The sequence below is a fragment of the Camelus dromedarius genome, chromosome 21 (assembly GCF_036321535.1).
Source record: "Camelus dromedarius isolate mCamDro1 chromosome 21, mCamDro1.pat, whole genome shotgun sequence".
NCBI classification, from domain to species: Eukaryota; Metazoa; Chordata; class Mammalia; order Artiodactyla; family Camelidae; genus Camelus; species Camelus dromedarius.
Window position 1 is genome coordinate 22,897,170 of NC_087456.1, and position 140,301 is coordinate 23,037,470.

A 140,301-nucleotide genomic window follows, 5' to 3' on the forward strand; every position below is an offset into this window, starting at 1 on the left:
TGTTCCACATCCCAGGCCCAGAAGCGTGTCTCCTAACTGAGTGTGTAATCTGTCCAGGGCAGAGGTGATGAATGGATCAGATGCCTTAACAATTCTGGATCTGCACTCAAACCCAGCATCTAGTGCAATGCCAAGCTCACGTTCTAGCATGTTCCAAGCTCATTAAATGGGTTGTGGTTATTCATATGTTTTCCTGGATGAGCAGGATTGAGGAAACCCAGAAAGAAGAGAGAAGAAGATCAACTGGGTTTACTCTAGTTTTCAATGTCAGGGAGAGATTGGTGGGATGGTCTCCTTTCCTTCTCCTGTTAATCAATTAATTCAGAAAATAATTCTTGATTCCTCTCCTATGTTTGAGGCTCTGTGCCCAGACAAGGGTGGACCAAGTAGAGAAACACTGTTCTTGCCCCCAGAGAATTCACAATCTACTCAGAGGCACGGGCAGCCAAGCAGCTCACAGTGATAGAGTGTGTGCTCTATGCAAGCACGTTGGGATGAATGAAAAGGTGTGGGGTGTGAGAGGTGCTTCATGGAGGTGATATGTGGACACTGAGGGTTGAGTAGGCTCGAAGCTGGCACTCTTGGGCTTAGGAGCATAGGAGCTGAGTGAGAGGTGCTCTGGAGGGAGGAAGGAAGGGCTATAGAGCTCAGAGTGGTGGAGTGTGGTTGATTCAATGCTGGACGTCAATCCTTTTCATCACTTTCTGTTCAAGCCCCATCATGTCCCTTCTCTGCTCGCAAACCTCCAATGGCTCCTCTTCTTACTGTGAGTGAAAAAAACAGATCACTGCCAAGGCCTCTAAGGTCCACCTCAGTAGGAGGCCTCTCCTATCTCAGCTCCATCACTCACTCACTCCAGGCTCACAGATGTCCTTCCTGTTTCCTGTGTATGACAGGCATGCTCCTGCCTCAGGGACTTTGCAGCTGTTCCCTTCTCTGCCTGGAAATGGTTTCTTAGAAAACTGCATGGCTCAGTTCTTCACCTTCTTCAGGTTTTTACTTAAATATCACCTTCCTGATGAGGGCTTCCCTGTCTATTTTATCAAAAAATTACAACCTCTATCTTTGCCCAGTATGTGTGATAGACTGCCAGGTTCCTCTGCCCCCTTTTAATCCACTGTCTTCTTCCTTCTGGTCACCTGGTGGCCCAATAAAGACTAAATTTCCCAGCTTCCCTTGCAGCTAGGTATGGTCATGTGACTAGGTTCTCACTAATGGTAGATGAGAAAGCTTATTTTTGTGTAACTCCTGTCTCATTTGCCTGAAAGGAAATTGCTTGGCTTAGACTCCCTTTCTTTAACCCTTTCCCTCAGGCTGGACCCCAGACACATCAGTCACCCAGCTACAACCACACACATGAAGACAGTATCTTAGAAGATGGTGAAATAATGAGATAGAAGGAACCTGGGTCCCTGAATGACTTTGTAGAGCAGAGATGCCCCACTCACCTAGAATAGTAAGACCTTGGCATGCAAGAGAAATAAACTTCTATTTAAGTTACTGACTATTTGGGTCACTTTGTTATAATGACTCCACCTAGTCTCTAACCTACACATCTCTGCTACCCACCCCCTGATTTATTATTCTGCCTAGCGCTTAACACCATCTGACACACTCAATATTTCTTCTTTTGTTTATCATCTGGTTTCCTTAACTAGAATGTGAATTCTTGCAGGGCAGGGATTTTTTTGTGTGTCTTTGTTCACTATTGCAACCCCAGCACCTAGTACAGTGCCCAGTTCATAGTAGGTGCTCAATTAATGTTTGTGGAATGAAATATTATTACCCACTGAAAATGAAATCAAAGTCTATGCCATGAAGAAAAAGGTTCAATAAGTTATGAAAAAAATATCCTAGCACAAGGTGGGGGTGGGCAGGGAGAGGATGGAGGTTGGGAGGGGAGAATGAATGAAAACAGTGAGTAACATCAATCATGGAGGATAGAGAGAGAAGGGTGGAGTCCGAGGAGGGGTGGAGTCTTTAATCAGCCCAGAAAAGCCCCTCAAGCTCTCCTGTGTTTGGGAGGGAGACTCCAGGACTTTGTTTCAGAACCTTTCCCTATTGGTGTTGGTTTTGGCCTCGACTCCTATATGAGAGAGGAAGAGAGATTAAATAAGTTTTTTTTCCCATTTAGCAGGCAGTAAGTCCTGCTCTCTCCTGCATTCTTTCTACCCTTATTCTCATCCTCTTGAGAAAAATACATATCATATTATATTCAGGATAACTTGTGTAGAAGCCTTGAGGTGGAAGGTCTTCATAGCTGTAGCTGTGGAATGGTGGGTAGACTATTAGGATGGAAGCAAACTGCTTTAGATTTAAATCTGAGGCCATCATTGGCTGGGTGTTCTTGAGTAGGTGGATTGAACATTTTTGTCGTCATCAGTCTTGCCTGTAAAATGAGTATAATGTTGGCATTTTATTTTTGTTGTGCGATGTTACAGTCTGAATTGTGTCCCCCTGATCTCTAGTACCTCAAAATGTGACTGTATTTCAAGACAGGGACTTTAAAGAGGCAATAAAGTTAAAATGAGGTTTTAGGGTGGTCCCTAATCCAATATAACCGGTGTCCTTATAAAAAAGGGGGATTAGGACACAGAGAGAGAGATGTACACCGGACACTTGCACACACAGAGGGATGATCATATAAGGCCACAGCAAGATGGTGGCCATTTGCAAGCCAAGGAGAGAGGCCTTAGAAGAAACCAAACCTGCTGACACCTTAATCTCAGACTTTCGGCCTCCAGAGCTATGAGGAAATAAATCTCTGTGGTTTAAGCCACCCAGTGTGTGATGTTTTGTTGTGGCAGCCCTAGCAACTAATACATGGGACAAAGTGGAAAGCTAACAAAACGGCTTGCTGCACCTGCCCTCCAAGTGCTTGTCTTCTTTTTTTTTTAATGGAGGTACTGGAGATTGAAGCCAGACCTTCGTGCATGCTAAGGCACTCTACCACTGAGTTATACCCTCTCCCCCACCCCGCCCCCATTTGTTTTCTTAAGTTGCATTAATAGAAGCAAATTATTTAAAATAAAGGACATGCCAGTCCTGTTATATGCTGGTCAGAACCCACAGAGTGAATGTAGAGTCGCCTTCTGGAAACAAACTTTGATTGGTGGGGGTGGGTGGCCACTGGGAAACTGGGTTGCATCCAGAGGAAGGCTACAAGGCTGCTGAGGAGTCTAGGCACTGTCACACTGTGGGAAGTAGCTAAGTTTAACCCAGAGAAGGGAAGATTCAAAGGGACATAAAGCCATCTCTGTAAATGGATAAAGCATTGTCTTAAGGAAGAGGAATCTGATTTAGCTGTGTGAGCCTAGAGGGGAGAGCTGGAACCAGTGGGTGAAAGTTTCAGGAAGCTGGGGGGATGGTGTGGCTCAGTGGTAGTGTGCACTAGCGTGCCTGAGGTCCTGGGTTCAATCCCCAGTACCTCCATTAAAGTAAATAAACCTAATTACCTACCTTCCTCACCCCCCCCCAAAAAAGTTTCAGGGAGGTAGATTTCAGTTCAGCACAAGGAGGACTCTTCTAAGAGACCAGTTAGCAAACATCACATAACAGGCTTCCTCAGGAAATATTCCACAAGGCTGGATGACCACTTAGTAGAAGAGTCAGAGAGAAGACTCAAGCATAGGTCTGGTGTTTGCACCAGATAAACTTGGATGTTTCTTTCAATCCTGATACTCTCTGTACAAACTGACTGTACTCCAGCTGGAGAACAGATCTCAATAGTACTTACACATATCTCTTTTGATTGTAGAAACATGTTTACATGTTTTTCTTAAGATTGTAAAAACATGTTTATATGTTTTTTGATGTGTTTTGTTTTGTAAAAACATGTACATGGTCAACAAATGTCTATGAGCTTTGTTGATTTGATGAGCTATTAGAAAAGCTGTAGAGAATTTACTAAGAAAAACGAATCAATATTCAAACTGTAGAGGTCAGGCATAGGACCTTGGTAGTGAGCCAAAATCCAGCCAAGATTTTATAAGGAACCATCTTGGGGTAGTCAAAATCTTAAACTTATTCTGTGCAAAGCTGCCACCTCGATTTTACAAAGCAAAAATAAATAAATAAATAAAATACTGGGTTTGATTTATCTGCTAAAAGTTAATCTATCCTGGAAGAATTTGTTAAAATTACTCCCAGTAAGAGTGGACACAGTAAAAGCTGTAATTTTCTGACTACCATCACTATGTGAGATTTGGGGAAAGCCGATAGAAGCAAAGGATGATTTGGCTGCAGGATCAGAAACATGGTTTTCATATCCACAAATTGCTTCAGAATAATGGGGTGCCACTGGTTCCAAAGTGCTGCCTGCCGGCACCACCTTATTAGCTCACACCCCTTAACTACCATGGCTGGAACGTTGGCCCTCAGAGCCAGGCTGCCTGAAGAACGCCAAGCTTGCGGTGGGACAGCGGGCGGCCGCATCGAGCCGGGAGGGAGAGTCGCACCCAGCTGCGGAGTGGGCTTGGGCACCAGAACGCGCACAGAGACAGCACCGACAAGGAGAACTCTCTCCGCTGGGGGCTGGCTGGAAGGGCAAACATTCTCGACACTCCTGGGTTCCGATCCACGGCCCCAGAAGCCTCCCCCGTCCCCTCCGCCTCGGTACTCAACCTTTTGCAGCAGCACCGATCACCCTCCCTCTCCCTCTTCCCCTCGCTTTCCCCCAGAGGTTCGAAGGGGCCAGGGCATCCTCAAGATAGGCTAACAGTCTTCACGCACTACGCCCGCGGCTTCCAAAAGGGCAAATACCGAGGGAGCGGGGGAGGGGAAAGAGTGTCATTCGGGTTCCAAGGGGACTCCCAGAGCCTTGGTGGGACAGGGTGAGGAGAGTGGGGGAGGGGAGGGCTAAATGCAGGAAAAGAGACTTTGGCAATTGGCCGTCCGCCAACCCCATTGGTGGTGGGGGTCCTGGGGTGGGGACACTCTGGGCTGTGCACTCTCGTCCCACAGTCTAGAGCTACCACCGCGGCAGCAGCCTAAAGCGGAGCGCTCTCCCGCACATCCCCGCTAGCTAGGGGCTCTGGAGGACGCGTGGAGGCCGCAGCGGCCACCCGGGCTCGAGCGCAGCCCAGGCGCGCACCGCCGTCCCGCGCCAGGGAAGGGGCGATCCAGCCCCACGCGTGTGCGAAGCGGCCACTAGGCGCCCCGCGCCCAGACAGGTGCAGGCGCGCGGGCTTCCCATTGGTCGCGGCAGAGGCGGCAGCGGGCCCCTTCCCCCTCCCCGCGCTCGCCGGGCCCCTTTCTCCTCCGCGGCTCCGGCTGGGTCTGCGGAGGCGCGTGCCCGTGCGCGCGCCCGGGGCCGAGCGCCTCCGCCCCGCCTCCGCCCCCTCCCTCTTTCCGCGCCGCCGCCGCCGCGCGCAGTTGAGCTCAGGTAGCGGGCGCGCGGGCGCCTCCTCGGGGGCGCGCGGCCGGGCTGCCGTCCTTCCCCCCAACCCCACGCACCCGTCGGCTCCGGGAGCCTGGGGAGGGAGAGCGCGGGCGGGGGGAGCTGGAGCCGGGGGCCTCCGCCGCAGCCGCCGCCGCTGCTGAGGCTTCTGTCTCGCTCGCTCGCGCAGTGGCGGCAGCAGAGGTCGCGCACAGATGCGGGTTAGACTGGCGGGGGGAGGAGGCGGAGGAGGGAAGGAAGCTGCATGCATGAGACCCACAGGTAAGACCGCGAGCCCAGGAAGGGGCTTTCCATCTAGGGGAGGTGCGCGCAGGCCGAAGAGGGGGAGTTGCTGCCTGGTTCTGCTCCCCGTGGGAGGAATTTTTTTGACAGCGCAGAGAAATCTCATTGGGGACTGGGCAGTAGGACCCATCCCGATCCTGGGGGGAAACCAGAGAAGTAGCTGGGGGGATCCGATGCCACATCATGAGATTCCTAAGAGTGAAATGTATAGGCCTAGGGAAAAGTGTTTTTTCAGCCCCCAGAGGCTTAGAAGGCTTTAGACTTTCCTGTCGTGGTCACAGCCACTGAATCCCAGGGACCGGCGCAGAGCCAATGTGCGCTAACCCCTGCCCTCCCTCCCCTCCTCCATCCCTCCCGCACGCGCAGCATCCCGCGGCGGCTGTTACTCAGTGTACCCCGCACTGGGGGGAAGCGGGGGCATCTCGCCGTGGGAAAGGGGGCGGGGGAGGGACGGGGATGGAGCCGCGGAAGCCGAGGTTCCCGGTCCCAGGGCGGAGGATGGGGCTCGTGGCCCCCGGAGCCCCGGCAGCCTGGGGTATTGTCGTGTTCGCTCCTGGTTGCAGACTCTTGCAAGCCGGATGCCCACTGTGGATGAAAGATGTATCATGGAATGAACCCGAGCAATGGAGATGGATTTCTAGAGCAGCAGCAGCAGCAGCCCCAGTCCCCCCAGAGACTCTTGGCTGTGATCCTGTGGTTTCAGCTGGCGCTGTGCTTCGGCCCTGCACAGCTCACGGGTGGTGAGTGACCTCGCTGTGACGGGGAGGGCCTGGGACGGCCGGGAGGGGGAGCCTGGCTGGCAGGACAGCCCTGCCACTCCCCCCACTGTACACTCAGAGTTCTGGGGTACCTGAGAATCCGAGGAACCCCTGTGTCCCCGCCTGATACCACCCTTCTTCAAAACCCCTGGAGTTCCCAGAAAATTCCTCTGTGGCGCCTGCACAGACTCACACACCCACATTCTGTCTGGAGCTTCCTACCAGCCCCCGGGCCTGGCTTCTCTGAAGGAAAGACAATAAGCCTGGCCCATTATTTTCACTTTGGCCAAAAGAGAGAGAGAGAAAGAAAGCGGTGTATTTGTGGTTAACTTGTGTGCCTGTGGACCTTTGACCCTTGTCTGTGCCCTCAGCAGGCAGAGGTCAGGTTTCACCTTCTGGATTTAGGCAAGAATTGCAAGAACCACCTTTGTGAATGTGAAGGGCCTGGAAACGTGGCCAGACTGGCTGAAGGACAGATTTATTTGAAAGTTAACTTTCTCTTGCCTTGGGAGGCAGTGTGTTCAGGCATGCCCGTGCATGTTGGGGCTGGCAAGGCGATGCGGAGGTTTTTCTTCAGATATGTTTCTGGAGGATTGCTTGGATTATCCAGGTCTGATTTACAGAGGAGTAAAGTCGATGCTTTTCTGTGAAGTGGAGGTTAGCTGAAATAAAATTGATCAGCCTCAGTCCCCATAGGCAGCTAATCTCTAACCTACTGGGTTCAGGGGGAGGGGGCTATCTTTTGGTTGTGGTAGAGGAAGACGGATGTGTTTCTGTCTGAATTTCAGAGCCTAAGAGTCTTCCTGCCTTCACAGCTCATTGCTGTCCATTCTAGATTTTCTGTGAGAGCTTGCTGATATTGGACATATTAAAAGGACAGAATCATGTTTCTGGAGCTGAGAAACTGTTAATACATAAATAAATTATAATTGGTGGAAAGGCAGGTATTGACTGATATAAATAAGGCATTTTAGTGTTTTAAATATTGCTGTTTTGGAGAATTCAAATGTGAAGATGGAAAAAAATGAGTGAAAAATTAGCAGAAGTTGGGGAGGGGAGTACCAGGTTGGGCTTTAACACAGAGTAATCAATAACTGAGTCGTTGCACTTAGAGGTCTGAAAGCTGCCTGGAGTCTGAAGGAGCTTCCTGTGCTGTGCACATCTGTCGAAATTAGTAAGAAAATGCTTGCTTTGGATGGACCTGGTTTTGTTTTTTTTTTTTTTTTCTTTGACAAGGGTTAACTTTTTTTGGTACTCTTATTTTTGTAGAAATGTCTCTGAGACAGGTGTCTCCTTCATAGGTCAAGGTCAACTGGGATGCCAGGCCAACACCTGTGTGGCCTGCCAGGGCTCTGGTCACAGCCTCTGTCTGACTGTGGGCTTTAGCTCCACTTGAAGGGTGAGTGGGACCTGGTGGGCAGGACAGCCTTGAGCAGGGCCGGGTCATTACCTTCTGTCTTTTCTCTTCTCTTGTCTCCAGTTCTAGCTGTCATTTCCTCAAGTCAGGTCCACGTGATTCTCCAGCCTCTCAGTTCGTTTCCCTGATGTAGGTGACAAGTTAATCAGGGTTCATGTATGTGTGTCTTGACTGTTGTTATTGGAAGTGTGAGGTCTGAGCACAGCCTGGATTTGAAGGCTGGACCCTTGGTTCTGCTATTTGTGTTTACAGAACATCCCGCCTTACAGACCTCAGAGCTCAGCACACAGCACGGCCCCTTCAGCCTCATGTCAGTCATCTGTGTGGTTGTGCAACATGACTTTTACCCCTCTCTTCTGAGGGGTGAAGATGTCAACAAAAAGATTCAGAGCCTGGAGGAAGAAGGTGGGAGTAGGGTCATCTGTCACCTCTCCCCTTCAGCATTTTTCTGAGTTCCCACATGCTGCAGAAAGATTAGCCATCAGCGAGTGTCATCTGGTACTCTCTCAGACTGAGAGTGTGATTTTTAGAAGATGATTTATCATTTCAAAATTCTTCCAAGAATGAAGAGTTTAGGTGGAAAAGCATGGTGGGGAATGCTCTATGGAGTTCACTATACAGAGATTTCTTTCTTAGGAAAGGAGTCCACTTGGAAGCTCCAGGATGGTGATAAAAGCAAACTCATCTTAATTTTAGACTAGTGCTTCTAAAATTTTAATGTGCATCCGAATCACCTGGAATCTTGCTAAAAGGCAGATTCTGGTTCAGTTGGTCCGGGATGGGCCTGAGAGTCTGCATTTCCAACAAGCTCACAAGTGATGCAGTTGCTCCTGGCCCAAGGACCACACTTTGATTAGCAATGCTTTCGATTAAGGCATTCCTTAGAATTAGTTGATTTTGACTCCAGACTTTCTGCCCTCTCTCTCAAATACCCAAATACAAATGGCCTGTCTCATCCAAGTATCTTTAAGGCGAGATGCAGAGCTGAAACTCAGTCCCCACAGAGTGCTGTCTTGTTTTTTTTTTTCAACCATAAAAGGTGCATATTTAATGGACACTGTTCTGAAACGTGGATTTTCATTTCTGATTGCTTTCAGTGGAAAAGAAATGCCACAATAGCAAGATATAATAGTCTCAGGTAGAAGGGGGGAGGGGGGAAATGCACCCAATATAAGAACACAGAAAACACCCTGAGCTAGAAAGGGAGAAATTGAGAAAATGATCAGATGTAGAACACAATCAAAAAAGAAATGCTTTGTCCTAGAAAGCCAGGGATGCAATTCAGTTCTTGGAGCCCTGGGAGAGCTTTAATGAGCCTGAGTTGACCTGAGGTGACTTTTGGATGGCTCTTTTCAGGTTGTTATTTGTAAATTAGGAAAAAGGGCCCACATCTGGGGCCACTAAGACCATATACCCTGAGAGGACAAGCATCAGGTTTATAGGGAGAGGCAGAACCCCACTGTGTGTAGAATCTGCATGGAGCACAGCTTCCGTTACTTCTCTCCTCCTCCATCTCAGTATGTGTTCCCGGAGATGCTATTTGGGTATCTGAGGTCTGCCTGGAGTGGTCCACCCAGGGTTAGAGGAAGAGAGCTAGGAGTTTGCTTTATAAATCCATCCTTGGAAGCGAACTCGTTAACACATCCTTATATTATCAGGAGCACCGGCCAAGCTCTGCCACTTGATGGCTTTGGGGTCTTGGACCTTGGAAGCCTCAGTTTCTTCATCCATAAAATGAGGATGATGCTCCCTGACTTTTGGGTTTGCTGTGACGGATGGAAGTCAGGTAGGTGCTCAGTGAATGTAGACACTACTAGTTGGGGGGGGGGGCGCTGACCAATCTGTAATCTTCTCAGCCTTTGCTTGATTCATTCAGTAAATACTGAGTGCCTGTCCCCACCCTGTGCTGAGCCCTGCTGTTTATAATGCTCTCTTTACCTAGAACAACCCTTCCTCACTCTCTGTTTTTTGCCCAATGAACAAATTTCTCTTTATGACCCAACTTAAACTGCCATAATCTCTTTTATATTTCATTTCTCCCCTGCACTAGGTGTAATCCTTTACCATCCACTAGACCATAAGCCCGTCGAAGGCAAGAACCTTGACTTTGTTTTCATGCCCCAGGCACCCAGCCCAGCATCTACCACACAGAAGATGTTCAGCTAATGTTGGTTGACAGAGAGAAAAAAGATTCCCAGATTCTGCCCCTCCATATAGAAAATAATTACCACGGGTGGTTAGAAAAGTTGCAAGAGTTTCATAGTTGAGGCCATTTCCATTCGGAGGAGGTCTGGGAGGTTGCAGGAAAACTCAGGAAAGGTTCTAGAGAAGAAGTGGCACGTGGGATGAGATCCGAGGGAGGCAGCGGTTGGAGCATCTCTGGGGAGAGACATCTTATATAGAGATGGGGAGGGGGTTACGTGATTGAACTGTTCAGGGAGGGAGAACAGTCTTGTTAGTCTAGAACATGGTACACCTGCAGGGAACCAGTAGGTAAGGAGGACAAGTACATTGGAACCCTCTCGTAAGTGTCCTTGGAAGCCCCATGGAGGATTCTGAACGTCACCCCACAGGCAGTGGGAGCTACTGAAGGGTTTCAAGCAGGAGTGTGATCACCTGAGCTGTGCTCCTTTTCCTTTCTCTCCTTCCAAGTCTCTGACCTGGGGCACTGCCAGACAGGCTGTGCAGTTGACTTAAGCTCCCTGTGGTCTTCTTGGGCCATGTGGCCATGGCACTGAGCTGTGTGCCAGCAGGCAGGAACAAATGCTCTCTGATTTAGAGGTGCCAGTCTCTTGGAGTTTTGCTGAGAAAGATTTCTTACATGGCAGAGTGTAAGCTTTTCCTGCAATGCTAGGTCTAAAAGCCATGATTTCAAACTGTACTTAATTCGATCTGTAAACAAAAGTCCCAAGTCCTCCAACTATAAAGCATGTTTCTTCAGCGAAAGTCCCTCTAATATAAGCAGCATGGAAACTCTTGATTTATCCGTGAGGTGAACTCTGAAAGCTTTTGGAGACACAAGAAGGATTTCATACAGCAAGCAGCAAATCTCTCATTGCAGGGACCTTGAAGTGGCAAGTTGGAGAGAGAATCAGGGGTTCTTTAATTCCCGAGAGTAATGAAGAGCGTAGGTGAAGATTGCTCTCCAGTAAACACTGATGAGATACGGGGAGAAAAGCACCCACATGATTCTGCTCCTGGTGTCAGAGGCATATTTCAAAAACTTCCAAAAGGCTAGAGCCTTGCCCTTGGCTGGGAAGCCCTGGTGCAGCTTAAGTGCCCTGCATTCTTTATATGGGTGGCCTGTCAAGTTCAGCCTCTGCCTTAAATAGCTACGTGGCTTTGGAAAAGTTGTGTAAATTCTCCTTAGCTCAATTCCTTCCATGCCACTAACTTTCTTTAATTCTGTGATTATAGGAATTTGATGGGTTCTGAGCTCTGGGTAAAGCCAGCTCTCTTTTTCCCATCTATCCATCCATCTTTTGTGAGTGTCTGTTGTAGGCCCTGGGGATACACAGATAAGGCAACGTGGTCCTTGCTCCTGAGGAAACGTACAAGTAGGGGTTTGTTTTCTTCTCAAAAGTTTGAATGGAGAAACTTGCATCAAGCTTATTTTTTTCCATATAAAATTTTTAATTCAATTTAAAATTTAGTGTTATTTATTGATACTGATGAGGAAGATGATTTTTCCAGACTTCTTTTATCCCTGTCTTATTTTGCAAGCTCATTTGGTGTTTGATCATTGAAATAACCACACATAGCAACAACAGTATGTCTAAATAGGTCCTTGGGATCATTGCCTCTGAATTGCGGGAAAGAATGGGGCAGAAAAATAGGTTTTCTAATTTGTTTGTAAACACAAAACCGACCACGACACTTAGGAGAGATGCATCAGATGTGTATTCTCACGCATCAGATATAGCATTTTGTGGATTTATTTGTCCATCCTCACAGGAGCAACCTGTTCAACTGTTGCTAACCATGAAAGACTGGAAAAAGATGGGACAAGTTTTACACTGGCCAACATCTGAGTGATTGATAAAAATTTGTCAATTGTTATAATAATACTAATCACAAACCTGACAGTGCTTTCTGCCAATGCTGATCTGCACACTTACATATATTAACTCATTTAATCCTCATAACAGCTTCACGAGGTAGGTACTATTATTGCTCAGGGTCATCCAGTTAGTTAATGAGGCATGGTGACCCAGATTATCCTTTTAATTGCAAACTTTCTTCATAGGCATGGAGATCCTAACCTTTAATAATTTTTTTCTTTTTATTATATTTCAACCCAAATATTTCTCTCTAAGCCACAATTATCAATTTTTTTGGGAACTTTGGCCCTCTCCACTCTGATATAAGGAAACTTTTTTTTTTAAATTGAAGTAGAGTTGATTTACAATGGTATATTAGTTTCAAATGTACAACATAGTGATTTGATTTTTTTAGGTTATACTTCATTTAAAGTTATTATTAAACATTGGTTATATCACCTGTGCTGTACATTACATCCTTGTGTCTTAATTATTCTGTACCTAGTCGTTTGTACCTCTTAATCCCCTTCCCCTATCTTGCCCTTCTCTGCAGCAGTAACCACTAGTTTGTTCTCTGTATCTGTGAGTCAGTTTCTGTTTTGTTAAGTTCATTTGTTTGTTTTATTTTTTAGATTCCACGTGTAAGTGGAAACGTACAGTATTTGTCTTTCTCTGTCTCACTTACATCACTAAGCACAATACATTCCATGTTTATCCATGTTGTCGCAAAGGGCAAAGTTTCATTCTTTTTTATGGCCGAGTAATAGTCCATTGTGTGTGTGTGTGTGTGTGTGTGTGTGTGTACCACATCTTCTTTATCTAGTCACCTGTTGATGGACACTTTGGTTGCTTCCATATCTTGGCTATTATAAATAGTGCTGCTGTGAACTTGGGGGTGCATATATCTTTTCAAATTAGTACTTTCATTTTCTTTGGATATATACCCAGGAGTGGAATTGCTGGATCATATGGTAGTTTTATTTTTTATTTTTTGAGGAAATGCCATACTGTTTTCCATAGTGGCTGCACCAGTTTACATTCCCATCAACAATGTACCAAGGCTTCCTTTTCTCTACATCTTTGCCAACATTTATTGTTTGTTGCCTTTTTGGTGACAGCTATGCTGACAGATGTGAGGTGATACCTCACTGTGGTTTTGATTTGCATTTCTAGGGGCACTCATCTGTGTTGTGACTCAAAAGCAGAAAATATACAAGCAAATCAGCAACAACACCAAACCCCACAACCCGAGACAAAGTGAGGGGCACGGCACCTGAGCCTTGAGCGCCAGAGGGAGGGAGGGAAGGGGCCAGCAACCCACGAACCTGTCAGGATGTTTTATCTCAATTTCTGTCTCTTTGTGGCTGTCTGAGGAAGGGGGTCGGAATGACACATGCTCTGAGTTTTACCTGCCCCAATGAGCAAAAGGTAAAAAAACAAATGACTGGTCTCTAGGCCTCTGCTAGTGACTGTCAGACCATCACACCCTCTCCTGTTTGTTCCCAGTGTGATGGCCTTCCTTGGGGGGGTCCTTTTCCACGCTGTGTGGTCAAGCACTAATAATAACTTTAGCTAATACGTGCTTGAAGTGTTAGAGTTTGCAAGATGTTTTTACATGTATCACCACTTTTAATTTTCTTAACAACCCAGTAAGATGAAGAAGAGATTTGATATTTTCCTTCCTTTTTTTTTTTTTTAAATTTGAAGAAACATTCTCTGGGAGGTTGATCTCCTACAAATAGTCAGACAGAGACAGATCAACAGCCAGGCCTATTGGTCAAGACATTCCTCTTTGTCATTCAGGGCCAGCCTTTAAACTATCTTTTCAGTTGTGCGATGTAGATGATGATCTAGTTAGTATATTTCCAAAGATCAAAGAAAAATTATATATGAGAATCGTGAGCATGACTAAGAGTTCCTTCAAAGTGGTTAACTTTGAAGTAAGAATAAGGTTCGGTAGTTTATGAGATCTGAGAGTTGCTTACACTGCTGTCCAGGAAACTGAGTTTGATGGTATGAGCTAAGATACTAACTTTTAGGGGAGAATATTTCTTTTTCTTTAAGAAAAAGACTGCTGTACTACTCTCAGGCAGAAGAAATTATCCACTCAAGAAGAAAAACAAATAAATAATTAAGTTGCTCACAAACTGGAATTAGAGGTGCATTTTAAAATAACTTCTTAACTGAGAGTATTGTAATTGCTGTATTCATCTTAAGGTAAACCGGGAGCATCCGAGAAGTACAACAAAATATTTCTTGACATTATTTGGAAATGACAGTGAACTTGGGAGCAGCATGGCGGGTGAAGCTCCCTCACTCCAATGTGGAGTGAAGGCACAGCCCCTTTCCCAGAAGGGCAGGGACCGCGGGCAGACACAGGTGTGAGCGCGCCCAGTGAGCGCCTGGTCTCCAGGAATGGATTTTTATTCTTAGAGGTGAGAGAGGAGTTGCTGAACCCAGTAACCTTGATCAATAATCATTTCATCATTGTCCCAATAAATTGACCTTCTCAAGAGAGGATGAGTAAGATTTTTTTTGGCAATGACTGTTCAACCTGGTTATCTCATGTTTCTGTTTGAAATTGTGACTTTTATGTCCTGGAATGACCAGCGTGGGAGCAGAGCTGAACAAAGTGGGTCACTCATGTTCTATATACCTTTTTCTCAGAGTAACAGAATACAAAAAGACCTTATTTCTTTGGTTTGATTGCGCTTGTAAAAGATATATGTGATTGAATTGGGAGAACCAGCAAGAGAATGGTTCTTTCAAGAAGGAAAGAAAATCCATTCTTACAGTGGATTCTTTAAAATCTGGATTTGTACAGAGTTGTGGTTGATCTAGCTGGTTTCCAAATTCAGATCCTTACTACGTAGAAGAATCTTTTGGACTTAACTTAAAAGTCAGAAGATTCTGATTCTTTCCAGGCGAGAAACAACAGGATCAGCTTGCTGTGTAGAAATTCGATAGGTTTAGAGGGTTGATCCTGAGAGAGGCTCTCAATTGTTCTGTTAGCCTGCTTCTGTTAGCTGGGCCTCAATGTTAGAATCTGACCCAAGGATGCATTTTCGCAGTATCTCCTGGCAGTCGCATCCGCAACTTTGAGTGGTAATGGGACAGCATATACACGATGGCTGATTGGGGCCACCTCTGTGTTTAAGTTATATTTAAACAAAAGGGGGAAATAATCTTTTAGGAAATTTGCAGTTCCTCTGGCGTAGAACAGTCTAGCTCTAAATCACTATTTGGCTTTCAAAAGGCTTGCCCAGATTTTTCCATTGGATTGTAGGTGGTGGACCAGATTTTTTCCTCTCACCCGTCTGTTCATGTCATTGTTTTGTGGATGGGAGGTGCTCATTTGCTGGTGATAATGACTTGGTGGCTATGTCTTAATTTCTTGGGGAAAAGAGCTGGAGAGGTATGAGGTCCAGTGGAAGGTACACAGGATCAGTTTTCCTTGCTACTGTCACCAGCTGCCTCAGCCATAGTATCCTGATTGCTGCCCCAGTTTCATTATCTGTGAAAGGGGGAATAGCACGTGGGCCATCTGCCTCCCCTGGTTGTGAGAATCAAATGCATTAATAGGAAGAGGTGTAACTATAACCATCTGAGGCATCAAGCATCATCACCAACAAACTGATAATGAATAAAGAAGACACTGTGCTGGGATTAGCCCTACCAAGAGCTTCCTTTGTTTTGAAGGAATATAGTGTAATTAATACATAGTAACACCCAGAAGCACAGGCTGAGACAGGTGTGGTATTGAAATCACTAGGTGGTCACCAGCCTTGGCCTCAGTGTAGAACTCACTGTCATGACACCTATGGCAGGTCCTGTAGTGGAGATTTATCTTGGGGACTCTAGGGGAGGGGGAGGATCAGGGAAGGCTTACCAAAGACGGTGACACTTGAGCTAAGTCTTGAACAATGAAATAATTTTACAGACAGAAAATGTGTTGAGAGGTGCTTTTTTTTCAAGAGAAAAGGAGGGGATAACATCAGCAGCTACTCAGAATCAGAAAGAATATGTACCAAAGACAAGGAATAGCCCCGGCAGCCTTAGGAAAGGGCAAATCAATTGAGAAAAGGCAAGAAAGGAGGCTGGACAAGCAGGTTGGACCCCCACATGCCCAGCTAACTACAGTGTGTAGGAATTGAACACTGTGGTCAACTAACTAGTAGCCTACAGAATATGTCTCCAGGGGCACGACATGATTGGATCTTTGTTTTAGAAAATAGTTTTTTAAGAATGTGGAAGGTGGAGGAGAGAGAGACCTTTACTCATGAAGCGTTTACTGTGCCTCTACCAGTGACTTGGTGCAGGATCGAGGTGAGGAGCAAAACAGCCCCGCCCTCGGGGAACTTGTACTCCAGTGGGACCAGAGGATGCACTGAGGCCAGATGGCTGGTGGAGGTGGGGATGGAGGAAGAGGAAGCGCTGTTAGGGGAGCCCTGGCAGCGGTGGTTTGGAGGGAAGCAATGAGTTCAGTTTGGAAGAGGAGGCTTGTGTTGCCTGCAGGACATCCATTTAGGCACCATCTGTCCATCAGGCAGTTGAGAACGCGGCAAGGTGCTCAGGAGAAGGATTGGAGCTGGAGTGTGCATCACCTACCTGGGAAGGGCTGCTAGAGCAGTGGGAGGGTGCTGGCTTTTCTAGGAAGAGAGTGTAGAAGAGGGTTTGAGGAGGAAGCCCAGGAAACAGCCACATTTAAATGTCAAGAGGAGAAGCCAGTAAGGAGGGTGAGAAGTTCTGCGGATGATCAGTATTGGTAATAATAATAAAATGATGACAACAACAACAGAACTTAATTCTGACTGTTGACTGCCCATTCTGTGTGGGTGCAAGAGGTTGATTCTTAGGTTATTTTTTGGATGATGTTTAAGTACTTTGAATTCTGGATGCCCATGCCCACTGGACAGAGAGGAGATCAGGGCTGGCCAGGAGGAAGGCTCTGTCTGGGAGGGTGGAGAATCAGCAGAGATATTTGAGGTTTGACTGCAGAACAGTCACAGTATTTTCCCTCTTCATTGGAAAGACAAAGCTAACCTGCTGACAAGAGTTGGACAGGGTCACTAGGTGGCACAGATCGTTTGGCGGCCCTATTCTCTGGTCCTTCCCGGGCTGCAGTGAATCGTTAAAGGTGCGATTGTCAGAGAGTGATCCTCTGTCACCCCAGAGTGTGACCGGCTTTGTCACCTCTGAAGCAAGTCACTTAACCTCTCCGTGCTTCGGTTTCTTCCTCTATAAATTGGGGGCCATGTTCTCCTACGTTTCTCAGTCGGGGTGGGATGTACAGGTGTGGAGGAGGCAGGGTCAGAAGACAAGATGTTTTATAAATATGAAACAGTGACGATTGCCAATCTAGAAGGAGACTTCTCTCCGCTGTGCCTGGGGCCATTTTTGCCTTTCGCTTTCCTAAATCTGGAAGGAAGATGCTTTGCACATCATGGAAACACCTCCCCACGCGTGGGTCTCGACCTCCGTGAAAGCTCATTTTGTGCGGACATGATGTCAGGCAGCTGGAGGAGCTCTTTTGCTGCAAAATGAGACGTTCCAATCTGTGCTGGGGCCCTGCTGCCTGCGTATTCAGTGCATAGTCGCGTTTGAAGATGGAGAAGGTCCTTGTGCCAACGAGAGGAACTTCTCAATAGCTGTTGGCCCAAACCCAGAGAGAGGGCCCCTTTTGTGTGCTCACAGACGCCCAGGAGAAAGAAATTAAACACGTGAGGCAGGCAAGTGATTCACTAAAGGTGCCTCAGAGGTCCAGTAGGGAAGTGGGGGCTCTGTGTGTGTCCCTCCCTGCTTTCCCCTTTTCCTGCATGGCACTTCTGCTGCTGAAAGTGTCTGGGCACACTGGGCCAGCATCTTCGGGCTCAGGTAGGACAGTGGGATGAACTGGGAGCTGCATCTGGATGCAGAGAATCACTAAGGGCTTTATCCACGTTGAATGCCGTCTCTTACCTCCAGCTGCATGCTGCCTCTAATTCCTGAGAATCTCTTTATAGCTTTGCAGGTGGGATGCTGCTTTTGGGTGTCTGTGGGCTGGAAACCTTGGGATTCATTATCCTTAGTGGGAATGCCCGGAATCCCGTTTGCAATGCAGCCTCCGAGCCCCGCAGGGTAGGGGTGGGGGGCTGTTAGCCCCCTAGGGCGCCTTGCTGCAGCCTGCTCTCAGGTCCCCAGCTGTCCGCAACCCTGGGATGCTGGGGCCTGATGTGGAAAAGGAGTCTTTTAAAGGACAGCCTGATCAATGGGTTTTGAATTAATAGAAGAGGGTCCTGCAAGGTTTTATGAGGTAGCCGGGCATTTATCCCCTGAGAGCGGCTTTGCTGAAAATCTGCCTTGTAGTTTTCATTTACATGGTAATGAGCCCAGCGTTTGCCCTTTGTCACCTCCAGATGAAGGAAGACCCAGTCCTTTAGGGGCTCCCCAAGCACAGAGCATCTCAAGCTGGTGGGGAACCTGCCCTGCCTCTGGGAGACTCGCCTTTGCGCCCTGGGCGGAGAACCGCAGCCACACAGGGCAGATTCCTGAGAGGCTGTTGCTGCTGCTGCTGTTACAATTGTTCTCTCAGTTTCCTCCGTGCATTTCGGTTACCGGAGGCTTTAATCAAAAGCAGAGCCAGGGACTGGTCTCTACCTCTACTTTGCTGCACCGGTTGTATGCACCTCACCTCCCACGCACCTCGGTCTTCTAATACTTGGCATTTTCTCTAGGACCCGCTGTGTCGATGTTGTTACTAAACTGGGTCATGTTCTCGGTGATGTGGCGGAAGCTAACTTCTGCAGAAATGCAAGAGACTGCAGCAAGCCCGTTTCTCCTGGGGCCTTCAATTTACACTTAACCTCTATTTTTTCAGTATCGTTCCTAGGGGAAGGGCCACATGTAAAGTTGCTCTCATCAAGCTGAAAAGCTAGATGACCACCTATTCATTAAGAGTTCCAGAAGAAAGATGATGCACCCAAGATGGCCCGTTGACCTGGAAAAACAAGGGTGGGACAAAATTCAGAGCAGATCTACTGAACCTGTTTGCTCTGCCACCACCGCCACGGTGCTGCCTCCTCCAGCTGGCTTTAGGCAGCCGTTCCTGGGCCTGGAATGTTCTTGTCCATTCCCTTTCCCTGAAGAGACAGCTTACATCTCCCTTCCACACCTTCAGGGACCTCTTGGATGGTCCCTGGCTTCCTTAGCTCTGAGAATCCTCTCTGTTGTCAGAACTCTGGGAGCCCTAGCACCACAGGCTGTTGAGCTAGGGAGGACCATGGAGATGGTGGGTCCAGGGATTTACGTGGAGCCCCTCGACTCCCCAAAGGGTTTACCTGGATGCAGTGGACACTGAGGGGACCTGGTGGAGCAAGCCACCCTGGGGCCCCCACCTGCTTCCACCCAAGTGTGCACCTGCTTTCCGTGGCTGTGCCTCCTCTTATCCTGTCACCAGCCTGTGAAAACACGGCACCCAGTCCAGTCTCGTCATCCTAGGGAGGAGGAAAAAGAAGGTCTCTGTCACCTATGTGGCACTTTGAGTCACGAAGGACAAGGGTTCGGGAGACAGATCCCTGGGATTGAGTTCCAGCTCTACAGCTTGGTTGCTTTATATGTGGGGCAAACTACTGCCTTGGTCTCCTCATCTGTGAAATGGGGAGAATAAAACCCATGGCATAGAACTGTGATGAGGAGTAGGGAGGTTAATACACGGACAGCCCAGAGAACAGTGCCTGGCTGCTGGTGAGATTTCAGCAAGTTTTGACCATTAGTCTCATCATTATCTTCATCATTATTACTTGTTTTGTTTTTACTTATAAAAGCTCCTGAAAGCTAGGCTCCACAGCTGATTCGTCTTCTTTCCCCTGACCGTGCTCTGCGTGTTCTAGATGCTCAGCAAACATGTGTCTACTGACTAACGAATGTACCAAGGGCCCAGACAATAATTCCTAACTCAGACATCGCAGCTCGATTGCAGATTCCTCGAGGGCTGGCACCAGGCTTTCTCCTCGGTGATCTCTCAAAGTCCAACAGATGTGGCAAATCCCAGACCCACACCTACAGCCGGGTCGGACTCTGCAGCCAGGGCCGGCTAAGGTTCGAGTAAAAGATGTTGTTGATTTGAGCTTTTTATTGTTTCTAAACTCTGTCCTCTCTCTTGCGTCTGACATCTGGGCAGGTGGCAGCGACAGCTGCAGGAATTGGCTGGAGGGACATGGAGAGGGTTGATGTCTGGCTTTGCCTTGAACCCTGCTCCTCCCTCCGCGAGTGACAGCACCTGGACATTCTGAGTTTTCCATGGATGGTCTGAGTTTTCCACTTTCTCTGATCTCAGGGGGTTAAAACATGGCTTTGAGAGCCTAAGGGTGAGAAAGTGAGGAGGTCTTTCCAGCCTCTGATTTCCATCCACTCTTAGGTTTACTCAACAGGAATTTATTAAGCACTTACTATGTGCAAGGACCACAGTAGGTACTGAGATTAGAAACAGGAATAAGATACAGTGTCAGCCCTCTAGGAGCGTGTGTCTCCGTGTTGATACTGTCATCAGTCTGCTTGAGCTGCCATAACCGCAGACCAGGGGGCTTAAACAACAGAAATTTATCTTCTCACGGCTCTGGAGGCTGGAAGTCCAAGATCAGGGTGCCAGCAGCGTTGATTTCTAGTGAGGGCTCTCTTCCAGACTTGCAGATCACCGCCCTCTGGCTGTGTCCTCACGTGACTCATCCTTGGTTTGTGTGCATGGAGGGAGAGAGGGGAAGGAGAGGGAGCACTCTGGTGTCTCTTCTTATAAAGACACCAATCTCACTGGATCAGGGCCCCTCCCTTCTGACCTCATTTACCCGTAGTTACCTCCTTATTGGCCCTGTGTCCACATAGAATCGCTTTGGGGTTTAGGGCTTCAAGATATGAATTTGGGGGGACACAATTCAGCCTTAGCAGATATCAAAGGAAGACAAATGTTAATTCTGATAAAAAGATACTGTGAGGATCCAGATCTCTTAGCCAGGGGGAGATCAGGGAAGGCTTCCATGAGGGGACGATAGCAGAGCTGAGTTCTGAAGGAATAATGGCAATTAGATGCAGAAAGGGAGAAAGATGAAATATGAGCAAAGGTGTAGCCATGTGAACCTGCCTCTGTGTGTGTGTTTCTGTGTTTAGGGGGCTACAAGTCATTCATTTTACCTATGCATGTATCTCATTAAGTCATTCACCAAACATTTCTTAAGGTTTGCTCTACACAGACAGACCACATGCAGACCCTGACGGTGGAGTCCAGAGGTGATCTGGAAGCTCAAATTTGCAGAGTTTCCCAAATTACAGGGCCATAACGATCGCTCTAACCAAATCAACCTACTGCTGGACACTCCCATTATTGCATTACAGCACCAGCCACTGAAAAATCAATTGCCAGTGGCTCCCCAGGCCACCCAGCGGGCCCACCCCTGGTTTAGGTCAGGTAAATATTGGATTGTTATGTGGAGTTAGCCTGCAGAGAAGTGACGGGTTGACACGTATGGTTACAGGAAGCTATCTTTGATGGTGTTTTTAAGTCCTTGCGAAGGTGTCTGTTATGGACCAATTTCTTCTCTCCTAGTCAAAACATTTCCTTTGGTCTTTTTTTTCCCCCTCTTCTTCTTCTTCTGATATTTGAAGTTGAAACAAATGGAACAGCTGAAGGGTTTGTGAGTCCAGATGTGGTTGTGGACTATGTTAAGGAGCCTGTGTCATGAGACCCTAAGTCCTTTTCATTCAAGAGGAGGGATCGTCTGGACCAACAGAGATGGCAGCGCCAAGCCCGCGGAGGCCTGGCTCCCCTTACCCTCTGTGCCCAGCACAGCCTGGGAGTCGTAGCCTTCTGCCCCTGGACCAGCTTGCAGAGGTGCGGGAACCGCCCCCACCCCCGCTGCTGCCCAGGTGTGAAGGCTGGTGTGTGCATTTCTCTGGAAAGGGTCTGGAGCTTTTCACAGATCCTCAGGTGGCTTCGTTACCTGAAAGGCTTAAAAAAAAAAAATCACAGGCTCAGAACAAAGTGTGTAGAGTGAGTCTGTGGCCGAGCTACTGAAGGAGATCATGCAGAAAAGGAGGCGGTTTTCAAGGGCTTGGCAAATGAATTTTCCTATTTATGGATTAGCAGCAGTAGGACGGGAGGGCCCTGGGGGCTGCCTTCATTGCTGGGGTGGAGACGAAAGCCCAGAGCTGGGAGTGAGTTGTGGGTGCCACAGCTGGCTAGGAGCACAGCTGGGACCAGGACCACGGTCTCTTCTCTCTGCTGGGGCTTTTCTGTGACATCATTCACCATCCTTCAGACACCTGGGGATTCTAACAACTGGACCCACCTTTTGAGGGTTATTTGGATTAAATGAGAGAATACACAGGAGAGTGCTTGTAACTAATCCTGGTCGGAAACATAGAATGTGAATGCCAGCCAGGATGAATTGCTTCTGCCATCCCTTGACCCCCGCCCCCCAACCTCATTCTCTGTAAATTCCCTTAAGCCCTTTTTCAGTAGGTTCTTCCCCTCTGTTTGGGGGTAGTGGGTTTCATATGCTTCTGAGCTGTTAAATGCTTCTTTTAAATTTCCCTCTGATACATTTAGAGTTTGAGGGGACACTCAGATCAGCCTTGCACTTTTTTTGTAGAATTTAAATATACTGTTGTCCTTCAGACTTCACCTCCTTGGGAAGATCAGTCTGTGTGCCCAGCCTCTGTTTCCTCCTCTGTCCACATGCCTGAGTCTCCCTGGGCTGCGGCGGGGGTCCAGTCCCCCTGAGGCTTGGCCCGGGACAGTGGTGGTCAGCTGCCCGGGGCTGGTGTGACAGGTTCCTTTCTGATGAGGGCTCAGTTTTCATTTCCAGTAGCACGCTAGGGGATGTTTTCTCCGGGGAACAGAGGCCCAAACTCTCAGGCCTGTTTGGGCAGCACGCTGATGCCCAGAGCCCATTGCTTCTCAAACACTCTGTAGCGTGAATTGTTTTCTTTGAGCCCGGCTCACTCATGCCAAAATTCAGGAGCGGTGTAATGAGGAGCCCTTCCTTGCACACTGAGACCATCACACTTGTGAGCATGAACTGTGACGTTTGACTATCTACATCTTAGTACGGTGGAACCATCCAAGCCAGCACAGAGGCAAAACTACAATGAAGCAGTTGATGATTTGTGTGAGAATATTAATTCAGCACTTAACATACTAAAAAAAAAAAAAAGTGGAGAAATGGTGTGCTTAAGACCTTATAATGAAGAATGAAAAGTTTGAAAACTTCTCCCTTACAAATATACATTAGCAAGGATATCCAGCTCAGTACAGTGGAATTTGACTATACTTGGTCCTCTATACCCGTGGGTTCTTCATCGGCAGATTCAACTAACTGCAGATCGAAAATATTTGAAAAAATTTCCAGAAAGTCCCCAAAAGCAAAACTTGAATTAGCTGCATACTGACAACTACTAACATAGCATTTACAATGTATTTATGACTATTAACATGGCATTTGCATTGTATTAGATACTACAAGTAATCTAGAGATTATTTAACATATACAAGAGGATGTATGTAGGTTATATGCAAATACTGTGCCATTTTATATAAGGGACTTGAGCATCTGTGGGTTTTGGTATCCTCAGGGGTCTCAGAACGAATCCTCCAAGGAAACCAAAGGACAACTGTATTTTTGTGCCTTAAAATGCTTGTCTCAGACAAAGAATCGTAGTATTATAAAATAGTGTCTTAGATCAATTATTTCATTTATACATTCAAATTAGAATTACTGACTATGTGAAGGAATATATCCCATGTTCTGTAGAGTGATCCCCTAAGACAGGAGTTCTGCCCCTTTGGGTTGAGAAGTACTTAGTTGGGAAATAATTCTATTACCTGTACTTGTGGCAGAAGAAGGTATGTGTTGAATGCATAATTGTAGCATTGTGGGCTCTGGGAGTGGGAAAGATGGCTTCTAGCTTGTTTGACGAGGGAAAGATTTGTAACAGAGATGACATTTGAGGTAGGCTTGAAAGCTGTGTACAGTTTCATCAGAAGGAACTGGAGAGCAGAGGATTTTAGAAGAAAAAGCCATACATAGGCATTGCCGTGGGCAGGTATAAGGTGTGTTCACTGCCATATAAGAACTCACTATGGCCTGAAAGGAGAGCATGATTTGGAAATATACAAGCAATAAGGCAGGAAACATAGTAGCCATATTATTAATAATGGTAATAATCATGGCTAATGTTTGTCAATTACTTGCTTCATGCCGGGCAATTTTAAGAGCTTTACACATATTAACTCATGCAACCTTATGAGTTAGGTACCATTTTCATCCCCATTTTCAGGCAAGCAACCACACAGAGAGAGACTAAAGGACAGGCCCAAGGTCCTAGAATTAGGAAGGGGTAGGGCTCGGGTCCAATCCAAGCCATCTGGCCCTGGAGCCCTGGGTCTCCACCACTCCAGACTCACTGTCTCCAGGCCAGGGGCACTCAGCCATGGGAGCCTCAGATGTCAGACCAAGGATGAATCTGTCAGCTGCCCCATCTGCTTTTCCTCTTTAGACCCTCTTCCCCAGTACACCTTGAACTCCAGCTGAAAGGTGGTTGAGCCCAAAACCTCAAGGGAAAGGAAGTCATAAATAGGAAACATAATTCCCTAATCTCTTGAGAACCATTTCCTCCCTAAGGACTCACTGGGAGGACACGGGTGAGCCACCTGGGAGTTTCTGAAAGGAGCAGAGTGTTTGAGCTGTGCTTTAGGGCCCTGGTTCTCAACTGGGGCGATTTTGTCCCCCAGGGGACATTTGGCAAGTGTTTGGAGACATTTTTGGTTGTCATGACTGCAAGGGGTGGGAGTGGAGGGTGGGTGCTACTGGCATCTAGGGGGTAGAGACCAGGAATGCTGCTGAACATCTTATAATTCACAGGCACCCCCCATGGCAGAGAAGTACGCAGCCCAAGCTGTCCACGGGGCTGAGGTTGAGAAGCTCCGCTCCGGGTGGCTAGTCTGGCTGTGGTTGAGGTAGACAAGGCTGCCGGGTGGGCGTGGAGGCAGGCAACAGGGACAAGGTTTCAGGGGAGGGGTAAGAAAGGCCCAGAGGAGGCACTGGTGGCAGGGGTGGGAGGGGAGAGAAAGCCGGGAGGACCTTTCAAAGGATGGATTCAAGATGCTAGAAGAGGAGACCAAGGAAGAAATTGCAGCCAGAGGTTTCTAGTGTGGGTGTCAGAGAGAAGAGTGGAATCATTAACTGTAATGGAGATGTCAGGGAGAAAAGCTTATTTTAGAGAGACGATGAGTTTGGTCTTAAGATATTTAAATTTTGACATGCAGGTGGATTGCCCAGCAGGCATTTGAGAGTGAGGATGGAGAGAGAGGAGGTGGGGTTATACATGCAGATTTGGGAGTCATCTTACATGAAGCAGTGAATTATCATAGGTGTTCAGTTGTCTAGAGACTGAGGGACAGGGGGCCTGTGGGTGACTCCCCCGGGGGCTGGGGGAAGGGAGGGAGAGTCAGGAGGCCTGCGTTTGTGTCCCAGCCCCATCTCTGAGATGGCTAGGGGACCAGGATAGTGGAGTGTTACCAAATCAGGGACAAGAGTGTTTAGGGAGGGGGCGGTCAGCATCATGAAACTCTGCTGATGGGGAGGGGATCTGTGAGAAGGAACAGCAGCCCCTGTGTTGGGAGCTGGTTCCTGGCTCTGGGGCAGCAGCTCATGACTGGCCAGTGAGCACTCCTTCCATGTAAGTTGGCCTCACTAATATTATTATTATTTTACAGTGAGTGACAGAAGTTATGCCTATGTGGACTTAATAGTCAATTACTGGTCTCATCTTTTCCCCCTTAAAGTATGAGAGAAAAGCTGCAGCAGAAGAGAGAGGAGAAGCGGGATGGATGGGTGAGGACTGGGAGGGGAGACAACAGAGGGGGCATCAGGAGTGTTTCTGCAGAGTCTATTTTCCTTCTTACCCCCAGGCTCCAGGCCTTGAACATGAGGAATAGTGCTAAATGGTCTAAACTCAGGCAAGTTGTCCAGACAGACTCGAGGCAGCAAGCTGCCTGCCTTCCCTGAGTACATGGCAAACAGACTCCTCCTGGACCGCAAGACACGCCCACTTGGTTTGAGAGCTTAGCCCAGGAGAGCGTGTCCAGCCGCAAACAGGAGATGTCCATCCTGATTAAACGGGGCTCGGGGAACGTGGAGTGTGATCGTGGGTTTGTCTGTTGATGGAGTCTGAGTCTCACTGGGACTGAAACATGCCCAGCCCACACCGGTAAGGAGAGCCAACATTGTCCTTGGTGGCCCTTCGAGGGGAGGCTCTTCTCAGGGATGAACAGTTCTTGAGCAATTACCTCAGTCTATTAAGTGTAGGCTGTCTCCATCCTTACCTGCAAATAAGCAGGCCAATTTTATTCTCAAGAAAGAAAGCCCCAGGAAAGGGTGATGTCAGCACAGCCTTACTGTGCCTGCCAGACCAGTGCGGTACTTGAACTCTCACGAAATTTATTTTTCAGTTGTACGAGACCCTCGCCTGAGAAGCTGGGTCCCATCTCCATCAGTCCCCTGACCTTTGGCAGCACAGTTTTTACGTCCCTGGGTCTTCCTTATGTCACACACCACGTATACTGAACACAAAAATATGCCCATCTCTTTGAAATAGTGTAAGAATGATCTTTCTGTTCAGTATTAAAACTTGCAAATGCCCCTGTGTCCATTTCATTAGGTGGTCAGTCCGTCCACATATATTCACTGAGTAGGCATAGTTCTCAAGGCTCAGTGCAGACAGATTTCCCATTTTAATTGTTCTTGGGATTCTGCCTGTTTAGTGGAAATCTGAGTTTTTCTTTTGGGGGGATGTGGGGAGGTAATTAGGTTAATTTATTGATATATTTATTTTAATGGAGGTACTGGGGATTGAACCCAGGACCTAGTGCATGCTAAGCATATACTCTACCACTGAGCTATCCCCCAACCCTGAGATTTTCTTAAAGTGCGGTGTGCTCTTATGTTTAGTTTTTATTTTCTGAAGACAGGTAATCTAGGGCTTGGAAGTGGCTAAACAGAGTTCTACACAGTGCCTTGGAGCTAGGCTATGTTCTCTTTCTTTCTGTTGGTAGAAATAAAGGTGAGGAGGTGGCAAAAGAGGGGAGGGGAGGACATTTGGAAGGGGACACTCACAGTGGCTCCTGTAGGATTCACACAGGACTCCATGGGTTGGAGAGGAAAACCATAGCTAGTTTAGTCTTTTCCGCTTACTGAAAAAGCTCTATGTGTGTGTGTGTATGCGTGTGTGTATTCATTGTTGAAATTTTAAAAGAAAATTCGGATAAGCAAAATTAAGAAAACAGATGTCATATTAACCCCCTGTTAAAAAATGTGATGTATCTCTTTTCTGTAGGTACACGTTTTCCCACCAAGTAGTACCAAAATACCCACCAAAAATATGGGCTTTCGTAACCTGCTTTTGTTACTTAATATATCATATTATCTTTTATACTTTTAAAATTGATATTTTATAACACTTTAACTCACAGTATAGTATTCCATTTTATGTGTATCATATAATTTATTGAACCATTGTGCTGCACATACAGGGATCAGCCAAAAACAGGCAGTCTGTCCAGTGGGGGAGACAACAGTCTGATGATACCAAAATAAATGTATAATTATCAGCTGTAAAAAATATCATGAGGAAAACTACTTGGTGCTGAAAGACATATAAGTGTGGAGAGGAGGTAATCTCAGTGGGGGTTGGAGGACTGTTCAAAGAAGGCTTTCCTGGGAGAGTTAGCTTTGACCAGAGAACTGAAGGATTTAACTAGGTGGAGCAAGAGGGTGCTCCTGGTGGAGGGAACAGCCCGTGCAAAGGTCCTGTGACAGGATGTAGCATAGAATGTTCAAGAATCTGAAAGAAGGCCAGTGTGGCTGGCGTGAAGAGCACCTCCTATCTTTATCAGCCATTTGTATTTATTGGTTTGAATTGTTGGTTTATGCTCTTTGCCAGTTTTCCTACTGATGTTTTTATCTTTTTCTTGTTTACTTATAAAAACTTTTCAAATATTCACCCTTTCACATGTATTACAGTGATTGTTCTTGCAGTTTCCATTTGCCTTTAATTGCATTTATGATAAATCTTTCGATGCTTTTCTCTATGGTTTTTGCTGTTTGATGTCATGCTTAGAAAGTTCTTTGCCAATACAAAGTTATTTAAATATTTGCTTATGTTTTCTATATTTTATTTGTTATATTTAAACTTACTGTCAATCTGGGACTTCACTTGTGTGTATCTGGAGAAGTAGGGATATAGTTTATTCTCGTCCAGATGGTTAGCCAGTTGTACCAACAGTATTTACTGAACAGTCCATCCATTTCCCACTGTTTTGAAATACCACCTTCATAATAGACTATCACTGTTTAGATGTTTGGGTTTGTTTCCGGACCTTCTATTATATCCCATCGATTTGATGTCTCTTCCGACACCATTACCGCACTGTTTTACTACTTGTACCTCTTAAAATCTGATAGAGCAAAGCCCCACTCATTACTCTTCTTTTTCAAAATGTTCTCAGTTGGTTCCATGAAATTATTCTTCTAGATACATTTTAGAATCATTTTGTTAATTTTGTAGATTAATTTGGGGACAAGTGACATCTATTCAATACTAGTATTCCTAGAAAAATGGCAAGCCTGTCCATTATTGTAAATCTCCTTTTGGGCTGTTGGGTAGAATATTTCTAAAGACAGCATCGGCCCTGAGGATACTGCCTTTTCATCTGGAAAGTATCAGTGACCTGGAAAATATGACTGAAATGTAAACTTGACCAATAGCGGGACATTGAGGACCTTCCAGTGGTTTTCCCTGTCCTGTATGCCCCAGGTGGGGCCACCTGTCCTCTTAACCGTGGTTTCACTGTGACTGTGGTCCCCCAGGGCAGACCTCAGCCACAGCTATGAGGAAGGTGTGGATTAATTCCGGCTCATCTATGCTGGCCATCCTCAATGCTTTGTGTGTTGCCTCATTTACTCTTAACATGACCAGCAAATTAGTGATCATTAGCTCTGTTTTACACCAGAGTCTGAGAGAAGGGACAGAATTTGGCCAAGACAGGGAGGGGTAGTGATAGGCGAGCAGCAAGCAGGTGGTGTCTACTGGCAGATGGTTGGAATGGCTTTGCACCCAGGCCTCTCTGAAGATAAAATTTCACCTCTTTCCACTAGACCAGGATATTGGCCCTCCTCCTTCAGGCTGAGAGTGGCCCCTCTCTGGTCATTAACTGGGGAGGGGGAGCTGGGGGAACCCCCTATGGGTGTAGCTGCACATGCAGTTGTATGGTGCTCTGGAAACGTAGGGAAGCAATGTTGATTGGCCCTTGGTTTGTGTATTTGAAACGAGACCTGGACCTGCAGATCCTCGGATGCTTGCCGTGTCAGTGGATGGGGGGACCACAGGCACTTCTGTGCTGGGTGTTGTGCCCACGTGGGGAGCTTGATGGGAGCCGCCCCTTCCGCTTCCCATGCGGTGGTCACAGCTGGAAAGCGGCCCTGGGGTGGGTGGTGGGTCCCTCTCCAGGCTCCACTGGCTGGCGGCAGCTGCCCTGCCTCGCATGAAGCCTCGGCTGGCGAGATGCAGCCGCAAGCTTTGCTATTTTTAAGCTGTCCGCTCTGCTCCGGTGGAGGCTGCCCGCGTCTGATGCTGAATCATGATCCAGCTTGCTAATTGCAGCAGCGCCTGTGGCCTGCCAAGTACCCAGACAAGCATCTGGCACTGCATTTTGGGTTCTGGTGATATAGCAGGGGACAGGTAGGGACAGGTAGGGTGATGAACGGCCCCCACGACAGAGGTACCTGGCAGGCCCCTTACTGCTGTGGCTCTTGTAGTTACCTTTGGGTTTTATTCATTTACAACAACATCCACCACCACCTTCCTGCAAAGAACACCAGATCATTACAGTATCTGCTTCAAGATGAGGACTTTGCATATCAAACAAGTATATTTTGGCAATCAAAGCTGCTTTTATGCCCTCCCTGGAACAGATAGCACCCACGTGTAAACCAGATTAAAGGACCATGTGTAGCACACAGGAGGTTAGCTGTGTGAGGTCATGGATGTCTTTTCTGGGAAGACAGTTTTGGCTAGGCGCTGATTGTATTTCTGAACAATGGAGACTGAAGAAATGCTCCTACTGAGAGTTTGGCAGCCTTTAACGCGCTTTCTCCCACCGCCGCCCTGTTTGTGTGGATTCTCTCTCTCCCTAACCACCTTACACGTTCGCAGGACCGAGAGGGCCCACATATCACCTTCTGTGGGAAGAAGAGGTCACCGTCTTTACCCCTGATCTTCGACTGGAACCTCTGAGACCCAGCTAGCACCCAGAGATCAAAGCAGGTTGAATACCATGGCCTTCGGACAGACCTTGATTAGCGAGCACTTAAAGGGCTATATGTTGACAGCCCCTTCCTCACCTTTAATCTCAAGCCTTCTCTGCACTGGGGTTGCTTTTCCTGCCTCTTCTCTGACACGAAGCTGACTGTGGTCTTCCATCACAGCCTCAGCGCTGCGTGCTCACCCAGCTCCGCACCCCGAGGGAGGCCTCTGGAGTCAGGCCATTCCTCTGGGTCTACGGTGGCGCCCCTCTCCTTCCACTCTCCCCCCGCCCCCAGAAGGACGGACAGGCCTGTGGCTCTTCCAAGCTTCCAGAGTCTGAATTCTTGTCTGGTCCAGGAGGCAGGACTAGTCTCCCGAGAGCTGAAGTGTCGTGGGAAAAGGAGTGATGGATATGCGTGTGGCTCTCCTGGTTCCCAGAAAAGCAGGGTGTTTAACTTCTAGGCCTTGTTCCTTCTTTTCTCAGGGTACGAGTACTGGCACTAAAGTTCATGTCACAGCCAGAACTTTCTTCTAGGACTGGGCTGTATGTAGTTGTCCTCAGGGAATGTGACTCGAGCATGATGATTGCGGGGCCCTGTTACGTGCCGTTCTTCCTAGCCCTGTTGGGTAAAGGCAGCTTTAAGGAGATAAAGGATTTCTGTGTCATCGCTCCGTCAGAGGGAGGCCCCTTCAGCTTCTCAAACTAGCGCCAGCTTCTCTCTAGACTGTTGGAAACTGCCCTGAACAGTGTGAGGGCAAGGGAGTGGGCAGGCCCTGGGCCTGGCAGGTTCTGGGTGAGGGGTGGACCAGACCCTGTTTCCTGTGGGCCCTCAGATGCATGATTCACAAGGCTTGTTAGGCAAGTTGGTGGTGTCTCAGTGCATCAGAAATCCCAGGGAATTTCCACAAAGACAGATGCCTTGACCTCGTACCCAGAGACTCTGAGAACATAGATCTGAGTGCAGCTTGGGGATTTAAATGTTTAACAAATGCCGCGAGATTCTGATTGGGAGCTAGCTAGGTTTGGTGACCCTTCTCTAGTGGCTCCCTCAGTCCCACACCAGATCTGAGAGGACTTGATGTCCCTGAGGGCAAGCAGTCACAGTGGTACCACATCCCAAGATAAACTGGCCAGAGGGAGATGCCACCCTCTGAGGCATGGTGGGCAGGATGGGAGCCGACAAGGTGGGGAGTTTGGCGTCCCTCTGTTCCACCTACCACAGTCCCTCCTGGCTCCTTCTCAGTAGACAGATAGACCTGAGATCTCTCCTTTCAAATGGAAACCCTTCCTTGGTCCTGGCCCTGCCCTGGTGTCGCCCCTCTATAGCTGAGCTCATTGAACAATTGTCCATATTTAGTCTCTTTGCTCTCTTCCAACTCACTCTTCAACCCACAACAATATGGTTTCCACCCCCACCACTCCACTGCAATTCCCCAGTAAATGTCACACCAGAAGACATGGGAACACCAAGTCCATGCCCACGATGGGGTCTTGTCTGTTCTCATCTTTCTTGAAATCCTCTCCTGCCATGACATGAGGACATCACTCCAGTCTGTCACCCGAGTTTCTTGGTCCTCTTCTCCTCCCTCGACACACAGTCTGCCTGAGCAAGCTCACCTGCCTGGTGCCCCGAATTACCACCTAGGACTGCGTGTGTTTCTGCCACTCAGATTTTCTTCCTGGATCTGATGAGGCTATGCAGCTGCCTACCAGACATTTCTACTGAGTTGTCCCCCACATACCTCAACTTGTCTAGAGCAGAATTGTACTCTTCTCTCAAAGTGCTTCTCTCTCCAAGTTCTCCATCTCTGGGACTGGCTTCCTCAACTGCCTGGTCCTCCAGATTGGAAGGGTGGATCCCGCTGTGTCTCCTTGCTGTCCGCCCTGGTAGTTCTGCACCAGAGGTGCCTTGAGAATTGCCCCTCTCCCCATCCCCACAGCCCTCATGCCCACTCTCTTCCTGTTCTTCTGGACCTTCGGAGAAGTTTCCTAGTGGGCTCTTTGCCTCCAGCATTGCCCCTTCTGGTCTGCCCTCCCCACTGCTAACAGAGCCATTGTTCTAAAACTTACCATCGCGTGTGTCATTTTACTGCCTGACTCCTCCTCTGGTCCACTTTGCTGCAGGCGGAGTAACCGAAGCACCAGATGCAGAGCCCTCGCCGCCTGCACCTGCCCCTCGCCCACGCCTCCGTTTTGCCATCCCATCTCTCTTTTCCTGCTGCACTAAATGCCTGAAGGGTCCCTGGATACTCTTTGCAGCCCTGATGGGTCTGATGACAAAGCAGAGGACCCAAATATGCTTCTGAGAACAGTGGCTCCCAGCCTTCAGCCCTCTGGATCTTTTTTTTTTTTTTTTTTAAATTATTTTCAACCCACTGCCTTTGTGTCTGAAAAGAGAGGGCCCGCCTTTATTCAGCAATAGTTAATTCATTCCTCTCCTTTTTGATTAAAGATGTATATGTATGTGAATATCAGCCTTTCCACCACCTTGTATTTCCAATCAAGGAAACCTGAAGTTTTGCATTGGTCTATGCGGATTTGTCCTGGATAAATGTACTATTTCCATTCACCTTTTTAAAGAAGTGAAAAATAGTTCGAGCATTCTCTCGGAGTCTGGGGACCTTGGATGGAACAGATCTAGTCCTGCTTGAGAAAGGGGCTCTGCCCAGAGGGCTGGGCACGCTCTCAGAGGGGCTCCTGGGATCTTCCTGAAGGGATTTGGTGTGTTTTGGCCTCATTTTCTCACTCTAAGCCTCCTTTGTTTTTTGCCTCGGTTGATGCTAAAAACAATAGCTCTGCCTCTTGGGCACAGAAGCAACCCTGACTGATGACTTTGTAAACAGATCATGTAGCAGGTAACCACACAGCTGACACAGGGAGGGAGGGGCGCGCGTGACCTGCCAGTTTTGTACTCAGCTCACAGACACGAGCACATGGCGCGGGGCTTTCAGGCTGCGGTGCCCTAATTGCCGTCTTCCGAGCAGATGGCTGGCACTGGGGGTGTGAAGGTTGCAGGAGAGCTTCCGCCATTCACACCCAGTGGTAAGGAGAGCTCCCCTTTCCTCCCACCCCTCACTGTCAGGAGTTCATTATTGGATCCTAATTGTTTTTCACACTTTAAGCTAAAATTAGCCGTGTCAGGTTTCATCCTCCCAGCGCGGTCAGTGGGGAGGCTCCAGGAAGTACCATTCATGCAGTCACACATTCTGCTGATACCTGAGCATGGAGGGAGCGGAGGGGACGGAGATAGATACAGCCTGCCCTCGTAGAGTTTGCAGTCTAGATGAAGATGGACAGTAAAACAATGACGATGAAGCATGGAGAGCACTGTTAAGATGGTACCCTGGCTGCTGTGTAGAGAAAGACTATTGTAGGAGCAGGGCTGGGGGGAGTGAGGCCAGTTTGAGAGCTGGTGGCAGTAGCCTGTCCTACCTTCTCAATGACTCTCTAAACAGGTTCCAGGCTTTTTAGGGGATGTTTCTGGGCCACACAAGGTAGGCTGGAGTCACAAGCTGTGGGCACAATAAATCACACCTTCACCAATACCCTTTGAATACTTCCTGTGTGCCAAATACCGTACTCAGAGTTGATGAGATAGAATTAGCATTAGATTTGGAGTCAGAAGAGCTGGGGTCCAAGCCCACCTTGAACATTATCTGTGTGAATATTGTCAAGTCCTGACAGAAATACATGTTTATATCTGTAAAAAGAGGTTAACGGGATAATCCAAGTGCAAATCTGAAGTACAAGGTTATGCATGTATAAATACAGAAGTCGTGGCTGTTATCACTATTAAGGGTAGTTTCCAGCCTGGCCTATCAGGCAGTTTTCTTCTGGGTGAGGCACTTATGGCTGAACCTCAGGAAGAATTAAGGCCAGCTCATTTTTGTATAGAAGCACTTTGGCAGTGTCGTTTCTCTTCAGACAGCACTGTGCTTTTCCTGATGATTCCAATCTGCTAATGCTTTGAGGAGATTCCAACTTTTCCTGTCTGGAAAGCAGGTTTGCCTTTAGTAGCTGAAAGTATCTTTCTTATAAAACAGTTTCTAACAGAACGTTTTACTAAGTCAGACTAAAGCTCTCTGTTAAGTCACCAAAATTCTTTTTTTTTTTTTAACATTTTTTATTGATTTATAATCATTTTACAATGTTGTGTCAAATTCCAGTGTTCAGTACAATTTTTCAGTCATTCATGGACATATACACACTCATTGTACATTTTTTTCTCTCTGAGTTATTATAACATTTTGTGTATATTTCCCTGTGCTATACAGTGTAATCTTGTTTATCTGTTCTACAATTTTGAAATCCCAGTCTATCCCTTCCCACCCTCCACCCCCCTGGCAACCACAAGTCTGTATTCTCTGTCTGTGAGTCTATTTCTGTCCTGTATTTACGCTTTGTTTTTGTTTGTTTGTTTGTTTGTTTTTGTTTTTGTTTTTGTTTTTTAGATTCCACATATGAGCGATCTCATATGGTATTTTTCTTTCTCTTTCTGGCTTACTTCACTTAGAATGACATTCTCCAGGAGCATCCATGTTGCTGCAAATGGCATTATGTTGTCGTTTTTTATGGCTGAGTAGTATTCCATTGTATAAATATACCACATCTTCTTTATCCAGTCACCTGTTGATGGACATTTAGGCTGTTTCCATGTCTTGGCTATTGTAAATAGTGCTGCTATGAACATTGGGGTGCAGGTGTCATCCTGAAGTAGATTTCCTTCTGGATACAAGCCCAGGAGTGGGATTCCTGGGTCATATGGTAAGTCTATTCCTAGTCTTTTGAGGAATCTCCACAGTTTTCCATAGTGGCTGCACCAAACTGCATTCCCACCAGCAGTGTAGGAGGGTTCCCCTTTCTCCACAGCCTCACCAGCATTTGTCATTTGTGGATTTTTGAATGACGGCCATTCTGACTGGTGTGAGGTGATACCTCATTGTAGTTTTGATTTGCATTTCTCTGATAATTAGTGATATTGAGCATTTTTTCATGTGCTTTTTGATCATTTGTATGTCTTCCTTGGAGAATTGCTTGTTTAGGTCTTCTGCCCATTTTTGGATTGGGTTGTTTATTTTTTTCTTATTGAGTCGTATGAGCTGCTTATATATTCTGGAGATCAAGCCTTTGTCAGTTTCACTTGCAAAAATTTTCTCCCATTCTGTAGGTTTTCTTCTTGTTTTACTTCTGGTTTCCTTGAGGTGAAAGAATTATACACAGAAAACTATAAACCATTGATGAAGGAACTTAAAGAAGACTTTAAAAAATGGAAAGATATTCCGCTCTTGGATTAGAAGAATCAATATTGTTAAAATGGTCACACTGCCCAAGGCAATCTACAGATTTAATGCAATCCCTATCAAATTACCCAGGACATATTTCACAGAACTAGAACAAATCATAATAAAATTTATATGGAACCATCAAAGACCTAGAATTGCCAAAGCATTACTGAAGAGAAAGAAAGAGGCTGGAGGAATAACTCTCCCAGACTTCAGACAATACTATAGAGCTACAGTCATCAAGACAGCATGGTATTGGTACCAAAACAGACATATAGACCAATGGAACAGAATAGAGAGCCCAGAAATGAACCCACAAACTTTTGGTCAACTAATCTTCGACAAAGGAGGCAAGAATATACAATGGAATAAAGACAGTCTCTTCAGCAAATAGTGTTGGGAAAACTGGACAGCAGCATGTAAAACAATGAAGCTAGAACACTCCCTTACACCATACACAAAAATCAACTCAAAATGGATTAAAGACTTAAACATAAGACAAGATACAGTAAACCTCCTAGAGGAGAACATAGGCAAAACATTATCTGACATACATTTCAAAAATTTTCTCCTAGAAGAAATAAAAGCAAGAATAAACAAATGGGACCTAATGAAACTTAAGTCACCAAAATTCTATTGCATACATGATGCAGATTCATACAAGTCCATAGGTCCATTGACCAAAATTCTCACCTGTTAGGTAATAGACAGGTGAGAATTTTAGAAAGGGTGGAAACTGTGACCTCTGGGCAGAAGTTTAACCTGGGAGAGAGGGGTTCTCTGCACTGCTCCTCCCAGGCCCAAGTCCTACCCCTCCCAGGCCGCCACTGTCAATACACTGTTCACGAAGCTGACTACACCTTTCTAAGTCATTTGCTTACACTGATGTTTCTTGGTTTATAAAACTTAGGTATTAAAATTTTTACATATTACCTATTGATCTCATTACCACTGACTTCATTTCCTTCCCTCATTCCCATTCTTTCTTGTTTCAAGGCAGTTGTATCCGAATTTTTGTTTAAAACCAGTCATTGTTTACATTCTGTTGACTTAGTAAGTAATGTTCACTACTGAGCCAAAAAGTATACTAAGATAACATTTCCTTTTTTTTTCAATAACTTTTTGTTTTTCTGGGTGTTAACCATCGCTTTGTTGTTTTGTTTTGCAGTATTTTCTGTGTCTATCATTAATTCTTCCCTAAATCTCTCCCAAAAGAGCTTTCAGTCTTTCTTAATGCTATTTTCTGTGTGGTTAAATGCAATCAGTAATCTATCAATCCCATCTTTCCCTGGAGATGTCCTTCCTGGAGCCTTCCCAACATCACCCCAAGAACTCTTTGTTTTTCTCTAATTGTTTCTGTTTTAAATAGCATTCTGTCCATGTTTCATGGATACAGTATCTTCTATCTTTGAGGATATTAACTGTAGTATTTTTCTTTCTGCATTGTTTCCTATTTCTTCATGCATTGCCTTTTAAATTGGAGACTTCCTGGACCATTCATAATTAAGATCAAGACATGTAGGGAAGCTCTTATGCACAGGTGGGGCTTGCCAATTACTGGGCATCACTGAAAATTGGTTGGGCTGGAGTTCAACCATTTCACTGAGGGTGGGAGGAGGTGGCCTCCAACTGTCCACATCTGTAGCATCCCTAGGTGTTTTCTCTGAGGCTGTTCATCTTCTCCAGAGGAGAATCCTCTGATTCTCCTGTTTTGTGTATGATGCATTTTCCCTTATCTCTGCTGTGCCTGGTATCCACAAATCTTCAAGTCTGGGGCTTCCATAGAATGAAGCTCTCCTCCCCAGCTGTGATGGGAGAAGGGTGGTCATCCCAGTTAGGAGAGGGGACCTGGGTCTAAGTGCTTCTTAACACATTCCATCACATCCCTCTATTTTCAGCTCCACTTTCTGCAAAACGTCATGCTTCCAATTCCCCAGCCTGTCTGGGGTTTCATGGCTCAAGAAGAGTGCCCCTTACTTTCCTCTCCACAGCTCTGTTAACTTCTCTATGCACTTTCCATTTTCTAAAAAAATTAGAAACATTTTTGCACTGTTGCTTCTCCTGTTTTCTATGTTATTGGGGGCTGACGCCTTTTCTTAATACTTTATTTTCATTTCAGTGGAGTTTTGGGAAGGAGAAAAATAAGCCACGTGTTAAGTCTGCTGAGATCAATGGGAAGCCTTAATTTCCTTTTAATCTGGTTCAGAATATTTTTTAAAAATTGAGAATGTGATGGTATCAGACACTGTTCTAAGTGGTTTATGTGTATACCTAACCGAATCCTCATGCTTGTTCAGGAAGGAGGTACTGATGTCCCCAGTGTGCAGCCGTGGAGACTTAGGCAGAGAGAGGCTTAGTCATTGCCGTAACACTGAGGGTAGAGTCTGGGCTGAAGCACCAGAGGCGTCTCTCTTTAACCGCTGCATCTTAGGAAGGAGAGCATGTGCCTGATTGTCCCGGGACAGTGATCTGGGCGAGGTGGACAGGTGGGGCAGTGTCTACCCAGAGGGCCAGGAGCACGTGGCCAGGGACAATCGTTGGAGTGGGAACGTGGCAGAAGATGGCCACGTGAGGCCCTGCTAGAGTGGTCCCCCACCCTCCCCAATACTCCGCTAGCCAGAGGGAGCTATAACAGATGGGGCGGGAGAGGGAGGGATCCAGCTTCAGACCACCAGGCCATAGGAGGAAGTTTTAATCCCTGTTTCCATTTCCCTGTGGCCTGAAGAAGGAGCAGCTTGTCTGTGGAGGCTCCCATCTTCCCACAACTACTTCCAATCACTGAGAATTGCAGAGTAACTCACTGCGGTGCGGTCAGGCCATGTTTCAGTGCCCAAGATGTGTATTTTAAAGCCTTGAATCCGAATTACAGCCTTAAAAATAACTAATGACCTCTAGCTGAAATGGGCAGATCCTAAGAAACTTTATATATCTCGGTGCAATGAACTAGGGAGGCTGATGTTAGGTAATGCAGAGTGCCTGAAAATTGTTATAGATACCAGCAGCAGTAAATATCCAATTTTTGCAAGAGTGCTCACCGAAGTAATTTAATCTCTTTGATGCTTGTTGGAATTCCGGTACCATGTCTGAATATAGATATCTCATTTATGCGCATACTATAATATTTTCTGTAGTATGTGTGTATATGGTCACGTATAAAACAAGTTGCTTTGAGGTAGCCTATCCATGCTTCCTAATAACACTCTCCACATATTTTATGAACCGCATCTTATGTATTTTACGGCCGCAAACAGCATCCCCAACAGACCACCTTGACTGCTGCTTCACTTGGTAATTGGCATTTGACCAAGAGGACTAGAACTCAGAAGCTGGAGAATGGGGGGCTTGTACTGGTGCCCCTCAGGTGCCTCTGCCCTCATGCTCAGCCACTCTGCAAGGTTCCAGGTAGCTCTCTAGAACCACCAAGCTGGGGTTTCGTGAAGCTGAATGTAGGTGGGAGGTCAGTGTGGCGGGAGGGATGCGAAACCGGAGTTTCCAGGTGTCCCTTTAGGATTTGTGAAGGGCTCAGTTGCTGCCTCACCCATTAGTGGTTGTCTTCTTGTTACTTTTGCTTTTGTTTTCAACACAAGACACGGACACTTCAGCATTGCCCTTCAGTGGGTTTGGCGGTGATTTCTTAGTGAGGATGAGGGGAGCCTGCATCCTCCCTGGCCTCCCTGTGTCAGCACTGCCGGGCTGGGGTGCTGTCTCCTGCCTGCGGGGGCAGATGGCTTGGACAGAGTCTTTCCGGCCCGGCTGGAAAAGGCACACAAAGTCCCATGACTTGAGACCTGGCAGTGAGCTTGTCACCGAGGTCGCTGTTGAAAAGTCTCAGGTCCCGAGAACATCATTTCTGCCTCTAGCAGGTCCTATCAAAGGCCTTGGAAATAAAGCCAGGGCTTTCCAGGAGGCCATGTGGGATGACTGGGGTTTTCAGGCCATGCTTGTGTTTGCTTTTCTGAGGCCCTTGTAGTTGTGCTTGACCCGGACCACGTGGGGACACAGGTTCAGAGGTTTGTTGGCACTCCGGTTTCACAGCTGGCTTGGAATGAGAAGCAGCAAGGGAGAGGGAAGAGCTTGTGTGCGGGAGTCCGTGGCCCAGGGCGTGGGCCCCACACTAAGGAGCGGGTCTCTCTCTGATGCCGGGACTCAAACTCAGAAGTGCCACCAAGTCTGAGCTGTAGTTACTGTTACTCTTGATTATTGGCAGTGGTCACCACTCTGAGCAGTTACAGTTGCCAGTGCCATCGGAGGAAACAGCACTAGCCTGACGTCCAAGTCCAGGCTTAGGAGTTTAACGGGTGGCCATTGAGTGGATCCGTTAAAGGGCGTGTTGGGCCTGTCACTGCCCCCGCAGTGGGACAGTCACACAGGTGGTGTCGCTTTGGTAGGGATTTGAGGATGCAGGGGGAGGCGGGCTCAGCAGAAAGAAGTAGTCTGTGGGTTCAGGCATTTTTATTGGAACAAAGATCCCAAATCACTGTGTGGCAGCCCTCCTCATGCCCGTCCCCTCTCTCTGCCATCCTTACGCCTTTGATGTCTGGCGGGTGAATACTTCTGTGACAAGGAGGCCCCAGCTCTCTCCACGGGCCTCTTCTCCCGTAGGACACCCCTGTATTTCCAGGAAACCCACCAGCTACGGTGACTAGAACCATGAGACTAAATGCTGCAATCAGTCGTGTCTACAATCTGTTTACTTGAATTTGTCTCCACCGTACTTGAACTCTGTGGCTCCTGTTGCCTGGGGTGCTAACTGTACATTAGCTGCGTGAAGCTGGAGACACGCAGCTTTATTTCTATTAATGCCAGGGGAAAGAGAAAGTTAAAAGCAGTAACTAAGACAAACGTCATGGCTATTGGCAGATACTCTTTTTGCTGTCAACTAGCCTATTTTATTTTTCTTAGTGTGGACTTTATTTTCTCCTCTGTTGTTTTCTGAATCTCCTGACTTAAGACTTAAAATTTGATGAAAATAGGCAATGTGAGAGTCTTAAGGAAGAATAAAGATATTTCAAGAGAACTTGGAAGGCATATTAAGCAGGTGAGAGAAGGCAGGCCTAGGGAATTTTCCAAAGAGAAAATTTTTGTTTCTTAAAATAAAAGAAATAAAGTGAGTGAGAACATTGCTATGTGGGTTGTGGTTTAGTCGGAAATCGAGCCCTTCAAGTTTGGGACCTTTTCTGGCTTTCCCTTGCTACGGCGTGCCAGTGTGCTTTTAATTTAGTGGTGGCACAGTAGAGAGATTGCAAAACCTCCCCAGCTGAGAACGTGTCTAGGGATCAAATGAGCCTGATAATGAGGATGAATGTGAGTTGCTTTTCCAAAGAAATGGAAAAAGAGAGTAAGTTGTAGTAGTGTACACAAAAGTCTCTCTTCTCTCCTCCTTCCTTCTATCCATCTGTCATCCACCCATCAGTTTAACTGTCTGTCCCTCCATCCATCCATCCATCCATCCATCCATCCATCCATCCATCCATCCCCCTTGGCCCATTCACTAAATCAGCTTCTGCTGAGCTCCACCCATGTGAAATGCCGGCAGTGGGAACTTTAGAGATGCAAAGCTGAATCGGGAGTGTGTGCCTTCCAGGAGCTTAGAGTACGAGTTAAGCACAGAACACAAATGTCTATAAGCTAGAGAAAGCAAAAAAGGAACATGTAGACGAAGAGCTGGGGAAGGTTCGCGGAGGGCAAGTTACAACCTTGGAGAAAAGTACTTGGTGTGTGAACGTGTGGGAAAAACAGGGCGATTTCAGGCAAAGGTGCGATCAAATTTTTTGGAATAAGATTATAAATTGTTGTCAAAACAGACGGCCCACAGTTACGCTTGTTCATTTATTGATCGGGAATAGATAATTTGGGGAAATGAAGGTCGTCAATAATCCCCACATTTTATCTGCGTGTGTTTCAATCTTTTTCCTGATTATAAATAGAAAATTGGACTTAAAAACTCCAGTTTCTCACTCTTCTCTCTGCCCACTGTTAAGGCTGCTGAACTGAAGTGAAAATCGCCCCCGGAGGGTACAGTGAGCTGGAGAGGAAGAGATGTTAGCAGAGGGAGACACATCAAGTCCTGGGACAGGACCATCAACTCTAGACAGCTGAGAGTCGGTAGTCAGGACTGAGCAAGCGGCTGATTTTTGCTTTCTTGGCATGATCTAGTGACAGATGGATTTGGAAGCCTAGTGGATAGAGCGCGGTGCTAATAATGGTTGTCAAAACTGAGGCCAAAATAAAAGTTTGTGGAGTAGTGGTAGAGGCACATACCTCAATAGCCAGGACTCGCCTCCACCAGGGAACCAAATATGATCCTGAATGACAGAGTCATTGACGGATTCTGAGGAGCCATCTGGTCTACCAGCCCAGGCTGCAGGGACTGCCCCCAAGGCCTGGCTGCTGACACAAGGGCCTAATGGCCTTGGCTAAATAAAGCTTTACCCAGCAAACCTTGTGGATGCTCCTGAAATCAGAACGTGGGGAAACAATGAGGGACTTGGGACAAGGCTGATGAACAGCACAGGGAGCAGCAAGCTTGGTCTCCCTTTCCCTGCACAGGTGCACCGACTCCACGTGGTATGGGCCGTCAGGTGAAAAAAAGCACACACACAGGTACATTTTGGCCAGAGAAGAGTCCTTGGTATGTTTCATCCGAGGAACCAGGAACTCTTCAGGAACAGAATAAGTGGATTCTCTATTCCAGGCAATTCAGACAACCCTGCCCTGAGTTCTGGACGGCCAGAGGAGGATGGGGCTGGGTAGGTCCTCGTCCTGGCTCTGCCATCACCCCGGGACTGTAAGCAAGTCACTGAACGTCTCAGAGCCCTGTTTCCTCATCCCTGAAATAAAGGATGTAAAGGCCCGGTAGCAAGGACTAAGTAAGAGCCCTTTATAAAAATGAGGAATCAGATAAACGTGAGGTAGTTTAATAACAGTCACACTTAGACGTTTTGACACTGTGATCATCATTTCTAGTAGCAGAGGTGAAGAATGCCAATTTTCTTTAAAAAATTTTTTTTAGACAGCACTAATTACTTTACTCATGACAGATAACATTACCCTGTAGTGTCTGTCTCCATCCAATCTTGAGTGTGGAGGAAAAGATTGCCCTTGTGAATAGAGATTGGAGGCCGCTGTTGAGAACGCCCTTCTCTCTGCCGCACGCTCCCCTGAGGACCGGAGCCAAGCAAGAAACTCTCTCTCAGGAAGATGGATTTTCAGCAAACTGGTGCTTTCTAAATGATTACGGGTTTGACCAAGGAGACTTTGTATGTACAGGCAACGTCTGGTTGAATGGCAGGCACTGGTGACAACTCCTTGTGATAGGGTTACACAAGGGCCCCTGGCTTTACTCATCCTGGCCTGGAATTTGCTTTCTTTTTTTTCCTTTTTTTTTTTTTTTAAAGGAAGTATAGTTGATTTACGATGTTGTGTTAATTCCTGGTGTGCAGCATGGTGATTTGCTGGGGCAAGACTTAGCTGTGATTGTGTGAGGAAGGCAGGGAACATGATTATAAGGGAATGAACGAAGCATCAGGTTAATATTTTCAATAGACCATCCCTGTTGCACAAAACATACACAAAACACGGTCTGCGTCCCTGAAAGGCTCACTTCAGTTAGGGAGATAGATTTCTAACTTCTAACCTATGATCTCAGAATAATTGGATAAATGCACTTCTCCCATCACAGCCCTCCACTCCCCCCGCCACACACATGCACACGCACGCGCACGCCTGAGGCCCCCGACCCTGCTCCTCACACTACAGCTTTTTTCAGCTTGTACCTTGAATCACCGCCATCTGTGCGCAGATCTTAGCTTCTAGAGGGCAGGGGCCGCATCACCTATTTGTAGCATTTGCACAATGTCCTAAGTTTATTCATCTAAAAAAACAGTGTGTTAAGCCCTTCCCGTGTCCCAAGCTCTGTCCTTGAGGCTGAGATTACAAAGATAAATAGAAAATCAACTCTTAGAAACTCACAGTCTAAATCAACAGAATTCAAGGGGTCTGTGAGTTTAGATTAGAAAAAAAAATCGCCTTATGAGTCTCACTGATCTCTAACTGCAGTGTAGCTTTTCCTTACTTATGAGGCCAGGGGTTGACCTGAGTGACATCAGCAGCCCTGTGACTCTCTCACCCATAGAAAGGGCAGCTTTGTCAGATCCCTTACAGTTGTAAATATCTCAAAATCTCACTATGTTCATCACTCCTTCAAAATCAGCGTAATTATGAGACCCAGCAGTAAATCTTGTCATTTGAGGTGTTAATTATCTCAGATCTGTTTTTGGAAAATATTTTGATAACTGTATTTTAGTATGAGTGGTTTCCTTTAGGATCCGATGCATTTTGTTGTATGCACTTAAAACATTGCATTGAGAAGCGGTCCCTGGCCTTCGCCAGGTTGTCAGAGGGACAAACACATGATTTAGTTGGATCAAAAAACACGTGACTAAGTAATCAGAGCAACACGGTACATGCTGGACTGTTGACACGAACATGGCCTTGGGGAGACAGGGGAAGAAACACGCCCTGCCTGGAGAAGTCAGGCTTCCCAGAGGAGATGAAGGCCACTCAATAATGATATAATAATAGTTAACGTGTATCGACTGCTTGCTGGGTACCAGGCAGAGTTCTTCATGCTTTATATATCATGACTCCTTTTTGGGGGGGGGGGTCATTAGGTTTATCTATTTACTTTACCGGAGGTACTGGGGATTGAACCCAGGACCTCGTGCAAGCTAAGCCCGTGCTCTACCACTGAGCTATACCCTCCTACCGTCATATCTCCTATAAACCTCTCAGCAGCCCTGGGAGGTCAGCACTCTACTGTCCCCATTTCCCGGATGAGGAGACTGAGACCCAGAGGGGTTGACTGACTTGTCCCAAGTTACACAGCTATAGAAATGGGCTGATTCAGGGTTGAGGGCAGGTTATCAGATTCTGGTGTCTGTGGTTTTCTCTGCGTATATACTGCTTCCCAACTTGTTGAAGAAAAGCAGGAGGGAACGCTCAGGGCCGGAGCTGGAGCCTGGAGCAGGCACAGAGCCCCTGGGTTGGCTCAGGTCGGCCACGTCTTCCTGATGTGGCTGTGGCATCACTGTCCATCTCAGCATGAGGGCCCCGCATCTCTGCTCGCACTGGACATGTGCTGTCAGGCAGCAGAGGCAGGGCAAATCCAGTGGACTCGGGCAGTGGCCTGATCAGAGGGGAAGGGTGTGGAGGGAGAGGTGTCTGGGGGCACCAGGAGCCCTGTCTGGAAAGATGAATCGGGAGAGCCATCCAGATGGAAATCATAACATTGTGATCCATGTGGCTTGAGAGACTGTCGGAGGGGAGGGAGGTGGTACCTTTGAAACTTGGAAGAAGTTAACTGAGGAGAAACTGGAAGGAAATGCCATCTTGCACAGAAGGCTGGGCGTGGTTTCAGTGGTTTCCAGAAGAGTTAGGGCAGATTTGTGAGTGGCAGATTTGTCACTAATGACATGGGGCACAGTCCTATGGAGATGAGACTGTCCCAGGACAACACTTCTTGAGCCCAGGGCCTTCGAGGGAGGAATGAGACTTTCACAGTGTTGCCACATTGTCCCCACTCCTGAGGCCTGTGGGGACTCATAGAGGGCTGTAGATAGCATGGCCTGGGGTGGGGGGCGTGTGCCCGGGGGCTCTCAGACTGAACCCGCTGTCTCCCTCTCCCTGGGTGAGTGGCCGGGTGCATTCACCCTCTTCCCATTTTTAAGAACTGCCCCCGTTGTTCTGTTCCACTCAAAGGAAACATGTGTGTCAGCAGGCAAACTCATCGTCCATGGGGGCTTCTGTGTGACACCCCAGGAAACAGAGGGATAGGCCACCCTGGGTCCCGCCTGCGTGGGAGGAGGCAGCAGCCCTGGCCCACGGGGCTCCTGACCTCGGGGTCTTGTTCTGAGCGTGGTGCCCAACGCAGCTCCCCAGCACGGTGCATGCCAGTGGGGTCCTATCTTCTTTCTGCCTTCCTTAATCCCACGGCCAGAGTTTCTTAAGGATAGCCCATCCCTGTCTGCCCTCCCCGATGACGATGATGTTAAAAACAGAGCAGGGCAGTAACCTATAATGAAAAAGAATATGAAAAGGAATATATGTATGTACATGTATAACTGAAGCATTATGCTGTACACCAGAAACTGACACATTGTAAACTGACTATACTGCAGTAAAAAGAAACAAAAAACAGAGCAGGGCAGAGACCACACAGGGCACTGCATTGCTAGATGTGCAGGATTTAGCGAGGGGATGGGGACACAGAGAGAGGAGGTGAAAGTAACATTTCCTACTTTCACCTACATTTTTTTAAAGGAAAAATTATCAAACTCCTAGAAGAAACCATTAGAGAGAGAGAGAGAGAAAAAAAAAAGTTTCCCAGATGAGGAGGGGCAGAGGGCGGAAGCATTTGCTGGTCCTTACATGATATTTCGTAGAATCCTCACCGCAACTCAGCCTGTGTTAACCTGATGAGAAAATGGAGTCACAGAGGGAAAAGGATCCCGTCCAGCCAGGAGCACCTGGCTGACCAGCAGCAGAGCTGGATTCGAACCCATTTCTAACTGACTTCAGGCTCTGGCCCTTCCCACTGTCCAGCCCACCCCCAACACCTCTCACTGAGAAAGGAAGGGGGTGCTTCTGAAGATATTTACACCTTTATATTCTTTGCTGGTTGGAAATGTCAGTATGGAGCTTTTGATTTGATTGAAAAACATAAAGAACTGTGGATTAAAATTCAGCAAGAAGAAACTTGCCCTTAGAGAAGAGGGCTTGCCTATTAAAAGCATGGCTGTGTTCCTTCTGCCAGCGAAAACCAGACCGTCTGGAGCTCCCCGTCGTGGGTACGACGCTCAGCATGTGTTTTGAGTGTGGATCACCTGCCCACTCTCCAAATCTAACTGCCCCACTCACTTCCCTCCCCACAGCCTGCACGTCATGGCCCCCAGGCCCCTGGCGGAGTCTCAGGACTTGACCAGGCTGTTCCACCCGCTTCTCGGCTCTGCTCCACCACTCTGCTCACATCAGACCTCCACTCCTTGAATGTTCAGGACTTGGCGTGAGCTTTCATTCAGTCCTCATAACTCCATGTGGCAGGGGTTATTTCCCCCATTTTACCAGTCAGGAGACTACGTTTTGGGGAAACTAACAGCTGTCGTAACCTGCACAAAGTCACAAACTAAGTGACAATAAAGCCAGAATTCAACCCCAGTTTTCCTGATTGAAACCCAGATTTAGATCACTCATCACGTCTCTTGCTGCCTTCCTGCCACCTTGGGCCTAAGGGCTGGCAGTGCAATTCTGACACCAACTACCGGACTCAGCACGGACCCCGTAAGTTAAGGGCACGGTCCCCAACAAGACTGCCCCACCTCAGACATCAGCCACAAGCTCTGGGGATTCACAGGCTACCCACACTTCTGACCCACTGGATGCAAATTTGCGGGTTTCCACGATCCCCTCAGGTTTGGTCATCACTAGAATGACCCACAGAACTCAGGAAAATGCTATACTTCTGATTATAAAGGAATCAAATGAGGACCAGTCAAAAAATGGACACATGGGGGAGGTCTGGAAGAGTCCCCACGACAAAGTGCCCTTGTCCTCAGGACCCATCACTCTCCTGCTGTATCGGTGTGTGTCACCAGGCAAGGATGCTCACCTGAGCTCTGGTGCCCAGTGTCTTTACTGGGGTTTCACTACCGGAGACATGTTTGATTGAATCATTGACGACATGGCAGAACTCAGACTCCAGCACCCCACTCCTCCCCGAGGTCAGAAAGTTGAACTGACATCACTTGGCCCAATACTCCAACCCTCTGATCACCTGGTTGGTCTTCGTGGCGTGGCCAGCCCCCATTCTGAGTCCTCTCATTAGTATAAATCATTTAGGGGCCACCAGGAATAATAAAGATGCGTATCCGTCAGGAAATCCCAAGGTTTAGAGATCTAGGAACCAGAGACAAAGGCCAGCCAGATTCTTTATTATATTAAACAGACAGGGCTCTGTTTACTCTCTGCTTCCTGCCCACCTCCCCAGCTCCACTTGGTCTGCAATGTCCCTGGACTCCTATCAGCAGGCTACCATGATGTGTCACCAGGTCACATTACCCTGTTTCTAAGCCGGAAATGACCTTGGAAACATACTGACTGGCATCCTCCTTTTCTCCCTCTGCCTCGAGCCTCTGAATGAGGGAGCCCAGCCTCGGGGCTGCACCTCTGTGATTCCAGTCAAATCCACCGCCTTAGGCATCAGTTTACCAATCAGGTCATTTCCAAATTGCATGTGAATAGCCTTCCAGAGTTTTCAAAGACTTAGGGATCCCTGCCTCCCCAGGTGCCCCACAGCTCGAAGGGATGGACAGGGTCATTGCCGTGATGAAGCCACCCTAGCAGCTGTGATTTATCCCCCCGCCCCAACCCAAGCGAGTGAGTGGATATAGATCGTTTTTTAATCCCATGCAGCGTTGGGGCTGGAGCTGTTTTAGTTCCCAGCCTATCCTATTTGCCAGCTAATGAGACAAATTGTAGGCTCCGTAAAAAATTAAATAGCAGCTGGTTCATTTTCTTCCACCCCACTTTGAAATTATGATGATCTCATTTGCATGGCCACTCAAGGTATGAGTGTCTGGGCCTGCAGGATCTGAGAGTCCTTAAATGCAACCAGAATCATAAGCTTTTTTTTTTCCCCCCCAGATTTTGAGCACCACCTTTCGTGAACCAAACCGTTAGACGTTGACATTGGGGCACCTGATTCCTGTTCACCCTTTTAGCTGCTAATCAATAGTACCACACAGGTGGAGGCACCACCTGCGGCTTCTCGCTGGAATAATGGCAAAGAGATGAAATTAGAAAATGAATTGAGCTTAGACAGAATTAGCAAACAGCTGAATCCTACAGCACAAAGTTCTGGGCTGTTCTTCCAGCAATTAGAAGCCACAGACAGAGAGGTCGTGCCAGGCTCAGTCATACCTGAGAACTAAAAGCAGATTTTTCTATTTTGGTTTTCTGGCCAATAGTGATAGTCCAGGCAAAATCGGGAAAAGAAAACTTACTTGCTTCTATGTTATAGAGGGTTAGGATTTTACCAATTTTGCAAGATAAATAATAACAATCAAAAAAAAAAAAAAAAGCAAAACAAAAAAAACCCTGAGCCTATTTCTCAATAAACAAATATCTATTTGCATTTTTTTCTTGACATTCGTCTTAAATTAATTTATTCCTCTCTTCCCCTGCTCCCAAACACCCTCTTCCTCCATCACAACTGCAAGATTGTAACATGGCATTTGAAACCATAAATTAGAGTAGAAATCCACAGATAAAAAGGGCCAACTTTTCCATGCCCTTTAGTAACTATGATTTTTCATTTGCTGAAGCAATGCTGCTCGTCAGCAGCCAAGGCCGCCTGGAGAATGTCTGGCGTCACTGGCAGCATTTCCCTTTATCCTCCAGGTAGCGTGTGGGCTAAGATCAGAGGGAAGGATGTATGTTTGGGGGAACCAGTAGTATTTCGTCAAACCTTCTGATTCACCTCCTTTCTTCACAAACCAACTAACTCCACTGACAGCATATTTATAATACAGTGTTTCGGAAATTAAGTAATTTCAGATAGGATGTAACGGTTCATTATCAGTCTGGACCAGACGGCTGTTTTATCCTCGGCATCCATCTGTTTTTGCTTCTCCCCTGGTCTCCCGGTGCCTGCCGAGGGTGAGCACCATTTATTTTCAGGATGCAGGCACCTCTCTAGGGGAGGAGGGCTATAAACCACACCAGCAGTATTCGAGATGTCAATGGCCCATAGACGTTCACCGCAGACCTTCAGAGTCTTGGGCGCTCCGAGTTAGCGCCGCTCCTCCGGCAGGGAAGATGATTTAGGGGAACCACTAAAGGGATGTTGTGTTATTTGCAGGCGCCTCCGTGGAATTTAATACCCGTCAAAGCAGAGCTAGTCCTCAGTACCACACTCCTTTAGGAGAATCTCACTGTTTTGTTCCATTTTGAATCTTTGAGACTGTATGCGTCTGTAGAGAGCCACGGGGGCCATCTCTCACCTACCTCGAATTTAACATGCCCTTGCCATTAGGGTTGAAAAAAAATAACATTTGTTTCTTGATTATAAATCTTCATTGCAGAGAATTTGGAAAATACAGAAATGTATAAAGAATATAAAAATCACCCATCAGCCTTCAATCCCAAGTAACACAGATAATATTTAGGAATATTTCTTTTCATTTTTTTTTCTCTGCACTTGCATCCTTCTTGTGTATTCAAAAAAATGTTTATGCAGTATACACTTTTTTGTGTTTTGTTTTTTCAGTTAACTCTATATGTGGGGAATTGTCCCATAATCATTAACAGGTAATTATTAGGAAGTCTTTAACACATAATGTTAATAGGTTCAGAGCGTCTTGTTGTGTGAATAGACACTAGCAATTATATTGGTCCAGGTGCCTAACATACAGGTGCTCCTGAGAAAATGCTGGGGGGCCAACGCGTTTGCAAATCGGGGTGCTGTGACACTTTATACAAGGGTTCCCAGTAGCGGAACACAGAGAGTGCCCATTCTTGCTGCAGTCCAAGGCCACGGCACCACCGTTGTTCTGGTAAAACATCACAGCATTAGGCATAGTGGCAGGGTTAGGCTCTGACACCAGAGCACCATCCAGACTCACTGCCCTCTCTGTTTGGTTATGGGCACTGTCCCAGCGCCTACCCAGCCTAAGGACAGGGATGCCCTTGTAGAACCACAGGACTCAGTAAAAAATAAAATGTGCAGCCTTTTCAAGCTGAAGGTCCCTCCTCTAACTAGTCACCAATGGGCTACAAGTGAGGCCACTCCATCATGCCAAGCACGCCCTGGTGCTGGAGTTAACGTGCACACCCGATGTTACAACGCAGCCAGAGGACCCTGGTGACTTTGACATGACACTTTATAAGCAACATAGGTCACTTGGGGAAACCAGATGACCTGAGCTTTGTGAGTGATACAATAAGGTCAGAAAACTCTGCCCATCAAAGACATGTCAGAGGTTATACCAAAAGACTGGTCCTTTGGCAGAATACATCGTATCCCTGTGAATGCTTTCACCCAGGCTTCATGCGTTCTAGCATAGCTGCTACCGAGGTGGCTCTTCCGTGTTCACACCAAACTTAACGTACCAGGAGGGAGGCTTCAGGTGAGACCAAGAGGCAAGAAGCGTCACATCCCTGCATTTCTCTAAAGCAAATGTAATTTGCTTTGAGCCCCTAACTGCCTGGGTGATGAGAAGTTCAGTCGTGTGTGTGTGTGTGTGTGTGTGATCTCGCAGGGGTCTTGGGAGGCTCCTTCTCCATGTCCACATTCATGGGATCCCACAAGAATCAGGCTTCCGTGGTGCTGGGCAGGTGCCTTGGCTTCTGCTGTTTTCCTGTCCCTTCTCCAGCTGCCCGGGCCCCTCCAGCCAGGATCTCAGGTCCCACTCTTCTGGGAGGGCTCAGGCCGCCCCAGCAGCACTCACCCCGACTCACTGCAGCACCCCTCAGAGCTGTGCAAGTCCCCAGGCCCAGCATTCTGATCCTTAAACAGAAACTCTGGAGCCCCTGGTCACCTCCTGTCCCTGGAGAAGCCCTCCAGATCCTCCGTCTCCCGACCCTGGCACCTTCCTGCTTCCTCCAGACTAAGCCTTCTTATGTAACAAAAATAACCGACAATGAGCAGGTAGACAGGACAGTGCCAGGTGAAAATGGAATACTTCGCAGCCATGCAAAAGGAGGAGGCTGATGGACACGCAGTGGTCAACAGTGATCAGTGGGATGGTTGGGAATATGTGCATCTAAGCTGCCTCTTTCTTTTTAGTTTCACTTTGAAGCCCTTTTGGCTGGTGGCAGGGAGGTTTGCTTACATCTTAACCTGCTGGGCTCTGAGATGATTTGTTAGAAGAAGGAGAAAAACAACTCTCTTTATGCATCAGAAAAGCAACATTCCCCCAATTTTTATGGTCAGAGAAGAACTGCATGTTCTCTACGAGTCCGTTTGAATGAGTTCATAGTTACCCTAATTTAGAGGAAATCCTTTAGATTTAGCAGTCTGATCCCTACACATTTTCCTGGAGGTAAATGTGGGTAGTGGTCTGAGGTATAGGTATCATTATTTCAAGATGCCCATTCCATATTGCTCAGCCATAAGAAGGAATGAAATAATGTCATTTGCAGCAGTATGGATGGATCTAGAGATTATCATATTGAGAGAAGTCAGACAGAGAAAGACAAATATCATATGATATCACTTGTATGTGGACTCTAAAAAAAAATGATATAAATTCTATTTACAAACTGAAAACAGACTCACAGACATAGAAAATAAGCTATAGTTACCAAAGGGGAAAGGGTGGGAGGTATAAATTAGGGGTTAGGGATTAACAGACACACGTTACTGAATATAAAATAGATAAACAACAAGGACCTACTGTATAGCACAGGGCATTATATTCAATTTCTTGTAATAACACATAATGGAAAAGAATCTGAAAATAAATATGTGTATGTATATGTATAACTGAATCACTTTGCTGTACGCTTGAAACTAACATTGTAAATCAACTAAACTTCAATAAAAATTGTTTAAAAAGATGCCCATTCCAGCAGGGAGCAGTGTAGTGGATCTCCCTTTGAGGGTTGCTTCCTGCCCTCCAGGTAGGAAGAAGCCTGGATCAGACACCTGGATCCTGTGTTCTATTCTCTCATGTGGTGAGTTTGCACAGTTATTTAAACTTTTTGGTCCCAAATTTCTCAGCTGTAAAATGAGGGGGAAATTATTTAGGTGACTTCTAAGATCGCTTCCAGCAAGAACATTCTGTAATTTCTGTATTGCTGAAAAGTTCTGTTTCCATATAGTTTTGTGGTTTTCAGAATATTTTGATAAGGATCCCATTTGACGTGAGTAACCTTGTAAGGGAGATCGGTGATCAAATTTTGTATTTAATATCCATTACTATTTAAATACCTGATCCTGACCCATTCAGATATAGGATCTGCTGGCACAAATCCCAACAACGAGGGACAACGAGAAGACAGCTGATTCTCAGGGGGGAGAGAACAGGGACAGTGATTACCGAACATCTGGGCAAGTTTTTTACTTTATACAGGTGATGGAAGTAAGATTTTCCTTTAGCTAATCATTTTAAAAACAAAGGAAAAACAAAAAACAAAAAACAGAGCCCTAATCTCTTGTGTTACTTGTATGTACTGAGGTTTACCTGTTAGTAGGACAGAAGATCGTCTTGGTGGTAAAAGAAGACAGCCTTCTTGCACTATCCTGTCCTCACTCAGCCAGCAGCTTCTTTTTTCAGCTTCTTTTTCACTTAGAATCTGGCTCTTCCTCCCTAAAATGCTGAAAAAGTTCCAGTGAGGATGTAAATAAAGATTAGAAACCTCCCAGATGATCTGGGCTCTACTCTGTGACTGAACCACTGAGGCGGAGGGAGTATGCAGTGCTTCTGAAAAGACTGTTTCAAAGTTAGTACTGTCAACAGCTGGATTTTCATATAGTGACTGGGAAAATGAATCTTATCCCGCTGTAATCTTGATCTCATCGTGTTGGTATGTGACTGAAATGAGATCATATATGTAAAATACTTCGCAAACTGTAAAGTTCTCTCCTTGTGGAAAACAGTTTTGATATTGCTCCAGAGCTGTTGATCACAGAAAAGAAGGAAATTTGATTAAAAAAAAAAAAAAGTAACCACAGGCATTTTGAAAATTTGTTCTAGGAAAAAAAAAATTTTTTTTTTTAACCAACCATGAGTTGTCTTCTTGGCCGCTTCAGTCTGAGTGCTTGTGCTTTGGGAGTTCCCTACCAATTTTTATCAAAAAGAGACTAGAAATCATGGAATTTAGAAGTAGAAGAGATCTGATAAGTCATCCAGTGGCCTCATCAGTGATAAGATGTTAAAACTCAGGAAGACTGAGTTGCCTGTCCAGGGTCACAGAGCTGGCGAGGCAGGTAACCTCATTATACTCAATAAGAATTTGCTTTAGGAAAGAGCCACATTTTTTTGTGTGTGTGGGTATAAATCTGTTTTTTTTTTTTAACATTTTTTAATTGAGTTATAGTCATTTTACAATGTTGTGTCAAATTCCAGTGTAGAGCACAATTTTTCAGTTATACATGAACATACGTATATTCATTGTCACATTTTTTTTCGCTGTGAGCTACCACAAGATCTTGTATATATTTCCCTATGCTATGCAGTACAATCTTGTTTACCTATTCTACATTTTGAAATCCCAGTCCCTCCCTTCCCACCTCCCGCCCCCTTGGCAACCACAAGTTTGTATTCTATGTCTATGAGTCTGTTTCTGTTTTTTTTTTTTTTTTTTTTTTTTAGATTCCACATATGAGTGATCTCATATGGTATTTTTCTTTCTCTTTCTGGCTTACTTCACTTAGAATGACATTCTCCAGGAGCATCCATGTTGCTGCTGGTGTTATGTTGTAGGTTTTTATGGCTGAATAGTATTCCATTGTATACATATACCACATCTTCTTTATTTAGTCATCTGTTGATGGACATTTAGTCTGTTTCCATGTCTTGGCTATTGTAAATAGTGCTGCTATGAACATTGGGGTGCAGGTGTCATTTTGAAGTTGGGTTCCTTCTGGATATATGCCCAGGAGCGGGATTCCTGGGTCATATGGTAAGTCTATTCCTAGTCTTTTGAGGAATCTCCATACTGTTTCCCACAGTGGCTGCACCAAACTGCCTTCCCACCAGCAGTGTAGGAGGGTTCCCTTTTCTCCACAACCTCTCCAGCATTTGTCATTTGTGGACTTTTGAATGATGGCCATTCTGACTGGTGTGAGGTGATACCTCATTGTAGTTTTGATTTGCATTTCTCTGATAATTAGTGATATTGAGCATTTTTTCATGTGCCTATTGATCATTTGTATTTCTTCCTTGGAGAATTGCTTGTTTAGGTCTTTTGCCCACTTTTGGATTGGGTTGTTTGTGTTGTTTTTATTAAGTCTTATGAGCTGCTTATGTATTTTGGAGATCAAGCCTGTGTCGGTTTCACTTGCAAAAATTTTCTCCCATTCTGTAGGTTGTCGTTTTGTTTTACTTATGGTTTAGGAAAGAGCCACATTTTTAACTTATCAGTTTAAAAAATTTATCCATGACTTCTTCAAATGTTTGTCAACAGATAATCCTAAAGTTGATATTGGGCCATTTCCGTGCTGCCATCTTCCATTCTTCTTCCCTGTTGATGGAAGACATCCTGAGCTTTTTCTGATGAACGGTTTTCTGTGCTTGCTGTATTTCAAAGAGATAAAGGTTGATTCTGTTTTCCCCAGTTATAATATCACAATCTGGAATAATTTTATTATGTTGCTGGGCATGCTTTTATAGAGCAGTATCAGGAGACTGGAGTGAAATCACATTATGAATTAGCATTGTTATCAGTTTTATTGGAGCTGAAGCGGAGTGAAAGGATTTTGGAATAATTGGCTAATCAAAGCGAATTAAATCAAGAGGGGAAAAATATCAGTTCTGGCATCAAATGGGGAGTGCTATGACTTCCACATCTGTGGTCTTTATCCATTTTAATCAAGTCGAAATTATGCCATTAAGACTTATTTTTGCTACATTTACTTGCTCAGACATAGCAGACTTTATATTCATCTCTGGGTATTTCTTAAAACATTAAAACATTCTCACTCTTTCTAGGGAAATGTTACCTAACTTGACTACCATCCAAATATTCCGAGTTGCTATTGTGTTTATAACTGTGTGTGCAGTATTCAACGTAGATTCTAAGTCGTGGAATCCAGAATACTGAGTTTTCAAACCACCTTGATAAATCCTGTATCTTCCAACTCACTGTTGTGTCTCCAAAAACCTAGATTTAAATAGTATCTTGTTAGTATAAATTTGGTGTAAGAAGTAGTATGTCCTGCTATTGGTATGGCAGAAACATTACTGTAGTAACTAGCCTGGACTTGCTTTCTGGTGTTTCTTTGCTCTATTTCCCCAGGGATACTGCTTTTGCAGTGAAAAATCTGTTTAGCCTAATAAATAAATGGTACCAGTAATCAGCTTCCTGCTTTTTCCCCATATACCTCTTAAATAGGCAGAGTGATAATGCCCTGAATTATGGAATGATACAGCACTAAGTTCACAAACAAAATTAATTTAGAAACCTTCGATTTCCTTTGTTGAATTTTCTGTGTTGTCTCTTATTGGAAAATTTGTCCTTCTGTTCTTTTGCTCTGATCTCTTTCTCCATAAATCTTAGAATCCTTGGTATTTTCTGTTTGGTTTTGGTTTGACTCTTTGGTGGCCAGGAATGTTCACATCCTTGTGCCCGAATCAGGGGGTGCTTTAGAGCTTGATCACTCACCCGAAGAGAGTCCTGGAGAGGTTTCCTCCAGGAACAGGCTGGGCTGCTGTCTTTAGAACAAAGGCCAGAGCAGTCAGTGCACTGAGGGAAATCTACTGGAAATCTACAGATTTCCCCTCCAAGCTTGCCTCTTGATTTAAAGAAATCAGACTTCAATTCTCTGGAGGTTTCTGTGTTTCCATTGACTGTTTTAACTGTTCTATGACTTCACCGTTTGGCCAAGAGAAGGAGTCTGGAAGTATTTGTTGTTGCTCCTGTGATCAGCAGTCATTTTCAAAGACACTTAATTCTAGGGCAAGTTAGGAAAAAAAGATAAGCTTAAATATTTTTGGAAATTAAGGTGGTGCTAGGAAATTTGGAGATTGCCTCTTTATGAAGCTATATGCTTTTGTTCTTGAAGGAGCTGGTTGAATATAATAACATATCAGTTTACATATATTTACTGTACACTTTACCACTTGCTAGCTATTGCTTTACGCATATTTACATCTCATTTGAATTTCACAATACCTTTGAAGTAGGCACTATCCTTATAATACCCATTTTCTGTATAAACAAACCTAAGACACAGAGAGGTCAAGTAACTTACCCAAGGTTACACAGCTAGGAGTTGGCAGAGTCCAGATTTCCAAGCACACAGTCTCACTCCAGAACCTGAGCCCTGAAGCACCCACTACGTTACTGGAAGTAAATTTATGTTCGCACATAGAATGACAAGGTGGAGTATCTTTAAAGCAGTGCTTTTCAAACCTTTTGGACTGTGAACCACTGAAAGAAATATATTTTACATCGCGGACCAGCATGTGTGCACAAGTAGAACTAATAAAACCACACAAAACAGTACTCACCCTTACTGTGAAGGATGCCCTCTGACTTTTCCTTTCTATTTCATTTCTAAAAAGTGCTGCTTGTGATCCTTAAAATTGATTTTGTGACCTGTTATAAGGCCACAGCTTGCAGATCAACAACTCAAGGTCCAAGATGCAAGCTGGCTCTACAGGGCAGCCCAGCTCACATCATCTGTTGAGTGAGTGCCAGTCAGCTCCTTCCCCCCAGTGCCCCACACTGTGGACCGGGTGAACATAGTAGACACAGACGATCGTTTTCCTTCCCCCAACTCTATTTTTTCACACATGGAGATTATTTTGACTGGAATAGAGAAGGTCAAGAAATACTAATGATGTGGGGGGATGTGGGTTACAGGTGAATCTCTAAAGCAAATTACATTTTCTCATTGGTTTTAATGATCATTTTAACAACGGTAAATTGTAAAATTGCTGTTTCTACCACATTCTGACTCTAGAACCTCCTCTTATTCCAGTGAGGATCTCCCGTGGCCCATTCTGGCTTTTCTTTTAGAGGTGGGTTCCTTTGGAAGGGGCTTACCTCCTCCTCCGTCTCCATGAGAGTTGAGGCACTCTAGCATCCTTGGGGCCCAGTTTACTCAGTCCTTCTAGCATTTCCTAGAAGATGTTTGGCAGCCCTTAAGCTGTCTATCACTGGGGAGGAGGATGCTCTGAATGTCTGTGCCTGACCTCTTCTCAGGACAGACCTCCAGGAGATGTAGAACTTCTCTAGAATCTCAGGCTCAGAGGAACCCTGGAGCTCGACATTAACTTGAACCAATTCTGGAGGCCTTATGGGTGGGTGGGCAGAGCACGGACCATCCCAAACGTGTGGTTGGCTGCAAGGTGGCCAGAAACTTCTGGCACATCAGATAGTCCTGTGTTACCAGGCCACCAACAGCCAGGAGCATTGTGTTTTAAAATATTGGCATTAGAGAACTGATTTATTTGCTGAATAGGTTTTGCCTAATATGATTTCTTTACTATTGCCTCTCCCACCCTCTTCTTTTTGTTGCTGATGCCTTGTTGCAGATACAACACCAGCTCACATGGAATAAGACAGGCCATCAATACATGTGTTCATTAACAAAAATAAGTTAAAGTAGTTCTAAGAGCAAGAGATTTTTGAGGTGGTGGGGAAGGTCAAGGTGAGGTGTGTGTTTGCAGTAAGGAGGTGGTCAAAGGGGCCCCTCATCACAGGTCCTCAGGACCTTCCCAGTGCATTTTAGTTTGTGCTTGTAATGCAGCAAGCTCAGTGATGAAATTTTCAGAATCTTTAAAAATTGGAATGGCTTTTTGAAGATTCTCCTCTAATGAGACAGAAGGTTCTCTTCTTGGTATAAAGGCTGATTGAAGCATAGTGACATTTTACTAGTTTGGTGTTTTAAAAAGAAACTTTGTTGGCATGGCTGATGGTGGGGAAAAAGACAGATTTCAGCCCAAGGATGCTGGAATTGGAAGGCTCACATCCAGTGGGGAAAGCCCTTCGTGGTCAAGAGGGACTTTCTCAAGCTTACGGCATCCTTCTCCCTTTATCCTTTCGCCGTTGAAAGCAATATGCACTCCACTCTCTAGGACTAATTCAATTTCATGAAACTGATATCTGAGGTTAGGTTGTGATCTCCTCAAGAGCATCTTTCATCACCAGAAATGTTCTACCTTGCTCCCGAAATGGTCAATGGATGTCCGATGGCTGACTGCCTGGATTCTTGGCTACTTGAGGGGACAAAAAAAGGCTCCCCAGCCCATTCATGTTGCGACTGTGCACTGGGAGGTATCAGCGTTGGGGGATCCATGAGGAATGTTTCCTATCAAATCATTAAACATTTCCCCATTGCTGCTGGCTTAGTCCTGTTTTAGCAGATATGGGACTCAAAAACACGAATATTCTTTCCCTCAAAGAGTTTATGATGTTGTGAAGATTTGAGTCATTCACAAGCATGAAATATGACAGGAAAAGGCTAAGTGGGGACAAGATCGCAAGTGGCAGGAGCACTGGGCTGTGAGTCAGAGGCCCAAGCTTTGGTTCCAGCTCTGTGAGTAGCCATCAGAGTGACTGGATGCACGCCTGGCGTCTGCAGGCCTTGGCGTCCTCCTCTGGGAGACCAAGAGACCTCTAAGGTGATTGCAGTGCCAACTGTGTGAGACTGACAGTGAGTGCTGTGGGGAGAGGTGGGGGGTGAGGCCTAGGGGTTGCTTTTGATTCTAGTTAAACTTTCCAGACATGTCTGTTTAAACTTTTAGCAGGGATGCCCTTTTCCCAGTAGCCCCAGCACCTTCTCACTAAGTAAATGCATAAAAAATCAATTTTTGCATCTATATCCTGTTTCTTCCCCCAAAGACTCATATAGCAGTTTACAGAGAAATGGAAACCCAGCCCTAGTTCTAAATTGATTTGGCTACATTTGATACACCCTTCCTTTCTAGGATATGACTTTTCAGTTATAATAAGCCAAAAAGATTGCTTTTCACACCTCTTTCATTTTTATGATTCTTTTCAAAGACTTCTTATGTTGCCCACAGTAAAACTGTCTGGTAGGTTTTAGCAGACTCAGAAGTAACCAAGCCAGAAGTGTCAAGACCTCATAATGAGACTGAGGGTTGATGCGTTTCTTTGTATGTGAAGACGAGGACACTCTCGACCCCACTGAGAATGAGTCCAAATTACAGCTCCACCCTTGACTTGTTCCTGGGGTCACAAACAGCACCAGCAACAGCGATGCTAGGACTTAGAATATGACACAGGCTGAGCAAGCACCAGAGGGGACCTCAGGCTAGGACTCTGCACCAGGCTGTTGAGATCCCAGGGCTCAGGTGCTACCCCCCCTACTCCCTCCACCCCCTCAACAGGCTGCTCACCTGAACTTGGGGGTCCAGAGAGAAACAGCATCCTCTGGAGTGTGGGGGCAGTCAACATTCACATCACTCACATTTAAAAGTGCCTGTATACCTTTAGGAAAACTCATTAGTCTGGGTTCTCCGGAGAACACAGAACCCATAGGAGATACATCACATGCACCCACAATAAGGATGGAGGCTGAGAAGTCCAAGGTCTGCAGTTGGCAGCCTGGGGACCCAGGAGAGCCACAGATGTATTTCTAGTCTGAGTCCAAAGCCCTGAGAACCAGGAAAGCTGATGGTGTAAATTCCAGCCTCAGTCTGAGTCTGAAGGCAGGAGAAGACTGCTGTGCCAGCTTGAAGACAATCAGGAGAGAGCAAGAATTCGCTTGACTCTCCCAGTTATATTCAGGCCATCAACAGATTAGGTGATGCTCACCCATGCAAGGGAGGGCAATCTGCTTTACTCAGTCTACCCACTCAGATGTTAATCTTATCCAGAAACATCCTTCCAGACACTCCCAGAGTAAATGTTTTGGCTGAATATCTGGGCATCCCATGGCCTAGTCAAGTGGACACTTAAAAATGAACCAGCATAGAGACTGTCTCTCATATATGTGTTGCACGCTGAATTGAACTGAGGAAGAACTGCTGGGCGGTGCTGCTTCTGAGGACCTATTCAAATGTTCTCTTTTCCTCCCTCTTTGCCCCCACCCCCGCCCCCCACAGATAAATATATTAGAAATCATTCTGTGAACTCTTTCTCCATGATACGGCAACTCAGCTCAAAAGCATACGCAGAATGTGAAGACTAGGAGGAAAACTGATTGGGACCTCAGGACTATGGTTCCTAGGATAAGATTATTCAAGCGGGCTCACAGGCATTATTTCCCACTCCTCTTCCTGACACCTAAAGCCGCCGCCCCCTTGATGGATGTATCATCTGATGGCACTGATCATCGACAGTACAGAGAGACATTAAGAGAACAGCGCCACAGAAAAATGACCCCAGCTGGGAACTGATCCACTAGGGGGTCATTTGAAAAGTGGAGTCTGAAGCAGTGGCAAGCCCTAGAAAATTATTATCTCGCTCAATGGGATTAGTTGTCCAAAATGAAGAATATTTTCTTCTTATACCATCCCATCTTCTGATTGCTCTCTTTTTACTGCATGTTCTTATTTCCCTCGCCGGTGCCAACAGCTGGCTCCCACGGCCATAGCGTCCTGATCATCAGCACTGTCCCAGGCACAGAAACAGAGCCAGAGGCTAGCTGTTTTACGGGAAAGGAGAGAAAGCGGACGGGAATGCTCTTCTGAAAAGGAGGGAGTACGGAAAGAAAGAGTACAGAATTGGATTCACTAGGAAGTTCTGCTGCTCTCCCATCATAATTTCCATGACGCTCTCATCATTTACTTATTTATTACAGCAGGAGTCATTTTTCTGGTGGATTCAGGGCAGCATCTTCAGCTCTCTCTTGAATGCTCTGTCCTTCTCTGAGAGAGAACAGCTCTGTGGCTCGGGGCAGGGAGGTGTGACAAGCTGAGGGATCAGTGCCTGGGACTGATCAACTTGGCTCATTTGTTAGCAGGCGGTGACTGGCTAAGAAATGTGTGTGTGGTGGGTGGGAGAGGCACAGGTATCTTAGCCAAATCATTAGCATAAACCTATCTTGGACCCTACAGTGGAGAGGGAGGAGGAGGGCTGAGGTGTTTGAGGATGTGGACTGGAAGAAGGTTGTAAACTTCCAAAGAATGCAGTCTGTTTGGGCTGGCAGAAAATAGGAAGGTGAGAGGGTGTTAGAAGACTGTGTGTCTGTGCTGGGGAAAAGCATGTATTCCACCTCCCTTGTCTGTGGAATACATAAGCTTCCGGGACTATCAAAGTGATGGGTGTTACTGTTCGGTGGGATGGGGTAGGGGCATTTGCCTGATGAGTCCAGCAGAGTATGTGGCTTCATCCATCCATCATCCATCCATCCAACAATCCTTCATTGGCAGCACTTGTGGAATGCCCACACTCACTGTACACCATCCTAAGTGCCGGAGCTGAAGAATTAGACGTGGTCACCCGCTCTGGGAGTTCACAGCCCAGTGATAGAGACAGCTAAATAGACCAGCATCGACAGGGTTGGGGGCACGCTAAGAGAGGTCAGCCCAGGGTGCCTAGATGTGAAGAGAGGCTTCCGGTTCTGACTCTGAAGGGGGAAGGAAGGCTTCCAGGGGGAGGTGCTGTTTAAGCTGAGTCCTGTAGGATGAGCACATTATGAGGCACATCCTTCCCTCAGTGGAGGTTCCAGCATAACTCCCCATCCTGCCTTAGTAGGGGGCAGGTCCCTCCTCCAGGGTTCGGGTCCCCTCCCTGCCCCCATCCAGACCTGGGAAACTTATCTCCCTCCTGCCTCTCCTTTGCTCCCACCCTATCTGCAACCTTTCTTTCTCCCTGCTGTGTAGAGACATATTGAATTCTCTTTCATCTTAAAATTTTATTGCGACAGCAATAAACCTCTCCCTTGACCCTAATCCAGGGATAACTACCACCCTATGTTCTTCTGTTCACATTAAGCGTCTGGAAAGAGAAACCCATACTTACTGTCACCCGCCCACTTCAGACATCAGCTGGCAGGCTTCCTCCCCCAGAGACAGTTTCTTCCTGTCTCTGAAGCTGCCTGAGCAGTGGCCCCAGTGCTCTTGTCTTCAGCCTTCTTCTCAGACCTTTGCTTAGCTGACCTGTGGGTGGCATCAGACACCACCGCCCATTCCTTCTTTCCTGAAACGCTTTGCCTTGCTTCTGTGACCCAGTCAGGCTTCCTTCTCCATGGCCGTGTATCCCCAGTGTCCTTTGTGGGTGCCTCGGCTGCTGCTCCCCTCACTCTGTGCTTGTACCCACCTGTGCCTGCAGCAGCCACCATGTGCAGACGCCCAGCTCAGGGCGCTACAGAGCTTCGGACTCACCCTCCAGCTGATCGCCAGCCATCTCTGCCTGGGTGTCCGCCAAGAACTCAGGCTCATGGTCCCGCACCTGACACATCATTGTTCTCTCCACCTTGTCCCGTAGTCTGAGTGCACGGCCCCACCATCTACTCCGTCATCAGCATCAGAACTTGGGAATTATCCTAGATGCCCCTCTTTTAATTCATCCCCTTAAACCCCTCCTCCATAGGGTTATTATTACTATTATTATTATTATTATTATTATTATTATTATTATTATTATTATTATTGTATAGTAGTTGATTTACAATGTTGTGTTAGTTTCTGGTGTTCAGCATAGTGATTCAGCTATATATATATATATATATATTCTTTTTCATTATAGGTTATTACGAGCTATTGGATGTAGTTATATGTGCTATACAATAGGACTTTATTGTTTATCTATTTTATATATAGTAGCTTGTATCTGCCAATCCCAAGCTTCTAATTTATATGCACCCCCTGCTTTCCCCTTTGGTAACCATAAGTTTGTTTTCTATGACTGTGAGTTTGTTTCTGTTTTGTAAATAAGTTCACTGGTGTCCTTCCTATCTCTCGTGGCCCTCTCTATTCCATTGCCTCCACCTTGGTTCCGACTCCTCATTTCCCACCCGGTTATGGCATGAGCCTTGAAATCCCACAGTGCTCAGGTGCTGGTCTGGGCAGGTGCGAGACTGGCCGCCTAAGTCACTGGGAGAGCTTTCTAAAACCCAAGGCTTCTTGGCCCCACCCCAGCCAGAGAGAGCCCGGATCAGTGGTCTGTCCTTTTACAAAGCTGCCCCCATGTTCCTGAAGTGCAGCTGGTGGCCTGGGAGGCACTTCTGATGAGCTTCCTGCCCCCTGCTTGGTCTGTACCAGTCAGTCCTCCGCTTGGGTACAAGAAAGATCGTTCACAAATGCAGATCAGATCTCAATCCTGTCTTTGTTCAGAGCTCTCAGAACTTGCCACCACCCCCACCCCTCACCTCCTCCTCAAGCCCAGGCCCTCAGCTCACATGTAAAACCATCAAGGTCTGTGGCCATCTCTCGCCCTCCCTCCATCCCCCAGGGCTCCACGTATGGCAGTTACCCTGCCCCCAGCCCGGCAGGACCACCTTTTTCCTAAAATGTGCTCAGCTGCTTCCCACCTCCATCCATGCCTTCCCACCTCGCCCCATGGTGCCCTCTCTCCCTCTGGCTGGCTGGTGAGGATTCAGCCCGAGGTCTTCCAGAAGCCCATCCCTCCTCTGTGGCAGTACTCGACTTACCCTTCTGTGGCCACCCACTGCCGGATAATGCGTGCCCTGCCCGAGGCTGTCAGAGCAGAGACAGGCTCTATTAGACTTAACAGCGTGAGTGTGAGAAAGACTTTCACCCACAGACTGCCAGAAAATGCCCAGACCACTCAGGTTTCTGTGTGTTTATGCTCCTACGCTTTCTAGGCAGGGATGGAATCACGAATTCCATTGCTGCTAGTTGCCACCTCAGTGCCATAATGGATATACCTTTAAAGGACCCACCCTGAGACAGCCAGACTCAGAAGGAAATCGTTGACCTTCATCACTCAGGACGCACTTGACAATCTACAATTCTTTCTTTTGAAATAAGAACATGAAGCCATCACTTAATGCCTTGACAGTACTTTATTGCCCTCCTCCCCAGACGGGTGGTGACACCCCTCTGCAGGGCTGGAACACAGCCTGCGCTGTCAGGGTGCTCAGTATGAACAGCATGGCAGAGCTGCAGCTTCATGTGAGGGTGGCTGGGAGGGCTGGATGGTGTCTCCTTTGTCAAAGCATCTTCTGTTTGATAAGTGTCAGACCCTCTCCCAAAGAAGGAGATGTCATCGAGCCAGATGTGGATGCTGTCCGCTTCCCTGCCTCCCTGCTTGGCTTTTTACTCAGCCCACAGCCTCATGACCTCTACAGAGAGAGCATGTTACTACTTCCAGACATCCTGTGACTGAGGTGCGTCCTGTGCCATGTGGCTTTCAGCACAGCGGTGCTGGAAGAAGGTCCAGGGTCACTAGGCCAGCTGGGGAGGGCAGCGAGTGAGTCCTCCATGAGCACATGGAAGTTGGGGTAGGGGCATCACCTACCAGCTGACGACGTTTTGCAAGCCCAGTATGTTAGAGAAGATCAGATATCTTAAGAGTTCAATATCTGGTCATCACCTGGAAACCAGGTAAATCCTCCAAGAGCCCCAATTAAGCCCAGCTTACTCCCTTAAGCTGCTGTCCTGTGACCTCCCGGTACCCGCCGCCCAGTTCCATGACTCCACACTGGCCTCCTCACTTAGCCAGACTTTCTGAGGTCACCCCAGGATGAACCCCCCACTCCCTTTTCCAATTCTGTTTATTCACTCATCAAACATTTATGGGGCTCTTTCTATGCAGGACCGTGATAGATTCCATGGGATACAAAAGTGAAAAATTCTCAGAACCTGTCCTTGAGGGGCTCATAAGCCACGATGAGAGGTGGCCATTCTCCACATAGTTCAGTATAGGGCTGTGTTTGCGCTACAGTGATGGAACAAAGAGGGGATAGATTGGGGAGAGTGGGGTTAAGGAAGGGCTCCCGGAGGAGAAGAAACTTGAACCAGACCTGGCAGATGCCGGGACAGGGTGATGGTGAAGATGGGGTTAGGAAAATTCCCTGCACACCTCTTCCACACACCCTGTGTAGCTCTCACGACCACTCGCTGGTCCCCAAACCCAGCCCCCTGTCTCCCAGCCCAACCATGTTATTTGCCGTTCCCCTGTGCATCCCTCCAAGGCTGGTTCTGCCCCTGAAATCAGACCCATCCTTCAAGGCTGGGCTTGGAGTCCATCTGCCCCTTTCCAGACCACTTCTCTCTCTTCAGCCCCCTTGAGCATTTTGTATCTTGGTAGCAACATGTGCCATTATGTATTCCTTTTGTTGCTTACTTTTCCTCATCTCCCCTCTCCTAGGACCTTCTTGAGGAACAAATTTGGCTGTGGAACTGAAATCACGAATGAGCCCTTATCTAAGCAAAGAGCAAAAAGCAGAGTGAAATGTGCACACGAATGTTTATCTTCTTGGCTTTTTTGTTGGTGTAGTTGGGCGGTCCAACGGGAAGAACACAGCACCTGCCATTTACCTTGGAAGACCCTCGGCATCTGAGAAATATACTCAGAGGCACCGTTTCTTCTCTCTGTCCATGTAGGGTTCGATGACCTTCAGGTGTGCGCTGACCCAGGCGTCCCCGAGAATGGCTTCAGGACGCCCAGCAGCGGGGTTTTCTTTGAGAGCTCTGTCACCCGATTTCACTGCCAAGACGGATTCAAGCTGAAGGGCTCTACAAAGAGACTGTGTATGAAACATCTGAACGGAACCCTAGGTTGGGTCCCGAGTGATAAACCCGTCTGTGTGCAGGAAGGTAAAGTACTCCCCGGTCCTCCCCACCCCTCCCCCTCCCCCACCCCGCGGAAGCCGCTCACGTGGTCAGCTTGTCCGGCCACGGCTGCAGGGCCCCGAGGCTGTGTGCCCGAGGGGCCGGTACCCGGAGCTGCTCTGCCTCCGGGCGAGCCCTGCAGGCTGATGGAAGAGCGTGCGTGCGTAATGACGGCCGGGGCGGGGAATACGTGCATCTCAGCATCCGGCAGTAATCGTCTTCCCTCTCTATCTCAATTTCAATCCAGTTTATCGCCATTTTTGTCAGTGCAAGAGAGCAACTCGGATGACATTAGGGCTATTTATTATCGGGCTGCCAACCCAGCACTCATTTCTGCGTTACTCAATAAAAAACGCAGTAAATATATTGGGCAAAAACTGTATATAATGATGCCGAAGATGCATGTTACTCAGAGGATTAAATCAATTACTACTTATCTTTCTGTGTTAGACATGATTCATTTAAGGAAAGAAAAAACTGTGGCAAGGAATGATAGATTGACAAGGTAGACATTTATTTCCAGCAGTTATCCCTGAATTTATTGGTTGTGATGAGATATTCATTTACTTCTAGCAATTATCCCTAAGTCTGTTGGTTGAAACAACTTTATATAAATATAAATATATATATACTTTTTTTGCTTGTCTATTTTTATGGAGTACTTTTAGAGTTTAAAAGAATACACTAAGTTTAACTAATTGGAATGCCAAATTATTGATTATGTATCTCTGATGATCAGCAAAGCTGAAGTAGGAATAGGCATGAATCAAGAATTAATTCTAACCTTAAATATCCACGAGGCACAGAACTTACATGTCATCAAGTTCATTACAAGTGAGTTTCACTTTCTCTTAACATCATTATTGATTTTATTTGGGGAGGAGCTGTTATAATAATGCTTTGTAAACTGTTATTCTGATTTAGTGTATATCTTCTTTATGAAACTTTCAAATAATTTAATTTGATAAACATTTTTCAACCATCTATTACGCCCCTCCTTATGGAAAGTATAAAGGATGGGTAAGATGCTGTTTTACTCTTAAAGTACTTGCTATCTTTGCTTTTGTTCTCAAGGTATTTTTTTTTTTCAAAAGCAAAAATTAATATAAAGAGTTAAGGTTTTTAAAAGTAAATTAATTTTTTCCTCTTACATGCAGTCCATGCAAGCTGTGATTTCCATAACATTCTGTTAATTAAAAGTTTATTTAGTTTGTGTGTAAAGACTTCCCTGCTAAAACCTATGGTCTAATATACCCAGTGCTTAAGACCCAGACAAGCTCAAAAACATAAGAGAACAAAGAAAACCAATAAGCTTCTTGAATATTGCCCAGAGATGAAGGCCCTCTGTTACTTTGTCATCCTGGGGGAAAAAAAAAAGTTTATCCCTTTTTAGATGAGCTTCTTTGCAACTTTGTACACTACTCTATAATACACAGCCATTCCAAGAAAGGGAGTGAAAAATCACGTTAGAGTAGAGGCTTCTATTTTACAGGTCTGGGTGCATAATTCTCAACACTTAACCCCAAGTGTGCGGGGTGTTGCTGTGTACATGGGGAGGGCAGTGGAGAGCCAGCTCTTTTATTAAGCAACCTAGAATAAGACCAGGTGCTTCCAAAGGACGGTCCAGGACCCCTCATTTCCAGTCACAACGTTGCGCTCTAATCACCGTTTTAGAAAGTTTGGAAGAGCGGTTGTTGCCTTTCTAAGTATAATAGCGTAATCATTTTTAATATTAATAGTGATTTTGTTGGTCTTTGAAAGACCTGTATAAAGAGATTACTTTTGTTTGCCCTCATGGTAGAGAAAATCATCATTGTTAATGTCCTAAGTCTTCTGTATGTGACTTACAGGGGCAAGGAGCACCTACAAGTCTATTCCATGGATGTCATGTAGCAGGCAAGAAGCTAACTTTTTTTTCCCTATTCTGTAAATGGCCTTTACTCCCTGATTAGGATTTATACTAGTAAGGGCTGCTGAATTCATTTGTTTCCCTTGTCAGGTAATTCTTGGAGGGCTAATGGATTTTTTGTGTGGCAGTAATAGTAGTAACAATAATAAATGATCATATTTTTATAGGTCATTAGAGTTTAAAAGTGCATTCAGATTCACTGTCTCATTTAACACGAGCAACCGCCCTACCAGACAAATCTTCTTGTCCTCATTTCCTGATTTGGAAACAGGCTCAGAGAAGTTCACTTGCTTTGTCAAAGTCACACAGCTGATGAATAAGTAGCAGATCTGTGGCTAGTTCTAAGCCAGCATTGTTTCCTCTACAAGGTTATGTCTAACTTTCTTCTTGGCATCACAAAAGCCCTACTGTAATCAGTTTCATAATAACACATTGTTATAGCAAATGGCATCATCACCATTGACAGTTGAAAGCCCTCATTCTAATTTAGTTTTTGTTGGCTCAATAGAGAAACTGAGTCTCAGAGAAGTTGAACCTTCCCAGACTTAAATGGCAATTTGGGGACACATCTGTTCTAGCCCAGGTCTTGTCACTGTTCCTTGGACTCCTTCCAATCTTCCCCGCTGTCAGCCAGTTCTGCTTGAGATGCAGTTTTAAAAAAAATTAGTTCACATGCATTAAAATGCTTTATAGCAGTAAAGCGCTTTATAGAAGCAAGGTGGTATTAAGGCAAATAGTTTCTTGTGCATTCACACAGATTCCCTTCCTTTTATTCTCCACGTCCCCTGGGCACAGGTACCAGCCACCACCGAGCACCGGTGGTTAGAGAATGAACTGGTTGAGCAGGAAATCTCCCTCCCTGGTTGGCTGGTCAGTTCCTTCTGACCTGGAGTGGAGCAGGACGCCCAAGTAGGAGACAAAAGGACTGTTTAAAGCACACAGTAATGTACCCCCAAAGCACTGCCCCTGAAAGGAGAGCCCCCTCCTTGGGGTGGCTTTCCTCACTCTGAGAAGGACCAGGGGGAAGGACCAGCGTAACCCTTGCAGGATGGTCTGGTTCAACCTGCAGCCCCAGAGGTCAAGGTGGAACCCATGAGCTTTGCCTGACCACCTACAGAGCAACCTCATGTGGCCTCTCAGTGCTTCTGTGCGGAAGGTCCCTCCATCTAAGACAGAGATGTGGGTACAGATGACACCTAGCCACGGGGCATGTGATGACCAGCTCCCTACACTAGATGCTTACCATGTATTACCTGCAAGTCTAAGTAGGCAGTTCTCATGCGGGAGGTGGGCAAGAGAGGCCCCAGCACACGGGCAGCTCTTCCCTGTGGCTGCTTCCAGGCCTGTCTTCTTTCTGCACTTGGCGGTGGGGTTGGTGGAGCCCACCTGCCTCTGTCTTCACCTGAGGCCCCCTTTGGACAGGCGACCTGGTTCAGATTTGCATCCCTCAGGTGGGCCTTTGCCAGCAAACACTCACACTGAGCTCCTCCAGGGGCTGATTTTTTTTCTGGCCTCCTTTTTACTTCCTTTCCTGACATTTGAGTTCCAAATGCAGGGACTCCAGCCATTTAAAATCACATACACAAGGAAAGCTTGTGGCATCCTTTCCTTCCATACTTCTCATTGACTTGGTACGTGTTTTATCATGGCTTTGCCCACAATTAAGAATGGCATCCGAGCAGCTGGGAATGAGTTTTCCAGAGAGCATTGTGAATTGAGTTGCATGTCCCAAGTTCTGCACTCGGGTTGCTGATAGAGATGGGTGGGGATTTGGAGAGGCAGCAGTTGAAGGAGAAAGATCCCTAGACATCAATCCAGAACCTGCCCCACACCCATCACTATCAGCAGAGTCTCCCTTGGTGTTGGGAACCCTGCCTGTCCCCCAACAACATACCTGGTCCTGGTCTGCACATTGCCTCTGTTTTCACTTCTCAGCAAGGCTGTAGTGTTTTAAGGAGACATCCATTATATGTATGGTACCTATGCTTTATATGTATTAGCTTTTAAAAAATATTTAAAGTAATTTTTAATGGAAGTATAGTTGGTTTACAATGTTGTATTCGTTTCCAGTGTGCAGCATAGTGATTCAGTTATACATATATATTCTTTTTCAGATTCTTTTGCATTATAAGTAATTACAAGTTATTGAATATAGTCCCCTGTGCTATATAGTAGGATCTTGTTTATCTATTCTGTATAAAGTAGTTTGTATCTGCTAATTCCAGAGTCCCAATTTATCCCTCCCCTCTTCCTTCTTTGGTAATGATATGTTTGTTTTCTATTCTGTGTCTGTGAGTCTCTTTTTGTAAATAAGTTCATTTGTGTCATTTTTTTTAGATTCCACGTATAAGCAATATCATATATTTGTCTTTCCCTGTCTGACTTACTTCACTTAGTATGATAATCTCTAGGTCCACCCATGTTGCTGCAAATGGCATTATTTTATTCCTTTTCATGGCTGAGTAGTAGTCCATTGTATATACCACATCTTCCTTATCCATTCATCTGTTGATGAACATTTAGGTTGCTTCCATGTCTTGGCTATTGTAAATAATGCTGCTATGAACATTGGGGTGCATGTATCTTTTCAAATTAGAGTTTTCTCTGGATTAATGCCCAGGAGTAGGATTGCTGGATCATATATGGTAACTCTATTTTTAGTTACTTAAGGAACCTCCATACTGTTTTCCATAGTGGCTGTACCAAATTACATTCCCACCAACAGTGTAGGAGGGCTCCGTCTTCTCCACACCCTCTCCAGCAATTATCATTTGTGGACTTTTTAATGATGGCCATTCTGACCAGTGTGGGGTGACACCTCATTGAAGTTTTGATTTGCATTTCTCTGATAAATAGTGACATTGAGCTTCTTTTCCTGTGCCTATTGGCCATCTGTGTGTCTTCACTGGAGAAATGTCTGTTTAGATCCTCTGCCCATTTTTGGATTGGGTTGTTTGTTATTTGTTATTGAATTGTATGAGCTGTTTGTATATTCTGGAAGTTAAGCCCTTGTGAGTCACATCATTTGCAAATATTTTCTCCCAGTCTGTTGGTTGTCTTTTTGTTTTGTCAGTGGTCTCCTTTGCTGTGCAAAAGCTTGTAAGTTTAATTAGGTCCCATTTGTGTATTTTTGCTTTTATTTCTATTGCCTGGGTAGACTGCCCTAGGAGAACATTGCTACAATGTACGTCAGAGATTGTTTTGCCTGTGTTCTTTTCTAGGAGGCTTATGGTGTCCTGTCTTATGTTAGCTTCTTCACCACAGCAACCTTGAAAAGTAGGCTCTACTACCTTACTTTACAGACAGGAAAGTGGAGGTTCAGAGAGGCTGAATTTCCCACAGGCCACAGGTAGCACTGTGTCCCAGAGGCAGAGTTGAGATCCAGATCCAAGTGTGTGCTTTCCAGGATGCTCATGTCACCTGACCAAAGCTCATTTTTCCCTGGGGGAGGGGGGAGCAAGTGACACATACCACAGTGGGCCCAGACCCGCACCCCATGGGGGAGGCATCTTGCTTAAGCAGGTGAGCCCTGGTTCCCAACATGTGAACCCAGGACCCCCTGCATCAAGCACCTGTTAAAAATGCATATTCACAACTCCTGCATTAGAATGTTAGGAGGGAGGTAACGGACTCTGCATATTTTTAAAAAACTCCCAACTGATTCTTACACACAAAAGAGTTTGAGACCCACTCATGCAGAGATGTGGTCTGATACTGCTTTACCTTGGGGAAGGGGATACAGTTTTCTCTAGTGTGAAACAGAGGTCTTGGGAGATCATTAATTTTTTTAAGGTGATACTGGGGATTGAACCCAGGACCTCAAGCATGCTAATCACATGCTCTACCACTGTGCTATTCTCCTAACCCCCATTAATTCTTAGAATCATAGAATGTGAGTACTGTCATTTTACAAACAAAGAAGCTAAAACCTGTAGAATTTAAGTGACCTACACAAGTCACATGGCAAATAAAGCAGGCTTAGGACTCACCTCCCAACTCCTAGTTCAGTGCACTTTCTACCATGCTGGTGGTGGGCAACCCAGACTGCATGTCAGAATCACCTGGGGAACTTTTAGAAATAACAGTGCCTGGAACTTTCTCTAAGAGATTCTATTTTAGTTGTTCTGGGCAGTGGGAGCTTAAACGTGGTATTGCTAAAAGCTCCCAGGGGATTTCAGTTGCCCCGCCCCCTGCACTTTTTGTCTCAGTCTCCCTCATTGTTTCGTTGTGGCTAAAGGTCACCTAGAGCACAGGAGAGCTTTCCCTGTCCCTGCCCTAACTTCCTCTGCCTCCAGGTTGAACCCCTTCTCTGCCCTAGTTCCTTGCAGAGTGCAACAGGGGAAAAAAATTATTCTTTTGGCAAGCATTATTTTTAAGTACTTGCTAAAATATTTTGACTCCCATAAACACCGCCAGGATTGCTGAAAGAGATGAGTAATTTGATGTTAAAAGATGGTTCTTAGGGTTTCCTGGAGGAAAAGTGCAATGTGCGTTTAAGTATTATTATTGTATTATAAATTTTTAATTGAAAAATTCAACTTGACTCATGAGCTAAAGCTGGCGGTAAAGATGGCAGGTGACTCCTTCATTCAGTGAGACTGTGGGGTGCAGGCGTGTTTCAAAGGCAGGCTAGTTGTGCTTCATTTTTACGGTTACTCTTATGTTAAGGTGAGTTGTCTCCCAGCTCCAGAAACCTCACCAAACAGATGGATCGTTTAAACATGTTTTATTTAGGATCCTTTCTTTCTCATGTGCATTTTCTGTCATCTAAAATTTCTTTCTTGTTGCCTTAGACATGGGTTATCAGAAACAGCAGACTGTGCCCACAAGGGCAAGTATTTGCATGTTTTCCCCTACGATACCCTCTTCTTATTTTCCATCTTGTAAGCCGGGAAGGAGCAGGGGCTCCCTTTCCCTGTCTCCAGGACCACTGTCATTTCTTATTTATGCTTCTTGTAACAGAAGTCACTGCTTCTCTACTCTCCCTCCCTTGTGGCTTCAGCGTGAGTTTGGGTTTTTGTTCTGAAAAAGATTTCTTTAACTTAAATGTGATCAGGACTTGAAAGGGGAAAAAAAGATCCAGAGGAAATAAGGTTGGGTCAAACGGGGGCAGATGCAGCACAGATAAATGACAGAGATGATCAGTTATCATTGTTACAAGATGACAGCTGGACCGCCCCAGACAAGGTTCACAAGCCTGTGCAGCTGAGCCCTCTGTAAGTGCAGAGGGAAAATCCAAATTGTAGCAGCCTTTACTGGCTGTCCCCCGTCATCTCCTGTGTCAGGTGAATGCTGAGGTTCCCCCTTCCAGTACCAGGGCCTTGGAGGTAGGGAGTTACTTTAAGTCACAGAATTATTAGGCGAATGCAGACATCTGCACTCATACAGATCCTTGTCAGATCGTGTATAAAGGTCACAAAATGATTGTTAGCAACCTTGAACACCAAGCTGATCGTGGAGATTCCCCAGAAAGCAGTTTTTCACAAGCTGGCAACTGAAACTACCCAGAATTAGGTTGGCTGCTTATGAAAAATGCAGGGCTACCCCCACGGGTGTCCTTCCAAACTCACGGCAGGTGAAATTAATTTTCTCTGATGCCGGTCTTGAGCAGTTTGGAGTTGACCGTGGCTCCCCAGCCTGCGTCTTGAGAGTCCTGTTATAATGCAGATCTCCTCAAGACCCCACACTGGGCCTGCAGAGCCAGAGGCCTCCGGTACAGAACTGCCTCCCAGCTACTCAGCTCAGATAAGATTCTGTTCTTGACTACATTTGTCTGACAGCTGCTAAGGGATGGGCTGGGGCTTGTTAAATCTGAGCCAGCTTCTGCATTTGGACCACTGTCTTTAACCTAGTCAGTCACCTTGCATATCCATCAAGCAGTGGTTCTCAACTTCATGGGAACTGCCTGAAGGGCATGTTAAGATGCTCGTTTCAAGGCCTACTTTTAGAGATTTCTATGCACTGGGAATCTGAATTAAGCAGGCACCTCCAGGAGACTCTCATGCTGGCAGGCCTCAGAGCACGCTTTGTGATACTTGCCATAGGCATTCCACAAGTCGAATAGCAAGATGTACGGTAGAACCTCTGTAAGTCATCAGCCCATGAGAATGGCATTTGAACCGCCTTCTTTTATTTTTCCTGTGAGCTCAACTCTGGCAACCACTTCCTTGTTGAAATTGAAAGCTACTTTCCAGATGGTGGAAAAAATACCTTAAAGTTTTTTTTTTTAAATAAAATAGTTAAAACTGTTTATTAAGAGAAAAACAAAAAATCAGGTCGATTTGTCTTCTAGGGCCAAACTCTTTGAACTGAACCCAGTTTCTCCAGCAACTTCTGCATCTACATAAGAGGTCAAATTGCCTTCCAAAAGGTTTCTGAAAAATAATTAAGGTTTTATGTTTTTGGAAATTTACATGCCACCCCAAGCTATTTAGTCATTCATTCCCCCAAATTCTGCTAAGCTCTCTCTACTTGTCAGGCCCAGAAACTCCCAGTTTAGTTGGGAAAGATCACTACTCTTCCAGTGAGTTTTCTTACTTTTCTTTCTGGATTAACTTTGTTGTTGTCTTAACCTTTTAAAATTCCTAAAATACAACATATATATAGAAACATAACACAAAGCCATTCAGCCCAATGAATTATCACAAAGCAAATACCCATGACACCACTATCCAGAAAAAAAAACCTGGTGGGTATAGAAAGCTTGGACAATATTATTAACAAATTTGACCTAACCAACTGCAAGGTATACATTCTTGCTTTTCAGATATTTCTCTCTTTCTAGTATGTGTATTTATGAGTAGAGGGAAATATAGAGCCATGGTTTTATTTGTGAGCACACATTTTAATATGTAGTATTTTCATTGTTATTCACTTCAAAGTATTTTCTATTTTTATTGTTATTTCTTTTTGGACCCATGGATTATTTAGAAAGATATATTTAATTTCCAAACATATGGGGGTTTACTTAGTTTCCTGACAGTTGGCCCTCTGTATCCACAAGTTCCACCAGGATTCCACTGAGGATTCAACCAACCTCAGATCGAAAATACTCACACACACAAAAATATCCTAAAAGTTTCAAAAAGCAAAAGTTGAATTTGCTGCTCACTGACAACTATTTACCTAGCATTTACATTATTATTTGCAACTATTTACATATCATTTACATTGTATTGGGTATTATAAATAATCTAGAGATGATTTGAAGTCTACAGGAGGACATATGTAGGTTATATGCAAATACTTTGCCGTTTTGTATAAGGGACTTGAGCATCTGCTGATTTTGGACCATAGGGTAGGGGGAGGTCTTACTTAGAACCAGTACCCTGTGGATACGGAGGGATGAACTGTACTCATTTTTTTATTTTAATTTCACTGTGGCCAGAAAACATGCTCTATAATTTCAGCCTTTAGAAATGTGTTGAATTTTTTATGGCCCAAGTATGGTCACTTTTTATGAATGTCCTGTGTATACTTACAAGAAATGTATGACAGTCTTAGTCCTTCCGAGTGGACAGCTAAGAACCCATGAAGAATTACTACCCAAGTATTAAATATAAAACTAAATACTTTAAATAACAAAACACAGATACTAATGGCCTTTGTCAACTGCAAATAAATAAAATATACCAACCTATAAGTCAAAGAAAAACACTAAGTACAAGAAACGTGCTTACTTATAATAACTTTACTCTGTCCAACTTTCTTCTGTGTGACTTTTTCTCAGTGGTTTAAGCATGGCCTAATGGTAATTCCACATGAACATTCAGCCAAGAGCCACAAGTTCTTGAGTATCCTGTTCTGATGCTTCTTCGGGTTTTGTAAGAGTCAGTATCTCACAAAAAAGAAAGAAACAGCCTGAGCTAGCTCTGCTCCCAAAGCAAAACTACCCACATGGTGGTTCCTCTTTTTTGATGAAGCATCCCCTCTCACCAGCTGTCTCCTTTCTGAACAGCACTGACTCCTGCCTCTGTTTTTCTCTGCCATATGTTGCTTGTTAATGATGACATCATCAGCCTCAGTTGATTCCATTCAGCATCTTCAGCCTGATCCTGAGTAAACTCTGGAAGTTAGGACAGTGTTCTCTGAGTAGTGCTGCGTGGAACAATAGTTCTGTAGAATAGTGGAGGCGTGGGAGGGCCCTGATACAGAACAGTGATGCTGGGGGATGTTAGTAGATAGTAAGTGAAAAAAGGATTCTATGGTACAAAGTTTGGGGAACTGCCAAACCCCCATCACCTCTGAAACCAAATGCAAGTTCAAGAGTCCCCAAGACTCTCACTTCTGATTCCAGCTACAATTTTGGAAGTCCCCAAGGCCCTCCTCAGGTTCAATAATTCACTAGAAGGGCTGATGAGACTCCCGATTGTGGTTTATTACAGTGAAAGGATGCAAATTAAAATCAGCCAAGGGGAGAGGCTGGCAGGGTCCAGGAGTCACCAGGCATGAGCTTCCAGTTGTCCTCTCCCAGTGGAGCTATACACACAGTGCCTGTTCTCCCAGCAACAAGATGTGTCAATACACACGGAGTACTGACAACCAGAGGAGCTCACCCAAGCTTGCAGGCCAGCGACTTTACTGGGGCTTGGTCATGTAGACATGGTTGGCCACTTGTGTGTCTCCAGTTATTCTAAAATTTGAGCTAGTACTGCATGGACCAGATTTCCCCAGCCCAAATCACACTGTTAGCAGACTATCTGGCATGGCTTAAAAGCTCCAGATGAACAAAGACACTGATCTCAGGTAGGACGTTCCAAGGGTTTAGAGGCTACTTCCCAGGAGCTGAGGGCAAAGGCCGAAACTCCCCTTGGGCAAGGCTCATCTTTTACTGCACGTACCCACATGACACAGAGCAGGTCACTGCCCATGCTAGGAAAGCTCCAGGAGGCGCCCATCACACCAAAATAAAACCAAATCCCCTGCCCTCATCCACAAGGCCCCACGTGATCTGGCCTCTCCATGTCCCTCCCCCTCACTATATTCCAGGCACGCTGATCTTCTTTTGTGTGTTTAAGGACATGAGGCTCTTTCCCGGCCTTTGCAGTAGCTGTTCCTTCTGCCTGAAATACTCTTCTCCCCGATCCACACATGATTGGATTCTTCTTGTCATTAGATCTCAGCTTAGTGTCATTTCCTCAGAGGCGCCTTTCCTGTCTGCCCAAATTAAAGGAGTCCCTGAGCCAGTCCCCATTATATTACCTTGTTATATGCCCATCAGAGCCGTGATCCTTGCGTGTTATCTTCTAGCTCACTTACCTGATAAGTTGCCTTTAGCAGGCTCCTTCCGTGGGAATGCCAGAAGAGTAGGATTCCTGACTTCTCTATTCCTGGCACCTAGGATGTCCTGGGCCTGGAGGAAGTGCTGGGTGACTCAGTGAATGAATGGACCAACCGATGAATAAATAATCAGCTTTACAAATGCTGCCTTAAACAAGATCCAGTAGAATTCTTTACAGCAAGACTTTCAGAGCCTTTAATATGCTAATACAAATTGTGACTCTCTGAGTACGTATCCTATCCATGCTCCTAGGAACCCTTCACTGGGCACTGAGGTTGAAACTTGGCATTTTTAAGGAATCAGATTTGTCTTCACGTATCAACTAACATTTTAAAGGAAGTAAATCTAACGTATTCTAAGGAATACATCCTTTAAAACTCCTTTTATTCTTTCCTGCCCCATCCTTTAGGACGCTGCGCTCCGCTAACTGATCTGATCTGTTCATTCGTAGGTAGGCATCAATGTGTGGTACCGCCTTAGGGCCTTTAATCCACTCATTTATTTACTATATGAAATCCTTATTGTTACTAGAAGCAGGATACAGTGATAACAATAGCGGTAGGCTGGTGAAAGTTGATTCCTGGAATGGAAGCTTTTGATATCTCTCAAGTTAAATCTCCAAAGTGCCCATTTATGCCCTGTATACAGAAGTTTTGACTGTTGACCTGATTCGACGTGACAGAATCAGTTACTGATAGACCTTTCTTCACAGTCCTTGGTAACAGTATTTTGGAAGTGGCTTTTAAAAATTCTTTCTGTTGGCTGGATGCAATTGTGCTATAGAAAATCATGTTATTTCTATTTGAAACTTTAGAATTAATGAGGATCACATGACTATTTGCAGATACTGAAGATCCTGGTTTATTTCTTCCCATAGAGGGAAGGTCCAGAGTTGTTCACTGCTACCGATAACTGGTCGGGGCAGGTGCTTATTCCAGATGCCTTCTTTCTATGTCACCGTCCTGTCATGGGGGGATTAGGTGCCAGACATGGTGGATTAAAAAAATTAGAATGGCCCTGTCTGGTATTTTCTCCTGTCAAGGTTTAGTTTAGGCTCTTAGAGCTGGTGTGTTTGAGTTTTGTCCTTATGGCTAGGGCATGGTCCCTCCTGACCTCCCTACCTTGAACTCCAACTTCAGACTCCCCAGGTGACATAGGGAATGGGGATCCTCTCACATAGTAAATTGGTCCTGCATCACTGCCTGTGCTGGCTCTTCTTTGAGCAGAACACTTCATTACTGGGATTTGGGAGGCTGTGAATTTCCTTTGAACTTGTGTCTTGGGCTCTGTACCAGCCCCAACTCCTGCTTATGGAAACATGAAGTTCTAATTAGAAGTTCAAAGCATTCTACACTGTAGACCCCTATGCAGAGAAACCACCCGTGGACACAAGGCTTGGGTGCTTCTGCTCCTGGTCAGACCATGTCCATCTGTAACCATGTCCAAATGGATATTTCCATCCATTGAGTTTACTGCCACTAGCTGGCCACCCCCACAGTATACTGGTTAATTCTTGAACAAGTTTTAAGTCAATCATGAAAATAGCTGTTAAGTCATATAAATCACCGCCACAGGATCTACTTATAGCCCAGATTTTACAGATGGGAGCCTTGATAAATGTGTTTTTATTTGCTGTGAATAATTTCGGCATAGGGATAATGAAAAAAAAATGAAATTCACATTTTTCCATTAAGAAGAAGGCAGCAGTGGTGGACAAAGAGCTGTCAATTATCTGTGACTCCAGTCGCGATTATTCTGGGATTGATTTGGGAGTTTTTCAGCTATTCTTGTAGGAATACTATGGGTTAAACACGAACAGCTAGAAAACCTCTTTCCAGAGCCTGAAACTCCAAAGTGAGAGGTAAAATTGAAACCAGAACCCAGTTCTCCAGCCACAACTCTGCTGAAATCGAGGGAAGGGCTGACGATGGGCTTCCCCGGGGGAAGGCTTAGCTGCTAGAGCTGCCCGCAAGCCCGTTAATCAGCCTCTCTGGGTCTGTGGGCTGCCAGTGCTCTCAGGCAAAGGCCCCCATGGCTCTGCTCAGCACCTCTTCTTTGCCAGGTGTGTACAAAGGTCTGGAGGCATGGAGTGAATGTCAGAGGAAGTGGCGACACCGTCCCTGTTTTCAGGCTAACTGTGGTGACGAGGGCTGAGCTAAAGGCAGAGCAGGGCTTGCCAGCGTTTGGCTCCAGGTGGACCCACAGGAGACAGTGAATGGCCACCAACCCTTCACTCCCAGCTGCCAGGGTCCTCCTCTGCCTGGGAGGTCAGAATTCTGTTTTCTGGAGTCTGTTGTCAGATTGCTCCCAGTAAACCCAGCCCCAGGCCCATATCAAAGCTCCTAGGATGCGCTCTTTTTAAAGACACCCAAATTCTCAGCCCCCAGAGCCACCCGCCAGCCAGCCAGCCACCTGCATGAGGGTTCCAGGGCTCAGCGCTGGATACTATTCCAGCCTCTTTGAGGCTTTGGGGAGTGGCTGAGAAACCCACTGAGAAATTTCTGGGGGAAGTTTCTATGATCATTAAAGTGCTGTTGTTAAATTTTGCCTTGTTTCAAAAAATTAAGAAGGAACAAACTGGGGATATAACCCATCTGTAAGTCAGGGCCTCCCTGACTCTAAAAGCAGAAATAAATAGCTCGTGCTTATAAGCACATATGCGTGTAAAATCAGAGACTTTAGACAGGGATGTGTCCATGTGAGATGGAGAGAGACACAGGGTGACCAAGGTGACTTAAACCAGATGGGAAGTGTTTTGAGGGGGAGGGGACAGGGGAGCAAGATCCCAACTCGACAGCACAGAGTGGCCCATATGGTAAACTGGACGTAGACGGAGTTAGATGCAGATAGTTACAATTGATTAATTTATTTTATCTTTTAATCATTTTATTGCACGGGTGCCTTGTTCCCCCAGCGCCCGCCTCCTGACTCCCGCATTGCCCCTTCCCCTCCCCTCCACCTGCATTCTGCTCTTACTCCATTTTTAGGGGGAAGCAGAGCTGCTTCCTCTGGGCCTTTATGATATGGGCAATCGTATGTGCTGCTTTATTTATTCTTTTAAAAAACAGACAAGATGGATGGGAAATGCTAATAGTAGATGCAACCACAGCTCAGCCCCCTGCTGTTCTGCAAAGCACATTTTCTTATCAGGCCGAGGCCCTCGCCACACAGACAAGTGGCAGCCTGACTGGGCAAGACCAGCCAAGCAGGCCGCGTCACGCTGTGCACGGGCCACAGAGATGGCGAAGTGTGCAACCAGATGGGTAGTTTAGGTCAGTCCCCAACTTTTGACTTTCTTCACTTCTTTCCAAAATTGTCTGCAAGCTTAACTGTATGATGTGAAGTGTCTCAGGCAAGAAACAAATCTCCTTTTGTGCCCGGACTGCCCGCGCCCTTGGTCCCTCTTCCTGTTTCTCTGTAAGCAGGTTCTGCTGCTTGTCGTTGGGACCTGAGCCCAGTGATAAGTAAGGAACCATTTATCAGATTGCCATGTAGGTTGAGACCAGGTCTGAAAATAAGAGCTGTCTGGTGAAGCTGTGAACCGCAACTGTTTTCAATTTCCAAAATAATGTCTCCCCTTGACGCAATTGCAGATTGCCGGATCCCACAAATCGAAGATGCTGAGATTCATAACAAGACATACAGACACGGAGATAAGCTAATCATCATGTGTCATGAAGGCTTCAAGATCCGTTACCCCGACCTATACAACGTGGTTTCCTTATGTCGCGATGACGGAACATGGGACAATCTGCCCATCTGTCAAGGTATGGGGCGGAAGCCGTGGTTCTCAGCTTTTCTTCTTTCAGACTTGATTGCAGATTGTGTACTTATTTCTCTAGGACAATGGTAGCAGTGACAGAGGGAAACACAAAGCCACGCATGCCCGTGGTTCGGCTGGACCCCAGTCTTGTCACCAAAGCTCTGTTCTTGGATCATGTCACTGTCTGTGGCTCTCTCCAGCTCCGCACACCCTGCTTTAAAGTTTAAATGGGAAACACCTTATTCTTTCGCATGTGGGTTGTCTCCTTTACTCTAAGAAACCGAAAGTAGCTTCAGAATTAGGAGCCTTGTAACTGGGCTGTGAACACAATGATGAACTATTGTATATTTAATGGAAATAGCGGAGCATTTATACTGATTTCAGTAGTGGTGCGAATATATTTAAAGCCAATCTTACAGAAGCTATTTTCTCTTAATAATGTCATCCCTTTTTATAATGCATGAGGAGCAAAAAAATAATCAAATTCAAATTTTATCCAAACCATACGGTGAATATTTATCCTCCTGCATTTTTAAAATTTGCCTGGGCCGACACAGAGGGCCCTGTTTGTGAAAAATAAGCCCTTGAGTTCACATTAATTCTGATTTTATTTTTTGACATGTGACTTGGACCGAAGGACCAAGAAGCGCATGCATAATTCATAATTCTAGGGAGTGGGCGAGCAATCTTATTTGCGCCAAAAGCACTGGCATGTTAAAGTTGAGACGGATGTTAACTTTATGCTTGGAAATCACGACTGGCAGACTTTGATATTGCTTCGTGTGCCCCAGAGTTGGAAATAAATCATTTCCTTATGTGAGAGCTGAAGAGTCACGGCCCCTTGAAGAAACAAAGGCTTTAGGATTAGGAAGGCAGAGGCAGCCCCTGGTCCTCACACCCCTGTGTTTCTCCCCGGAAACTTGCTGTGTTGTTTAGTGTGTGAAGTATTACATCTTTAAAGGAGATGTGTGATCTAGTTACACTTTCAGAGACTGTCCACAAAATCAGCAGCCGGCTTTTAGGTGGGGCTGTTCATTCAAATGGACTTTATTAACCACTGATTCGTTCCAGTCCCGTGGCGAGATCCGAGTAACGGCCAAGAAAATGACTTCAGACTCCAGCCACTTCTTTTTTTTTTTTTAATTGAAGTATAGTTGGTTTACAGTGTTGTGTTGATTTCTGGTGTATGCAGCCACTTCCTGCTTTCATAGTTTCCACTTTCCTTTCTGTTCTTCCACCCTTTCAGTGTCCTTTTATGTCACTTAAATACAGGATGCTGCTTTAGGAGTTCTTCTTGCCCCCATGATTTTTTTTTAAATGCCCTCTGGTGATGTGCATCCTGGGGTGTCATTGTGGGACGTTCGGGTGCTGGCTTTCCTCTGCCCTGTCTGGTCACTCCTGCCCCGCCCCTCCACCACCCCTTAGGAAAGCTCAGTCAAAACACAGCTTTGATGTTTTCTGCAACGCGGAAGAGCTGGCCGGCTGCTCCTAAGAGGTATGTTTCTTCCAACAGCAATACAACCCACAGCCCACCTTCTTGCCTTCTTGGAGCCCTGGGCCCTGACCCTCCTCCTCCCCGGCACCTTGCCACCTGCCCACACAGGCGCTGCGCAAGGTGCCTTACACAGCCTGACACCTCTCGAGCCCCCTGGGGGCGTACAATTGGCCTTAGAGTGACATCTCATCCTGTGGCTTTTCACCTGTAGATCCAGGGGCTGAAGTTCAAGGAGCCATCCCTCCATTATCTAGAAGTGCAGATAGAAATCACATCAAACTACTGAGTCGAAGCCAGTTTTCTTCTGTATTTTTAGGGCAGGCTGTCTCCAACCAAGAATGAGCATAGCATTCTTTCTCAGATTAGCTGCATGTGTTATAACCTCTTCCCTCTCCTTTTGGGGTTGCGGAGGGTTGGGTACTGTTCCAAGGCCATGTTTTCCATGGAAACTTTGTGTTTTAGAGAGCCGAGCCACATCCCAATGCTTCCTGCTCCCTGTGGGTTAGAATTAGTTTTTATTTAGGGAATGCAGTTTACCCACGTGGGTAGCTGAGAAACATACTCCTTCCCTGGAGGGAGCCTGGGCTCAGCCGTTTGTGCTGCCTCACTTGAACCGTGCTTAGGGGATTCTGACACAGTCACTTGTTCCTGTCAACTTGCTTGCCTTTCTTTTATCAATTATTGATCCTGTTTATTCCTGATTCCCAACTTACCCCATACAGTTCACTTTTGCCATGAGTACTGTCAGTTTTCAGTTCCGAAAAAAAAAAAAATCATTTAAGGCTGTCAGGACTGCCCGAAAGGGTGGCTAAGCGTTTAATCTGGTCCATCCGGAGCGTGGCCGGTTCAGGGCAGGGATCTTCGGGGCCTGTGGGGTGTGCGGGGACACCAGGACACAGCAGTGCAGGTCGGCACTTACCCGGCCCCAGAGCGGATGCCTCCCTGCGTCCTGTACCCCGCCTCACCCTGGTCTCACCCTGATACAGACACCACGTTCTGGGGCTCTGACCCGAGCAATTTGCTGAACACAAAGCCCTGTGATGCTTATAACATGTAACAGCCTAGGAGAAGCACTCCATCATCTGCTGCAGTGTGTGCGCGCTATCATTTGTACTTGGTGATTGGAAGGGAAAGTAGGTATTTCCATTATACATTATTTACTTCACACGCAATTAGTTCTCCCCGGGAAGAGCACCAGCTCTGCAGGGTCATTATTCCCTCCAGTGAAACTGCCGGAGCCAATAAGAAATTCCCTGATCACAGCAGATGCTGCACAGAGTGGGATGGGGCGCCCCGGGAACGTTCCACTCGGCTGCACAGCCTCCAAGACAGAAAGGCGGCTCCTGTTTCACCGAAGTAGGGATCCAGGTCTCACTCCCACTCAGCATGTGGAATCCCGTGCTTGCTGCAGACTCGCCGTTGCAGGGCTGCTCAAAGCCTGGCCCACAGACCTGCGGCCACAGCAGCAGCGCCCAGAAACCTTTCACAGTGCAGATCCTACCGAATCAGAAGCTCTGGGCGTGGGGCCCAGCAGTCTGTTCCACAAGCCCTCTCTCTGGGTTATTCTCAAATTTGAGAACCACTGCGCTGCACATTACTTTCCTGTTTCACGTAAAACACAAGCAGATTTTTGAAAACTTTCATTGCTCCATGTTAGGCAGGTGTCTTCCATTATCCGCTGCCATGGGACCCAGTTTGCATTCTAACCTTCTCAAGGTGCCCACCGCCACCACTGAAACCATTGGGGTGTCTCTTTCCTCTGTGGCATCTTCGAGGTTCTCAGCTCTGATGGCACTAAGATTCCTTGGGGAGCTTTGAAAAAGATAGGAATGCCCAGGCTGTACACAGACCTCGGGCACAGGGCTGGGCATTGGTGTTTATAAAAATTTCCTCAGGCGATTCTAACTTGTAGTCAGGGGTGGAACCACCAGCTAGGGGCATCCCGATCCTCATCTGCACCCTCCCTCAGTCCTTCCCTACTTGTCTGACTCTCTTGGTGCCATTTGCAACCATAAAAGCAAATACCTGCTTTACAAATAGAATAGGTACGTAGATAAGGAGGTCTGAGCATTAAAGACCGAGGTGCACTGTCCTTGGAGGCCATGCCACATTCACAGTGGGAGAATCCTGAAGACGTATCATGCTTTGTCAGTTCGGTGTACAAAGATGACCGCGAGAGACTCCTCCCTTTTCTTTCCCATGTCACAGGCTGCCTGAGACCACTCGCTTCTTCTAACGGCTACGTGAACATCTCTGAGTTCCAGACCTCCTTCCCAGTGGGAACCGTGATCTCCTATCACTGCTTTCCCGGATTCAAACTCGAGGGGTCGGAGTATCTCGAGTGCTTACACAACCTTATCTGGTCGTCCAGCCCACCCCGGTGCCTTGCTCTGGAAGGTAACACATCTTATTCTTTTGGAAGTTGAGTTTTGGCTTATTAAAGTAGACGTTTCAGTAGGAGGTGAAGAGCTGAGAATTATAGTCAGCAATAACTTTTGTTCCCTGAGTACCCATTGCGTGCCTCCATCCCGAGCAGAGGCAGCGAGCCTGGTCGTCTGCCATGAAGCAATACTTATAACCAGACATAAAACCAGCTTCCCCCGTCTTTAGGGTTAAAGGGGATGAAAGAGAAAAGTTTCTAGCTTCAAAGGTTAAGCTGCAAATTATTGCAAAGTTAAATGAAATGTCTTCGAAAATTAATTTTCTCTGCACCAAATGAAAACAGATTGTATTATAGCATCGTTAATCTCACCCCTCGCTTTATTGTTGTGTCAGTGTTTCTCCCTATTTCCATGCATTTTATGGCTTAGCTGTAAATGTTTTGCTGCAAGCACACACTTGGAAGCCTGAAACCAGGATATCTTTCTTCCTTGTTTTTGTTAAATACATGTGATTATTTTTGAGTGTGGTTCACAAAAGATCACTAATCAGTGGTATGAAGTGGTGAGTGGATCGGGGCATCCATTAGGAGAATCAGACAGAGTCTATGGATGGAGAGTTTAGAAAAACTTCTAGGCGAGTTGGACATGCTGGCTCAGCCCTCGCTTTAATTCAGGTCTTGAAATTATGATCGAGGGAAGCAAACCCAGATTTACTTCCTGGCATCTAGATATAGTAGATGGGAGGGGGTCTATAAGGGGAAAGAAAAAAAAATGAAAGGAACCTCCAATCAAAGCCCATTTGCAGCCTTTCTTGGAAAACGAAACAAGACACAACAGAATGTTGTTACAAACGAGTCGTACACGCCCTGTCTCCACGTGTACATCTCAGTGCGGGACGAGGTCAGGTTAGATGTGCCTTGGGGGGGTGACAGCCAGAGGGATCAGAGAAGGTGTCTTTCTTAAGGGAGACCATGGATTGGAGTGGGTTGGCTGGAGCCATGCAGCCTCCTTGGAGAGAAAGGGAGCCTAGTGCTCGAAGGGGCGAGAATGCCAGCCGGGGCCATCAGTGTTGCTGTTCTCCTAGGCTGGTAAGTGGAGCCCCAACTCGCGCCTACTTCCCACCTGTCCCACATCCCCTTGGGGACCAGAGCCTACAGTAGAGATGTCAGATGAAATACAGGACACCCAGTTAAATCTGAACTTCAGAGAAACAACACTTAATTTTGTAACGTGAACACGTCCTAAATATTGGATGGGACTTACTTACGGTAAACAGTTATTCTTTGTTTATCTGAACTTCAGCTATAATTGAGTGTCCAGTATTTTTATTTACCGAATCTGGCAATCCCAGCTTAGAAGGATAAGGGATCCCCTCTGTTTCCACCCAGAACAGCTTCTGTGTTACCTGGACACCGCTGGCAGGCGAGGTGAGTGTGGGTTGCTGGTGAACTGGGGCTTTTCTGGTTCCTGGGGGTTTCTCCCTGCTCAGATAACCAGAAATAGAGGATTGGTTAAAGGTATCATTGTGATGATTATATCCGTTTGAAATGCCTGTTTTGAAATCTTTTCAGGTTTGGTTTAAATGCCTTTCATGCAGTTTTATTCTGATAAGCTTCATTTTGGGACTTCAAAAGCAGTTTTTATGAAACTCAGGGAATATGATGTGAATAGGCATAAAACAAAATCCGACTTCTGGGGCGGCGAGCTGAGGTTATGAATAGGAAGCTGTGACCAGCTTCTGATTGGACATGAGTCTCATGGTTAACACAGGTCTCTTTTCCTCCATCCCTAGGAGGACACTGAAAGTCCAGGTGACAGCTGCCTGTGCCAAGAAGGCCACTCAATACCTTTTTACCTTGGGTTTAAAAAAAAATACTTTAAATCTTTATTTTCAACGCATGTTCCTTTCAATTTTCTGATGCAGTTAGTTTGTGAGACCTTTAAATGCTACCCTGGCTAAAGGCACCAAAGGCATGATTTTAAACAGAGAGGCACAGAGAGGACTAAAGGGTTTATTTGTCTTAAGACTTGATAGAAACTGGGTTAAGTTAAGCAGCAGGTTAAAATAAAAGGTAAGGATTCACAGAAAACACACCCAGATGCACCTGGATGTTGGTTTCTCTTTAACTCTTACTTGAATTGTGTATCATCTTTTTCTAAAGATGGTGCCTCATTTATGCAAATTGTCAAAGGGTCAAAGGGTATTCAACTAGATATACTGTCCCAAGGGGATCTACCATCCCTTTAATATATCACCCACATTACCCACCTACCCCCATTTTCTCCAGCACACAATTTGGTTTTTCTTAACGGCAGAGTGAAAATGATTGCACTGTGCTGTGGAATCGTGATTTTCTCGGGGGCTCTGAAGTACGTTAAGGGGTTCTGACCCCTGAGCTGACTGGGTCTGGGCAGCTGTGCCGTGGCAGCCTTTCTGCAGGAGCTTTGCGTCTCCTTCCCTTTCCCGTCTCCCTGTGAATCCATCAGTCTATCAGATGTCAGTGTACCTGTCATTGCAGTACCTCCCACCCCCTCAACTCTTTTTCTAACCCGCTCTGAGCCAGGAGACTGGATCACCAGGATGTCATGGAAGTGCTGTGGTGTATTGATTAAGAGTGTGGATCAGACTTGCTGGGTTCACATCCTTAACCATTCTGACCCGGGGCAAGTCACTTAGCTTCTGTCAGCCTCCATTTCCTCATCTGTACAATGGGGGAGATGATTATAATTGCCTTGTGGGACTGTGAGGATCCAGTGTGATAACGAACGTAACGCATTTAGGGAAGTGGCAGGTACCCAGTAGGTGGTCAGTCAAGTGTCCGTCATTATTACTGCTCTTGGAATTGTGTATAAAATCACAATAAATAAGTGAGAACCTGGGGGTTACTATGCGAATACAGCACCCAGGCTTTTATGCGTATACATCGTGACACTATTTTGGTTGTTCAGATGCAATTTTGGTTACTTGCAGACTTCTAACTGTGTTTGTAGAAGGTGAATCCCAGATAAGGGGAGGAAATACTGAACAATAATAGTAATTACCGTTAATCTTGAGAGCTCACTATGTGTCAGAACGTTCGACACAGTATTTCATTTAGTCCTCCTGTTGCCCTCGTGAGACAGGTACTGTTTTTAATCCAGTTTTACTGATGAGCAAAGCCAGCTTTCTAAAGACTCAGTAACTCACCCGAGGACACACAGCCGGTAAGTGGGGGAGAGGGGACGCGAACACGGGTCTTTGCCACTTCCAAGTTCGTGCTCTTCATCATCAGGGTGCAGAGTCTAAGTCTTGTTCTGATTTCTTTGCAATTTGATATTTTTATAGCCATTTTTTAAAGCATTTAAAAATTTAAAACAGTTATCACATAGCAAGAGATTTGTCCATCTAGTCTAGTTCTCCTCCCAGCTGCCGGGGGCCCTGAGTCCCAAGGAAGCCCTGCTGCCCACCACCCCCTCCCCCTCTGGGTGGCAGATGGCCCTCCCTGCTGCCCCCACCGACTCATCCTGTTACAGCAGAGCCTCATTTCGGCCAATGGGCTGATCGGGAATTGTGTCTCCTTTCGCAGACCAGGAGACCGACACCCTGAAGGGTGACGTGACTTGTCCACACTCCCAGCTCTTGGCCGTGCCTTTTTCCGCCGCATGGCGTCTCCCTCCCTGGTGGACTGGCGTATGCTTCACTGGCGCGAGTATTGAGTGGTGGCTGTCACGCTTACCTGTCAGCAACCCCGTAATTGATGCCTGGCTTCATGAAGGTGTTTATAATTTGGAAAGAAAAGCTCTGGCAGCTTCACCAAAGGTGGCAAGAACTTCCAAGGCCGGTGTGAAGGTGTGGGTGATGTGTTTCAAGGCCTGTGCCATCGCACCAGTCTCATGTATGTTTTCCCATAGCCAGGGGGTGGGGGTAAAACACCTGAAATCACAAAATCTTGGATCAGAATGTTGGCTAGGTCATTTTTAAAATATATGAATATATAAATTTGAGCCTGGAAGGGGCCCCTTGGGTTTCAATGTGCTGGTCTGTCTCGCTGTGGGTCTCGGTGGGCGCTTTGCCTTGTCTCTGTGTATCTTAATGTTTTCCATTCTCAGACCGTCTTCATCTCTGAGGCTCTCATCTTTCTCTCCTATACACACACAGAAACACACACTGAATCCAAGAAATCTTTAAAAAAATAAAAACCCTTTGACAGTGAACGTGGGCACTTTCTCATTTGTAAGTGCTCAGAACCCGGAGTACGCTGTCAGCAGTGTTTATTGGACACCTGCTAGGCACAGAGCAACACCAAATTGGCCGCTGGGAAATTACAAAGAAAGAAAAGGATGTAATTCTTTACTTTGAAGCGTGTGGTGTCTAAGGGGGAGAACAAGATGACAAACCCCGTTATCTTCAGAGTAGTGTCGTCACAGTTGGCGCCCGCCCGTGCCCGCAGCTGCCTTTGCCAGGGGGCACGAGCGTGCTTATGCGTTTGGAACAGGTGGAAGGAAAGTTCTGGTAGGTGTATCACGATGGTAACATGAAAATTTCTATCCAGGGATGTACGAGTTTTTTGTTGTTTGTTTCTTTTCCCTGGAGACCAGACAGAAGCATGTTTTTGGTCTCTGCTTGGCCTTTGGGAAAAGAGAAGTCTCACTATCTCACTCGTGTGGGAGGACTGTGCATTTTGAAGCTCTGTAGAGCTCATTAGCCAAGGCAACGTGCCTCAGTGTGTGTGTGGAGCGCTGGCCCAATGGTTTGAAGGTGGAGTAGAGGAGGATATTGAGGGGCATAAAAATAAGCAAATGAACCAAATGTGCAACGAACGGTTATAGGGCGGACTGCTAACACACACATCTAGGAAGTGGTACTAACTGCCCAGAATCCCAGAGACACTCTGATGCTGGGGCTGCAAGGGATGCTGGGTACAGGTGGCTGCAGAAAAAAAAAGGGCTCTTTGTCTACATAGGGAAGAACCATCCAAAAGCCTTCAGTATCCAGAACATTCTGTTCACATTCAGGGTTTCAAATGGCCTGGAAATAACACGTGCTGGGTATCTGTTGACAGAAATTCCTGGGGGCAGGTTAACAACAGCAGAGATCACACTATTGCATCTCTGAGGCAGGAAGCAAGGGCTGGGAGGACAGATGGTTGATGCCAAAACGTGGAATTTTGAGTCCTTGGTTGTGACCTCCCCACTGAGAGATTCTTCTGTTTCCCAACTGTTAAACTAGAGAACTGGATCGGTTAACCAGAAGTCCTTTTTTCAATAGCTTCTGGGGAAAAAGGTAGGATCACATCTAGAAAGGACCAGCAAAACATTTAGTGAGGTTAGAGTCTGAAAAGAAAGAAACCAAAACCAGTAGAATATGCAACTTTAAATAAATGCCTGGGGGATTGTTTATGTGTTCTGTAAACATTTTTTTTATGTCCATATGCTGTGTACTTTGCCAGGTAAGGAGGATACAGAAGCAACCAAGTGATGCAAGGTCTCTGCGCCCTGGGCTCACCCACCCCGTGTGCTCTTTCTCTAGACAGGTGGGCTTCAGCTCTGAATATTCCATTTGTAAGTTTTCCAGAGCCTCTGGTGGTAGAGGAGATTGTAACCTGCTCTGAGGCCACTTGGAATGGGTTCTAGATGAGGTCTCTCTGGTTTTGAAGGGACTGGAGAGGGTGGGGTTGGTGAGTCACTTTTCACTCTGTTTGATTGGCTCTGCCCCCGGGCTCCACTCGGAAGGCAGCGGGAACACGTCCTCCCAGGAGGACGGTGAGCGTGGACCCAGGGCCCAGGAGAGTTCATTGTGCTTATGTGTTTGCTTTTCCCAAACGGAGGAATAAATCACTCCAGGAACTGTAGGGACGTAGGTTTTATTATCCATGACTGAGGCAGTGGCTTCCCCTATGCTGGCCTTTCCACAGGCTATTTCAGCCTCATGGCTGGTGTTTCTCCCAGGAACAGGCAAACCTGACCTCATTAGAAGCTGAACATCCAAAAGTTTTTGTTTTTAAATCCGACCAGTCCACAAACTCAGAATGCCCAAAGTGATGCCCCTCTGCCTCCTTCCCATCCGTGTCACAGCGCACATGGAAACGATGGGCGTTTGATCAGTTTCAGGGTCAATTGCAGGGAATGCAGCAGCGAGGTTTCCTAAGAACCTGCTGGTGCCCAGGGGTCCTTTCAGGTCTGCGTCCTCATATAGGAAAAGGACAAATAAGAAACTGAAAAGCCGTTTGGCCAAATGCAAAATGACTTGAAAGGTTCCAATCTGGGATCAAAACTCAAAGCCAGTTTGGACGTGGAGGGTTCCCAGCTCCCTAACCGCCTTTGCGTCGTGCTTTGTTCTGGTACAAGAGGCGCCCGGGAGAAGAGACGCGGCACATTTCTCCTTCCAGGAGCCCTGCCTTCCCGCGGAAGTGCCTCGGGACTTCAAAGGGAATCCCGTGTAGGAACCAGAAAGACAGCAGAGAAATCCAGACCTCCTCACAGAAGACCTGCCCTGGGTCCGGAGAGCAGTGACAGCCCCTCCACAGGGGCTCAGAGACAACACTCAAAGGTCTAATCACAGCCTACCCTGTGCCAGGGTTGTTCCCATTTTACAAAAGAAAAATTCAAAGCATGAAAAGGAGTCCAGGCCTGGCGCAAGGAAGGTTGCTGTAAATGAATTGTCTGTGGTGAGGTCCAGTGTCGCTGTGTCATTCCCTAAACCAGCGTCAGACACTCTCCCACGGAGCTGTGCACCCCCTGCGCCATATCTCACCTGACAAGCACGGGAAAGTTGAGTCTCTCTTGCCCTCCTGGCCAGCCATCTTCAGTTACAGAGTGGCGAATTGCATCCCTTAATTAGCTGGAAATTTCTGTATTGAATTTTAAGTCGATCGAGGGAAATGATAGAATCGAGTCACAGCAGGATTTATTGGTGTTGATTTTGGATAGAATTCAGAGCTTAGAAAGCCTTTGACATCACCGGTTTACCTTTCCCCCAGCCAGTGCACCACCCCTGGCACCTCCTTTTCAGAAATGAATTGGCAGTGCCTGAGCTGAGTGGGTTTGTGCAGGGCCTCGGGGCCTGGGAGTGCCACCGAGGTTCCCACCCCCTTACCCTGGCTCTGGTACCACCGGGCTGCCTTGATGTGGGGGACCCAGGCCGCTTGGTCTCCCCTCCTTTCCTCACCGACGTTCTTGAACAGAGAGAAGCAGCATTCAGAGCTTCATCTTCCTGGAAGCAACTCCAAGACAGAAAGCCCCTCGTTCCTCCCGGCCTTCCTTGCCCTCGCACGGGGTGTGTGTATGCATCAGCATGTAGCTGTCAGAACTAGACTGTCCTATGATCCCTTCAACCATCTGTGGCTGCCAGCTCCATGCCAGGCAGTGTGGAGGCACCTTTGGTATATGGTCTCATCCTCACGAGCATCGTGGTGCCAACGGCAGGTGAGGACACTGAGGCTCAGACAGCCTCCCCCTTTCCCAGGGTCACCTTGCTCACTCTCCTGAGCCCACACTTTCTACCCACAGTGCTCTTCCAGGCACCTATAGGACCCAGAGTGCCTGCTGGAAATTAGGGCCTGAGTGCTAATCCTGTTGCCAGCGGGGGAGTCCTTTTCGAGAGCTGATCTCTGAGGCTACTTTCTGGCCGCCACATTCCTTGGCTCTGCTCTGAACCAGAACACACTGTTTCAGAGAGGCCACCCTGTCCTCTGCTGGCTCTGGGAGCAGCAAAGGCCTGGGGGGCTGGGAGAGCTCCCCCCAACACGACTGACCTGACTGCTGACAGTCTCCCTGAGGCTCCTATTCACACAGTTGACCCACAGTTGAGCCTTCATCAGCAGGGAGAGGAAATCGATGTTTGTTGGGGGTCATCCTAACCGTTGACACCGGGCACTTCATTTATTGTCTTTATTTAGCCTCGAAACACCTCCAGGTGTTATTCTGCCCTCTTCACTGAGAGGCGGCAGGCCAGGAGCATGGCCTCAGGGAGTAAGTTGCGGAGCCAGGATTGAAAAGATCCTGAAGACCCAGCCCTGACCTGTCTCCCCAGCTGTGCTCTCCCTCCTGCACCTGCTGGCTCCCTGCTCAGCTGCTCATGGGCCACTTCCTTCTCTGTTAAAGTTCCCTGCAACCTGGATTTGTGTCATGCAGGAGGTTTTGGAGGGAGGAGGAGAGTACACTAGAGGATTTGGCTTGAGCTGCGCTGCATTTAATAGTGGACAGTGTGGGGATTTTCCTTCCTTCCTTCCCTCCTTCCCTCCCTCCTTCCCAGGTGGGGCTCTGGTACCAACCAGAGATGCACTGAGCGCTGTGGGGCCATTGCTGTTAGGAATCCGAGTCCTGCTCACCTCAGATGGAGTGAAAATATCACTGACCAGCTGGTCACCCACTGGATTGCTGTGCTTCATTTTCTCTCTCTCCCCCTCCTTTTTTTTTTTTTTTTTTTAATGCAATAAGTAATTACCAGTGTAGCATCTTCCACTTCTCGGGCACATGTCTCTCTTGTACTCAAGAGTAGATTGTGCCGGGGTATCAGGAAACTTCATTATTCTTTTCTTTTCTTTTCTTTTCTTTTCTTTTCTTCTTTTCTATATTGAATCCAGAAACATTAACCTTTCTGTCCTGAGAAAACCAAGAGACCTTGTTCCTTCCCATCCAGGCCTCCCACAGTTCAGAAGAGACCAGCTGGCCAGGGCCAGGGTCTCCATCCCCCTCTCCTAGGTTCTCAAGCTCCCTGCAGACTCACCCATGGTCCTGCCAGCAGCTGACTCCAGCAGGAAATGGAATCAGCAGAAAACGAAGAAAAGAGCAATGGATGGCTTTTCTTTCTCTCCTCTTTACTGAGTGTAGCAGTGGGGCTTCTACCCACAGGGACACGGAGAGAGGCTTCTATTTGATCTGCTTATCTGATCCTATGCCTTCTCTCTTCTTCCCTACCTAATGGAGGAGGTTTATACAAGGCTAGGAGATCCTTGGCCGTGCGGTTTTGTCCTGTCCACAAGGCCCTGAGGCCCAGGGAGGTCCCTAAGAAGCAAAGAGGGTCCAAGGTGGCTTTGTTCCAGCTGCCCCAGCCCCAACGGCCCTGGTTTACATTAATGACATCTGCTGTTCCCACTTAAGATTTATTTGGAGAAAGAGCTTGCCAGTGTCAAGTATGAAAATCATTCATCTAGTTCTGCCTCCTTAGGAACTTGAGACCAGAGAAATGGAACAATTTGGTTCCACAAACTTCCCCCATCTCCTCAGACTCTCAGCCTTGAAGGATGTATTAGATAGCTAATTTAGAATGCTTTTTAGGGACCCAGTTTACATCAGCCAGTCTTATGGGATTTCTCTATCTTATTCTCAAAACCCGAAGACTCCTCAGTTTCCTTTGAAGACAGGTGTGTTCCCTGTGCCTGGGAAAGAGGAAATCTCAGGCCCTTCCCCTGTCATGGGTTAGTGACATTAGCTAGGGAGAAACCCTGTCTGAATGAACGTGGAGGTCGCTTTGTGAACTGAAAGTGTGTTCTACCTTCTTGGCACACGTGCTAGTGTGTTACCGTCTCGCCTGTTTTGTTTCTTGGCAGTGAAGATCCCTGTCTCTGGCTCTGTCTGTAGTACAGCCACCTTGCCTGCGATGCTAACGGGGTTTTTATTAGAGGAAAATGCAAAATAACAAGCAGCCTTGGTAATGTATTGTTCACAAGCAATAGTAAATTATTCTAATACCATTTCCATGTCCTGTTCATACATTGCAGCAGAGTGATTACCAGAAAATAGTTGCCTGAGTGTCATACCAGCATTTCTCCGGGATCACTGTGCTTAATTTTTTTCTCTCTTTTTTTTTACACAGTAAGTAATTGCCACTGTAGCATCTTCCTCTTCTCAGGCACTCGTCTCTCTTGTACTCAAGAGTAGATTGTGCCGGGGCATCAGAAAGCTTCATTATTCTTTTTTTTTTTTTTCTATATTGAATCCAGAAACACTGACTTTCTGTCCTAAGAAAACCAAGAGACCTTGTTCCTATTTTTCAAATAGGACCAAGTTCTCAGGCCCCCCTGCTATGACATTAGAGGCTCTTTTTCTCTTGAATTATGACTCCTGACCTGACAGACAGCCCTGAACCTCCCTCCACCTCATCCTCTCTCTCCAGGTCCCGCTGTTCACCAGCCTTAACCCCCCGCCCGCCCTGCCCAGCACCTTGATTTTTTAGCTAGTTTTGCTGGAAACACGTGACCATCAACCCTCCAACTCTCCTAGGTTCCTAGAATTATCCTTTTTTTTTTTTTTCACCTCATTTAATTGCAGAGATTCTACCTTGATGTCAAAGAAGAGAGGTGATTCCCACCCAAGGGGAACAAAGGGGGCAGAATTCTGGAACGGTTTCTCCCACCAAGTCAAGAAGAGAACACCAGCGGGGACGTGCCTAACCCCCTCCCTCACCTCACACTCACATTCAGAGGTGGGGTCCCACCAGGCTCGGATGCAACTTCTCCCAAGCCCCCCACCCCTCAGCTCTCACCCGGGCAGGCAGCCTGTCTGGGGGCGGATTCAGACCCTGGGGGACCCAGTGGTTCTGAAGCCAGTCGCTGTCACTCAGGTCTTTATGGAATGTCTCTTGGGTGCGAGGGGCAGGGCTGGGGTTGACTCCCCAGTCATGGAATAAACCTGAAGATTGGAGTTGGAAGCTGGCTCCAGCTGCGTCAGTAGGAATGCTGCAAGTTGTCTGCAGTGAATGCTGCTCATATAAAATGAGAATCCTACACACAAGCTACTCCCTGGGTCACTGTTCTGAGTTAGTCTGAATTCCACATCTTCCATGGCAGAGAGATCTGAGATCTTTAAGCCCTTTGCTGCAGACCAGGGTGGATTTGGGGGAAGGGGGACAAGGGCGAGGGGAGCCAGCCCCTTTCTGTCGCTGCGTTCATGCTTCTCACCAAAACGGATTTCCCCTTTGCCTTGCAGTCTCCTTGTATTTTTGACAGCCTTATAGATGTGCACAGAGGTCTTTATTTTGTGATGTTTAAATGTCAGGTCAGTGAAAGGGACAGCAGTGCTAAGCAACTACAGAGCTGCGGCCAGTGGTTTGAGCCACTAGCTTGTGCCAAGAGGGTGACTTCATTACGCTCAGAAAATAGATGGCCGGTACGAATGGGGAAATCTTGGTGTTTGTCCTTAAACTCTAGAATATCTTCTCCATCCCTGCTCCAGGAAGGATTTATTTCCTTCTCTCATCTCTGGAAAGGAAGATGACTTGTATTTCACGGTGATAAAACCTCTTGCAATCAGGTACGACACAGAAGGTGATAAATCCCTTCAGTCACTCCATGGCTTTGGCAGGCCGGGAGTCGCCAGGAAGCATTCAGCAGGGTGGTTTGTGGTCATTTCTCCCCAGATCCCACCCCCAGCCCCACTTTTCTTCACAAACTATTGCCAGAATTCCTTTTGTTTTTCCCAGAGTGATTAGACATTCAGGGTGATAAGCAGGTACAATATTCATTTTCCATGTCCCTCTTGGTGACTTGTGTCATTCTCTTTTCATAGAACTTGTAACATAGTACCTGTGTTCACAATCATGTTTTCCTTCTGTACAGGACATTTTATACAGGAGGGTTTTTTTTTGTTGTTTTGGGTTTTGTTTTTGCAAAAAGATGGTACCTGAATCTAAATTGTGCCCAGATTTCTCTAAAATTAAAGTGTTGAGCAGAGATGACCCTTCATCTGGTCATTCCTCTTCCTACTAGTACCTGGGGCTCCTGCAGAAAAGTCTAGGGCTTTGCTCACCTTCTGGCCAGTTTGTTCTTCAGTGGATGAGAACATAATGCACTTTCTAACAACATCTCTTCCACTCATGGGAAGGGATGAAATAGGTCCAGGCATTGAGGAGATGGAAACAGCTAGAAATTTTTTTAAATGGAGCTAATTATATTGGAATTCAGATTTTAAAGCTAGTCCTTAGCTCAAGAGATCACAAGTGAACAACTGTGCCAACATCAATCTGTATTTTTATACCATAAGTATCTGATTCCAAGGCAAATTCTTTTGAATTGGGAAGAAAAGGGAATTTATAGAAAGTTGGGAAGTCAAGAAGTCTATAGATAACCCTGGCTAAAATAGCACGTAAGAGGAACCTTGCTCTCCCACACTGCTTGACGTTTTCAAAGATGCTGTGGCCCTGTGAGTTAACTGTGAGTGACACTACTGTCCTCAAAGCGTTAAGTCTCCCCAGCCTGGTTTCCACCAGCACGACCCAAAGAGAAGAGCGACTGGTATCCTCCAAGGAGCTCTTTAGGTCCCAGACCTGGGATTCAGTCTTCCTGCATCGCTTTTATTCCACCCCACCCACTGAAGTGTGTCCCATGAAATAACCACTTTCACGTGGTTTCTTTTTTTTTTTTTTAACTTAGAGGAAATCTTGATGTCTGTTTATTTCAGTGGGACATCCTGACATCAGGAAACCCTGCTGTTCCAGCTGGTTGCTTCTCTGTGGACCTGGCCCAAGGGCTTGTGTCTCCCCGGCCAAGGATAGACTCATGCTCCACAGGTGTCCCAGGGCTGCTGTAATGAAGTACCACAAGATAGTGACTTAGAAGGACAGAAATGTCTTCTCTCACAGTTCTGGAGGCAAGAAGTCCAAAATCAAAGTGTTGACAGGGCCATGTTCTTGGGTTATCACTCCACCTTTCCAGTCTCTGCCTCTGTCATCGTGGGGCCTTCTCCCTATGAGTCTATGTCTTCACATGGCTTTCTTCCTTCTGTGTGTCTCTTCTCCTGTTACAAGGACACCTGTTATGTTGGACTAAGGATCCTCCCTACTGTAATATGACCTAATTTTAACTTGATTACATCTGCAATATACCCAGTTTCCAAATGAAGTCATACTCACAGCTACCTAGGGTTAGAACTTGTACAAAACTTTTGGGGGGACACGATTCAACCTACACTGCATGCTCTCCTTGCCTTGGCTTGAAAAGAAGAAGGTGCCCCTTCTGTGTTCCTTCTGCCTCTTGCGTCAGGTCAAAGCTCCCAAAACCCCAGTGGGCCAGCATCCTTGGACTCTGCCCACAGCCCTGTCCTGAGCTAACCTCTCCTCTGGCTCTGTCCATGGCATCTTGCTGCTGCCCACAAGTGAAACAGGAGTATTCTGTGTCCATCAGGGTTCCCCATCTCACCTTTCTTCTATCTCTAGAAGCTCCAGGGCTTTTCCAGACTCTGACCCCACCGTGCAAAACACACATCCTAGCAGGTCAAGAAACCATTGCTCTCTCGGGAATGGAATCTGGTGCAGCCACTATGGAAAACAGTGTGGAGATTCCTTAAATAACTAAAAATAGAGTTACTGTGTGATCTAGCAACCCAACTCCTGGGCATACATCTGGAGAAAACCCTAATTTGAAAAGATACATGCACCCCAATGTTCATAGCAGCACTATTTACAATAGCCAAGACATGGAAGCAACCTAAATGTCCATCAACTGATGGATGGATAAAGAAGTTGTGAGATACATACATATATATATAGGAATACTACTCAGCCATTACAAAGAATGTGTTGCCATTTGTAGCAACACAGATAGACCAAGAGATTATTGTACTAAGTGAACTAAGTTAGTGAAAGACAAATATAATATGATATCACTTATATGTGGAATCTAAAAAAATGATACAAATGAACTTATTTACAAAACAGAAAGAGACTCACAGACATAGAAAACAAATTTATGTTTATGAAAGGGGAAAGAGAAGGGGAGGGATAAATTAGGAGTTTGGGATTAGCAGATACAAACTATTGTATATAAAGTAGGTAAACAACAAAGTTCTACTGTATAGCTCAAGGCATTATATTCAATATCTTGTAATAGCCTATAATGAAAAAGACTATGAAAAAGAATATATGTATATACATATGTATATATATATATATATGTATAACTGAATCACTATTCTGTCAGAAACTAACAACATTGTAAATCAACTGTTCTACAATTTTTTAAAAAAGAGAAACCCTTGCTCTCACACCTGGGCCTTGGGCAGCCTACACTTCCTTGCCCCTATACACACATAGAACCCCAGGCAAGACTCAGCACAGCTTCGGAGTAAGCCTCATTTGAGGTCAAACCCCAGCTCTTCTGTTTATTTGTTGGTGACCCTGGACAAGTCACTTCACTTTCTTGAGCTTCGATTATGCTATCTATATAAATGAGACAGTAACACCTGCTCTGCAGAGTTGTTGCTGGGGTTAAGGGGAACAAGTGCATGGATGCTGCCCCCGCAGGCGGAACTTGCTGTCATTTCTGCTTGCTCTTCCATCTCGCTGACAGGCACTATAGCCGCTATGCATACGTAACATAGTTACTAACAGTAGTAACTGTGTATCGGGCGTCTCCTGTTGTGCCAGGCGCTGTGCTTGCTGATTTACAGCTACTATGTCTAATTTTTATGAAAGCTCGGCAGTGTAGGTATTACTATCCTGTTTTACAGGTGATGAAACTAAAATTAGCCCAGAAAGAGGTTAAATAGAATGCCCAAGGTCACATAGCTCCTAAGCGTTTGAACCAGCGTTCGAACCCAAGAAAATGTGCTTTGCACTATGTAGAGTTGCCTGTAGGGTCTCCCAATAATGCACTGAGCTGTTACGTCTTCCTGGTCCCTCACGTTCTCATCTCACACTCTCTCCTTCTCTGTTCTTCTTGCTGACTTTTCCCTTTATTCCTGCTTCCACTGTTCATGACTTCTAAATCAGTAGTTTTCAAATATGTTCAGATGTTGAAAAGCATAGTACTTCTCACAGAATAGCATTTTTTTTCAGAACACTAAGAAATACTGTGTAAACCTTAGAAGCACTTTTGCTAGCAGGAAGCAGCTATTTATTTTCTAGGTAGAACATAGGACCAAGCACACACACGTACATACACGCAGTGAGGAACAAAGCATAACCAATTGCTTCCCATTGTAATGAACTTAGAGTCAATTCTTCATTCCTTCATCTGCTGGGATCTTCTAACAGACAAGAACGAGGAGACATGAGAAAATTTAAGAAAAAATTTATGGGAGAAAAATTTGAAGTTCAGAAAATCAATACATCCATTTATCAATGTAGTGCCTTCGTCCAGTTGATGGAGAAAGAACTTAAAAATTGCCAGGATACCCTGGAAACAATTAGTTTCAGCATGATCTCTAATGGTGGAAGGGTTTGCTGATTGCAGGGAGAGGTGAAGAAACCTGCTCTAAATGCTCCCTTACCTGTGCGCTTTCTGTGTTACCTTGTGGGACACACTCCTTTATAATCTTGGGCCCCTGATTTCTGTCCCTTGCAAAAAGTTAAGATGCCCCGATTACCGCCCGGCATTCTAACTGTAGGAGTCCTACTGAGGAAGAGGGTCACAGACATCTGAACCCTTTGACACTACAGCTGTGATTTATTTTCACCTTGTAGTGAGTTAGGCTGTACTCGATGTAGCCCCTGACGCTCCAGTCACTGCAAAGAGGGAAGAACACCTCATCAGGACCCAGAAACACGTGTCCGCTTTGGACTCCAGCACCAGCGTTCCTTGGCCGCAGAAAGCTGTCAGAGTAAATCACGATTTTACACCTGCTCCCTCACCTGAGTGCTCCTCTGTGGCTTCATTCTGTCTCCAAAACCAGGCACACTTCGGATTTCTTATGCAAAGCCATATATATATATATATATTTTTTGCACTGAAGTTTCACAGTCATCATCAGATGCATTGTGTATTTCTTTAGGGACCCCCCCCCCAATGTGGTGACTCTGAGTTGGAAAGTGGATCTGAGTCCTTCCCTCCAGGATACTGGGTAATACTGATTTTAAATTTGATCTGTCAGCACACCTCTGAGCAAGTAAGCACCATGCGCCATCTGCCTGGACACAAGCAAAGCCCCAGCCTCGTCATCATTTGCTTCCTTGGGTGGACACATTTATTGGCCTTCCGTGTTGTTACAGCAAAACAAAAGTGGAAAATGTTACGTGCTGCATAATGTTTATTGATTTTCCCTGGGCTGAAAGCAAGGTTTTGGACATCACCTTGGAAACAGCTATGATTTTGGCATGGAGAGTAGGTACCATGCAGCTTCCTGGAATCATTACTCAAACTTAACTTGGCCTGGGGACAGCCAGGGCAGTAGTGGTTTTGATTATTAACAGCCAGCAGAACTCTTAAGGCAAAGGTGTGGGTGGTCGTGTCCGTGTGGAGAGCAGTTCTGTGCTCTTGTTTCCTGGAGCTGCTGGGACAACGTGCTGCTTTCTTGAGATGATGCTTTTGCACTCGAGCTAGTCACTGGCTTTCCCACCACGTCTCCGTACTCTTCCAGGCCAGCTGAGGGCCAGGCTCTGCCATTAAGAGCGAGTTTTCTCTCCTCATCACCACTGAGCTCAGCTTCAGTTTCCTTGGGGTCTGGGGGAGCACTTCTCAAAGTGGACCGTGCATATGAATCACCCGGGACTCTTGCTAAAATGAAATCTCTGATCCGGCAGGTCTGGGGTGTGGCTCAGGACTCTGCCTTTCCCACAAGCTCCCAGCTGATCCCAAAGCCGATGGTCTATGGACTGCAGTTGGAAAGCCAGGGCCTAGTGGAAGGTGAAGACCCTGACCAGAGACCATGGCACCTTACCTCTCACACTGGCTCCTTGAATGTTGTCAACCATCCGTCCCAGCAGGTGGAGAAGGAGGGAGATTCATCTCCCCGGCTGTCTATTCGATGGCTGAGGCAGGGCTTTCTACTCTGACCGGTCAGTACGATCACCTGTGGAGCTTCCACAACCTGGCCGCGCCCAGGACCCACCCCAGGCCAGTTAGGCAAAGCTTCACAGGGGAAGCCGGTGTGCAGGGTTGATGGACCACTGACATGAGTCCTTAGACGCTCTTCAGATGCAGCGTTAACATGGCGGGGAGGGTGGGTGCCGATCACTGTAGCAGCGAACAGCAGGAGAGCGAGTGCTTTGCTCTTGCACACTGTTTACGGTAGACCCACTCTTGGGAGAAGGGTCCCAAAACCGTATAGTGGCTCAAACGAAATAGAAGTTTGTTTTCCTGCAGTGGAATTAGTGAGCATGAATCAGCCTCTTCTCCACCCCATTCAGGGGCCAATGGTGGCTCTGCTGTTTTCAGGGTACACCCCTTGGCGAGGGGGTGGGGGTCATCTCATTCTAGAGTCAGAAGCTTGGAAGAGTTCCGTGGATCAGGCCTGGTAGTAGCATTTATCACTTTTGCTCACATTCCAGTGACTAGAACTTAGAGGAACAAGGGACACTGGGCAGTGCAGTCATCTCTGTGCCCAGGAACAAAAGGGGACCAGGACTGTGGGAGCAGCCAGCAGCCTCCAGCCACACGTTGCCCTGGCTACCTCTCCCCCTCCTGTGTGCAGCCCTCTCCCCTCTTTTGTCACATGCAGCCACCATCCCCTACTCTCTTCATGTCTCCAGCCAGCCCCTGCACGTCACCCCCTCTGCCCAGGATGTTCTTCCCAGCACTTCCCTTGGCCGCCTTTCCTGGACCAGGACCTTTACCTGGCCTGCTCTGGTGTCCCTGGATCCCTCGGTTTCTCCACTGGGGGGTGCACACGGCAGCTGTCCTCTGGCCTGTCTCCATCTCAGGGGAAGCTCAATGGCCTGGCCTTGCCTTTTAAAGATTTTACGCCCCTAGTTATTGAGTCCCCTGCCAGGACCAGCTTATATTTGGGATCCTCTTGTGTGTAAAAGAACATCTGGCTCCTTCTGGTCCCAGGTGCCTTCCAGGCCCCTCGGGAGGTGGGTGTAGGTCGCCCATGCCGCCTCCTGTGTGTGTGAGAGTGAGTGTGGTGTGATGTTTTATGCAGCAGAGAGAGAAGCCTTATCCAGCCAATCAATATTCATATGTTTACTTATTTATCACCTAGTTTTAGTAAGTCCCAGGAGGATGAGATCAATGTATTATCTAGTTTCGATGGTTGTCCAAAACATGTGTGTTAAATAAATGAATTAAGAAGGGAGTGAAAGGGTATAATCAGTATACTTGGACAGGAAGGCAAGGAGGCTCTTCGTTCAGAAGGTCTGAAATGCAGCCTGTCCAGGTAACATGGGTTCCCGTGTCTATGTGGTGCTCTAGTGCTGTTTATACCAAACAGGAAGAGATGGTTTCTGCTTAGAAATGCATCAGGCTTTCTCTCCAGCTTCGTTTCACTTCAGGCAATGGATTTGTTGACCTTCTGTGAGCTCAGACAGTGGGGGGGTGGGTGTGGGAGCCTGGGTGTATGGAAGGACCACAGGGAAGCCCTTTGAGGTTTATTTGCCTGAAAGCAAATGAAAATGCTCCAACTGCATTCTGGGGGTGGGCACAGCGTGGGTCCCCCAAGCACAAGGCGGCCTTTGCTGACTGACCCTGGGGCCCTCGAGCCCTCCACCCCCATGTGATGAACAGCACTCACCATCAGAGGCCGGGAGTCACCTGTGGGAACCCTCAGGGCTGAAGAGATGGGAGCGGTGACTTGGGTGGGAGAAGGCGGCTCTGTGTCCCTCCCTCCCTGCCCGGGCATCCTGTCAGTGGGGTGGGAGGGGCTGGTTCTGGGGCCAGAGCTGAAGGTGAGAGGCAGGGGGAGATTCCAAGGGTGATTCTAGGGCATTGGAGATGTAGGAGGGTTTGGGGTTGTCCCAGGGACAGGGAGGTGCTGCTGGCATTTCCCGGGCAGCTGGAGAGTTAAACCCCTGCAGTGCACTGGCCTGTCCTGCAAGGAAGCACTCCCCAAAATGTCACTGCACCCCCGAGGAGAGGCTTTGTGGGCTCTGCCTTTTGCTGGGTTCACTGAGGTGCTGCGTAATATTAAGAAAAGAGTCTTGTCTTCCCTGAGGAAAACAAGAACGGGTTTCCAGGGCAGCAGTCCCTCCAAATCTGGGTTGTGTGAGCAGTGGTCCAGCACCGGACAGCCGGGCCAGCCCCGGCGCACTGAGGCTGGTCCTGGGGGACCGCTGCCTTTGCCTGAAAACTGGGCCCTGTCCGTAAAACTTCAGTAGCTCTGCGAAAAGCTGTTAGGGGTTTTTCCAGCGAGAAGAATAGAATCTTCGTATGTTTTATTTTTACACTTGTTTCAGGAGGAAGCCCTGAGCATCTTTCCCCCGTGCATTGTTTTCCACACCACAGATTGGCAGCAGCTGAGGTTTATTTTTACAGTGGGTTTAATCCTCACCCCAACCCCACGCTTACCTTTCCTCAACAAGCATCACCCAGCTCTGTTCTAAATATTGTCCACATGGCAATAAAGGATGTGCGAATTAAACACTGCATTTTATCAGATACTCCATTGCAGGATCTGCATGCTTGTTAGGTGCATCATGGGAGGAAGCAAACAGCATTGTTTTGAGCATGTTAGGAACCTTGACCTCTCTATTTCAGTGTATTTCTTAGAGGGGAGACCAACAAAGCGCTGTCGCCTTTCACGAAGACCTTCATAAGTACACATGAATCTTTGTGTTGTGTGCTTGTGGTGAAGCTTTGATTAAGCTATTATCACATCTCAACTTTTTTTTCTTTCCCAGTGAAAATGGTACCAGAAACAGCAGGAAAATTGCAGCTGTTTGCCCGTGGGAGGGTAATGGGGAGGAGAGGGCCTCTGGCTTATCGTGAAGACTTTAAAGTTTTCATTCACTGGAATAGCAAATGTTTATCAAAAATAGTGCTGGGTGCTGTAGGAGTGACAGCAATTTAAAAGACAAAGCCCCGGCTCTCAGAAAGTTACGGATTTGTGCAAACACAAGGAATGGGAAATGTTCACAGTGCCCAGGAATTCCGAGATCACGCCGGGTCATGGAGAGGGCTGGGTGAAAAAGCAGGTGTTTGTCCTGCAATTAAATGTAAATAGGTGGAAACAGCCAGAAGTGGGTGAGGAAGGGTGCTCAGTTGGAAGGAGGCAGGGGAGTTCTTGGGGAGAGGAGAAGGCTGGATGGAAGGGAGGGCCTATTTGGGGAAATCACAGGGATAAGCAGCCTGTGCCTGGCATCTCCAGCCCCAACTCAGGTCAGCCCAGGCAGACGGGGGCTCCCTGGGCTCTGCACCCCATCTCTGCCCCCCAGTCTAGCCCACAGGAGACTAAATATGGTGAAAGCTGTACTTTGCGGCCATTTGGGTAGGTGGGACTTGTCCTGCCAATCAGGAAGGAGCCATCACCCTCGTGATAAAGCCAGGAGCAGAGTAATATGATGGTTTCTGGCCGAGTCTCAGCAAATTCACCTGCGCTCTGCCTGAAACCCCTCAAGGTCCAGACTCCAAGCCTCACAAGACCTACAACTGTTGCTAATAATTTCTAAAGTTGTGGGAAACATTTAGGAAAAAAAGAGAGTTGCAGAAGAATTTTTGTTCACACCACCCACGGATTTTCAAGGGTGTTATTTTGCTTAGAACCAGCAGCTGCTGGGGTCTGAGCTGTCGGCTGAGCCTAAGGGGCCCTAAGGAAGTCAAGTGCCCTTTGACCAACCAGAAGCTCTAGGAAACCCTAGGTGGTTTTGCTGTCCGCCTCTCAGGGAAGGTAGGAGAGGAGAGAGGTAGCAGAACTCACTTTGATCCCATGGTGAGAGGCTGTGATGGGAGGAGGAATCCCTGAGTCTCAGATTACCCTATACTGTTATTTTTAAATAAGCTCCCCAAATTTATCATTAACACCTTGGTTGTCTGTTCCTTCCAAGTTCAAAGAACACACCCCACCCTCTGCCCCTACTAGGATGCGTGGAGGCTTCCCTGGCAGCAAAACTAACGGCGGCCAGGCTGCAATCACTAGAAACCCTGCAAAGTGTGAAGATAAATGTTTCCATTTAGGGGGCAAATGCATCTCCGTTAGCAGCCGACTAGATGATGACAGTCTGGGAATCAAAGCCTCTTGCATGGGTGGTTTGGATCTGGCCTCTGAGGAAACCTGCCGGTGAGGTGCTTCCAGGTTCCCCCAGGAGTGCCTGGGGCCGGACTGGTGCAATCCAGGTGTCCTGATCGTACAGGAGGGCGGCACCAAACTCAGCAAGTTCAGGCACCAGTGATGCCTGATTTAGTAAGTGCCTGCTGTGTTCCGATGTTTGTGTTACGTACATTCCATACACTTTCTAATCCTCACAACAACCCTAGGAAGTAACAGACAGGGAAGTTAACTCCCTCGAGAAGTTGAACAAGCTACCTGATCCCCCCAGCTCATCAGTGTAGAGCCAGGATTTGAACCTAAATTTGGGAACCTCCAAGCCCGAGCCCCTGTGCAGACGCTGTGCACCCTCCCTCCCTTGTTTGATGAAGGATCTGGTCAGCCCATCCTTCCTTAGCGCATCATGGACCACCTGCCTCCCGGTTAAGGCCGTGACTTGAACAGCCCTTTACCCTCAGGCCAAGTGAGGAAATATGCTGCTGAAAACTGTTGACTGAAGGGGGAAAAAAAGCACAACAAGAGAGTTGTGAGTTAAGCTCTATTTGGGCAAAATGAGGGCGAGAGACCAGGAGACAACCGCTCGGCTCCAAGGATATGCTCCGAAGAGACGGGACCGGAGGTCAGTATATATGTGATTTTGGTGAAGCGGGACACGTGCAGTCAAGCACACATTTTGGCTGAAGGTCCCTGCTAGTCACGAGGAGCAGAGGTCTCCGGTAATGGTGTTAGTGCTTTCCTAGATAGGAGAAGATGCAGGAAATTGGGCTGATAAAATCTTCTGAAAATATCTAACTATCTGAAGACCTTTCTGCCAGTTTTTCTCAGAGCACAGAGGGCCTCAAACTTGATTCTCAGCACTGAACTCCTTTCAGGGTGTGCTGAAGGTCAGTGACTGGAGTGGCTGGTGACTTCGTTCTTGTAGAACCAGATGGTGAGCGACAGGGTTTAGTCGGCATAACAAACCTGCATGTACCTACAGGGTCTCTTTAACCTCTCATGACATTTTCTGGGCCTTGAAAATGTTCCGGTAATGTTCTCATCTTATAGGGACCCTTGGGGATTTGTCTGGAGGCAGCTAGGAGGAGGCCCTGCTGCTCTGTACACCTTGGCAGTGGAAAGGGCCTCCCATGAGCCTCTGCGGCACTGGGGGAGCCCTCACAGGAGGGCGGGACTCCCAGCGGCCACGGGAGCCCTGGAGGCCGTCAGAGTGGCACACTTTGCTGTCAGGCTGGCCACACAGCAGACATCAAATCTCCCCTTCACTCTGGTCGGCAGGGCATGCTTCAGTCCAGGAAGGCGGCTCTGACAGCCCCGTGACCCCCCTCCCGGGTCGGGTGCCGGAGCATGCGACACTCTCCCTTCCATGTGCTCTCCCAAGACAAACGGCGCGGAGGGAGGGGCCTTAGGGGAAGAAGGGGCCCTTGCTGCGAGTCCCCGCTGGCATCGCAGGACCAGCTCGGCACTGCTGGTGCCTCTTCTCTCTCCCTCCTCCTCGCCAGCGTCTTCCCCTTCCCGTTCCTCTCCTGCTGCCCTGCTCCCCTCCCGGGGATACTCTCAGAACACCCTGGAGGTAGTGGATTTGACAGAAGCCCCAGTTTGTGGAACTAGAAATGCATTGGGTGATGGGACTCCACGGCCTGGGCAGCTTGGTGGAGGGTGTGCGACTGCCAGGACGGGAGATGCCCTGAGCCAGCAGAAAGCCAGAGCTCCAGCCCCGACTCTGCCAGGTCCACCAGTGGTACCCGGGCCGCAGTCACCTGCCAGCCACCATTCACGGAGCACACTCTGGGGCTGTGGGCCTTAGACCTGGTCCTGGACCTTCCCCTGCCCCGCCCCCTGCCGACCACGTTCCCCAGGCTCCCTGCTCAGCTGGCTCCCCACTGGCTTTGTCCAGAGGTGAAGAAGCAGGGGCATTAGCCCCTGACCCTCTCTGCCCTGGGGGCATCTCTGGCAGCGTCTGAACTTCTTTGGTTTCCAACTCCCACAAGACGCACCTTCATGGCTCCAACATCCATGGGGGCCTAGACCCTAGGACCTTTCATCCTGCCTGCCCAGGGCGGTAGAGGCTTCCTGCTGCTGCTAATCTCAGGGACCTCATTGCCCCCGTTGGCTTTTCCATCACCTGTGGAAACCGTTGTTCATTCCGGCCCCTCTCTGTAGATGCCTGGGTCCCGGGTGTCCTGACTTCCCCTGCATCATGTCAGCTCTGAACTGAGCCCTGGCCAGCCTTCCTCAGAATAACCCCCAGATGCTCCCATCTTACTGACAGGACACTGAAGCTCGGAGTTGATCAGCGACTTGTTCAGGGTCACTCGGCTGGTGAGGAGTTGAGCTGGAACGCAGCCTGATCCCTGTCTGGAGCAGGCCTGAGCTTTACTCCATCCTCCAGCTGCTTCTGAAGAACTTGACCTCTCTGAGTTTGTTTCCCCATCTCTGAAAAGAGCCAGCAAAGATCTGCATTGCGGTGTTGTTTGCAGGATGAGAGACAGTGTCTGTAAATAGCGTCTCGGCCACATGCCAGGGGACCTCTCCATCGGGTGGGCCCATCTTGCTGACCGGTCTTAGTGGGCCCAGGTTGCTGCTGGTGAGAACTCCCTTCCAGCGGCCTGTGTGGGTGGGCAGCTCCCTGCAGACGCGCCTGCGCTGGGGGAGCGGGGAGGCCTGCCTGTGGGCCTGTGCTGGCTGGGGCTTGGGCTAGAAGTTAACTCCTTTTTTTGGTCAAAGCTCATTGTGGTCTCGGGAGGCATGGGTTTAGAGCTGGCCTTCGTAGTCTGTGCTCTGATTGTTTCTTGAGGAGTGTTTAAGGGCAACAGCAGGAATGTTTGAGGACTTCCGAGCCCCTCATCCAGGTAAGAGAGCCCTCTGTGGGAAGAAATGAATGAGCACCAAACTCCATGAAAACATCCTTCTGGACCCAGAGACAGAACCGTTCTTACCTTGCAGCCCGGAGTGCAGGCTCAAGAGAGGCAACTGAAAGCAACTTTTCTTCCCCTAAAATCATAGAATATTAGGGTCAGAAAGACCATAAAATATTATCAAAGGTAGAAGAAGCTCCCATTTTACAGAGGAGAAGATCAAGGCTTAAACTGGTTACGTGACCTTTGTGATGTCACGGAGCATATTGGTGGCAGAACCAAGCCCAGGACCATCGGCTCCTCCGCACGGGTCAGCGGGCCGTGAGTGGGAGGCTGCGGCCTGGGCCTGCACACGGAGCCAGTGGACGAGCTCCGTGTATGTTATCTGTCACATCCCAGTAGGACATTTGGGGATAAGATTGGGGACACCGGGGATTTGGACAGTCCCAAATTCCTACCATAGCCACAGAAACAGGCTTGGTATAGCTGTTCCTTTCAGTGAAGATTTTGTCCATAAATATCTTAATTTTATTTACTAGGTTGTCTGGCACATAATAACATGCATTATTAACAGAGCAGCTTAATACTATCTGTTCAATAGACGTACCCTTTGCAATGTAAAACGAACCTCTCTTTCACGATGTGCTTTATAATGCCACGTGACAGCGGCACTGCTCAGGATGTCATAGCAGGTGTCACGTGAAAGCACAGGAGAAGGGACTGTCCTGGGGACAGCTCACTGGTCTGATGGTTCGTGTACAAGCGCATCTCTGAGCGATGTGTTCACCAAACTCGATCTCTGCATTGAGGGTTCAGAAAGGATAAGCTTGTGGTTCTGAAACTTTTATTCTCCCCCACTGCCCAAGTCTGCCCGCTACCTCCCATGGTGAGCCACGGTGATTTCGTCTGCCACCCGCGGCCTTGTGAGCGCTACAACCACGGGACCGTGGTGGAGTTTTACTGCGACCCCGGCTACAGCCTCACCAGTGATTACAAGTACATCACCTGCCAGTACGGGGAGTGGTTTCCCTCCTATCAAGTCTACTGCATCAAGTCGGGTGAGCACGTCCAGGGCGTCCCAGGACGGTCTGGGTTCAGACAACACACAGTGGCTGGTGGCTGTGTTCTGAGCCCCATCCCTCCTCCCCCACCCGCAGTGTTAGGAGCAGGATATAGAAACTCATCTTTGTGGACACGTGTGGCAGTGATTCCCAGGCTGATGATTCCAAGCCCTTTTCAGAGGGTCACCATGCCCAGGTGACAATACTGACCCTCTGAACAGGGTCCCTAGACCCCTAGCTCCCATGGGAAGACCCAGCCTCTGTGCTCTCTGTCTTCTCCCAGCTTTGTCCCCTCTCACGGACGAGGACACAGGCCCATGGGCATGACCCAAGCCATGCGTAGCTCCCCCTTACCCCTCCGCTCAAGGACGCATATCAGACCACAAACGGTATTATTAGGGGTAAGACCTGTTCTCAGGTCTAAAAACGTGAGCCATTTGCAAGCATCAGGCTTCATAGTAAATAGCAAATTACCAGTGAACCAGCATCCCCACCGGTCCCAGCGCACCAGGGTAGTGACCACACGATGGAGACCTGGACACCAGCGCTCACCCACCCACCGTCTCCCACCCGCCCCGGTCCTGCACGGGGCCCTGGCCGCCTGTCCCGAATGGGGGTGATGGCTGCAGACTTTTCCCCTGGGCGCAGCCTGTGGGAGAAGCATGTTAACCCGGCACATCTGGAGCCCACGAATGGTACCGGGAACCCATGGGGGAGGAGAGCAGGGGGGTGGAGAGGGCGGCTTCCAAGCCAGGTGAGGGAAGGGGAGGAGAAGGCGGCAGCAAGGGAGGCGAAGTGGAAGACACAGGGCAGCTTGTGCCCAGAGGGTGGGAATCTAGGCTGGAAGGGTCTGCTCCTGCTTTTTCTCACCTGGCAGATGTGTTGGTGGCCAGAGGTGATGGAGAATGAGGGCCCTGGAGCGGGCACATCCCTTTTTCCTCGGCCCTTTCTTCACTCCAAAGACAGTCTAGCCCAGAACACACAAAGGGCTTGAGCCCTGCTCCCTGCTCCCCCGCCCTCGGTCCATTAGAGAACTCGACTTCTCCAGGGGAGAGGGACCCCTCTGTTCTCTGCCTAAGAAGCAGGGACATAGCTTCACGCCAGGCCCTGCCCCGGTCTGGAACAGGAGCACGTGAGTGTGTCTTCAACCTGGCGGAGACCAGGCTGGAGACAGCGTTTCCTGATGTGACCTGTCACAGTCTGGGATCCTCACGTGCTGCTTTGTTCTCTCTCCCGACAGAGCAAACGTGGCCCGGCACCCACGAGACCCTCCTGACCACGTGGAAGATCGTGGCGTTCACGGCCACCAGCGTGCTGCTGGTGCTGCTGCTCGTCATCCTGGCCAGGATGTTCCAGACCAAGTTCAAGGCCCACTTTCCCCCCAGGTCAGTGCCATGGCCTGGGCTGCCGTCCTGGCCATCCTGGGTCAGGCTCAGTGCAGCCGCCTTGAGCAGCAGAGAAACAGGATGGTCGGCCTTGATGAGTGGAGTTGAGCTTCTAAGGGAGAAGAGGGGAGAAAGCAAAAACAGGGAGGTTTTGGGGTGTCTAGGGTCAGAAAACCAAGTTGAAGACAGATTCATTTCCCTCTTTCCTCCCTCCCTCCGTGAGCCCCTTCTCCCTCCTTCCCTGGATGGATATTTTTGAGGTGGCATCGTGGGGGGTGCAGAGAAGGGGAGGATAGTCAGGGCTGCACACCCCGCACCCCCTCTCCTGCCCAGGGGCACCGTCCCTTTGCCCACTACGTGCACGCAGCTCTGGAGTTACATATCTTGGAGCTTCTAGGCCACAGGGAGGATAAGAAATACACGGAACTAATTAGGAACAAGGTCCAAGGTGACTGACCCAATCAGAGGTGCAAAACCGGTGTGCAAACCCGTGGCAAGACTCAGGAAGGAGAAAAGGCTCTGGAACTGAGAGCCAGGACAGAGCTGGTGAGCTCCTGCCTTGAAGTAGGATCCGAACCTGCTGGGTGGGACCTGCAGAGGGCGGGTCTCCATCCTCCTCGGCTTCACATGTGAGCTTCGGTCAGTATCTTTTTTTGATTTCTGATGTTTTGATGAAAAAGGAGTGATTTTGCTACTGCAGCAGAAAACGAACCAGAAGTGTAAGAAGCATAGGGGCTGGCTGCAAGGGGTGCGTGGGTCCACGGTTCCCCAGACTTTTATGGTGCTATTCCGCTTCCAACAGCCTTCCTGAGGGACACCGCAGGGGAGCATGGAGGTGCTTGGCTGGAATGGGCCATATCATCCCTGTTCATGAATTTATGGCTGTAAGGCCAAGCCCAGAGGTTAAACGGGGGAAGAGAGAAGCATGGGGAGATAGTGGAGCCCAGAGGTGATAGGGAAGAACATGAGGGAGGCAGGAGGCTGGAGCCAGCGAGGACAAGAAAGCCCACCATCTGCTGGAGGAGACCGACAGGGAGGCTGGACCACGTCCTCACAGGGCTCCGCTGCCCGCATGGGCCTGAGGACCCCAGCTGCAGTGGGGGGGCCTGTGGCCTCACTCCCAGAGTGAGGTGCCACCTGACATGTTGCCATCGCTCTCCTTTCCACAGGGGGCCCCCCAGGAGTTCCAGCAGCGACCCCGACTTCGTGGTGGTGGACGGCGTGCCCGTCATGCTCCCATCCTACGACGAGGCTGTGAGCGGTGGCTTGAGTGCCTTAGGCCCCGGGTACCTGGCCTCCGTGGGCCAGGGCTGCCCCTTACCCGTGGACGACCAGAGCCCCCCAGCCTACCCTGGCTCAGGGGACACGGACACAGGCCCAGGGGAGTCAGAAACCTGTGACAGCGTCTCAGGCTCCGAAGAGCTGCTCCAGAGTCTCTATTCACCTCCCTCGTGCCAAGGGGGCAGTCGCTCCACTTCCGACAGCCCTGACACAATCCCCAGCACGGCGGGGGAGGTGGCATCCACCAGCCCGGGCATCGACATTGCGGACGGTAAGTGTTTGCCCCGAGGCCCCGCCCCCACCACTCTGCAGCTCAGAGCCCAATCAGTGCTTCCATCTCACTCAGCTTAAACTGCATCTTGCTCTCTCTGCATGGCAAGGCCGTGGGCAGGGCCAGTTATTGGAAGCAATGATCCGCATCTCACAAGTGATAAGCCCATTAACTGAAATTTCAGGAGGCACAAAAGAGCGCCAGGCCATCCAGAGTGGAAAGGCTGCAGGGGACGGAAGTTGGGTTTCATAGCCTCCGTGCGATCCAGGAGGCTTTATCTTCTGTCTCCCTCAATCAGGCAGGACTTCTGCAAGTGGTGCTTAGGAGCAGAATAACACGCACATGCAGAAAGGGGAGACCCAGGTGCAGCAGGGGGGCCCAGCTCAGGAGACGTTCTGTGTACTTACAGGTTATGTTTGCCAGCTGGAAATAAAGATGTCTGTGCCTGTCACAAGGAAAGGCAGATCGCAGCTCATGGTAAAACAGTAAAAAGTCACCACACTAAGCAGAGCTCTGTTTCCCAGGGGAGGGGGCCCCCAGCACCACTTTTCAGGCGAGAGCACTCATCTCAGCTTATACTGACCGTGCGTAGCAGTAATGACGTGGAAACAGGGGTCTCCTGGTTCCCCACAGAGCTCCTCTTCCCCAGTACCTCCCCTCCTATCTGTACTTGGACTTGTAACCTTTTGGTTTGTATGACCATTAAGGGCGCATGGTTGAAGCCTAACAGTTTATTTTTTATGAGCTGGGTATGAGATTTTCTAGTAAATAGTGTTGTACAAAGAAGTTGATTTATTTGATTGTTAACCCATATGTGGAACTTAGCGTTTCCTTCTTCTCACTGACTTCAAGAATGGCAGACATTTTAATAAAGCTCACGATTCCAGATCTTTGCGGTGTTTTTCTGTGTGTGAGTGTAATAAGCACCTCTTCTTTTACAGAGATCCCTCTAATGGAAGAAGACCCGTAACCGGGCAAAGTCTTGATGATTCTGCTGCGCCTTTGGGGATGGGAGCCTTGTACCTTGGAGTGAGGCGTCCAAAGGACAGAGCGTGGGGGGGATGGGGGACGTTTGCGAATTTATCGACAATGGGGACAGTGACTCACATGGTACATCTTGGACTCAGCAGTGAGGCTGACAGACGGCGGTGGCAGTGCTTTTAAATGAAACCTGAGGATTTGCCAAGACCCATGAGGAACAGAAGGACAAGGGGAAACCCTGTGTGGTCCTGGATGAAGGTGTTAAGTGTGTCTCATGCTACGGAACATGGGACAGACAGTTCCACGCGTATCCCACCGAATCCCACATCCCGTTGACTTATGAGTGCTACCTGCCTCCTCTGAAAGCATGTCACATTATGTAAATTGCTTCTCAAATCCGCTTCAAACTGTCTCTGGACACCAAATTTGGATGGCTCAGCCTCCGCGGGAAGTCTGTGCTGAGCAGCAGAGCGCCCCCTGCAGGCTCCCAGGGTGAAGGTTCTCGTGTGTCCCTTGGTCTGGACAACTCTGCTCAAAGCAAGACCAAAGCGGGATTTGGCGGTTCCAGTGAGAAAGGAAAGGAAGGACTCGGTCAGACTCTGCTTTCTGGAAATTTCTTCAACAAGGACAGTTCCTGTCCTCTGTGCTGTCCTTTGGTGAAATATCGTATTTGTATTCATGGTCTAGCACATGGACCCATGGCATTGGATAAGTCTTATGACTTTACAGATGGTCAGACTGTGTTCAAATACATCTCATGGTGGAGAAGTAACCAAGGTAACATTTTGTTCTGGCATTTTTAAAAGATTCCACATGACAATTTATCTGAGTCGTGAGCCCCCACCCGGGTAACCCTTTGGGTTGTTGGCCCCGCTCCCAAACTCAGCCATATTTAATTTTCCAAAACAGAAATTGTTTCTGAAAACACATTCCTCCTCCAAATAAAGTATGATATTGGATTTTTTTTTCCTTTTTATTTTGTCCTGCAAAGTCCGTGGGCTGGCGGCCTGGCCCAAAGACAGACTGCTCTCCCCTCCTGCTTCCCGGCTGCCTCACCTGCCTGTCAATCCGGCATATCCACCGCGCTCTCTCAGTGCCCACCAGGGATTGCTCATAAGAAAATGATTGATAAAAACATCTCCCGAGTCCTGAAGTGTCTCTTCAAATACATGTTGATCTGCAGAGTTGATTCCTTTTCTCCTCAGGGTTTTAGACAAATATAAACAAAACTCTGATCCATAAAATTGCTATGCTGTTAGAGCAGTGAGAGCGGGAACCTTGATCAAATTCTGTTTTTTCTCGACACTGACTGATTAAAAATTAAAAAGAAAGTGACAGTTGGAAGCGTGACTTTAATAGTGGAGTGCAGTCGGGCGGGCAGGGAGGGGCAGGGATGGTGGTCATAGGGGATGGAGACACTGAAGGACTAGAAACAGAGGCTGAAGGAGGGAAGGGACTGGGAAGGGCTTGCCTCACCTGGTGTCCTGGGCAATAGCATGCTGGGTAATTATAACATTGTTTGGTGATGGAAGCTGGTTTTCACTTGTGTTCACGCTTAAACTCCACCTGGCTGGCTCACAGACAGATGGCGTGGGCAGCTGGGTGGGAGTGGGGGTCCAGAGATCACTGTGGGCAGCCTCCCCCAGCATCCTTCCCAGGATCCCTGTTGAGCCAGGTCTCAGCTCTTCACGCCACCCCGTCCTTCCCTGCATCCCCATAAGTGGAGGGGTGTGACTCAGAGAACCCTTATTTCCCAGGAAAGAAACATTCAGGGCTGTCTCTGGGGCCTGGCCTGGCCTCCTTCCCAAAAATGTTCTTCCTCCCAAAGCAGAGAGCAGCAGCATGCAGCCCGCTCGCCTGCTCCCTGAGCACAGGGATGCCTCTCCAGCCCGCCGTGCCTGGGAGACAGGTCGCACATCCAGGTATCAGTGTCAACATTGCTCCAAGCACAGAGGCTGGTAGGAAGGAAATGCCTGCTTAGTGACAGTGTCAGACAATATCCAACCTAATTACCCGGATCCTCTCCTCAATCCCTTTAGTCTGTGGCCCCATCAGAGTCTCACTCAAGTATTCTTTACCGTGATTTTTTTTTTATTATAGTGAGCTTATGTGGCAAGAAAGCATCCTCATGCTATCCCAAGCATGTTGGGATTTTGGTTCTTCACGTAAAAGCCCCAGAGCCCTTGGGGTATGAACAGAATCGATCTTTCTCACCCTGCCTCAGGAATTAGTAGGTACGAGAACAAAGCGGCTGTATTGTGAGCCGGTGCCCGGAGGTGAGAGAGAGCCATTCCCAGCAAAGCACTCTCTGCCGTGGGAGAGGGAGGCGCCGGGGGACGTGGTCAGGAGCCTACAGCTAGCAGAGAACCCGGGTGTCTGCGGCGTCAGCCTGGGGTGTTTCACGGGTCTGGGTTTCAGGGACCCTCGGAGCAGCAGTTTTCAGGCTGACTAGCTCCCCGTCTTACACACAGCAGAAGTCACAGGGAATCTTCACACTTTACTTCCATGTAGCTTTTTTTTTTTTTTAATTGCAAGGTGGTGATTTGCTAGTGTGGGCTCTTTAGAGCCTTTCCCACCTAATTACACCCATCCCAGCAGCTGACATGTGGCCGGGACTGCCTCCTATTCTTGCAGGAATGTCTTGCCCCCAGCCACACAGCAGCCCCAGATGGTTGGGAGTGACATACACAGGCTCTCAGCCACAGCCTGGTCCTTTCCTCCCTCCCTCCACTCTGCCCACGCTAGTCAGCCCTCCTCCCGGGACACCCGGGTCCCGAGGCATCCCCCACAGAGCTGGTGCAGCGTCCTGGGAGAGCACGGGCTTTGGTACAGGCCGTCGCCTGCTTCAAAACCTGCCTCTACCACTAACTGGCTGTGGACTTGGATGAACTAGTGCCTTCCACCCCCACCTCAATTTCTTTGTGCAGAACTTAGAAATGTTCTACCTCTGCCTTCCCCACCAGGCTGCAGCAAGGATGACAGCCAGTGGAAGTCAGTGCATAGTATGCACTTGATAAATGGCCACTGGTCTCCACTTGTGGTCTGGTGTGAGGAACAGTGTCGTGCTGGTGACTCACTCGGCATGCAGCCCTGGCATTGTTGACCTGCCGTGGTCCCTGCCACCCTGGAAAGTGTCTGCAGACACAGCTTGTTTGGGCTGCCCCCAGTGGATGGGCTGAAATGCACCATGACTGTACCCCTGCACCTTCTTCCCAGGAGCACCTCCCTGGCTTCTATATGCAGAAGGAAGTTGTCAATCTTTGGCCCTTTGGGTATTTATTTGCCTTGCCTCCTAGCTCAGCCTTCTCTGATTGCTACAGAAAGTTCTGCCCAGGGAGAGCAAGGCAACCTCAGAAATTCCCCCAAGGACGCTGAAGGACTCAGATCACCTCCACAGGCAGCCCTGTAGATTAACACTAACGTGCTTCCCTAATTTTATTGTCTATTTTGGACTTAAAGCATAAAAGTTAATGTCCATTCACTTCCAAGGTGATAAAGGAGGAAGTCCATGGTAAAGATGCCTGCAGAACAGGGCCCCAGAGAGCAGCAGCTGCTTACCAGGGAGGGCGGATGCTGAACACAATCTCACTGAAACCGTAAAACAACACAGAGTCCACGGCGTCACCGCGGCAGTGCTTAAGTGCTGTGGCAGGTGGGTACCGTCTCCACGCTGGGCTGGAAATCCGCCCCTGGGTGCCTGCTGTGCCCCGTGTTAAGTGGGCAGGGTGGTGCCCAGCTACCTGAGTAGGAGCCGAATCTGCCGGCCATGCTTAGTGCCTCATCCACGTGTTCAGAGCCTGTGGGAACCCTGGCCCCTGGTCCTCCAAGACCCTGGGGTAAAGAAACCCCAAAACCAGCAGATGCATAAAGAGCTTGGGGCAAGGGGGATGGAGTGGAGCCTGAGGGAAAGAGACTGCTACTGTCTGCCTTGAGCCTGTAAGAATATTTACAGACACCGTTCCATCAGTAAATATTCATTAAGCACCTGCTATGGACCAGGCCGTGTCTCCACTCTCCAGTCCAGTGGAATAAGGACTTGTAAACAGGCAGCTTCAAACCCATAGCTCTGAAGTTAAGGACATGAGACCCAGACCTGGGCTCTCAGAGGCTGCCCGCAGATGACAGCCTAGCCGGGAGCAGGCAGAGTGGGGAGTGGGATAGGGGGGAGCGGAGGTATGGGGGGGTTGTGGGGGATGGGAAATGGAAAGTAGTTCTGTGCTTCCGGCCTCAAGGTGGTGGTGGGGGGTTGGGAGGGACTGGAGAGGTAACTCAGGGCCAGATGGGAGAGGCCTGGGGCCATGCAAAGGAGGCAGGTGTGTCCCTTAGAGGACTGGGAAGCCACCCAAAGGTGTGAAGCAGGGAAGTTGAGCAGGTCTGAGAGTGTTCTGCAGGCCTGCTCAATTTGTGGAGACGGCCTAGGAGTCAGGGACATCTGAACCCAGCTGAGGGCACCACTGGGTCTCTAGGGAAACCTTCCAGGCACTGGGTTCCACAGCGGTACAGTGACAGGAAGGAATAGATGGTTTCAAAAATCTCTTGCAGCTCTGACATGGTGAAACTCTCTTTCCCAGATTTTCTTAAAATCCGGAGTTAAACATCACCCAGTCCCATCCCTGGGATCTCTCTTAGCAGCACCCACTCCCACCCCTCCCCCGCGGACAACATCCCACACTTCTCCCAGCTCCTCCTCCCACCGCCCAGGGCACCCCTATCCGGCATCTCCTCGGGGGGGGGGGGTCCACCCTCTAGAAACTCTGCAGCCACCTCAATCGGAACATGGGTGAGGGACGTGAGACCACTGGCCGAGGCATCTCTGGCCTCCCGGCAGGTACCCCTTGGCCAGAAGCAAACACTAGCAGCGCCCCTCACGGAGTCCATTTCACTATGATGACCTGAAGCAACAAAAAGCCCAACAAATCTATTTGATTGATTTTGCCCACAAATTCCTCATAATGGCGTGGCATTTCCTGTCCTGCGAAGCACATTCAGCCTGTGTGCACTTTGCACGGAGGTCGGGAAGGAAGCAGACAGGTGCCACGTTCATTCTGGCTGTGCCCGCGTTCATATCCGTCAGGGGGAGTGCGGATCTGTGACTTCACTGAGTGCATCAGCACTATTTCCTGGTCCTGCTGCAGGCAGGACACAGAGATATGTGGTTTTTTCATAGACTTCATTTTTTAGAGCCATTTTAGGTTTACAGAAAACTGAGCAGGAAGTACAGAGTTCCCATACCTCCCTCTCTCGGTGCAGTTTCTCGTATTATAAACGTCTGCGTTAGTGGTACCCCGGCTACAACTGAGGAGCCAATATTGATACATTAGTATTAGCAAAACTCTATAGTTTACATCAGGGCTCATTTTTTGGGTTTGGTCAAACGTACAGTGACACGTATCCACCATGGCAGTGTCATACAGAGTAGTTTCACTGCCCTGAACATCCCCTCTGCTCCACCTGTTCACCCTTCCCTGAGCTGGAAACTCGGCAGCCACTGATCTTTTTGCTGTCTCTATAGTTTTGCCTTTTCCAGAATGTCACATAGTTGGAATCACACAGTATGCAGCTTTAGCAGACTGACCTCCTTCACTTAGAGATCGATATGCACATAAGACTCCTCTGTGGCTTTCAGATCTCTCTGCCTTTCAAGGGATAAGGAGAGCTGCCCGATTGTGACAACTAGAACTTCAAAGACTGCATGGGCTTCCTGGCTCATGGGCTGGAGAAGCACATGTGAGGCCAGGGAGTCTGTTACAAGGTCCCCTCTCCAAGCTCCCCAAGGACTCGGGAAAGAACATCCCGCAGCTTCCTGCAAGACCACATTCTGGGGTACGACAAACATCTCCCTTATGTCATCCCCTCCGTTCGACCTTTCATTGAGGTTCTGTGGTGCATGCCCTGTAGACATTTGCTAACCTTGGGCTCCGTGGCCCCAGGGTTTTCATCCTTCCTCCATACTTGATAACTCTTCCCAGCCCTCAGTCCTAGACTCCTCCCAACCCCGTCATCCACATTCATGGGAAGGCCGTGAAGAGCTACAAGCTGAGGGTCCCTAAATGGATGAGATGACGTTTGCCCACCGGAAATTATGAACCCTGTGGAGGTATGGCAACAGCACCACATCCCTGGGGCCCGGCAAGCACGTGGAGGAGGCCCCCAGCCCCGCCTGGGAGACAGGGAAGGTTCCCCAGAGCGGGAGATGGAAGCTCCTGGGGCAGCGTGGTCATCTTTCTTGTGCACACAGCAGCCACTCTTCCCCTACCTTCAAGGACAGTCTCAGCCTCAAGGGACTCTCCGTCTCAGCGGCCTGCTGGCCATGACATCCTACTCTGCTTCCGTTTCCCCAAGTGTAAAACATGAAGACTAACAGGACCTGCTTCACAGGCTCGTTGGGAGGAATTAGCGAGTTCATCCACGTACCGTGATGAGACCCACGTCTGGCACGGACTGGGTCTAACACATTCACAAGTGTTAGCTGTTCCCATTACTGTTCCACCAGCCAGTGCCGTTGGCTCCCCTCCCCCATATCCCAGATGTAAAGTGAAAGATGAAAACAAAAAGACAGTGGTGTTTGCTTTCTCCATAAGCAAGTCATTGTAAGCAGATCCTCTTTGATTATTGAACCACCTCCACTTCCTTCCTGAGATGCCCTCTGACTCGTGGTGGCTGAACGGGCGCTCTCTGGGACACAGGTCTTCAACCCACCAGAAAGCAGCCCACCCTCGTATCATCCAGCTCGCTTTCCAAGTGGGTCCCCACCAAAGTCACGAGAGTTAGGAGCACAAGCCCAAAGGACAACCATCTACGTGTCCCCCTCCACCACCCTGAACCACCCGAAGGGCAGAGCCATCAAGAGGAATGCAGTCGGTCTGGCATTACTTGTTCTTTGTTAACTTGGGATCTCATGGTCACTTACCTCAATGCCACTTCCACATCCAAGGGCTGACAAGCCATCTATTTAGTCACTGAACCAGATGCTTGTCTAACATCAACACCGAATTCGCAAGTCTGTGGGTCCCAGCCCCGCCTTTTCCATTTTGGCCAAACACCGCCTCACGTGAGCATCTCCAGTCTCGGGAGCGCCCTGGCCTCTGAGAGTCCTCACGGGCCCCTAACACTGGCTTCACAGAAGCAGCTCTGGGTTTAGAGGGGGCACTGGGCAGTTCTGTCTGTTCCTTAAAAGCCTGGGCATTGAAGGCCAACAGACCTGGGTTTAAATTTCAGCTCTGTCACTTACGGAAGCAAAGTCAGGCAAGATCATTGACACTGAAGCCTCAGATCCATCCCCTGTAAAGTGAGGCTGCTAAGAACACCAACCTCGTGGTATGTTGTAAGGATTAAATACCGTGATGACAGATGGCTTAGAACAACACCCAGCACAGAGCAAACACTCACAATGGTAGCCGCTCTCGAAACTCTCTTCTTTGTCCTTCTGTCCTCTGAAGCAATCAGAAACACTCCCTTTCCCTGAGTCTCCTGTCAGCCCTGCACCATCCGTCAGGGCAGCAGTGTGTCCCTGCCACTCTCGCCTTGCCCCCTCCCCGCCCTGAAGCCAGCATCCTTTACGTCAGCCCACACTCCTCCGGTACTCGGGGGGTCCCTGCTCTTCCCCACCCAGGGCTTGCCGAGGCTGGGGTCCCCGGGAGTCTCTTGTCAGAATCACCACTGTGAGGGCTGCCAGCACTCTGGAGGGACTTCCTTGCGGAATCCCAGGCCATGAGACCAGCCTCTCTCTTGACTCTGAACTTACCGAAATCTGGCGTCCTAACAAAAACGCGTTAAAGAAGCGCCCCGCTGACTGCATGCTCAGGCATTGAGATAGAATTGCACTTAAGCCTCGAATAACCCTCTAGCATCACACTGTGCGTCCAGCACGGTGGTGATTCTGCCCTCCAGGGGGCATTTGGCGATGCCTGGAGACATTTGGGGTTGTCACAATGGGGCAGAGGGGTTCCACTCCTGGCAGCCAGTGGGCTGAGGCCAAGGATGTTGCTAACCTCTCAACCACGCACAGCATAGACCCCACAGCAGGGAACCGCCCAGCCCAAATGCCAGTGGTGCCGAGGCTTAGAAACCCTGATTTCAGAGAGACAGTCCATGAGGCTACGGAACTGACTCGGTGTCCTACGGCTACCAGGTGATACGATCAGGGTTGGACTCTGTATCCCCCTTGCTCTGACTCAGGGCTTCTAGACCATTTTGTGCCTGGACCCTTTGACAGTCTGGGGAAGGCTTAACGGAGCCTTTATCAGAATAACACTTTTGAGTGCATAAAATAAATAAAACCAATGGATTATATTGAAGCAGCGTTATCAAAACATTTTTGAAAACTAATAGATATCACAGTTACATATTTTTTCTTAACACACTGAAATCAAGGCCTAGGAGCAGGTCTGATCATGCGCAAAGTGGCGGTGAGCAGCGCGCACTGTTTTGGGGGAGCTCTGTAAACGCCGTAATGGGACATGAAACTACCTGTAGCATCTTTTGGTGGCAAAATCACAGGTACCGCTGATACTGTGGTTTATTGCTTACATGATAGTGAAAGAAATGCTGAATTCAGTTAGAAGTTAGTAAGAATGAGATGCAAATATTTCTCATTCACGTCCATGGCTCCCAAGCATTCTACCCACCAGCCTAAGTTTGAAACCCCTGCTCTACAGCTGTATTGTTAAGGCTGAACTTTTTGTCCAAACTGGCTCAATATCTCCTCCACCACAGACATGAGTTGTGGATTTGAAGAACATACTTCAGGGTCTCAGGAGCTGCCGGAGTACCTCTTGTCATTTACTCTGTAGTCAAGGGGAAAACACAGGATTTGGAACATGAAAACCTGGATTTACATCCCAGCTCTACCGTTCACTAGCTGTGTGAGCACGTGTTAGTTACTTAACCTCTCTGAACCTCAGGTTCTTTATCCATAAAATGGAGACAGTAGCACCTGGTATATTATAAGGATTAAATAAGACAGCAAATGTATGATGCTTAATGCAAAGTTTGGTACATAAACAGGTGTTCAAAAATATGTAGCTGTTTTTATTCTTAAGGGAGGTCAAGAAGTTGAATAGTATTCTCAGCAAGATTCTGGAGAGTTGAAGTTATAATGACAAAGGGTTTCCAATCTATGTCCATCATGTCATCTATTTCTTCCACATAAGTGACTTTTCACAAATTCTGCACCACTCCTACCACGTCCCCTCTTCTGTTATCCGCATATATATGTTTTCCAGATCATTCCACACCCAAAGCTACAAGTTTACATGCAAGTGTGTATCTTCCACGGCTACCACTTTGCACTTCCCTCCATGCGGGTCCAGCTCCTCTGACTGATGCCCAGTCACCCGACATGTGGCATTCAGAATCTTAGGACAACCCTGAGGTTGTATGTACTGCCCTGTGTTTGGAGGAGTTTTGTTTTTTTTAATTTCTGAAACTGTCTCTGATTTTGTAAACCCTGAACAGTGTTCCTCTCCTCCCTTCCACCCAAATGTCACCAACCTCCCTACACTCCTAGTGTGAACCTAGGTTTTCTTTTTTTGCCCCCAGTTTTATTGAGAGAGAGCTGGCAGCACTGTATACGTTCAAAGTGGACAGCTGAGTGATTGGATTTACACACATCGTGAAACGATTATCACCATAAGTTTAGTGAATATCCATTGTCTCTAGTAGATACAAAATTAAAGAAATAGAAAAAATTTTTTCTTTGTGATGAGAACTCTTAGGATTTACTCTCTTAACAGCTTTTATACATAACACATAGGGGTGTTAATTATATGTATCATGTTGTACATTACATCCCTTGTACTTACTTATCTTTTAACTAGAAGTTTGTACCTTTTGACTGCCTTCATCCAGTCTCCCCTCCCCACAGCCTCGGCCTGTGGTAACCACAAATCTGGTCTCTTTTTCTATGAATTTGTTTATTTATTTGGAAGTCTGATTGACCTAGAACGCTATGTCAGTTCCTGTTACACAATGTAGTGATTCAATATTTCTTTGCATTTCAAAATGATCACCACAATGAGTCTCGTTAGACCTTCCACTATACTAAGTTATTACAGAGTTGTTGACTAGATTCCCCACTACCTAGGTTTTCTTAAACCAAATTGGGAAAGTTGTATTTAATTAAATCCAATCTGAGCCCCGGTCGTGTGAGCATAGGGCTTGCTTAGCCCTTTGCTGAATGTGTAACTTCACTGAGAAAGATGTTCTCAGGTCCATCTGTTCCTGGTGGGGAAACCAGTTGTGGGAGCTCCTGCGGGGTCTGTTGGAGAGCATCTGGACGTTAACTCCCCGCGCTTTTCTCTAAAAAAGTCTCTATATGATAACATTTCCCTAAGTTGAGGATGCTAATGGATGTTAAGTGAAAGAAGGGTTCTGAGGTCAAATTTGGTGAAAGTTCTGTTAGGCAAATCATTGGGTATCTTGACTAAAGGACATCTCAGAACTTTTACTATGGGAGTGGTAATGTAGGGTTTCCCACAGGACCCTCGTATCACGAGCATCGCTCGGATGCCTTTGGGAAATCAGTGGCCTCAGAGGGCGACTGACCATGAGGCCACCAGGGCCCACACCTCACAGCCCCAGGCTCACACAGGCCTTGCTGGTCCCAGCATGTTCTCCTCCGGGCGGCTAGGAGGCCATGGTGGACCCAGATGAGGCAGGCACACCTCCCCAGCTGAGCTCACACCCACTCCTAACAAGTTCCCGGGACCACCGTGCAGCTCCTCCTCCAATGGCCGGCATCCACCTGTTTCTGGAGCCCCCACCAAGGCCCTACATGCTTTGATCCCAGGAAGAATAAGACAGTACTCAGAGCCTCCCATTCAGAGGGTCACCATGACCCAGGCCATGTGGCCACCCTGCACCCACCCACCCAGGACTGGACCACCAAGGGAGGTGGACGTCGAGGTGGGCAAGGATGTGACTGAGCCAAAGCAGCTGCTCGGGGGATGCTGATGGGCTGTGCAGAGTGCGGACATAGGCTGGGGCTCCCGGTGGGCCTGCCCCCCACCAGGAGCCGGCTCACGTGGTGGGGGCAGCCCACGTGGAGGACAGTCCAGATGCGACATCACCAACACCAAGCAAGGACGCCAGAAGAAATGTGTGTTCAAACTATCAACAATAAAAACAAATTGGGATCAACCACGCTTACAGGAAAGACAGAATTATCTTTTTATTCTCTCTCTAGAACATGACAATACCAATGATTGTCCTGCGAAGAGGAGATCAAAGAACACCCAGCCAAAACAGCTAGGAGAAAAGGACTGCGGCTGAGTCAAAGCAGGTGATCGATAACAATGGCACATAAAATATTGTTATTTTTGGCTCAGTTTTTGTGACGTCTGTGTTGTCAGCTTTTTGAAATGTGTAATTTGTTGTGCTTTCTCATTCTAAGTAAAGATTCATTTTTGTATTAACATCACTTTTGTAGTTTTGCATTCTTTTTCTAAAAGAAGGCCCCAGGATTCTGATCCTGCCCTGCCCAGACCCCGTTGAGAGGGAGCGGGGGTCTGGCGACCTCTGGGATCCCTTCCAGCTCTGTCATCGTATTGATCTCCAGAAGACCCAGGTGTCAGGACTGCAAGCCTCTGACAATAAAGTGATAATAAGGAATAATATTTGTACAGCTACTGGGTTTCCACAGTCCTTTCACGTCCATTATCTTATTCAATTCTCCCAACAACTCTGGCGTATGTAGGTAAATCATTCCATAGGCCTAAATAATAAATATTTTTTAAAAAGCTTGATAAAACCAGGGTGCCTTTAAATTAAGCATCTTCCCAGGGCCTGAACCGTCCCTCTGGCTTTTGCTGTGCCCGCCCCACCCCCATTCCGCCTGCGGCTCCTCGGCACCTGTTACCTGCTGCTGCCATTTCTCTACTCGGTGTCTGTTCACCCTCCCAAGGGCATCATCTGGTGGAGCCAGGAGACTTGGTTCCGGGCCCGGCCGTGTCACTCCATGTACGACCCCGGGCAGAGCTCTTTCCCTCTCTGGGCCGCTCCTGTCAAATGAGCAGGTTGGATGACACTGGGTAACCTCTGGCTGGCACTGCCCCTGGTTTTAGAATTTCTAACTTGTCCACCCGAGTGTTTTCAGGACATGAATTTACTCCTCCACCCTCAGAAGGCTCTGGCACCAGCGCCGCAGGCACAGTGTCCCCTCCTTTGGCCAGTCCCACTGTGCACCCGGGAACTCTTGCGTAGTGAAAGACACAAGCCCAAACCAGACCAGGAGATGCTGCTCCTGGTCCCTCCAGGGGTGGGGACTGGGCACAGTGATTGCTGAGGGACACAGTGGGTAGCCTTTGCTCTCTGCTCAGGAACACTGGGGCCTCCCTGGGCTGGCAACTTTCTGCAGAAGTTCCAGCACTAGCAAGCTCTCTCCTTGCTCTCTGGGACAGAGGGCTGGCCAAAGGCCATGGGATAGTGTCCAAAGGAGGAACCCCACAGAGCTGCAACCCGCAAAGTCAGCCCTGGGGAGCCCAAAGCAGGTGGGGCCGGGCAGAGCCCCTGAGCCAGGAACCCTGGGCTTCTGATCATCTTCCTTACACCCCTTCAGCCTCTCCTGCCCTCAAGCAGCCAGTCAACAAGCACAGAGTGCCCTCCATCCCAGGCGCTGTCAGGAGGCTGCATCCTCCGCACACCTGGCAGGCCAGCCTCGTCCCTCCCATCTGGCCCCTTCCCTCCCAATCACCTGTATCTCTCCGTTCCCCTCCTTCCATCAGCTCTAACTCCTGAGTGCCCCCCTTCCCTATCCCGTCCTGCCTCACTATAGGGATGCAGAGGGCTCCCACCACCCTCAGGAAAGGAGGGGCAGCCTATGGCAGGGAGAATGTGCAAGGGCAGGGACAGCAGGCAGCCAGGGCTAACCCTGAGGAACGCGTCCAACCAAGGGGCCAGGAAGGGATACTGGAGAGCTAGGGGAGGGGAGGGGGTGGGGGCACGATGATGGAAGCCACAGAGGAAGGACTGAAGACTCTCACTGTATCTGGGGCGGTGGGTCATTTCTGTGGATTTTCTGTAATTGCAACGTCAATTGTGCCTGCCTGCATCAGCCTCATAAAGAACTTCCCAGGTCTCGCAACTGGCCTCTCACAACCCTACTATTTAGGTTGGAATAAGGGTCCACCATGGCCAGCTTGCTGGTCTCTCTAGATGCCCTCCAGCCCCTCGAGGGCACTGGGCCCCTCAGCCAGGAGTGTCCTCAGCCCAGCATCACTGCATGTCCTTCGGGAGGCAGCTGGAGCCTCACCCTCCGGAAGCCTTCCTGGATCAGCCCTGCAGGCCTGTTGGCTGACCACTCCCTCTGTAGCACCCCTACCGTGAGACCTTGTGGCCTCCCACCTGCATCTTCAGGTCAGCACCAGCCCTGCTGCGTGAGGGGGCCTGGGGTCCATCCTCCTGGCTGTGGGCTCTTGTGCTTTGGGGCCCAGTAGGGCACTGGCGCAGAGACTTCTCCCAAATGCTCTCAGATCCAACAAAATCCCCAGCTGGGGTACACCTACCTACTGGGGAACACCGAATGATTTTATGTAGTATATGGACAACCTTCTTCAGATGGTTAGGCTTTTATTTTTCAACCTCCTATATATAGAAAGTGAAAATCATTTTTCATTAGAAAATTGGAATGCATTCCCCTTTTTAAATCAGTGTATTTCATTTTAAGTGAATCGATTTAAAGAAAAATATCACTAAATAATAGCATATTCGAAGAACTTTGGAATCACTGGAGTAGAGAGATGAACTCTGGGGCCCCTCCTGGCCCCAGCACCCGGCTGTCTGTAATTTCCATGAAAGGACCCTTTACTGCCCACAGAAAGGAGACCCTTAGCCCTTGGTGCACAGCAGCAAAGCCCACCTCCCAAGACTCTGTGTGTGTGTGTACACGCACTCACTCACACACACACACACGCACACACAAGCACGCAGTTGGGGGAGGAAGGTGGGCTGCAGAGTGGTTCTGGCACAGTTGAGCTGATCCAGTGCCTGCATCAGCCCTCAGTCTTAGCCCTCAGTTCAAAAAATTACTGGGCCACAGGATGCTGGTTCATGGAGACCCTGCCTCAGGCAGGCTTGCTCAGAGATTCAGACGTGGGTTAATTCGGAACCCTTCGGAATTTCATCTGCCTCCACATTGTGGAGGCTGAGGTCTATTCTGGCTCCAGTCTCGGGGGCCCCTGGATGAAGAAGCATTTCAACGGTCTCTGTCTCCCAGGCTGGCAGGGCAGGGGAGCGAGCCAGCGCTGGGAGGCAGCAGGCTGGACAGGTGCCCGGGGGTGGCGCTGAGAGCCCTGGCTGCCCAGCCAGCCCAGAGCAGCAGCTGTGGCTGCTTCCGCTAATTGAGTGGGACCCCCCACCTCCATCACCAGCTGCGGAACCCGCTTACAGCCAGGTCCCTGCCCCGGAGCCTCCAGGCCTTCCCGCCACCCTCAGAATGCGGCCCAATCTCTCTCACACAACCAACCGGGCCTCGGCAGCCAGCCCAGCTCTCGGCGCTCTTCCCTCACACTCCACGTTTCTCCCAAACTCCAATTTTCTGGGTCCTGCCCACTGGACCCCAGGGCATCATGCGCGCTCTCCCTCCGTGTGCCTCGCTCTGGCCCCGCCCCCTTTGCCCAGCTAACTTTGTCTAATCTTCAAATCTGTTTAGACATCACTAAACATCTTTCCTGTCCTCTGTGCCCAAAGCCCTGTCACAGGCCTCACCCAGCTTTGTGTCACCTCCTATCCGATGTCCTCCACCCCCTTCTGCGCTGGAAGCCGCAGGGCAGATCTGTCTCCGTCATCTCTGTTGCCCTGGGGCTCAGCTGTGCGTCTGCCACCCGGTAGACAGCGCATGCTCTTTGAGTGAGTGAATGAATGGGTGAATGAGCGCTTCAGAGAAGTCATCACAAAGAGCAGGCATGAGGGTAAACTGCCGCAGAGGGCATTTGGGGAGTGACTCAGATTCCATATAACCGAGCCAAACGTTTCCAGTGAGTCTGTCCTCCCCAGAAGCGAGTGTCTCCCCGTTTCCCCAAGAGGGAACCTGTACTCAGAGATCCAGGGAGCCCAGAGACCCTGTGACTTAGACCCAAGTGTCTGAACCCCGCTGTACCTCCCCTGACAGACGATGAGTGTCCACCTGGGAACCCGTCCCAGGGGATGCAAGAGAGGGGCTGGAATGGAGGCCTGAGCCCCGCCCCGCCCCACCCCGCTCCGCCCATCCTCGCATTATGGAAAGGCGGGAGAGGGGCAGGGGCTGCATCTTCCTGCTCAGGCAGATCTCTCTTCACCTGCTTTTTCACAAACCAGAAAGAAAGGCTTGGGAAGATTTGAACATTCCTCCCCTGCAGGGCCATCCGGACCCACGGGCAGAGAAGTCCACTGTAAGATGTGCTCTCTCACCCCGGAACATTTCCCTCAGGCGGCTTCATCTTCTGCAACATTAGAGAATCATTTAGGTTAATAATCAGGGGTTAATAGCAGAGGGGAGCAACTAGCACAGAATTCTTAAAAATTTAAAACAGTTTTTAGAAGTAGTTTTTTTCTCTTTAATTGTGATAAAATATATATAACATGAAATTTACCATCTTAATGATTTGGGGCGTACAGTTCAGCAGCAGTGGGTACATCCACATTGTTGTACAAACCATCTCCACCATCCATCTCCAAAACCCTTTTTATCTTGCAAAGCTGAAGGCTCTGTATACCTTAGAGGGTAACTCCCTCATCCCCCCGCACTCCTGCTCCTGGCAACCTGTCTCTGTGGATCTGGCTGTTCCAGGTACCTCAAATCAGTGGAATCATGCAATAGTTCTCCTTTTGTGTCTGGCTCATTTCACTTAGCATCATGTCATCCAGGTTCATCCAGGTAACAGGCCAGATTTTCCCCACTGTATATTTAGAGCATATTTTGTTTATCTATTCATCCATTGATGGACATCTAGATTGCTTCCACCTTTTGGCTATTGTGAACAATGCTTTTGTGAACATGGATGTACAAATATCTTTTCAAGACCCCCACTGAAATCTTTGAGCATGTGCCAGATGTGGAGGAGAGAGTCGCTATGGCCTTAGCATGGGGCAGGACCAAGAGGGGACTCCCATGTAGTTTTCTGCTAGTTTCCAGGTGGTCTGCTGTAGGCGGAGCTTGGATTATTGCTTTGAGACTTTTTCCTTTTCTAATATATACTTAAACTCTATAAATTTCCCTCTTGGCTCTGCTCTAACTGTACCTACCCCACAATCGATATGTTGTATTTTCACTTTCATTCACTTCAATGTACTTTTAAAATTTCCCTTGGTTCTTCCTCCTTGACCCATCAGTTATTTACAGGTGTGTTGTTAAGCTGTCAAATATTTAGAGACTTTCCTCTTATCTTTCTGTTCTTGATTTCTACTTTAATTCCGCTGTGGTCAGGAACACACTCTGTATGGTTTCCATTCCTTTAAATTTGCAGGGGTTTATTTTATGGCCTATTTTGGAAAGAATGTGGATTGTGCTGTTGAGGGTGGAGTGTTCTACAATGGACTGTGGGTTGATGGTATTGTTGAGTTCTTCTATGTCCTTGCTGATTTCTGTCTAGTTGTTCCATTAACTGTTGAGACCAAGGTGTTGGTCTTCATCCATTATTAGGAATTTTTCTGTTTCTTCTTCCAGTTCTTTCAGTTTTTGCCTCATATATTTGCAGCTCTGATGTTTGATGGATTCACATTTAGGATTATTCTGTCTTCTAAATGTGACTTGACCCTACTATCATTACTTAATATCCCTCTGTCTCTGGTAATTTTTTTTTTTTCTCTCAAGCCTAGTTTATCTGAGATTAATACAGCAAATCCTGCTTCCTGATTAATATTTGCATGTATTTTTTCATCCTTTTACTTTCAACCTGACTATATGGTTATAGCTGATGTGAGTTTCTTGTGAACAGCACAGAGCTGGGTAATAGGAAATATTTTTTAATTCACTGTACCAATCCTTGTCTTTTACTGGTATGTTTAGACTGTTTATACTTAATGTAGTTATGTGAGGGCTTAACCTCTGCCTTTTTGTTTTCTGTTTGTTCTGTTTTCCATTTCTCTTTTCTTTTACTGCATTCTGTGGGTGATTTGAATATTTTTAGTCTTCTTTGAATTATCTGTAGTGTTTTTGAATATATTTCTGTATATAGTCATAGTTTTTTTAGTGGTTACTCTCCCTTATTCACCCTCCCCTCTCAGACACATGGGGCCAAGCTGGGCTGGCTGAGAGCTGCAGGAATCCACCTACACCTTAGGGCCCACAGATATCCCATGGCCCCTCTAGGCATCCTCATGTCATATTATCCTACAATTGTACTTCGCTAGTGATCAATTCCTGTGACTAATTTTTCTTCCTGTCTGCCGGTGTGTGGTACTTTATGCCTCCCATGTTTCATTCTTTGAAGTTCTGATTGATTTCTTACACTTCCTCCTCATCCGTGTGGCTTCTCTGCTTGTTATCAGAACTTGATTGCAAAGTCTTGATGATAAAAGTCTCCAGCACAAGCTTAGCACCTTCCAAAATACCCGATTACCTGCACCCTTTCTCTGGACTTGCTTTAACCTATTCAGTCTTGCTCAAAGTGATGCTCTAAGAGACCTTGTGCTTAAACACTCCACATCTAACCCTGCCATGCCTGCTGGGTTTCTGAAGGGAGGAACCAAGTTGCTAATGGCCTTTACTTTTCTAACAGTCTCAGGAGACAAATTAGTGCAGGGCATAGATCTGCATAAAAGAAGTCATAGCCACATTGCCCTAGCTAAAGGGTAAAGCTGCATTGGTATGCACTGTGCAAAAACAGAGGCAGGCTTTAAGTCATAATTTGCATTTTCTCCATGCAGAGCTATTTATCTGGAGACGTTAAAGTTCTCTGTAAGTGAGGAACTCGTTGAGCATTGTGTAGGTGGATTCTGCCTGCATCTGGGTAGCTCACCCAGATTTTTGGGAGTGGGCAGCATGTGTGCTGGGATAGCTTTCCCTAAGTCTGTAACAATTGGCTCCTTGGATGAAGGAGAAGTTGAACTTAACATCAAGCCTCTCTCTGTAAGAGAATCTCAGAAGAGATGGCAAAAACCACAATCCCAGGGCCTTGGAGCAAATTTCCATCTCTAGAAGGGAATGTGGAGTTCAATGTCACTCAAGGATTACCCTTCAGTTAGCAAAACTCTGCCTCCAGAGTAGCAAAAAAATAAGATATATATTTAAACAAACAAAGGAAGGTCGTGAGTAAGAAGACAAAAATGACTCTGGCGTCAGAATCGTCCAAAGAAAGAGGCTGAACTCGATCTGAATCAAATTGATAGGAAGCTCCGGGGCCAGGCGTGTCTTCCCCATGTAGCTACAGTGGCCACTGGGGCAGGAGGCCCTGGTTTAGTCCGTGAGCTTAACTCACACAATGCCATTTGTCAAGGTCACAACTAGAGCTCTCAGAGAAGCCTCCGCAGGCTGCAGACATCTCTGGACTTTGTCCCGTGTGCTCACACAACTTAGCTACCAAGGATTTGAGGAAGAAAAGTGTGTCTGCGTGGGTGAGGGTGTGTATATTTGGTAGTGGATGTTCTTGGGCCAAAGGTGCTCAGAATACTCTGATTGATGCTGAGGTCAGTGCTCAGAACCTTATTAGATATGTCTGCCTTTGCCTTGTAGTGACCAGACTGCAAGTCCTTGCAGACTGGACAGCCTTTCAGACATCAGCTTTCTCTAGTACCCAGCTCCGTGCCAGGCTCAGTAAATGCTATGTAAACTCGAAAGGGCCTGAGAATTACTTGCTATATGCATTAGTCTGCTTGTTCTGCTATAACAAAACGCCAGTGGCCCAGTGGCTTCAGTAACTTATTTCTCACAGTTCTGGAGGCTGGGAAGTCTGAGGTCAGGTCACCGGCCAATTCAGTTCCCGGTGAGGACCCCCTTCTTGGCTTTCAGAGGACTACCTTCTTACTGTGCCCTCATGGGGTGAGAGACAGCAAACTCTCTCTCTTCCTCTTCTTATAAAGCCACTACCTAGATCATGAGGACCCCACCCTCATGACCTCATCTAACCCTGATTATCTCCCAAAGACCCTACCACCAAATACCATCACGTTGAGGGTTAGGACTTCAACGTGTGAATTTGGGGGGGACACAATGTAGTCTACAGCATGGTAGTTCCTAGGGTCAGCCTCAGACCAGGAGGCCGCTGGAGGGTGAGAGGGGCTGGGGGAGAGGGAATACGAAGGTCTGGGATGCTTCAGGAGAGAAGGGGACGTTGAAGGAAGCAGGAAGCTGAGAAACAGCCACAGAGTGAAGCTGGTGACAGAAATGCTTAACCTCATTGAGAGGAAGGACCTCCACCCTTCAAATAGTGGTCGGTACCCCAGGCCTTCAGGGCAGGGTCTCCCTGCTTCAGGGACACAACTCAGGGGGTAGATTCAAGGTAAATCTTGACTTCCTGTCACAGATCAGTGAGGGGGTGACTGGAGTCTGTGGAAGGGGCATGTCCATCTTTCTGGAAGATGGAGTTTAATCATATCTGGTGCCCCCTTCTTTGGAACCAGCTTGCCAAATCATCCTTCCACCCCTGCAGTGGGGTGCAGGGTGTTAAATTTTAAAGATACTTTCACTGCAAAGTAGTTTATAGTAACCTTTGGGGATGAGGGTACAGATGGACTGGAAGGGAGATGGGGTGCACACAGACCTCCATGTCGGGGAGGAAAACCAGTTTGATTCAGTTAATAGGAGGGAGGGCTGGAGTACCAATGGATTTCATAGTCCCTTCTCTCTCTCTCTTTCTGAGAAAGACACACACACACAAACACACACAGACTCAGACATGTGCATACCCCAGGGCTTCTTGACTCTCAGAGGCCACCTGTTTACCTGTATTGTCATTAACCTGCCTCTCCAGCTTATCTCCCTCCCTCACCCTCTCTCCACACTAATGCGTTAGCTTCTCCAGGGCCCTGCCTGCTCTTCATTTAATTACACAGCCGGTCACAGTGCTGTGATTTCAAGGCAGACGGAGGATGAAGTTATTTATAAAGCCTCTCCCTCTCTCCGGCAACTCGCCCTCCACTCCGGTCCCCTCCTCTCTGGTCTCCTCCTTGAGGCTCCTAGTGACCCCACCATGCACATGAGCCAGGGGACTGGAGATGAGATTCCCTCCTGGTCCACGCAGCTGTCAGAGTCCCCGAAACTGTCATTTTACTGTCCTCTAGATCAAAAACAAAGCCTTTATGAAGAACCCACATGCCTGGGTAAGAGTCCACAGCAAAGGCTGGCTCTGGTGGTCCTGGTGTGCGGGGGCTCTGAGGAGTTGCCACTCCTGGGGAAGCAGCGAGGGTTGGCCTTCCTGCCTTCCTGTCTGCGGGAGCCGTTTTTACTTGTGGCCATTTTGAAAACAATAGAACACTCCTGGAGGGAACTTGAATCTTGGTGGCGCTGTACATTCTGGCTTAGTCAGCACCCAGCTCTCTTAGTCTGTGTTTCTCTTCTTCTATTTTTGGCCTTCATTGACAGCATCCAGGATAACCGCAGAATTGAGCATCAGCCTTCTCTCTTCCTTCCCAGTTTCTTGTTCCTTAAATCCCCAAACACAGTGGTAAACATCATTGGAGTTCTTGGGGGCAGGCTGAGTTCAAGTCCCAGCTCTGCAGCTTGTTGGTGGTGTGACCTCAGGCAAGCTCCTTCGCCTTCCCACCTTTTGTAAAGTAGGTACGACGACAGTGCCTGCTGAAAGCGGGGAGGCTGTGGAAACGTGAAGCTGAGCTGGGCATCCTGAGTGTTAGCAGTTGCCATCATCATAATTTTGGAAAACAAGATTCCAATGGCAGAGAGATGCCCGTATACACGAGCGCTCTCCAGAACACTGCAGGGTACCTCGGACTCACCGTGTACACCACAGGGATGTCTGCGGCTGACATGGATCCCTAAACACCCTGGGTCTGGCCTCTGGAGTCCGAGGGCTGCACAGTGGGGACAGAGTTAGCAGGGGGAACAGGGCTAATGAGCAGACAGTCTGGGCTTTGGCATCCATCTCACCCTTGTGATCGTGGGCAGCTTTCTCCTCTCTCTGAGCCTGTTCCTTACCCATAAGATGAGGATAATTTCTAGCTAAGGATATTTTGGTGAAATTTACAGACCATGTATCGAAAATGTGTAGCCCTCATCTGGCTTGGAGTGGATGCTCAGACTTTTAAAATTACCTGTGCTGTGACCCCCATGTGCTCCCTTTGTGATAAGCATCACCTGCAGTGGTGGCCAAACATCTGTGGGAAAGCTTGGGGGAAGAGCTACAAAAACAGAGACCCAGTCTCTCCCTCAAATAGCATATGGCAGCTCCAAGATGCTTTCAAGTACGTGATCTCACCCGCCAAAGGCCACTCTGAGGCGGGGCAGGGTTGGTCAGTCCCTTTGAGGAGTGGCCAAGGTGGGGGAGTCAGAGGTGATGACTGAGGTCACATAACCTGGGAGGCAGAGCCGGCCCTCGCACGTGCTCTCCCCCCACCCCCCAAGCCCAAGCTCACCGCCACATCCACGCTGCAGCCCCTCCCTGGGGCTCCGCAGAAATGCTGATGCCCCCCGTCCATCCAGAAAAGCGACTGCCTCGCAGGAGGGGAAAGGGGCCAAAGGGGATAGTATATAACCAGGAAACAAATTCAGTGCTTAATGATCAGTATGTGTTTTTTTTTAAATTATAGAATAGAATAGAATAGAAAATTTCAGAGTGCATTGTATATTGTAAGAGGATATATGGTTTGTTTTGTTTATGTGTGGTGTACTGAGGATTAATGTAAAATTTATTTTTCAGCTGGGTCGCCTTGGAGAAAAGTTTGAAAAGCGACTTACTGGATATTGAAATGTATACGGATTGCTGACTGCCTTATTCAGAGCAAATATGATTTTCCCAGCCACCCCAGTTATTCTCCAGTGGGGAGTCAGCAGATCTCCCCCACTTCTTCAGTCTAGTACAACAATAGAAAAAAAATTCTTTTCAACCTCTCATCCCATGGCAGCCTCCCTCCAGCTCTGAAAACATTGGGTCACCTCACACCTTACAAGGAGAATCCAAATTCCCATTGGCCCCTAACCTGCCACCTTTTCTGGCCACATCTTCTCCAAGTCCTCAGTGCTGTGCTCCTGCCAGGCTTGAGCTTGGGGTACCTTCCATCTGTGTAGGAGGGAAGTGCCCTCTCAGCTTCCACATCTCCTGCCCTCCCGGCCTGGCCCACGTTTCACTTCCTGCTGAAGCTCTCCTCACCCACAGGCCATGGTCATCGCGCCTTCCTGTGAAAGCACAGTATTTCTTGTGCAATGAGTCCGGGGGGATGGGGGGAGCCCTGGTCATGTGTTGCCTGGGTCAGTTGCTGAATTGCTGCATTAAAATCCACACTCCCTCAGCACAATGCTTTTGAGATTCATCTCTGTGTCCCATGCGTCAGTCGCTTGTTCCTTTTTTCAGCTGCTGAGTACTCTTCCACAGTACTTACCACAATTTGTTTATCCATCTGCAGTGAAAACCAAGTCTGCAAAGTCTGAGGGAAGAACCCTCACAAGATGCCCTCAGTTCAGGCACCAGCCACAAGTGTGGGGGTCCCTGGGTCATCCTCACTTCAGCTAAGCTGACTATGAATTTGAGAGTCTCCACAGTCACACTCAGGTTCAACAATTTGCTAGAACAACTCACAGAACTCAGGAAAGTGCTCTACTTAGAATTACCTTCGTATTAGAGCAAAGGGATACAAATCAGAACCAACCAAGTGTCCCCCATGTAGGGCTGAGTCTAGGAGGGTTTCACACATGAAGTTTCCAAGTCCTCAGCAATGTATTACCCGCTCCCAGCATCAATGCACAGCAAAATGCACAGAGGGTTGCCCACCCAGGAAGGTCACCCACGCTTCGGTGTCGAGTTTTCAATGGTGCTCGATCATATATTGCCACATGGCTGAGCGCTAGTCTCCAACCCCTCCCAGAGGTCAGAACTGATAGAGTGTGTTCCAGAGACCCACCATCGTAAATCACATTGCCAGAGTGCTGGGTGGCCAAGCCCCCAGGCAAACGGACAGTCCAATGGAGCAGGATACTCCAGGGGCCTAAAGGTCACCTCCCAGTAGCCGAAGACAAAGGCCAGAACTTTCTTTAGCTAATTCTTCACTACACGCCATTCACATGCTGATGGACATTTGGATTGTTGACAGTTTGGGGCTGTTATGAATTAAACTAGTAATACAAGCAATAACATACCTGAATCTCAAAACTATTAGGCCAAGTAAAAGGAGCACAAATTTAAAAAAATTGAAGAATAGTTGATTTACAGTGTTGTGTTAGCTTCTGGTGTACAGCATAGAGATTCAGTTATACATATACAATATATATATATATGAAGAACATATTTATGACTTCATTTATATGAAAGTATAGAAAAGGCAAATCTAACCTGTGATGATGGTAGGATAGGCTATGGCCACGTAATCCATGGGGCTCTGTGCATTTTATTGTGTGCAAATTATAACTCAATAAAGTTGATTAAAAAAAAATCCACTCCCATTTACTTTGCCCTTGCTATATGCCAAGCACTTTGTGTTAACCCTATTCTGGCCAGTTAACTCTGTAAGGTGGGCATTGTGAGCCCTACTTTAAAGATGAAGAAGCTGAGACTTAGAGCAGTGAAGTCCTGTGCCCGAGGTCCACCTGGTAAATGACAGAATCCAAATTTGAACCCAGGTCTATCAGGCACCAAAAGCCATGCCCCGAACAACTGCCTGCCAGGGCCGCTGTCTCTGCTCAGCATCCCCCTAGGCTGCTTTTGGCTTTTCAGTCATATTTTCCTGGTCTTCCCATCCTCTCCAAGTCCCCAAGAATAGAGATGGCAGTGACGGTGAAAGGAGGGGTACACTGTGGGGTACACTCCTGCATTTCTTTTCAGGCTTTTTCATGTTCATATTTTATTTTCAGACACAGGTGTGTAGTGCTTAGTTATTTTAATCAAATTGGGATCTTACTATACAATCTGTAACGTGATTTTTTTTCATTTAATTATGTTTTATGAGTTAATATTTCCTCAGCGTTTAGATGGTGCTCACTGGCTGGTTCTTTCAGATCAAGGAGAGAGACAGAGGTTTAGTCTCCTAAAGTGTAGCCTCCTGTGGATGACCACGCTGCAGACACGCCGGCACAGGGGTCTCCTACTGCAATTCAGATGGTTGTGTCCTCTCCACGCAGACAATACAGACGACCAGTAACTGACAGAAAAAGACAATCCTTTCATCAAGTACATTCGGCTCTATTTTTAGAGTAGTTTTATTTTCTTAAGGACAACTCTAGAGTAAAATATGAGCTGTTATACACTAATTTTATGTATAATATACACTAATTTCTAGCTACCTATCGATCATCACCAACTTAAATAACTCCAAGGACATCGTTAAGGCTGCATGGGTCCCAGGGTGGAGACGTGCCATAATTTATTTAGCCAGTTTCTCTTTGTTAGTCAGGTGGCTTGCCTCCTTCCAACCTTTCAGAATTATAAATTCTACGTGGACATTCACACAGAAGCATTGTGATTTAATTTTAAGCACTAATCAAAATTTCTCAGAAGAAGACTGAGAATTTAAAATTTCACGGGAGGGAGCTTAGGGGAAGTGGTCTCAGGTTAGGTGGTGGCTGGGCTCAGGGAGAGCAGAAACACCCTGAACTCACATGTAGGTGTGGGCGGCGGCAACGTTCCCCCGTTCAGCCAAGGTCTGAGTTGGTATTTTGGGCCTTACAGTCCCACAGGCTGATGGAGGTCTCACCGTGATGCTGTTGGCCTGAGAGAGACGGAAAATCTGCCACTTTGAAGAGATCACTGAGCTGCATCAAATTTCCATTCTGTTTTCATTTTCCTTCAGGCAAAATTGTGCAATATTGTCTGTGACAAAAAATGGAATAAATGGGTGACTTCCAAATTCTCTTTGGGATCAGACATTGGGGAAGAGAGATGGGAGTTTAATCCAGACCACAAGGGTAAACTGTACAAGAGGGTCCTGGCCATCATCAGAGCCCGTGGGTAACAGGAGCAGCTGACGGGTGGGAGCACGAGGCTGCCAGGCCACCTGCTTACCTCAAGTTTCTGTGGCACCTAACTGCAGTTTGTTAATGGTACAATATCTAATGCTGGGGAAATTTTTCAAATTTCTCAGTCCTCTATGAACCTTTACTTTCTATCTTTCACCTTCTCCAAAAGGGTCACTGTCAAATCTTGAGTCTTCTAGATACATCTTATGGTGCTCCCTGGGGACTCCCTGGTTCAAGATGCTGAAGGATGGAGAGAAAGCTGAGGGGATCAGATGCCTGGGCAGGAGAAGGAGCCCAACCAGTGGGGAGCAAAGACCCAGGACTCCCTGCCCAAGAGCACGTGAAGCCTGTGTGACTTCTCTTGACCCGTCTTCTCACTTCCTGCTGCTGCCCTTGTGATGTCTGTAGAAGGCAGCGAGCCCTGGGGTCACATAAACACAAGTTCTACTCTTGTTCCCCTTTACTAACAATGAGTCCCCTGGTTTCTCACCCCTAATCACACCTACTTCACAGACTCATTGGACTGATGACACATAATATTGTATGTACCGTGTTTGGCACCACACCCACGGTGCCTACATCACACCACCATCTCTGCACATCTGTATAGTACATAGCGTTATTTTGAATAATTTTCAAATTTTATCTAAATTGTATCATGCCCTATGTCTCCTTTGGCAACTTTAAAAATTCACTCCACATTTTCTTTATGTGTATTGATAAATATAACTAACTGTCTCTCCAGTGTTTGAATATACCATGACTTATTTCTCCGTCTTGCCTGTTGATGGACAGCTAAGTTGGTTCCAATTTTTCATTTTTACCAGCAGGGCTGAATGGGCACTCATGTTCATGTAGGTGAGGGTCTCTACCTAAAAGAGGAATTACTGGGCCTTAAGGAATCAACATGTTCAAGTTTAAGAGTGCTCAATTTCTCTCCAAAAGAGTGGATCCATTTATTCTCTCATCAGCAGTGCATAGAGGTCCTGTTCTTCTGCTTGCTTGAGAACACTTGGTATTGTTATTTGCTTTTGTGTTTGTCTTTGTGTTCACTGTTGCCAACTGATGGACAAGCTTTGGGAGAGGGGGCCTAGCCAATAAGACCACGCCCCCTTTCCTGAGCTCTGAGGGGCCCAGCAGATGGAGAATCAAACATCACCTTCAGCAGCAAAAGTTTTGGTTAGTGTGAGAGTCAAAAAAAGCTTGCTAGGCCTTGGAGCAGCCCACTCATGGGAAGATTGAATCTGCGGTGTAGTCACCATTACCCAGGCTGGCGATCATGCTGGTCCAGGTGGAGAGGGACAGAGAAAGAAACCCAACTCCTTGCGTTCAGGGTCTTTGTTAGATAAGTTGCATCCAGGAGGAAAATGTGGCTCAAAGCCCCCCGCCCCCCAACCAGGTAATTCATTCCATCTCTGTGTGGACGGGAAAGAGCAGAACTAGAGGTTACAAACATTTAGGGGGGAAACCATCCTTCTTAAAGAAAACATCAGGATTGGAGAAGCGATATTTTTTTCCCAGCCAGTATGAAGCAGTGTCTCATTGTTCTCAGTCGCATTCTTCGATTATGACTGAGGTTGAGCAGATTTTCATGACTTTATTGGCCATTGAAGCTTTTTCTCCTGACGAAAGCAGCTCATTGCCCCTCTCCTGCTTGCCCATTTCAGTTCCCCTCTAATCCTGAAAGAATCTAATCATAGGCACGAGATCATTACACAATTGAACCTAACTCTTGACTTTTGCTTTCCTGATTGCACACCATGCCTTGCCTAATCTGTTGATTCCTTTCCTAGATTAAAAGGAGTAAGAATGAAGAATTAAGTAGTTAAAGAATGACT

General features: G+C 47.5%; 1 protein-coding gene across 4 annotated transcripts; it reads left to right on the plus strand.

The window, feature by feature from the left end:
• The first annotated feature begins 5,411 nt into the window (after positions 1 to 5,411).
• SUSD4 (sushi domain containing 4) lies at positions 5,412 to 114,392 on the plus strand. 4 transcript variants are annotated; one of them, XM_031438430.2, is made up of 11 exons: positions 5,412 to 5,659; positions 6,244 to 6,420; positions 9,514 to 9,641; positions 65,712 to 65,924; positions 80,722 to 80,895; positions 84,595 to 84,783; positions 109,321 to 109,512; positions 110,756 to 110,900; positions 112,070 to 112,452; positions 112,862 to 112,929; positions 113,394 to 114,392. In XM_031438430.2, exons 1-11 carry the CDS (start codon positions 5,643 to 5,645, stop codon positions 113,403 to 113,405), a joined length of 1,698 nt encoding a protein of 565 aa, XP_031294290.2. In that variant the 5' UTR covers positions 5,412 to 5,642; the 3' UTR covers positions 113,406 to 114,392. The 4 variants fall into 4 exon arrangements, with proteins under 4 accessions (XP_031294290.2, XP_031294292.2, XP_064333345.1 ...); XM_031438432.2 differs by lacking the exon at positions 112,862 to 112,929 and having other exon boundaries at positions 5,414 to 5,659; XM_064477275.1 differs by lacking the exon at positions 9,514 to 9,641 and having other exon boundaries at positions 5,416 to 5,659.
• Positions 114,393 to 140,301: the final 25,909 nt, after the last annotated feature.

Bases quoted from the DNA above. Each gene is read 5' to 3' on its own strand.
- SUSD4 (XM_031438430.2), top strand. The intron at 6,421-9,513 runs GTGAGTGACCTC...TTATATTATCAG, and splicing joins CCCTGCACAGCTCACGGGTG to GAGCACCGGCCAAGCTCTGC. The intron at 80,896-84,594 runs GTATGGGGCGGA...CCCATGTCACAG, and splicing joins CAATCTGCCCATCTGTCAAG to GCTGCCTGAGACCACTCGCT.